Source organism: Ruditapes philippinarum, unplaced genomic scaffold, assembly GCF_026571515.1.
Source record: "Ruditapes philippinarum isolate M1 unplaced genomic scaffold, ASM2657151v2 ctg982_1_1_1_1, whole genome shotgun sequence".
NCBI lineage: Eukaryota > Metazoa > Mollusca > Bivalvia > Venerida > Veneridae > Ruditapes > Ruditapes philippinarum.
Genome location: NW_026855442.1, coordinates 1 through 144179, shown reverse-complemented (window position 1 = coordinate 144179; position 144179 = coordinate 1). Strand labels below are relative to the sequence as shown.

Here is a 144179-nt window from a genome sequence, read left to right as displayed (position 1 = left end):
AAGAATGCAGCACAGTACTAAATCTGAAAAGAATCCAGTACAGTAAAAACATTGGAATCCACTCAGTGGACAGTGCAAAAATCAAGAATACAGTACTTATATCAACAATTTAGTACAGTAATGAGATGATCAGATCAAGAATTCAGCACAGTTCCAAAATCAAGAATCCAGCAAAGTACTTGAAATCAAAATCCATTAGTATAAGCTTTCCAAATACAAGTGTGCTCAGAGGCACCATTATTATATAAGAAAGGGAAACATTTGATCTAGAAGTAGCTTACTTTGACTTAAGGAATGCAGCAAGAACTCAATCATATTCAATATCACTTTTGCACAAAAAAGGCTGATTCCCATGTTAAGGACTTTGTTTAGAAAATAGGTTAAAAGAAAATTCTTTATTTAGCTGTTGCTCTTTGATGAACATTGTTTTCCTTCTTTGTGAATCATTTACTACTTAAGAATCTGTGTATTGACAGATATAAATCTTTAATGAGTTTCTTCTTTGTGTGCCATGTTTAAACATTAAAGCATTGTAAACTGGTTCTTTTTATAAAAAATATTTACTAATTTAACCACTAGCCTGCTTTGGCAACACATTTCTACCCATGTGACCAGTGCAGATTAAGATTAGCCATATATCTGTGCCATCTGATCATGGTCTGCACTTTTGGCTGTTTGGTCAGTAAATATTTTGAATTTTTCCCTTTATGTCCTGATTGATTTAAGATGCTTTAATTGAGTAAGTACATATTTTGAAAAAAAAATCTGAAAAATTGAATGGTTTTTGTCTACAAATTGAAAGGTGGATATTATATAAATATAGCATGTCAAGTGTTTAAATCTTTTGCATACCAAGAATAGGGTTGATTTAAACAGGCATGTGGAAGAGTGTAATGCTTTTGTCATTATCTTCATCATTTCTGTGATTGGGGATATAATGTAGAGACTATATATACACATTTACATACACACTAAATTGCCGTTTTACTGGAATAAGTTAAATGTAATGGTCGTATTATACATATTATATTTACAATGTATATAGGAACTAATGTCACATTATGTGCATGCTGATAATAATTGCCTGGATGAAACTAAGTTTCATTACGAAATTTAAAGTATAAACGGTCATCAAAGTAGTGGCAAAATTAACTAATGCTGTTTGGTTTGAAAGCATTGATCTTTGGGAATTGCTTACAATCCTGGTAGACAGGAGCATGTTACAGAATCAATACCCCTCTATTTCACCTTTCTATATAAGAACTTCACTTTCTATATAGGAACTTTCCCCCGATATATTTTTATGGAAATAGCTGAAAGAATAATAAAAGCTATTCATATTAATCATGTCTATATAGTATAAGAAACAAGAAATTTTGTACACTATAAATAAATGTCCAGTTTTGGTTATAGGTCATTTCTTTCTGGTGTTTCATTTTGTAGATAATTTATTTTTTGCCGAATCTGAGTTGATTTTGTTGTTATTATTACATTATATTCTGAGAAAAACAATATTATCTGGAGTAATAGTAGCCTTTATTATGCTTCTTCAGATATTTTTCCATTAGCAATGAGAAAAAAGTAATGATTTTTACATTGGATTTAATATAGTAAATCTATAATGGTAAGGTGGAAAAGTACATTTTGCAAGTCCAATTTCTTAGACATATTAAATGTACACTACTAGATTGATTATAGATAATATAAAGTAGCACCGTGAAGAAGACCAGCTAGAATGTATTTGACTTTAGGGGGCTGGCATATTCAATTGTCCGTATTGCCCAGGTTGTCCCGAAACCTGTACGGACAAATGAAAATTTTCAAGAATTAACTATGTAAATATCATACGGACAAGTTAAAAAATGCTTCGCATTAAAACAGACAAGTAAGTCAAAATCAGATTTTGCCAGCCCTGCAAGTGAAGTGAGTGAGTGTAGATGTCACTTTTCCATAAGGCAACCACCACTATACTTAGGTTAGGGTCAGAACCACTACATATTTATAATTTTATTTTTTAATTATCAAGAAAAAAAAATGTTTTAATGGATGCAGTATTTAATTTAAATTTTTGAATAGAATAATTTACTTACTGTAGCTTTGATCGTTTTTTAAGCTTTTCCTTATAGGAAGCTTAGCGAGATAACTTCAGTTCATTCATATCAAATCTTGTAATTTATTGTTATATCCTAAGGGGCATTCATCAGAAAACAAGTCTGTTTTATGTAATGCTTGCTTGCAGAAATTGTTTAACTGTTTTTCAGTTGACACAAATTTAAAGAAATATTGACCAAGAATTTTGTTATTCTCTCTCTCTAAACTGCTGACTTCATGAAACTTTATTCTTTTATTCTTTATTCCCACGCAGTATACATTAACCGAGAAAACAAACCTGCAATAACAACTAAAATTACTCAAGCATATGCCTTACTCAGGGCGCCATGCAAAAACAAAGCTTACTCTATTATTATGACTGCCATGATAGAATCACTATCAAAACATAACTCTCAAATGACATCGCACTTACAAGCATGTTAAAAGCATGACAAATCATGTTTCTTAACATTACTGAATCAGTCAAATACTTTTATGCACAAATAGCATGGAATGAAGCATTGCAATTTTGTTTAAGCATAAACATCTGCAGAAGCCCTCATATTTTTTAAATCTAGCCCTGCAGGTTGCTTATTCACGAAAAAAATCCCTTGACATTCAGTTAAAGGAAGCCTTATCTTTGTTCAAATTGTGCACACTCTGTATCAACATGATCAAGCAGTGAAAATTTTTATATTAAGATAGGTGAAGCACTGGTCTATAATAATTGCTGTAGTTATTTTTTTAACAAATACAAAATTCTCATCAATCAAAGCAAGAGAAGGTTGAAAAAGCTGTTTGCCTGTTAACCCGATTGTCAATATGATTTTGTATAAGAGCCACACCCATTGTTAGTACAAGGTTTTTTTTACCTACCTGTCAAGTTTGCATTTTCACTTTGTCTTTTCTGACTACATCATGTTATGAATTTTGTGGTTTTGTCAATACCTATCACTTTATCTTATTCCATTACAATTTAGAAATTAACATAAGCTCTAAAATGTTTTTACCAGAATCTAATAAATTTAATGGACATGATACATTAAATGAAATCACAAAAGACCTTCAGAGCTAAAGTTCATGCTGATAATCATCTCCTCACTGAAACATAGTTTCATTTCAATTTTTTTACCTATCTACGTAATACACATATTGCTTTGAGATATACTGGGGCGTTCAAGGCAAAGTGGGCGTCCATTGGCTTCATAACACTTGCCTCTCAATTATATTTGCTAACTTAGATACAAATCCCACCAGGGAGAGGAAGCTGTCAAGTTAGAATATGGAGCACTTGAGGTCTTCCTCCTTTAGTAAATCTGGAAAGTTACCACATGACCTTTACTGTGTTGGTGCGACATAATACCAAACTAGAAACAAAACAAACTTTGCGTTGTTTACCTTCTTGTCATTTAAATTGTTGCACTTAACTGAATATTTCAATAAATTTATCACAATCAGTGTATTACATATAAACTTCTTACTCTTTTACATGGAAAATATAACACATTATTGAGTCTGGTCAGACTGTAGTAACAGTACAGCTGGCTGGCTTGCTAGTCTATGCTGCTGATATAGGCAAAACATCATATTAATACAAATCAATAGGAAAATGCTGACTTTGCCAAAAAATTGTATCTCAAAACAGTCTTTTATATGAATCTATTCAAAATGAAATACTGTATTGGAGTGAAATAGGGTAGATTTATTTAACTCTGTTTGGATATTTGTTTACAGACATGGGTTACTTCTTTGGAACATATCAGTTATTATAGAACCACATGTTTTCCCATGTTCACTATTGTAGGGGTGTTATTAGAAAAACAAAACTGATGACTTCTTTGCCTGAAGAATTTGCTTCTTGTTGAACTTTTTTTCAAATGATGTAAATTTGAAGAATCATAAATCTAATAAATGTTTTTGTTTCATTTTTTTTTTTTTTTTTGTAATCCCACAAAAAATCCTTTTTGAGATTCTGTGGAAGAAGGAAATACTATCAAGAGTATTTTTGAAGTTCTAACAAATGATAAAAAGCAGGATGAATCCCCTGACATGCAATTAAAGCCTCGTTTGTTCAAATTGTGCATTTTAAGCAGTGATAATTCAGTTTGAAGAAAGTAACGTTAGTGAATCAATGTAATTATTGCTATTGAAAATTCTGACAGTAGAAAATTCTCATTTATCAAAATTAGAGAACGCTGAATTTATTGTTCTTCTGTTAATGAAAGGTAAAGATCATGAAAATTGATGTTTAACAAACTGCGGATTGTGTAAAAAAATTATGTAATTTTTTTTTTTTAAATCATATCGGAGCAAAATATTTGTGATTAATTAAAATTTGATATTCAGAAAGTTATTTCTATAATTAGCATATTTTTTTTGCATTGTGAATATATCATACCATAGGACCTTTGACTCAATTGTGACATGGAGGTTTGACAATCTGTTGTGTCTCATTGGCCAAGGTTGCTATGGATAGATATATAATTATGGTGGTGGCATAGCCGAGTGGTTAACACGTCAGACAAGTAATCTAAGGATTGCTAGCTGAGTAGGTTCAAACCCCGTCAAGGGCAAGTCGTTGTTATCTTGAGTATTAAGGTACTTAACAAATTCATTGCTCAGTACTTGCAATGATTCCAGGAACAGATTCGGAAGTGTGTTAAACCAAATAGATATATGCATAAGTGTAACTTTCTTGAAAACACGACTGTCAATTTCTATAACTGACAAGTTCCTCATTCTGAAGTCAAGGTACTGTATAATTGTATGTTTGAATGTCCTGACTGTAAGTGTACCATAATGACGAATTTAGCACCAGTAAGTCTGTGAATACATTTTGGAGAAAAAGACACCATAAAATATTCATTATCTTCCAACTGCAATACAAAGCTGAAACAGAAAGGTTAAGGGAAGCTGTTCTATAAGTGGTAATAGGTTACTATTATCAAAGATTATGAGTCAGAATAGAAAAGTTTAGAAAAAGCTGCTTTCATAAGTGATGATAGTTATACTAATCGGGCTTCTTTCCACAAAGATTATGAGTCATCGGTTTTACAGTTTCTACATAGGGTCCATCTTGTACCTCGATAATGATTGTAAGGCTTTATGCCTGCTTGCATGTAACAAATAGAAAGTTACAATTAATATCTGACCTTAAATTGCTTGTACTGTTAGAATAATAGTACTTCAAATTTCAAGGTCAAAGTAACACCAGAATATCTGAAACAAGTTAACAACAGGCTCGCAAATTTTTGCCTGACATATATCTCTGAAATTGAATTTGAAAAGAAAAATGCAAAGTTGGATTTATGTCATACAGCCTCCTATAGACAGTGACTAAACCTCCTATGCAGAAATAATTGATGTATTTTATATATTTGTACATAATTGAATGTGTGTTTTTCAGGACACTGCGGGTCAGGAGAGATACAGAACTATAACTACAGCGTATTATAGAGGAGCTATGGGATTTATTCTAATGTATGATGTAACAAACGAGGAATCTTTTAATGCTGTTCAAGATTGGTATGATTTTATGTTATTACCATAAGATGTGATGATAATGTCATTGTACATCTGGAATCAGTAGCCCCTTATATGCTTGTATTTGAATCCCAGAAGGAATTTCATTGGAGAAGGCTCACCAGCTATATAATTATGGAAGGGTTGTAGCTAAATTACTCTGATACATCTATCAGCATGTGCCAAAGAAATACTTTTTTTATCAATAAAACCAGACTATAACAGTGTAAAACCAGCACCATGTGAACCATAATGATGTGACCTTTCTAATGAATATTACGCACACTATGAAAGGTCATTATATATTCACAATTAACACTTGTTTTAATAAGAAGAATTTCACAACAAATACTTATACATATTTCTCTGTATATGCTCATACTAATATTATACATATTCATTGGACATGTATTCCTTGAAGGAATTTGCTTGTAACCTTTAATATAACGGTCTCTTAGGAACAAGCTAAAGTATACAATGAAAAACATAAATGCAATACATGTACAGGGTTTACATGGAATTGTATCATATACATGTAACCACATAAAGGAAAAAAGACATGTCTGGTTAAATCACATTTCAGAGAAGCAAAAACATTTATCATCACATGGTTTGAAAGCAAGTCGGCCAGTTTTAACACTTCCCATGCTCAAATATCTTAAATGGACTTTCAACCTGATCGAAAACATTTGTCATTTCAAGAAAAAAATCATATTGTGCACTGACTGAATAGCAAACAGTGCAGACCATGATCAGTCAGCAATGATGTGCCGGCTGATCATGGTCTGCACTGGTCCCATGCATAAAATATGTTGCCGCCAGCAGGCTGGAGTTCGGCTGGAGTTCAAAGCAAGTCTGTCCGATTTCATTAGCTTTTTATGTACAATTTTCATGTGTGTTAAATAGCAGAGACATTATATATAAATAATGTTCTAGAGAATCGGCCATAAGATGATGAAAACATCATAATTTTACCATGTTAAAGTTTAGAAAAAATAAAATTCTTAGATATAGCTTTATATCCTGTAATGTAAGCTCCTAACCATAACAAGTAATTCGAAATAAGATATAAACGATATCATGATTTTGATGTTGAAATGGAGTATGACTTCAATTGTAATGGCCAGATTAGATTATATTGATCGTGTACTTTACTGCAGGAATGAGAATGCTACGATGGTTAGGCGACTGAAATATTTACGCAGCAAATTAAAAGTAATTTAAGAATATGTTTCATATTTTAGCAATTAAATTTGTATCCGTGAGGAGTAAATTGGATAGTCTGTTTAAGTTTTTTTTCGGGGTCAGCTTACCGTTTTAAGCACAGAAAAACTGAAATGTTAACTTATAAAGCCTTAATGAATAATATGCATTGTAGTATGTTAGGCACGTTATGAGTAATATTATATAGAAAACAGTATAGAGCCTTAGTTTGACAGATTACATGGATGTACAGACTGGTCTGGGTTTCTTACTGTGCTTGCGGCAATGTGATTGGAGTGTGATTGACAATTTTGCATGATTCTGAAACAGTAAATATAGGTTATAGGTATAAGTCTTATTGCCATTATGTATAGGATATCCACCAAGTATGAGGTCTTTCTGTTTAAGAAAGGCTTAGCCATGAATAATAGGTACAGGTCTTATGCCGGCTCGCCACGGCGAGCCGGTATTACGATAGGATTTTACTGAGAAACAACCTAAAACTCCGAATACATCCACAAATTTAATCGAAGCTTGGCTTCCAGCTTTCTATAAAAATTTATCTAACAGGGCTAGGATCCAAAATTATTTAGCCAATCAAATTTAATCTTACATAGCGTCAAAAAACCTTCAATTTTCACGCCATATTTAAAAAGCAGCAGGTATTGTTTTGAGCGCAAAGATATTATGATTATTAAAAATGTTTGTTTTCATGAATTCTTTTCAATAAATCATATTAACACTGACTTTTGATTTAGCGATTTCACCTGTTTCTCTGTAGTAAGTTTTCGTTTGGTTAATTAACATAAGTGTACACCTGGTTCTGTGCATTTTTTCTTTTTCATTTTTTCCGGTCATTTTATCCTTTCCGGTATTTAGTGTATATATTTACTGGCCGGGATCCGGGACGCCCGGACTGGCCGGGATCCGGGATCGTATAAGATATAGAGGAAAAACTTATAAACTATATTTGTGTTGATTATTGTCGTAATGAAAGGCCATTAAACGTTAAGTTTTTTTATTGTATGTAATGAACGTTAAATTAATTAAACTTTGGATATAAATATATTTAGAGCTATTTATCAACAAACTTAAAAATCACAATACTTATAATTATATGCCTAATTAATTGGAAAAATCAACGACTACATTCTTGAATTGGTCAAATCCCGGGATCCCTTTATGTTTTAATGCGATCCCAGCTTTTCTGAAAACTATATTCTTGAACTGGCCAATTCTTTGGATCTCTTTATACTTTAATACGATCCCGGCTTTTCTGAAAACTATATTCTTGAACTGGTCAATTCCCGGGATCCCTATATGTTTAATAGGATCCTGGCTTATCTGAAAAGCATCTAAGACTGGTTAATTCCCGGGATCCCTATATTTTTAATAGGATCCCGGCTTTTCTGGCAGAATTAATTGACAACTTGTGTTTACTTTAGGAATTGTGTCTGTCACTCATTCCAATACTAAATATCATATTACAACTTAACTTCGTATAAAGAGACATCTTTATGAATTCTACCTATCTAACATTTATTTGGTCAAGGTCAAAAGGCCATTGAGTAATTGTGCATAGACATAGGGACTTCATTCTATCTGTTTACATGCATCTTCATATATACTCATATTCCTCTTTGTTAAACTGAGTGAAACTGGCTTCCATAACTTTATGTCACTTTTATTTTGATGTTCGCTGAAGTCTCTTCAGCTAGCAGAACTGTCATTTTTACATTAAAACGCACCCCTGGAAAAAAATTACGAAGCGAGTCGCTACTAGCTTTTTTAAAAGCTAACCTTGTTGTAAATTATGTTAAGATTACTGTCTTAGCTGGAAAATGTGTTACAAATTCCTAAAAGCAAGGAATCTTGTACAACCATTTTGGGAATTTTTACTGCGCACAGAGTATACACTTGGGGAAAATTTATAACTTTTGTCTTTTGGAATGCCCTTTACTTTATTGAGAAAATATCTGACATAGTGCGTTTGCGACCCGCATGGATCCAGACCAGCCTGCGCGTCCATGCAGTCTGATCAGGATCCATGCTGTTTGCTATCAGTTTCTCTACTTGTAATAGTGTTTGTAAGTGAACAGCATGGATCCTGATCAGACTGCGTGGATGCACAGGCTGGTCTGGATCCATGCTGGTCACAAACACATTACGTTGGTTTTGTCGTGACGCGGCTCATTTGATCTTTGCAGACATTAATAGAATGATACATGTTACATAAACCACCATCATGTCTAGGCACTTTCTCTCTGGTATGATAATTATGCTTTGTAAAGTACAGTAAATCTAAAGGGACTCATTATTATCTACATAAATCATGGATTTTCTAATATTCTACTTTTCATATAATGTTTGAGAGGCATTGTCTGAAATTGTATAAATAGTACAAATAAACTTGTTTCATTTTGAAAACTTTTATCTAGATATAGGCTAAAATCACTTTTATTAAGTACCTGTCTTATGACAAGACTCAGGTGTCTGAGAAAATATAGTTTTTTCTACAGTTGGGCTTGAACTCATGATTTCTGAGTAAAGATGTAAATATTAATCATTTAAACAATGCACTATAAAGATCTTTTATAGCTGATTTTATTGATAAAATATAGCTCGTAATATATGAAATACAACTGCAAAATCAAATACAACTGCAAAATCTGATGAAATTCATTGTGAAGAATATTTTTCTTGGCTGACTTAAAATTAGCCAATTTCCTTATTCAGCAAATTTACAGAAAGATTGTTGCAAAGCTTTTTTAATAGCTCAATTTCCTTATACATGTACATTAATTTTGTTATTTGCTAGAGTGCCATAATTTTGTTCACATGTCAAAGCACCCTTTTATTGCTTTAGAACAATTTACTTAATTTCTCGTGTTCAAAGACAATATTTTATCTTATCTTTTACGTCATTAGTTTATTTCATAGAAACTTTTCCTTTAAATCTCTGATGAACTGTTTATAAAGGCATGTTTTATGGCAAATTATCGACACGTTGTCTAACAGTTGATCAGAAAACTCGGTCTTTCAGGATTCTGATTATTTCCTGCCAAACCTTAATAACGCATCAATATTTCTATTATTTCCTGAGGCTGACTAAATTTTTATACGAAATCATGATATTTCAGTGACCACAGCCTAGTTTTCCTTGGAAAATTCTGTAAATGATATTAGCACGGTCTGACGGATGAAATCAATAATATTTTCAGAAAATATTTGGTATTTTTTGTATCAATCTTTATAACAGATTATAGCTGTGTTCGTTTTTGTTTTAATTAATTTTGCAAGAGTTGTGTATCCTATAAATAAGGTTGTAAGATGGGAACTTAATTTGAATTGAGTATTCTGTATACAGAGTCTGAGAAGTAATAAAATGTCAGTTACAGAATAAGGAAGATTTATTTACTGTTAGGGTATAATGTATATGATAGCTCTACATAAGGACCAGTAAGATGTCCAAATTATTTTTTTCTTGCATTCAAAATAATCAAATTTGAAAGCTCGGCCATGCACTAGTAGCTCAGAGTCTCAGACTGCTATAGCCACTTAAGGCATAATACTTTGTTATATCTTACAGAAGGTTGTTGGTTCTACTAATGTGCTCACTCATGACTGAAATCAGGGGTGTAGGCAGCTTTTTTCAAGTTGTAGGCCCATAAGTTGTAGGCCCAGAAGCCAAAAAAAGAGAGCGAAATGCGCCTTCCAAAGACTGTATTTTCATGGAAAATTATCAAACTATGAATTTGATTAAATGCAAACTTTACTGCATGAGGACAGTAAATCATGCTTAAAGACATTTTTGGGAGTTTTCATAGAGACATGTAGGCAAAATTAACAAGAACGGTGACCCAAATTTTTTTTCCGCTTAAAATGTTTCTGTTATCATATTTAACAACATGCCAAGTTTAAAGAAATTCTATTGAACAGTTTTAATTTTGCCTATATGTCTATATGAAAACTCCCGAAAACGTCCTTAAGCCTAAAACACACTTGATTTGACAATACAGCTTGAACCCACTACCAGCCCCACCCCTGCCTGTCTTTTATGTATTTTTGGGACTTTTGAAAATGTCAATTTCTTGACCAACTTGTAGGCTCGGGCCTACATGGCCTAATAGTAGCGACAACACTGGAAATATACAATATATCACAGCAGGGATCATTCTGGTCAGGATTTTTAGTGAGAGATTTTCTCTCATTTGAGAAATTTTAATGAGAGAAATTAGATTTTCTTGAGAGATTTAATTTTCATGATGGGCGTGGTTAAAAATATGGAAATTTCTAACTTTTTAAAATCACTGTACATACAAACATTGTTTATCTAATGAGGATATAGATGTAGCTGTTTATTACAGAGATTTTTGTTTTCACTTTTTTGATTCATCCTGTGACTTTTCTTTTGTGAATTCTTAAACATAATAAAATTCTAATTGTGAAAAATAAATATAACACTTTCATTCTGAAATATAAAAGAATTATACATGGACATCTACTACAACTATTATTTGCAGCCAATGTTCCTAATGGACAACACTGTACTCTACAGAAGTGATTGTTGAGATTTAAAATATTTTTTATAACCTTACATTTTGTTTTCTTTATGATTCTCTTCACACACCTCCCTCCATTAAAAAATATTCATTGAATATGTGACCTGAACACAAAATGACAAATATGTCCATATCCACAAATATAAACAAAACCTAAAGTAATTTTTATAACATCATAAACATCATTTAAGTGTTATAAAACACCTTTAAATAACACTCAGCTTCCTTTTAGTATTTTTTTTAATCACGACATCGCGAAAATATGTGACAAATGAATATTTGTCTGTTTTCCGCTGAAACATTCACAATTCTAGCTGTTGCTGATTGCAATTATATAAAATTAAATATTTTCGTTCAATAAAAGAATATTTATTATCAGCTATTTCATCAGAAATCGTAAAACAAATTTTTTTAATTTGTTCTTTACGGCAAAATTTACCGTGGTTGATGTGACATTTAGAAGATAAATTTTACCAGTATTTGTTTTTTGACATGTCCATTTTTATGTTAGTCTGTGTCTAACAATTTTTATTAATATCAATTAAAAGTGTTTTGTGTAAATTCTCGACTTACAGATAAAGGTTAGCCATCATACCGTATTTCTGTACGGTGAATTTGCGGTTTCCGATCGGCAATTATTTTAGGCTTAATAATTCAAAGAGTTGGACTACTTTTTGGAGTTTTTTTCACACCGATTTCATTAATAAACAATTTGAAATTAAATTCTTGATAGGAATCGTAAATTTTTCATCATATCTTTGTGTGATTTTAGCATTCTTTAGATTGTGATTAGACATTTTCCGGCTCAAATTACCGTGCGAGATTTTCTCTCATTTCACAAATTTCTCTGAGATTTTGGTGATTTTTTTGCGAGAAATCGCGGAAATCGCCCCCTAGAATGATCCCTGATCACACAATGACAGATATGTGAAATATTCCTCCATCTTAATGACCATAATGACCTTTTGCAATAAAACCCAATATATAAATAATTGAACACTGTACATTTTTCAATTTCAGGTGCACACAAATCAAGACATATTCCTGGGACAATGCACAAGTTGTTTTAGTTGGTAACAAATGTGACTTAGAAGATGAGAGGGTCGTTTCAACAGAGAGAGGCAAACAATTGGCTGATCAATTAGGTATGCAAATTTATTTGAGTTATTGCCCCTGAGCATGTAACATTTTATAATTTACCATAATTTATACTGCAATGTTCAATTTAGCTTAAACAAGATACAAGTGTAGATGATGATGATGATGATGATAGGATTGTGATTTATTTTAGTCAAAGGTAGAGAGTTTTGTAATTCCTTTAGTTAAAGTGACATTATGCTCATTTTTTTTTTCATTGTCAAATTGAGCTGAACTGGCTATATATTTAAAAAAAAAAAGATAGGCTATTATAAAGGTCATTTACAAATAATTGATAATGTTAAATGTTTAGGACTGCCTAGATTATAAAAAGGCTGCCCCACTCTTTTTAGCAATTAAACATTTATGATATATTTCAAAGGATATTTACAGAATGTCCTGCAAGTCAATGGGTTAATGATTATACACATGAACTACACACAATTATGGCAAAATCATAAGTTATTTTAACTTTATAACTTCATCACCCACCATTAACACATGGACATCTCATTGAGTTGTCTCTTTCATGTCTGATTTTATTTGTGATACCATTAGGATCATGAATGTTTAATAATTCTAGGACATTTAAAATTAGAATATGGCAAGGTTTTTAGATCTTTTAAAACTTTTTTTTATGGAAACATGTGAGTTACAAATTTTATACCTGATTGTGTCTGATAATAATTCTGTTTTACATTTGTATCTAAAAATAAAAAGCAAAAACAAGCAGACCGCATACCATCTTAAATTAATCCTCAAACTTTTTTGTGATATAATTAAATCCAAATAATTTCTTAAAAATGGCATTAAGAAGCAAAAATGATGACATTTTTTTCTTGTTTTGATATTGTATTTGAAAATGACTAAAAACTAGAAGCAGAAGACATAAAACAAGGGACTGTCTGTAATTGATTATATCATGTTAACTTCCGAGTTAATCTTGTGTGAAAACAAGAACAAAAATAGTATAAACGGAGGGTATCGTCTATAATCTAACATCCTTCAGGCTTATTTTTTTATTCCATTTTTAGTTCAATTAAAGTGTTATATTTCAAGGAATCTAAATATAGGTATCTAAATATAGATTCAGTAATTGAATCTGTTGTAAAGAAGCTGAAAATTGATGTTTAGCTTGTTCTCATTGATTGTGACTGCAGATATTTTTACCAGTGTTTGTAAGGATTTTGAACTTTTAAGGTGTGTTTGTAGAGTTGTGTGTGAAATGTGATTTTTTTTTCCAAGGGCTTGTTGTGCAAAATGCTTGTAACTCATGCAATATAAAGAACCATTTTTAACCATTTGGCACCAAGCATAATGATTTTGAACTTTGACAGTGTGTGTGTACAGGTTTGTCTGTTGATGACATTATAACATTGCATTTGTGCAGTAAACTTTTCATCGCTTGCCCAATTTTCATGACTGAAAGCAGTAGGTTTTTGGCATAATGAAACAGCAACTTTTTGCTTGCAAATAGTATTGCAAAAACTTCTGATTTCTGATTTTACAGTTAATTTAAGATTTTTTTTGTTCCAAAATCGTTATCTGTTCCTTACTGCCATAAGGGATAAAGGTTTCCATTTGGTATTAAAATTAAAGCTTGATATGTGTGGAAGCACTCTTATAAACGTAGGATAAATGTTGTTGGTTTGATTTATTGTCCAAGGTGGTGCTTGATAGAGCATAGATATTCATCATACACTATTTCTACAACTACTGCCCTGGATATTTCAAATGAACTTGTGCATCTTTCAATCTAGATAAAATCTTTCATCATTTTTTGTGAAAATTTCAAAATATGTATTGACTGAATAGTAAACTGTGGAGACCATGATCCACAGATATGCAGGCAGATCTTGGTCTGTACTGGTAGCTTGGCCAACAGCAGGCCAAGGGTTATTTTGAAAAGTTGCCTTATGACCATTATGTGTCAATGTGTTTTAAAACTCAACTGATGAAAACAAAACTGCTATCTAAGCCAACCTAATAAATGTAATTAGATGTTAGTAAACTCTGACTTTTGTGCACTAGTTATAAATGAATCTTTAGGTCTGTTTACTGTGAAATGATGAAATCAGTGAAAAAAGTTATACATTTAGATGAATTCTACAAATGAGACGCAAGCCTTTTTCTGTCTGGCTGTCAGTATCTTGTCAATTATGTAGCTAGAAAAAAATAAAACAGAGTGGACACATTGATCTGAGGTGAATATCCAACAAGAGATAAGGTGTTACCATACTTGGACATTATATACACATTTATTTAATAGCATTCGTTTATAGTATAAAATATAGTGAATGTGAACACATGTGAACAAAATAGGATCATCGCAGATTTCCCCTCCCGGAAGTCAATTCCCTTACATTTATTTTTGACAACCTGGAATAATCCCCTCCCATTATTTAAACAGTGTGGACAGTTCCCCTACCTTTGATTTTTTTACTGCAAACAATTTCATAAATATTTACAGGAGGTCATTGAATGTGATTTGCCCCTCAATGTCCCTCAAGGTCAATGAATGTGACTTGCCTCTGAAGATCATTGAATATGACTTGCCCCTAAAAGTCACTGAATGTGACTTGCCCCTCAAGGTCATTGAATGTGACTTGCCCCTCAAGGTCATTGAATGTGACTAAAAAATGTCCCTCAAGGTCATTGAATGTGATTTGCCTTTTAAGGTCATTGAATGTGACTTGCCTCTCAAGGTCATTGAATGTGACTTGCCCCTAAAAGTCACTGAATGTGACTTGCCCCTAAAGGTCTTTGAATGTGACTTGCCCCTAAAGGTCATTGAAGGTGACATTCTCCTAGATGTCATTGAATGTGACTTGCCCCTAAACGTCATTTAATGTGACTTGCTCCAAAAGGTCATTGAATGTGACTTGCCCTTCAAGGTGATAATCATTGAATGACTTGCCTTTTAAGGTAGTTACATAATAATTGCCAAAACTGTTTGATCCCAGCTCGATATTTTATTTTTTTTATAATGAAGAGAGAAGATAAGTTTGCCAGTGCATAACTGATTCTTGGTTGTTCCCATTGTATGCTATAACTTAAGGAAGTCACTTTACATATCTTGTTCCACCAGTTACTTAAGGAAGTCACTTTGCATATCTTGTTTCACCTATACACGGTAGAAAGTTGCCATGTTATCTGAAGGCCAAATGTGTCAGTGCAAATTAAAGCCAAACGACTGGTATAAAATTAGTTCTATTATAATACCTCTGTGATGTGATAATAATAAAAGTGGTATCTTTGTCTATATTAACACAATCTACTTGGCATTTTTTTTTGGTCCAAAAGAAATGAAATTGTTAGGGATTGGTGGCCTTTGATTTTAAAGACAATATTGGCTCCCACTTAATGATATATCATTGTCATTTTTAGGAGGAAATGAAACTAATGTCAGTCACATCATTTAACAATTTTTATTTAATTTGATGTCATAGAAACCTAATGTAATTTCTTGATACTTCCTGATTTCCTCATACAATTAGCAGCTGTTAATGGCATCATACAAATTTATTCTACATTTTTACTTTGTTCCCAATTCAACTGAATTCACTGTAATAATACAGTCTTTTTAACAATTGAACATCATTAGATTTATTAAATAGGCATTGTCACATGATGTGAAGACACATTTTGTAAAAACAAGGTATGAGTCCATTGTAATAAAAAAATATATAGCAGGTTTTTTTTCCCTCTTATTCCCAGTAGAATTGCTTCTATCGTTATTCTAATCATTGAAGAGAAAAAAATAACGCTGGAAGAAATCAATTGTTGTTTTGCAGCCAAGTTCGCATTCACTTTGAAATCAATCAGAAGCGAGTTTTTTTCTGTCCCCGAGGGCTTTTTCCATGGTCTATATCTGCATTATTAGAGGGTGGGGAATAGCTGTTTGTTGTAAAGACATTCAAGACATTTTAAGGTACGCTCCTGGCAGTAATTACGCTGCAAATAAATGTCATAATTCGCATCCGAGGGGGAAGGAAAAATGTCGGGACATATTTTTCACCCTATGGTTGTCAATTATACCCTGTTTGACAGATAGATAGTGAATGATTAGTACAAAATTGCTGAACATGGAATTTTCTGAATTGTCCGAGGGTAGACTTTTTTACTGGGCATCTGCATCCTTTCTACTAGTTCTTAAGTCTTTAAGTATTATTTTTGTGTCGCCTTGAAAAAGGTGACATATAGGGGTTACTTTTGTCGGCGGCGTCGTTGTCGTTGTCGGTGTCGGTGTCGGCGTCGGCATCCCCTTAAGCTTGTCCGGAGCATAAGTCAGTCATTATAAGTTGGATTGACTTCAAACTTGGTATGCATGCTTCTTATAATGACCCGAAGTGCAGTGCATAAGAACCGGTACTCTGCACTTCCTATTTTTTGAGTTATTGCCCTTTGTTAATTTTCATACTTCATTTTTGTCCGGGCCATTTCTCTTAAAGTATAAAAGCTATGGACTTGAAACTTCATAGGATGATAGATCTCATTAAAAAGAAGTGCAGTGCACAAGAAGTGGTACTCTGCATTTCTTATTTTTTGAGTTATTGCCCTTTGTTAATTTTCATACTTTATTTTTGTTCGGGCCATTTCTCCTAAAGTATAAAAGCTATGGAGATGAAACTTCATAGGATGATAGATCTCATTAAGAAGAAGTGCAGTGCACAAGAACTGGTACTCTGCATTTTTTATTTTTTGAGTTATTGCCCTTTGTTTATTTTCATACTCTATTTTTGTCCAGGCCATTTCTCAATAATTACAAAAGCTTTAGACTTGAAACTTAATAGGATGATAGATCTTATTGAATTGAAGTGCAGTGCACAGAAACTGCTGCTCTGCATTTCTTATTTTTTGAGTTATTGCCCTTTGTTGATTTTCAAATTTCATTTTTGTCCTGGCCATTTCTCCTAAACTACATTGTTCACAAGGCGACACATCCGACTCGCGGAGTTCTAGTTATCTATATATCTCAGTCTTGAAGTTTTAACTAGCTTTTATCTATTAAATTGCAGCTAATATATTTGTTTTAACAGTTTTTCCCAGACAATGCGCCTGCTAAGTGTGATCGTTTAATGATTTTGAAGCCGTAAAATGTAGATGTGTTTTCAAGGTTTGCAATAGTTTAACCCTCCTTTGTTAGATTTATATAATGAACTTGTCACACTTTGAATTTCAGAACTGTCTGTCTTAAGTTAATGGAATTTCATTATGAAAAAAACATTTCCGTATTCCGTAATGCATCTATAGGGAATGACTGAATTACTTTTTTTCTAATTCATCTTAGTGTTTATAATATATAGAATGTATTCTTGTCTATATGAATGGAAAAAGAAAGATCATTTATTTATATCAAATAACAGTCTTTTTTCAGTGGGTGGGTGGAGGTGGGGGTAGGGTGTTATGATATGAAAGCTGTGACATTTTCTTCAAAAATAGCTCTTACTCAACTGTTAATCTTGAAATGCTGTATAAAAAGTTTAGACTGTTAAAGGCACATGATGCCTTAGAAATGAATCAAGTTTTCCTTCTCCAGACTTAGAGCAAACATGAATTTTATTATCATATCTTTGGAAGGGGCGGACATTTGCCTTCCTAAAATTTTTGAAAGGTGGACATTTGCCCCCCTGTTTTTAGAGCGTGTTAGATGTTTAGTAAGATGTTTATTACCTGAAGAAAATAGCGCTAAACGTGAAATTATTTGTCAATTAAATACCAAAATGCTATTGTAAATAAATTAGTATTTTGACTTCCATTCAGAATACTTAATCACTATTTGTGTATTTATGTACTCATTGCTTAAAAGCGACAGAGCCAGGCAAAAGATGGTGCACATAATTTGTGGATTTTTTTTTGTTTTTGTTTTTGCTTTTGTTTGAGACTTATAACTGAACACCAGAAAGAAAAAAAGGTTTTGAGAAATAAAAATGAATTTAAAGCTTTTTTGGGACATAATGGGACTTTAAAATGGATTACTACTGTTCCTCTATGGGAGAAAGACGCTAAGGTTTGGCATAGACTAGTTAATCTGCTTGTTTGTAGTTGTATTCTTACAGGCTGTTGCTTCTCTTTTAAGGAAAGATATATAAATATGGAAGAAAATTGATTAAGTTACTGCTCTAAAAGAAAAATTGGAAATATTGCTGATAATGTGCAAACTTTTCTCCAGAACAAACACACTCAATGCCTGGGAAAATGCTGTTGAATAGGATGTAACTGTTATCAATTTCATTTAGAAAGGAAATCAATAGCTCTTCATTTAGAAGGGAAGAAAGGTGCCAGTTAGACAGATGTTTACACGCAATTTATTCGTACAAAGAAAAACAATATTAGTGCAAATCAATAGTAACTGTTTTATTGGATTCCAGAAATAACCATCAAAACTGTGAACCAATCTAAATAATTGTCAAAACTTGTAAACCAGTCCAATAATTTTGTCCATGATCAACAGTGTTTGTACTGTTGGCATTGATCAGAGCTATTTTGGTATATTGACTGATGACTTACCAAATATTAATCATTATTGGTGAATAAGAAGGGTCTTTATGGTGGATTTAGTCATTTGTCTTCTTGAATATTTTCACACTATTGTACTAAGTTAAGTGTTTTGGGTATTGGCATTCTGTCATTGGAACAGATAATGATTGTAATAATGTATGATACATGGCCTTTTGTTTGATAGGTAAATACAATGACTATTGTGTCATTAATGAGCAATGGCATTATTAGTGTAGTCTTGATGGGGACATAGCATTAGCAATAGAGTCTTGGTAATACTGTGGTGCCCAGACCCCTGCTTAGTGTTTCCAGGGCAGTCTGCAGCCTCACATTAACTCAGGGTTCGTTTTACACGGCCCAAGTACCAAATTATAAATGAACACAGAAGACATTTTGTAACTTAAAACTCTTTTAATTAAGATATTATATAGATCAATTTATTTAAATATACATAGTCATGGATGCCTACAGTCTCTTATTATTATTCCTATGGATGACCAGATTTAGTAAACAAATACCAGGTTTGGTACAATATAATGAGATACCAGATCTGGTAGTTACCAGATTGGGTACTATACCGGATTGGGTATTATACCAGATTTGGTATGAACCATTTCTGGAACAACCGTTCTCTACACTGGCAAAGTAATTATAACTGTTTAACAATAACAACAAGTGAATTTCACCTGTATCCGATCCATTTTCGGTTATTTATTCGTCTACAATTATCTACTCAATAGAGTACTTTTCTACCAGACGACCTGATATGAGATGACAACGATATGCTAACGCGCAGTATTTATAGTACCCTGTGACGTCATCACATTAATATTCAAAATGGCCGACCAGTGGCAAATTCAGAAATGTGACCAAATATTAAGCAAGATTACATGAAAATAAACGTATGTCAGCATTTAAGAATAGATAATAAACATTTATATATACAAATGGCATCTGAAAATCATAATAATGTGAGATAAAAGCAGTTACATAGAAAGTAATCATCAAAACAATGCGATGGTTCGTACTCAGAAATATTCGTACTCAAAGTCGGAAAATGAATAAATATTAAAGAACATTGATAAAATAGCCTGAGCATCACAATACTATTGTTCATTGCTTTAGCAATATGGTCTTGGCATTAGCAATGGAGTCTTGATATGGTCATGGCATTAACAATGAAGTCTTGATATTGACATGGCATTAACAATGGAGTTTTGATATGGTCTTGGCATTAACAATGGAGTCTTGATATGGTCTTGGCATTAACAATGGAGTCTTGAGATGGTCTTGGCATTAAAATGGAGTCTTGATATGGTCTTGGCATTAACAATGGAGTCTTGATATGGTCTTGGCATTAGCAATGGAGTCTTGATATGGTCTTGGCATTAACAATGGAGTCTTGATATGGTCTTGGCATTAACAATGGAGTCTTGGATATGGTCTTGGCATTAACAATGGAGTCTTGATATGGTCTTGGCATTAGCAATGGAGTCTTGATATGGTCTTGACATTAGCAATGGAGTCTTGATATGGTCTTGGCATTAACAATGGAATCCTAATATGGTCTTGGCATGAGCAATGGAGTCTTGATATGGTCTTGGCATGAGCAATGGAGTCTTTATATGGTCTTGGCATTAGCATCGAAGTCTTGATATGGTCTTGGCATTAGCAATGGAATCTTGATATGGTCTTGGCATGAGCAATGGAGTCTTGATATGGTCTTGGCATTAGCAATGGAGTCATGATATGGTATTGGCATTAACAATGGAGTCTTGATATAGTCTTGGCATTAACAATGGAGTCTTGATATGGTCTTGGCATTAACAATGGAGTCTTGATATGGTCTTGGCATTAACAATGGAGTCTTGATATGGTCTTTGCATTAGCAATGCGGTCTCGATATGGTCTTGGCATTTACAATGGAGTCTTGATATGGTCTTGGCATTAACAATGCAGTCTTGATATGGTCTTCGCATTAACAATGGAGTGTTGAGATGGTCTTGGCATTAAAATGGAGTCTTGATATGGTCTTGGCATTAACAATGGAATCTTGATATGGTCTTGGCATTAGCAATGGAGTCTTGATATGGTCTTGACATTAGCAAGGAAGTCTTGATATGGACTTTGCATTAGCAATGGAGTCTTGATATGGTCTTAGCATTAGCAAGGAAGTCTTGATATGGACTTTGCATTAGCAATGGAGTCTTGATATGGACTTTGCATTAGCAATGGAGTCTTGATATGGTCTTTGCATTAACAATGGAGTCTTGATATGGTCTTGACATTAGCAACGAAGTCTTGATATGGACTTTGCATTAGCAATGGAGTCTTGATATGGTCTTAGCATTAGCAAGGAAGTCTTGATATGGACTTTGCATTAGCAAATCATGGAGTCTTGATATGGTCTTGGCATTAACAATGGAATCTTGATATGGTCTTGGCATTAGCAACAAAGTCTTGATAAGGATTTGGCATTAGCAATGGAGTCTTGATATGGTCATGGCATTAGCAATGGAGTCTTGATAGAGAGAGACATTAAGTTAACGATTAAAATCAATTTATTAATTAAAGACTTCTAGATACCATTATTGGAAAATCTGTTTTGCACATGATTTTCTATGACCTATATCTGTTAAAGCATTATTACAGAGAAAATTAATAGCAGTTTATAATGAAAACCTTTTCAAACTTTTAATTATTTATTCATGAAAATTAATAAAACATATTGATTGTAAACCCATATTCTTTTTTCAGGTGCACTAGTCTCGTAGGCTTATCCGGTTTGTACAAAATGTGAATTTAACGCCATTTCAGCAGTTTTCACTAAAAATTTGCCACATTTTTTTTCGTCTTTCTGTGACAAGTTTTGATTAAATCTCTGTTTGTTTAGTTGAAGTTACATATCAGGCTTTATCTGTAAAATCACAGACAGTTTTCAGGAAAGGCTGTAATTGGAATTATGATATTTTCTCATACATCAGCATTAGTAAACAACAATGGTTTGAAATAAAAAATTTCTGTTTAATAATAAAATGTCTGGGACTGGACAGAAAAAAGGCATAAAATAGTAGAATTATTGTCCTTGATGTTATTGTTTGAGGAAAGTCAATGATTTTTCTGTCTGATGTATCCATGGGTGGCCTTGATTCGTTTCCCTAAACATTTTACAGTGCTAGGTTGATACACTTTAATTTATAATTTGATCCGAACGTTTACCTTTTGCAGATGCATTAAATTGACTTTGCTGTTTAGAAAAAAATCCAACTTAGTAAGTTTCTTTCTTAACAAACATTTGTTGAGACTTTCTAACATACACAGTAAGGGTGTTGACTCTAGGACAGGAATGAATTTAGGGTACGAGATGATATATATTTTTTTTATGCATTTTGTAAAATACAGATGTCATGGAAACATATTTCAGAAATTCATAATGTCTCTTATATTGGCTAGTTAGATTAAGCATGTAACTGTGTAGCTATATAATGATATATTTTTATTTGATTTTCATTAATTTATATTTTCTAAACATACAAAGTTGGTACACACTCTTATTTATATATATGGTCATAGAAATCTTATAAGTGGTCATAGAAATATTACTGATCTTAGAAAATCAATATGACTGGTCTTAGTAATCTTATAATTGGTGTAAGAAATCTTATAACTGGTCATAGAAATCAGTATGACTGGTCTTAGAAATCTTATTACTGGCCATAGAAACCAGTATGACTGGTCTTAGAAATCTTATTACTGGTCTTAGAAATCTTATTACTGGCCATAAAAACCAGTATGACTGGTCTTAGAAATCTTATTACTGGTCTTAGAAATCTTATTACTGGCCATAGAAACCAGTATGACTGGTCTTAGAAATCTTATTACTGGTCTTAGAAATCTTATTACTGGCCATAAAAACCAGTATGACTGGTCTTTGAAATCTTATTACTGGTCTTGGATATCTTATTACTGGTCATAGAAATCTTATTACTGATCGTACAAAATCTTATTACTGGTCTTAGAAACTACTATGACTGGTCTTAGAAATTTTAGTACTGGATTTAGAAATCTTATAACTGGTCTTAAAAACCAGTATGACAGGGATTAGAAATTTATTACTGGTCATAGAAACCTTATTACTGGTCTTAGAAATATTGTTACTGCATGGTCTTAGAAACCACTATGACTGGTCTTATAGAAATCTTATTGAATTCTCTGAATGCTAGTTATGTTAAAACTTATGGTCAGTGTCCTTTTCAAATCTCCAGACTCACTGCTGAATTTTTAATTCTAGCTTTTTGTTTGTGGAATACTCTGCAAATGATATTGAACAGATTCAAATTCAAAGCAAGTCCATTAAGGTGTCTGGGGTTAATCATCGTTTGACCATTAGTAATTTCTTAATATTCATCATTCCATTAAGCTCTTAGACTGTTTCTTATTCAGTTTTGTTTGTCTTCAACTTCAGACAAAGATATTTTTAAAATTCTCCTCAGAAATTTGATGAAACTTTAGATATTTTATAATACAGTCTGCCTAAAGCTATTACCTATTGGCTTCACATAAATGTCATTGAACTTATTACCATACGTTAAACAAGAGAGGATGGTGTTGTTATTTGAATTAAACAGCTAAAGAGTTTATGCTGTTGGTTGAAGAAATGGTATATATATATGACTGCAAGCTTTTGTAATAAATGTGGGAGTTTTACAGTTACAACAGTGTAAACATTTTTCGTCATTATATTTTCAGGTCTGGAATTTTTTGAAACATCAGCAAAAGAAAACATCAACGTAAAAGCTGTGTTCGAACGATTGGTGGATATAATATGCGACAAGATGTCGGAAAGTCTCGACTCGGACCCCACCCTCGTGAGCAGCCAGGCAAAGGGTACCAGGCTCACGGAGAATCCAAACCCGCAGGCGTCGGGCTGTCAATGTTAACACATCCACACACTTGTCAAAACTCATGTGTAGAAGGGAAAGACGTAGATAACGCGTGTTGAATATGCATACTGACTGGTGTTTTTATTTTATGTATATGCCAATAGGAAAATCATGCATACGAAAATTTATCATTGGTCATTTTTTTATCATTTTTATCACCATAAGAGTATAATGAACAAGGTCTCGTTATTGACTGCTGTCCAAACTGGGGTAGTTAACATTAAATCATTAGAGGCTGTAGTCTACAGGAATTCTGTAGCATTTTGCCAGTTTGATTTTAAAAACAAGTTAAAGCCATTTACCTGATTTTGTTACAGGAAATTAACAGATTTAGAGATATTTTTTCTTTAAAATAGAACGAGATTAGAGGTGTTTTGTTTTTTTACAAAACTAAATTTAAAAAATGTTAGAAAAAAAAAGGACAGTTAATGTGCATGGTAGAATAAAGATGTACTTTTAAAGTGAAACATACAAATGCTCTGAATATTTTTACAGATTGATGAAAATGAGTTTAGTTTTGTATGTTTTTGAAGAAAAATTCTGTCTACAAAAACAAAGTCATATATAGTACTCACCCCATGCTTAACAGAAAATATAGGCTTTTATACTAATACATTCATGAAGTCTGGGTTCTAGAATAATTAATATATATATAGGTTGTTTTTTTTCCGTAGAACTCTTTTATGTTCTTTGGTTGAATGCGTATTACATTATTGAACTTGTATTACGAAGGTTTCTTGATAGTAAAATATAACATTTTACAATATAGCCCATGTTTATGATGTAATAATCTTTTGCCGATATTCGCTATTTATGTCCGGTTTAATTGAGAACATAGTACATGTAATTAGCACGGAGTGTATATGTCATAGACTGAGAAAAAATTTGACTCCAAGAATGTATGTTTATACAGTTGTGTTTAACGACACATACATATTAAATATTTGTGTAGTGTATATGCACTATGTAATGTGTTGTTACAAACTAGTGCATATGAGAATATGTAAAATGTTTTTCCCATATAATGTCTCCTTTTTTTGAATACATTGTACGATGTTATTTACGTAAATGTATATTTATGTGTACATTTTCTTTTTCATTGTCTCAGAGCCAAACTAGTGTAGCAGTTAACGAAAGAAAAAAAGCAGATAGACTGGTTTGGCACTCAGACTGCATTTTATTGATTTACGCAGTTATTTCCGAGTATCGATGTGCGAATAAAGTTTTCAAGACTCATCAAAGTACAATAAAATGTCTGCCATTTGGGCTCCGGACATACATTTTATGCCATTATTTGGCCATTTCCACTTAAGGTAATGCAAATTACTGATTAAAGGAGAAATCCTGGTAAGATTATCTTTGAAGAAATCCATTTTACGGCAGGCTTTATACAAATGTATAACAACGTCGTCGCTTTCATGATGAGATCGTGAAACTTCTTTCTCTCGCTGTCAGAAATCTTGCGAGGCACAAAGCATGATTTACTGATAATCTTGAATTACGGTTTAACATAAGAATAGCAACAAGTCTAATAATGCCGCCTTCCATTGGCGATGTTTAATTTGAATATGAAGTTCATTTGTGTAATTTGTAGATTTCTCACTATTGAAATTTAAATTGATCTTATACTTCAGTATATTGTTTTCATCTCTGAAACTAGACGTATTTTGTTTTTTTATTTACAGTTATACAAACGTTGAAAATGAGCATTTTGTTACAAAACTTTGTGCAATAATGATTGATATTGAATTTATGTTATGCTCACTAACAAAAGAGTTTTTTTCCTCTTTCAAAAATCTTAGAAATAGGTAATGTGGTTATTACAGTTTTTTGCATTTTTGAGGGGTTTTCATAATATTGACTTTTCATAATTAATTGTAATATACATAAGGTTTCTTGTATGCTTTGTTTAGAATTACCAGCATGTATATATGGAGAGTATTTTGGCATGGCCTACATTTAATTCCAAGTTTCATTAAACATTCCATTTTATATTTTTCTCAAATTTTAAAATTACAATTGCCAGATTCTCTTTCAAAACATTTTTTTTTTTCAGTGAAAATTTTGTATCTGGTAAGAACAAAATATTTACTACCTCTAAGTGTATAAGATTGTTCTTTATGGAAACAAAAAAACGTGCACTCAATTTTTTTGTTCAAAGAAGAGCACTTGGCATTTTTGCGATTATTATAATTTGTTACTTTTGCCTATATATCATGTGGAATATTTTACTAAAACATAACCTCCATTGTATGTACATTATATAATAAGCATGACCGATTCAATGGTCAGATAATTCTCTCTTATCTTTTATTTTTTGACGAGTATCTACCATCGGAATAAATTTGTCTCACCCCCGTAATTAATTCTAATTATGGTTCTATACCGCATCAGACAGAATTCTTCTACAGATCATGCCAAAAAAAAAAATGATGGGAGATATATTATCAAGTATCTTAATTAAAATGTATCACTAGAGAGACATTAACAGTGAATATTCTTATTTCCAGACGAATTTTTGATTCTTTTATATGACTAAAAAATATCCCTAGACTGTACTGCTGAAAGGAGAAAAAGAGATAGAAAAAAAGTGCAATAATTAAAATAAAAAAAGATAAACATTTTAACTGGTTAGGAAAAAACATATGATTTTTAAGAATTGTGTGGAATAAAAACCCATAATCTGCTGGAATTGAAAGTTACCTTTGCTACCCATATTGAGGCAGACAAGTTTGCACTTCCGTGCCATCTAACCTGGCTCTTTACTGCAGGTAGCTCAATTTTTAAATTTTTTTTTTTTTTGTATTTTGATATTAAAATCCCTTAAACTTTAAATGGACTGTGTCAAATTCAAAGCAGTGCAAATCTTTAGGTTAAGGGTTAAAATAAGATTTTTAAACCATAAGATCATAGGGAATTATTGAATTGTATGAAAGGGGGTGATTTATTTGATATGTTACAAAAAAAGGCATTTATTTGAAATAATTGTTAGTGCAATATACTGGTTGTTCAAGATTTACAGTTTACGAAATTTTATCTTATTTACTGAATTAGATCTGAAAATATTGGCATATGTTATGAATATAGATACAAAATTTCATCATATTAAAGCTATAGATCTGAAACTGTTGACATATGTTTTTTGATCATAAATATGAAATTTTTATCATAATTATAGTCTCTTGATCATTCGTAATCATACTAATGTACATGTATATTGTAAGTGTTCTAATTTAAAGCAGTTTGTTTTTCTCTATCAGTTGTAAAATCATATACTTTCAGATGCCATGAATTTGCTTAACAATGTATCAGTGTACATAAAAGTTAAGAATTGATGAATTATTTTAAGATAATCATTTGTATGACAGTCCTTTTATTAGTATTTCATGAAAATAGACACTTTCTGTGAACTGTATGGTCACTTAGATTACAGTAAATGTGTTGTCATATTTTTTACAGTCTTGGCCAAATTATCTTATTTGATCGGATACATATATTTGAATATTTGACTTTGATTGAATTGACCAAAACATGTTTGGTCAGTTTGTCCAGTAGAAAAAGATTTTTGTAAAATTTGTGGCAAAATATAAACTGAAAGTACATGATTTTACAGTGAATGTATTATAATTGAGCCGGGTCACGACAAAACCAACATAATGGGTTTGCGACCTGCATGGTTCCAGACCAGCCTGCGCTTCCGCGCAGTCTGATCAGGATCCATACTGTTTGCTATCAGTTTCTCTACTTGTAATAGAGTTGGTAAGCGAACAGCATGGATCCTGATCCTGGATCCATGCTGGTCGCAAACCCATTATGTTGGTTTTGTCGTGACGCGGCTCATATAGTGACAAGACATTTTGTTATATGATTATAATTGTATGTGTTTTAAACACCATTCCATCTAGCTGGTGTGGGACCAATATTAGAAATTCCTATATTACATTGATAAATTTATTGTTTTTCTCTTTTAATATATATATATATTTATTATATATATAGACTTTTTTGTCTAAGTAAGACATTCCATGACTGTACATTCAATATTTATACATACATATATATATACATACATATATTTCTTGTTTGTTTATTTGCTTGTCATTATTGTTTGTTTGTTTCTGTGCTAAGATTTTGAATGAAATTGACCTTTTTTTTTTACAGTAAATTAACTTTTTACAATAAATCAACTTTTAATGGAATTGAGAAAAAACAACAACATCAATAACAGTAACTTGAAGCACCATGCTTGTGCACAATTTCAGTGTCTTAGAAATTCAATCAGAAAAGCTCATTTGATAGAGAACGAGAATTGCATGTTACGAGTTTTTCTCACTTAATTTTCAGATTAAATATGAAAAAAAATCTTTTTTTTTTTAAGGGAATTGAGTTTTCTTTATATTTTTATCGTGCCATTATACCCAACTACGCAAATTACAAGTGTTTTTCTAAGCTACATTTCTAGGAATAAGAAAATTATTTCCATTAAAAGTAAATCATTTTCTGTCAGCATTTGAGCTGATATTTTCTGATTAAGTCATGAAATGCAAATGCTATATATTTTCTTGCAAGCAGGAATGTATAATAACAATTTCTTCCCATGGATATGTTAAGGTAGTTCATTTCATGAAAAAGTGGCATCGATTAAGACATGTAAGGTACATACCGGTAGGTATAACAGGCAATTTTATTTTTGGTCTCTTAAACTTTTTAGATATTTGATAAGAAGAGATTTTTTTCTAGGTAATATGATTTTAATATAATTATGATAGTTATATTGATTAAATTTTGTCTGTAAATGAACCTATAGTTTTTCTATGAGAAACCTTTTGAAATCCATTTTAAAGGGCGTTATTTAAAAAAAGAGTGTTATTTACAACATATATGGTAGTTAAATTGTTTTATGTGTAACAGACCAGGTGTTTTTCAATGTAAAAACGTTTTAAAATCCATTCTGAAAGACGTTATTTAAAGCAAAAGGGTGTTATTTTTAGCTCGACTATTCGAAGAATATGAGAGCTATTGTAGTCGCCCCGGCGTCGGCGTCCGCGTCCGCGTCCGCGTCTGCGTTGGTTAAAGTTTTTTGTAAAGTCAAATATCTCAATTATTACTTGAGATATTCAATTGAAACTTACAATACTTATTTATAGTAACAAGGTACATCAGATTGACAAGTTTGATAACTCTGCCTACAATATTGACAGAATTATGCCCCTTTTTAACTTAGAAATTTTGGTTAAACTTTTTTGTAAAGTCAAATATCTCAATTATTGCTTGAGATATTCAATTTAAACTTACAATACTTATTTAAAGTAACAAGGTACATCAGATTGACAAGTGGGATAACTCTGCCTACAATATTGACAGAATTATGCTCCTTTGGAACTTAGAAATTTTTGTTAAAGTTTTTTTGTAAAGTCAAATATCTCAATTATTGCTTGAGATATTCAATTGAAATTTAAAATACTTTTTTGTTGTAACAATGTACATCAGTGTGCAAAATTGCATAACTCTGCCTGCAATATTTGCAGAATTGTTTGCCCCTTTGAAACTTAGTAATTTTGGTTAAAGGTTAAAGGTATTCAAAGATATTTACTTGAAACTTTACACATGCACTTAGGGTCATAATTGGTGGGTCATAATTGTATGTCACTGACCAAGTTCCATAACTCTATCTTGCATTAAGGCTGATTCATATCCCCTTTTCTACTTAGTCTCATGGTTAATGTTTACATGCAAGTTTTACATATCTCAATAACTATTAAAGATATTTATTTAAAACTTCACATATGCATTTAGGGTCATAATTGTAGGTCACTGACAAAGATCCATAATTCTATCTTGCATTTAGGCTGATTTTTCTCCCCTTTTTCAACTTAGAAATTCATGGTAAAGTTTTGTTTGTAAGCTGTTATCTCAATAACTACTGAAGGGTTTGTCACTTTGTGCCTTTTTTGGGACAATTTTATGCATTCATAATAATAAAGCAGTGATTTCTTGATAAAACATCTTAATAACAAGCCTTTGTACCTTGTCTGTCAAATTTATGTATTCATAGGTAATTAGTATTATTATATTCAATAAAACACCCTTGTGACATTACCTTCCGAATAGTCAAGCCAATACTGTATAATTAGACTCTCTCTAAGGCCTATAACATGAATTTATAAAAAAAAATTAGCACTTTTGTGAACTTAAAAAATTTAACATTATCAAGGCTCTTTTACTATCAAGCACTTAGAATAGTCGAGCGTGCTGTCCTTCCGACAGCTCTTGTTTAAAAAGGCCGTTATTTAAAGCATATACGGTATTTAAATTGTTTACATTGAAGCTAGTATTGATGTCCTGTCTGCATATGATGAAGTCATATATCTCATACTATAACCAAAATGCCAAAGGAAAACATTTAATATTTCTACGAAGCTTTAATGGCTCTTCTTTATTGATTTCACTACATTATTGGTCGCTGTTGCAATTGCTAGTTTTACATTATGTCTCCCTTCAGACCCATAGAGCAATAAAGTATTGTCAAAAATCAGCTAAACTAAACAGTGCATCCATTTATAAAAGACATACACACAAATTATCATGCATACTTCAAAAATATTATCAGAATAATATTTTAGTATTTTACGGTAATGGAAAATAGTTGTAAAATAAATTGAATTTGTAATTGAATTGTATATGAGTGTTTATTGAATCAGATGATTAATGTAATAGATAAGGAATGGAATATGTAATTGAATAACTAAATAGGTAATTGAAAATGTAATGTAATAGAATGATAAGTGAGAAGATTTTCAAATGAGTCATGTAATATGTAATTGAATATGAAATAGGTAATTGAAAATGTAATGTAATAGATAAGTGAGACGATTTTCAAATGAGTAATGTAGTAAGTAATTAAATATGTAATATAAATTGCTGAATTTTAATTAACGTTAATGACCTATACTCTGTCGGTGTGATGTAAAACCCAATCAAGCATTAACGTTAATGACTAACACATGGAAAGGACATCTATTAATATTGACAAATTGAATGATATTAAAAATTAAGTTTTGTTATTTAATACCCATTACTATTATATTTATCCTTGTTATGAGAGAGAGCATCTTTTTGGTAATTTGTTATCTTTATTGTGTTTATTTTTCTTTTCTTTAGTTTATAAATAGAAATCCATGTTGTTATTATTTTTTCTGTTTGAAATTTTATCCATATTTCAAAGTTTATTTGGTTGTGTTGTTTTTTGATTTTAGATTTTTTTTGTTTTTTATTTTCTCATACATGCATCTTTAAATGCAGGTTCTTGTTTTTGTCAGCAATTTACTAATATACAAAAATGCATTTACTTACATTTATTTACAGTTATATTATGGGTTGTGTTTGTTTTCTTCTTTTTTCCAATCTTATTTATGTTTATCCTTGCAGCAATTTTGCATTGTTACGCTGAATTACAGTTGCAGCAATTTTTCTATTCTAGTCTAAAAGATCTATTTACAAGTCTGAAAGCTCAATTTATTTCACATAATTAAAAAAGTCAAACATGATACTTCACAAAACTGTGCATTGACAATGTTATTTTTCTTCAACTTTATCATCGGAGAAAAAAATTGAAATCTTTTTGTATATGTTACAGAAATATAGTTTCTAATAATGCTAATAATCACTAAAATGTGGCAATAGAGTATTTGAAAAAAAATCTAATATTTAAATGAGAATTATTGTATTAAAGAATATTAAAGATAAGGCAAAATTATAAAGAATATTGTTTTTTACGCCTTAAGGTTCCCTTTTCTTAAGGTAAAAGGTAAATGTTTTTTATTTAGAATCTTAGTACTAAACCCTTGTCCTGCTGTACCCCAAAGTGATTTAGTATTTGCCACCAGTATAGAGCCAGGCCAGGGTACTCATCCATGCAGTCTGATCAGGCAGGCATATACTGTTGATAAATCAATTTTTGGTTTTGGTGTTATAATTTGGAAATCCCTTTGAATGGACTGTTCTAAATTCTAGGCTTGGCAAGTCCATTTAAAGAAATTCAGGGGGTTAATGGTTAGAGAATATTGGGTAAATTGAATCTCAGACTTGTTATATTATGTTGAGAGTTTAATATTGATTAATTTATTTATGAATCTTATTATTTATATATATTTACAACCACTGATATTTAAAAAGAACAAATTATTTAGAAGACATAAGATATTTACTCCCAAGTTATTTCACTAATTTAATACTGTAATAACTTTAACCTTTCATAACTTCAAATAGTTGCAATATTTATTTATATATTCTAAGATATGTGTTCATTTGAAAACTTGAGCATTTTATTTCTATTCGAATTTCCAATCTTATTCAATTTCAAAGTTTAATTCTAAATAACATTCTGTTTGTTATGTATCTAAAATTATCCTTGTGGCTCCTGTCTGAAATAATTTTCTTTGAGCTAAAATTTCCATGAGGCTTCTATATCTTGTATCAGTATTGTTATACAATAATTTTCTGGAAAACCTCTCCAGATTTTGTTCCCAACTTTAGAGCTCCACTGTTAGTTTCCATCTAACATAATTGATTACCAATGTGTTCCTTAGAAAGAAGTTTCACTTTTGGTTCCTTCCATGAAATCCCCAAAGTGTTCTCTACATGAAATCCCAACTATAAATATATCTTTACATGAAATTCCCCATTTTCTCCATGGTATGAAATCCTTCATTTGCAATCTTTACATGAATTTTCTTTCTGTTTTCTTTACATGAAACATCTCATTTACCTATGTTCTTTACATGGAATCTCTTGTTTGTGGTCTTTACATGAAATCTTTTATTTCTGTACTTTACATGAAATATTTTATTTCTGTACTTTACATGAAATCTTAAAAGGTTCATTTACATTCATTTACATGAAATTCAGAAATGTCTACCTATAGACTGACTGACTGTTTTCCCCTACATGAAATCCTTGAAGCGTAGTATACCCTGTGTTAAAGTATACCCTGTGTTAACCATAGAGTAATAGCTCATCACAAGTTGTGATACAGGGTGTGGTATATGTTTTCTTGTTGTACAGTGTGTGTCCGAAAGAGTACATGTACCCTCATAAACTATTGTTTAAACCCCTCTTCAGGTGTTAGAATTCACTGCCATAGTATTTTGTTTGATGAAGCTCCTAAATCACAGCTTGGAGTTTGTCTTTTTCCCCCCAGAAATTATGCTTTATGGAATAGAGCTGTGATTTTTGTTGGGACTTTATTTTGAGATATTTTGGTACAGAATGTAATTGGCTGTTTTTGTTTTTTTTAATCTTTACTGATTTCCTCTCAGAAATTAAGCAGAATATTAATGTTTGTTGATAAGTTGTATATATTCTGTAATATTTACCTACAACTTCCCCCACTTTTCCCACTCTGTTGTACTTCAGTGCAAAGAGTGGGGTCCTCCCCTCACCATTTCTTTAGTTGAATACAACTTGTAAATAATGAATTTAACAGTGAAGATTGTGGTGTGAATGTCAACATTGTAACCTAGAATATTTAAATTTAATGACTAATTTTAAGTGAAATAAACAACAACAAAAAGACTTGCATAGTAAAAATATGGTGATATTTTATGCCAAGTTCATAAAATATTAAAATTGTCAGAGCTTAGAGTTAGTGTATGTCATTAAGAGATACTTGATATGCAAAGTTTGGTTTGACATATTTTAAAATGTTTTGTGCTGAACTGTTGTTATTTTGTTTCATTTGAGAATAAGATATGATAGTTCTGCATTAAAATTATGCATATCTTCTGTTATAACTTATATTGTCTAGAAATCAGACCTATGTTGTACGTATTGCTGTAGTTCTCACAGAAAATAATATTGTTGTTTTAAAAGTAGGTCAATAGGTTCGCTTCGCTAAGGAGACCTTGGAAATTGTAGATATTTCTCTGATTGCTCTTTTCTGTTCACATGGAAAATCTTTGTATCAATTAACAATAATTATGATCAACAATCTAGTACTATGTAGATTCTATTATTCAATTTTAACAAGTTGGTAATGATTAACAACATAAACATTCTGTTAAAACTTTAGGAATTGATTAACAACTTGTTAAACATTAACAATAGGGTTAGGGTATAAACAATTAGGCAAAATAATGTTTAGTTAGACCATCTCTGTGGAAAGACAAAAAATTGAAAATGTAGAGAATCAATTATTTGTAATGTATCTTTTTTGCATTGGGGCGACCAATTTAATTTTGTAAATAAGTACTAATAAATTATAACCAGCTTAGTGTTTTAAATTATTTTTACAAACAGTTAATTTACTACACTGATTAAAAGTTTGCAGATTTACCAAAGTAAATGTGTTACGATTCATTTGAAATACTGCAATCCTATTGTACAAAAAATAATTTCAAACATTAACAGGGCTTTGACAATGTTTCTTGGAATATTTGATATGTCAAATACAAAATAACTGTAACTGCAGAAGCTTTTAGAACTTTAATGATATTGTAATGAATTCATTTATATATACATATATAACCTTGTAGTATAAACTCACATTATTTTCTTGGTTATTATTAATATATTAATTAACCGACAAACATTTTTTGGTTAAATGCACTGTATGCATGTCTTATTGTATTTCATTATGTAGATTTTTTCATGACTGTACATGTACATTGTTCTGTTTTACATATATTAGATATACTAGTGAGAGTGATATCATAAATAAAAGTTGATGGTTAGCACTTTATATGACTTGTTGTGTTGATTTTGTACTCTTTGCCTTTACTGTCCTGAAGAAAAGAAAGGATATAGAAAGGGGCTGTGTGTGTTTGTCTGTCTCACTGTCCATCTGTCCGTCTGGACGAACATTCAATAGTTTCATCATGTCCATAATTTACGTTGACAAGAGAAGGAAACCATATAAACCAGTTGGTTAATGTTGTGATATTACTGGTTTGTAGAAAAAGCACATAAGCCTCAATGTTGGCATGTCCATCCATTACAAATTCATCAAGGGATTTTGATGTAACTTGGTACATATGTTCCCCATAGCAGGAAAGTGTTTCCTGTACAACACCCAGACTCCTACCTCTAAGGTGAAAGACACACTTGGAGATCAAAGGTGAAAATTGCCTGATGGAGAGTACCTGTATATTTCATGTCTGGTTGATAACTTTTTCATCAATCAAGGGATCGTGGCACAAATGTTCACCATAATAAGATGTCATGCACAAAGAATAGATCCCATCTCCAAGGTCAAGGTCAAAGCTTAACATAATCTGTTAAAGGGCCTGTTTTGTGTCTGGTCCACAACTTTTCCATTCATTGAAAGATTTTGAAATAAGTTTGCACAAATATTCACAACATTATATAAGACAATGTGCCATATGCAACAACCAGACTTCGCCCACCAAGGTGAAGGTCATACAGGTCAAAGCTTAACATGGTCTGTATTTTCCTTGTCCAGAGAATAACTCATAAAGTATCAGACATTTTCCAGTGAAATTTGTAAATAGATAGCAGTCGGAGGGAGAACATTAACTCCATCTTGGAGAAACTCAGATAATTTTTAAATTATCTCCCTGTTTTAATTATTTCAGTGATAAAAACCGCTCATTGACAAATGCATTTCTTTTAACACAGAGTGACATTATATTTCTTGAATTTATTGTTGCATGTGCAGGTTTTGCACTGACAGTCCAGATCCATACCTCAAACTTTTGAAACAATACTATTGTGTGTTTCTTGTATAACTTCCTTAAGGAGGAGGGTAGGCAAGTCTGTTAAAAATTCTTGTTAAAATAGGCATGATGCTCATTATTTACTCTTTTGGTTTCTTAAAATTATGTCTATATATAGTGAATATTGGAGGTCTGTCATAAACACTCCCCACTTATCATCCATGGATTAATAATTTTTGGTTTATCCTTGGTAAATTATGCTGAATGAGATTCCAAGTTTTATAGCACTTGATTTAGAGAGTTTGTTGTTCTGCGAAAGTTCTCACTTGTGCTCATGTTTATAACCAATCAATTATCTTAAATCAATCAACCCATCTTTCAATCTGGACAATCCTGACAAAACCTGACATCATTTTTAGGGAATATTTTAAATAAGAATATCGAACAATGCAAACCTTGATCGGACAGCACGGATTTGTAAGCGGGTCTAGGTTTACTGTAGTCGCTTGGGTAGATTCATCTGCTCCCGTTTGGCTTAACAGGTATGATAAATGCATTTTCATGAACAAATTAAGTCATCTTTGTCCAGAACTCCGAATTGTTATCCTTTAAAATCATGTCACATAAATGGTCAGTTTTATTCTCCTTTGATAATTACAATAAGTATGTAATGTACTCTCAATATTACATAAAACGTGACAAAAAGTAATGAAAATCTACAATGTTATGTCTCTGTTAGAAATTTCATGTAGTGGAGATGACAGTCGCTGGATTTACTGGCATGTTGTCAACACCACTTCCTACAAAAATCCATCTGGAAATGTGTGTATCAACCCAATAGAAAACTGTTGTTATTATGCAATATATTATGAATGTATTGAAAACTATTTCTTATATAAACCAGAAAACTAATAATATGTCTTCCACTTGTAATTCCCCACCAGAGAGCATTATCTGAAATTATGTTTGGCAACTTGGATGATTTATATTGTAAAAGTTATTGTACATACATCAAAAGATATATTGACTGCCTTCAGTTATTAGGAAAATAAAGCATGAAAAAATCGTATATTAATGCAATAAAACTAAAAAATTATGAATGATGTTCTTATAACAACCAACAATAGCCTGTTCAAACTCAGGTCTTAGCTTTCACAAATTGTGCTGAACAGAGATATTGTTCTGTGAAAATTGATAGTTGAAAAATGTAAAAATGGTTTGCATGTTCAATTATTATCACGAATTTATAGCCTAGTCTTGTTCCATGCCTACTATATTTTCTGTGATTTGATGCAAAAACATAGTATTATAGTAATCCAGACTAGAGAAAGCCCTGACCAAATAGCAGTGTACAAGTATATAGTAATATAAGAGCTTAAAAATTGAACCTTTTCCCTCTCACTGCTGTGGGTTTGAATCAAGCCAGGGGGTAGATTTAATTAGATTAAGAAAGGTATGTGGTTTCTTCTTTGTCTGTGCTTAAGAATATACACTGAGGAGTAATTGATGTAAAACTGAAGGGCCACAGTATGACCTTAAAAACATTCAACAAAATATGAAAAAAACTTAACCCTTAACCTGTTGGTGACAACAGATTATGCCTGTGAGTCTGTGCTGTCTAATCATGGTCTGCACTGTTTGATTTTCATTCAGTACTTACATGTATTATGAAATTTACCCTAAACTGGTCTTATCCATAATAAAAGATGACAAGTCCATTTAAGATGCTTATCATAGTAAATGGTTAAAGTTGTACAAATTACAGAATTTGGGCAGTTCATCATATTTTTTGTAAAAATATAATTTTTTGCTTGACTTTTTCAAAAGAAAAAAATCAAAGCTTGTCATCATACTAGGATACAACAACTATTTGGGTAGAGCAGACTGATGTTGACCTTTATTCATAAATGACCTTGACCTTGAAGGTAAAATATTTGAATTTTGCATGATTTTTTTATACAAATGGCTAGTCTTCAACTTTGTTATTTATGAATAGATTGTCTTCATACTTGTACATAACAACCTTTCAGATAAGACCTTCAAGTTGACTTTATTGATCATGACCTTTACTCATCAATGATGTTGACCTTAAAGTTCAAATTATTAAATTTTGTTTGCCTTTTACCTATAATTGGCTATGACATTGTTATTTATGAAATGATTGTTTTAATATTTGAGCACATTACTACATGTACCTTAAGAACAATGTCTTAAAGAAGATCAAACTCAATTTGACCTTGACTCAAAAATGACCTTGACCTAGAAGGTCAAACTATTGTAATATCACAGTCTTTTGCTATAATTGGCTATACGAAATGAATGTAATGTCTTAATTATACTTTGGCACAACATTGCCTCATTCCATTTGTAAGAAAAAATCTTTTTTAAATTATTTGGACATCTTACTTCTTTAACAGTTTGTTTACAACTCCAGTTATACTTCCCCAATACTAAACACTTACTAGAAACCAAATTCTGAGAGAGAAATACTCCCATCTCTTTTAAGACACAATGAATGTATTATTGAAGAGAAATGATGTGATTATTTATAAACTGGTATTCTTCCTAAAAGGTTAATCATGGGCCAAGGCTTTTAGGAATAATTGTGATACCAGCTTGACTCCACTAATCTAAGTCTTATGGCCAATGACGAAGTTTCTTTCATTTACATGTAACTGCTATTATATCTTTTGTCCTCAGTTTGATGCATTCAATAAAACACTTTTAAAATAGGATTTGTAAAAGATCTTGAATATATCAAGGCAATACTCATTTCAGAATGAATCTTAAAGAACAATATTTAGGAGGAAGTACCTGAAAGGGCTGTAAGAAAAAGACATCAAGGTAATGCCATCATAACTGGATAAAATAAAAGATCAATGCAGTTATGAATAAAAATTAGCGAGCTCGAGCTCCTTAAAACAAAAAAATAACTAACCTCTTCTCATGCTTTGAACAATGAGAAAGGTATGGGCTTAAATTTTTTTGAAGCTATGCAGTACTTGCAAGTTGTTCTTCACAGGTACAGATCTATGTTTGCCACCAAAGAAGCTACTAAATGATTTACAGTTAGATCAATGGTAGTTTAAGATGTCTGCATCTATATATGTTTCTTTCTCAAGGCTATAATAAATCAATTGCCAGATTATCATCTAAAGTTTATATCTATAGGGAGGAGGGGGGAGAGAATTCTATTTATTTTTTCTTTAAAACATTGCATTATTTATTGTTAAATAAAAATACCAGACTGATATTTCTTCATAAAATATTCTTCTCCTCACAAAAATATGTGTCTTTAAAGGCTACCATAATGTTTCATTATTATAACAAACAAGCACTTTTTAAATACCAGAATTTAAATTGATTTCTTTTTTTGGTGTGTGTGTGTGAAATATTTAAAGATGTTGAGACATAAAACAAGAGCTGTTATTACTGGCCAGTGCCCCTAACTATTCTGTGTGCTTGAGAGCCTGGATAATGTAGGAGGAATCTATGTGTGAAGTTTTAATTGTTTACTCAGGTTAAAGAGATATACAGGATTGGTGTACAGAAGTTGAACATAACAATGGCCAAGTGGTTAAGGTTCTCGACTTCAAACCACTTGCCTCTCACCACTTTGGGTTCAAGTTGCCTGTTTGTGCCTGAAATAAGGCATGGAGGACCATAATGACCTTTACAGTGTTGTGCGAACCACCGCCATCTCATTCCCCCCCATCCCCCCCCCAAAAAAAAAAAAACCAAAAAAAAAACCTCACAAAAAACAGAAAACCTTTAAACAGTGTTACAACACGTAAAGTATGATAGCCCTACAACTCTCTGCTAAAGATTAGGGATGTAAAAAGGTTAATCTAGCAATTAATTTAAGCTTGCCTAAGATATTTAAGTATTGGTTAGCCCAGAAAATGGACTGAAGATCAAATGATAGTTGCACAATCAAGCATATAAACGTTTCAACTTGATTAAATCTACAGTAATTTAGAGAAAATTAGTGGCTTTAATGATGATTATATTTTTCTTATAATGTCAATGTGACATTTATAATACCGTACATGTTTATTCCAATTCAAGGATGCAAATTATTTCAAATTATAACATTTTGTGACAAGTTAGACAAAAGAACTCTGCTTAAATTGAAACAGCAGTAACTGTTCATCTGACAGTAACGTTGGCCTTTGATCTGGTGATCTCAAACACATAACAAATTTGAGGTCATTTATCTCATACAGGCATCAAGCTATTTTTGAATTTGTATAGTGACATTTGTCTTAGTAACCCCTAAACCAATTATCAACTAATATAGTGAAATATTATATGAGTTTAAATATAATGGGTAAAAAATACTCAAGTTATTGAATGGTCAGTTTTCAACATTTATGGTACAATGTTATTGACCTTTAACTAACTGACCTCATCCTCTGAAATTTTAAAATTTATTCTAAAATACATGTAAACATAAAGATATAAAGTGAGCAAAAGATTTAAGTTGAAGCTTGCTGTGACCTTGACCTTTGACTTACTACTTAAACAATTGCAGTTCTTTATCCGAATAAAGAAAATCAGTTTGATGGTTGAAGGTCAAACAGTGCAAAGAAGCTAAGGGATGGACTGGTGTGAAAACAAGGGGTTTGTAAAGACTGAAACACACAAAGAAAATCTAAAACACTGAATTCTTTTAAAGATTTTTATTGGAAAGACAGACATTACAATAACATTAGTAAATGATAAAATCCAGCATGGACCTGCCATGACATTGTCAAAATATTCTCAAAATTTAATTCTACTAAATTAATATAGTTCAAAATAAAAGGAAATAAAATAAGAAAAAAACATCTATTAGAAAAAGAGGAATATATTCTATTCTTTTGTTTTTGATTTTACATAAAACATAAATGCTGCAATGGTTTAAAATTATTCTGTTTTCTTTTGAAGTCACAATTTTGATTATTTTCATTGATTAAATCTTTAATTTAAAAAAATCTTTCATGTGTTCTATAAAAAATTCAAATGTAAATTCTTTATTTATATATTGTACATAACAAATGAAAAAAAATAAAGCCAACTACATTGTTATTTCTATATCAAATAATCATTAAACTTTGTTGGACATTACGTCCTAGTGACACATGAAAATATCATGTGGTGACCTTCCAGCTAAACATGTGAAGGAAGATCTCACGAGCCCCACTATGAACTATTTCAACAGCATGCCTACATATAAGTGGAACCAACAACCTTTCTTAATCTAGATGGATATCTCTCTCAAATAACACAAGTCATAGCCCATATTCCATCCAATCAACATCAGAGAGGATTAAAGTGATCTTAGGCCAGCAATCATGACTTCACCAAATAAGGCAGGAAAAATAACATGAATATCAAATAAAGCAGTTAAACTAAATTAAATTGCAGGTGAATTATTTCATATTTATAAAAAATATACATAAAAGATAAATTACAATAACAATTGATAAATATAAAGTCTGTAACATTTCCAGCATGTAATTATATCAATAAATGGATTGAAATTTAAATAAATAAAAATAATAGCTTTTTTCCTTTAGCTTATTAATGGCTTATAACAAAAAAAATAATCTTTTATTAAAAGAATATAAAATTGATGGCAAGAAACTATAACAATTGGATTTTTTGTAGGGACATCAAATTTAAAAAAAAAATGAATTTACCTAGCTAACCATAATTTAGAATGATTAACATGATGTAAAGTTATAATCTGTTTGAAATAAGTCATAATTTTCATATCTGTTAAGCTATTGTTACAATTTTCTGTAAATAATTTGCTGTTTGTTTTTTTCAAATTGTGTTTTCTATAAAAATTTTAAGTAAAGTCTACATATCATTTAAAATTCATCAGGGGTGGTAGTTTTGAAACTTTAAAAAAATGTTTATGTTGGTTTTTAAATAAACTTTGGCCTTTTTCTCAATATGCCTTTCAGCAAAATTCAAAATGTAGAAAAAAATGATTTTAAATTTTTATCCAACTTATGTACAGTTGTTGCTTTTTTATGTAAACTAAGCCATCCTTCAACATGAAAAGAATCAAAACAAATCAACACATTATCATACCCAATGGCAAAGACCAAAGATGCCCCTTTTAATTGGTTTAAATGCCTATAAATATCGTTCCAAGCAAACTTACTGTAAAATCTTAAGTTTTATATGGACGGAATTGAAAAAAAAAATCACATTTTACATTAACATTTGTACAAAACATTGCATAGTTATATATTGCAAAATATTACAAAAATAAATGCATAATCTGGTAATCACATACAAACTGAATTAGTCTTCAATGCAAATCAACAGTTTTTGATATGGAAAAAGTACATGTACTACTAGAAATTCCATAACTATGGCAGAAAAAAGCATACTTTATTCATAGGTCTAGGTTCAGCAACAGTTTATATCTAAGTTAAGTCATGTGTTGTGTGTGTCTGGTTTATTTACATTTGCCACCAGAAATGTAACCCTTTACCTCCTGAATGTGTGTAATGAATTTGCCCTACTTTGAACTTGGAACAGTCCATATGAAGTTTCAGGGATTTCAATATCAAAACTAAATAACCAACAGTAAAGAGCCTGGTCAAACTGCACTGAAGTACATGCTGACTTGGCTTTCTTCTGGTGGGAAAGGCTAATTTCTATTCCAGAAAGATAGGGGTTAACTTAATTAGAGAGTGGTACATTATTATAGATTTTTGAGATTTGTGAACCATTTGATTTATATATTGACCAAAAACTTTAGTACAAAATATCAAAGGAGTTCCTTAAATGACACTTATCAGAATTTCTAGCTCTGTACAGCTAACCAAGCTTTCACATGCATTATTAAATTATACTAAATTTGATTGTCAGTATATTGAGAAAATTACAGAAAGATACTACATTATACATCTTTTAACAACATTCAGAAAAATAAAAAGTCAATGAATATTAGTCATTTAATGAAAAACCTTTAGGAAAAAATAAAACTTAACAATATTTAAAAAATTACTTTAATGATTTTTTTTTCTTTTTATAAAGTTCAAGGTGAAATTATTTTTTAGACCTGATAGAAAAATGAAGATAAAAAATATTCCTATACTTGGACAAAATTTTTGTGTTACATTATTTTCCAGTTTAGAGATTTTACTTTGAACATTATTATTTCTTAATATCATTTATAGCTTAAAGATAGTCTCAAAACCAATCTTAATTACTGTTTTCAACTCTATTGAATTGTTTAAATTCTTCATAAAACAATCCTTAAAAATAGTTTAATTCATCAGAGTTACCTAAAGCATCAAATTAAAAAAAACAACAAAAAAACTTTAGACAAAAAAAATCTAAAATTAAATCACATATTTGAAGTATTATCACAGTTTGTAGAGTTCATGATCCTTTTCTGTCTTTATTTCTTGTTTGGTTTCTTCTTTGCTACCTTTGGACCACTTTTATTATCTTTGCCACTCTTTTTACTCTGGGCACTTTTAGGACCCTTGCTGCTGTCAGTGGTTGCTGTTACGACACTCATTGACTCTGGAATCATATAAACATATACAACGTTACAATGCTGACTTGACTTAAAATCTAACGAGCTGTCAGTAGGACAGAGAGCCTAGATAATGCAGAAATTTCTAAAAGAAAAAAGGGCCATAATTAAAATTTGAGAAGTTAAATAATATATTAGGTAGAAAAATTGGTCTTGAAAAAAAAGATAAAAGCCTCCAATTCAAGTTAAAGCAGAATAAAACAAATAAGGTTTGTTGTTCTAAAGTGGAAATCGGCATTTACAAATAGATCACCGCTTGATCATCGTATCTTAAAAGCCTACCACACCCCAAGTACTGGAGGTTGGCACCGCATATAAGCATAGTACGTCAAAACACGCCTATTCTTGTAAACAATAAACATGGTTGACTTGATTACTTATCACATGAGGATCGGATGCTTCTGTACGAAGGCTGGATATGAGAATTTAGATCTTCACACAATTTTTCAGTTAATACTAAGTTTACTCATTGGGTCATGTTCTCATGAAAGAAACTTTAGTGCACTCCATCTATGCAGGATGCTAGATTAAATGGTCTAGCTTGGATACATGTATACATGTATTCATATTAAACAAACGTCACTGGACTATGATAAGATTTTAAAGTTATGGGATTCTCCTGAAAACAAAAGAATTGCCTTGGCCTTTTCATGAAACTGTGAACCTGAACTAGTAGATAAATAAATGAAATAAAATGTATTTCAGATCTTGTAAAGAACATTAAAATTTTTTGTTTGTTTTCTGAAATATGAATGTAAAAGTTACCAAAATGGTATAAAGATGATTAAATTCAGAATGACCAAAAGCTTGTCCAAGAATGCTCCAAAACACAGCAGAGACGTTCTTGGTTAAAAAAAAAATTCCCCGAATTTGCCTACGTCAAAAATCAGTTCTTGTTACGCCATTGTATTGTTACAGATAAGGTGGTAACCTAATAACATTTCAATACTGACCATCATCTGCTATAAACCCGCTATTGTCTCCTCCTTCCTCAGGTTTAAACTCCGCCTTCTTTCTCTCATTTTCCTCCTCTGGATCCGGTACATAACCTGGGTTGATGTTTGCCATATCATTATCACCAAGTTCCTGGGAATCACGAAGACTTGGCTGACTGCCAACTACAGAAGTGCCTGATGTTAGAAACAATAACATTTATGATTTAGACTTATGACATATTTCTTATGCTTGACAACATGAAATTTATATTAATATCATTCTAAAATCTCAAAATTATTCTTATATGCTAGAAGCTACAATTACCTTTTTATAATGCTAAGATTAACCATTCTCATGTACTTTCTTGTACTTACTGTGAGTAATGGTCATATCTAGAAACAATTACTTTCAGTACTGATAGATAGAGAGAACCATGGTAAAATGTTAATGATGTTCATAAAAAATACTTCATGTCAGAATATCATTTTACACTCATATTTTATGGATTTGAAATCTCACAAAAAAGTGACACTTCATTGTTATAGCAGACTTAATCCAAGTTGTCACTCTGGAGCATTGTACTGCATTGGCTAGATTTCTCATAAAGCTTTCAAACCCTTTTCAGACACCATGCAGTATCTTTTCTATTGTAATATATTCAATTCAGTCTGGATTAAGAATGTAAATATTAAGACCAATAAAGAGACATGATATTAATCCTAAACCTCAAACATGAATATCATTTTAAAGCACTAATAAACCATACCTGTAGGAGACCTATCTCTACCACTGCGATTAGATCCTGCAGAGGCTGGCCTTAAGGCGGAGCTTGTAGGTGAAAGGCTCCTCCCACTTTGTCCAGAAGCTGGTCTACCTTGTGGTGAGAGAGCACGACTTGGGGACACAAACCCTGTATGGTCTCTTCTAAGGGAGGCAACTGAGCCAAACAAGCTGGAGCCAGCAGAGCTAGGGCGCTTAGATCCCGATTTGCTGCTGTTGCTACTGCTGCTACTGCTGCTACTTGACTTACTGGACTGATAATAAAAGAAATTAAAAATCACACATTATCACTGGAGTGCTTTTTATAATTTGCATGTTTATTTCCCTTTAAGGAATATCATATCTATTTTCCTTTTTTTTAATGAATGATTATGAAATGGCTATTTCCCCTAAAGACAGCATAGTTATTATGATAATACATCTCCCCTACAATGCTACTTCCTGAATGTGGCTACCTTAGCTTTACAGACAAAATATCTATTCAATTCTACACAAAGTACAAAATAAGACTTTTTCAGTATTACTTTTGAAAAATTATGTCTCTGAATTAAATTCTATTGATCCTAATGTAAAAGATTCCATTTTACTATTTCATTAAATTCAAAGTGACACTTCAAGCCCCAGTGTTTCTTGTTCTTCATTAGTGGGTATAAAACCATTTAATAATTGCAAATTTGCATGAATTTGATAAATCATGTGTGCAAGTTTGCAAATTTTATAATGAACTCACGCATCTATTATCATTAAGGAGCATAAATGACTGTTTTGAAGAAAAAACAATTTAAAACCTTAAATTTTAAGGCAATTCTTAAAGAAGGGGATTTCAGGTAGTTTTTTAAATGAATATGACTTAAATATAATCTGATTAAAGTATATAATAAATAAAAGTACATGTATTTTCTTTTTTATTTAAAATATATTGGTACGTAACATCTGGAAATGAAAGCATTCAAATTAGTATATTGAATACAGCATTCAAGATGACATTGAAGAGCATTTTTATATTCAAAGAAAAATCTTCAGTTTTTACATCTAAAAATCTTAAATTTAGCTTTATTGTTGTTTTATATTAAAAGGATATCCTTTTGTACAATGACAATCCTGAATTTATCATTTTCTATTGTTTATAAAGAAAATAAAGGCTTTCAGATTTACAACAGTCTTGACCTTGACATTCCTTTTAAGTTTAATACAAAATAAGAGAACTTTTAGAATAATGAAAATCCACAGAATTCAGACATTTAAACATTTCACCCATACGTGATAAAATCACAAATGAGCCACGTCACGACAAAACCAACATAATGGGTTTGCGACCAGCATGGATCCAGACCAGCCTGCGCAGTCTGATCAGGATCCATGCTGTTCGCTATTAGTTTTTCTACTTGTAATAGGGTTGGTAAACTAACAGCATGGATCCTGATCAGACTGCGCAGATGTGCAGGCTGGTCTGGATCCATGCTGGTCGCAAACCCATTATGTTGGTTTTGTCGACGCGGCTCAAATCTTGCTTTGTATATAAATACTGAATCCCAATACATGATAAGATCATGTACAGTAAATGCACATTTTGCATGTTGCAACACATCATTTTGTATTATTTATTTAAATTTGATTCTCATAAAACTATTTTCGTTATTCCATTATGTTGTAATAAAGTCCAAAAAAGAAGATGTAAAATGATTAATTTGTTTTAAAAGCAAAGTATCATGAACATTTATTTCAAATGCTTTTTGATATGAAAAGCAGTATTCATAACTTCAAAGTTAAGGAATCTATATTTATTTGTCAATTTTATAAACAGTTGATATGATATACAAGGAAATAAGTGAAGGAACATTTTGCAACATGTTATGTTCAAATGTTCAGCTAATCAGCAAAGTAGAATTTTGTTTTATTTACAAGAAAACAAAATACATTCTTTATAATATTATGTCAATTTTTACCCTCATCATACAGCTTTGTTTCATGCTGATACCATCATATTGACATTAAATTGTTACAATTACAAAGGGCATTAACTCTGAACAGATGCTCAAGTCTGAAATGATGCATAAGAGTTATGAATCTTTGACAATGCACTTTTTTTAAACAAATCTACCTGGGAAATTTCATGCTGATTCCATCAATTCTGAACAAAATTCTCACAGGCAATTCCACACAAAATTCTCACAAACAATTCTATACAAAATGCTCATAAATAATCCCACACAATATATTCTCATGAGCAATCCCACACAATATTCTCACAAACAATTCCACACAAATTCTCATGAGCAATCCCACACAATATTCTCACAAACAATTCCACACAAATTCTCACAAACAATTCTATACAAAATGCTTATAAATAATCCCACACAATATATTCTCATGAGCAATCCCACACAATATTCTCACAAACAATTCCACACAATATATTCTCATGAGCAATCCCACACAATATTCTCACAAACAATTCCACACAAATTCTCATGAGCAATCCCACACAATATTCTCACAAACAATTCCACACAAATTCTCATGAGCAATCCCACACAATATTCTCACAAACAATTCCACACAAATTCTCATGAGCAATCCCACACAATATTCTCACAAACAATTCCACACAAATTCTCATGAGCAATCCCACACAATATTCTCACAAACAATTCCACACAAATTCTCATGAACAATTCCACACAATATTCTCACAAACAATTCCACACAAATTCTCATGAGCAATCCCACACAATATTCTCACAAACAATTCCACACAAATTCTCATGAACAATTCCACACAATATTCTCACAAACAATTCCACACAAATTCTCATGAACAATTCCACACAATATTCTCACAAACAATTCCACACAATATATTCTCATGAGCAATCCCACACAATATTCTCACAGATAATTCCACACAAATTCTCATGAGCAATCCCACACAATATTCTCACAAACAATTCCACACAAATTCTCATGAACAATTCCACACAATATTCTCACAAACAATTCCACACAAATTCTCATGAACAATTCCACACAATATTCTCACAAGCAATTCCACACAAATTCTCATGAACAATTCCACACAAAATTCTCATGAATAATCCCACACAATATTTTCATGAACAATCCCCCCACAAAATTTTCATGAACAACCCCCCACCCCACACAAAATTCTCACAGAAAATCCCACACGAAATTCTCACAGACATTATCATGAACAATCCCAGACAATATTTACAAATACAACATGTAATTATCACAAACAACATCAATCTACTTTACCTTAGCCTTCATGCGTTTCTATAAGAAATCCAATACAAATTAATGTATTAAAATTTACACTTTTAGTATGATAGACTTGTCCGGTTTCAAATTTTGTTCAGTTTATCGGCTGTTTTAATATAAGGAATGTTTGTATCAAAGTACTTAAATTGAGAAGCAAAAGGCATACAGCAAGATAACACTGGTGTGTAGTACGCAATAGCTATGTTAGGCTACTTATAAGGTCAATATGTTTGTTTGTTTGTTTGATCGAGTTCTACATCACACCGACTTATTAAAAGGTCAATTTGTAAATAGTGGCAGTATTCATTTATCTATATTCAATATTTTTTTCTTTTAATCTCATACTTTTCTTTGCCGATTTTATATGAACAGTTTCCAGCTTTACTGACGAAAGAAAATTTCATGTCCATTTCCTAAACATCATAATATTATAGGGATAAAACTAACAATATGCTAGTAATATTATATTCTAGATAAAGCTAACAATATTTCAACTGAAGGATTCAATGCACAGTATTAGTAGCTTTATTTCATAATCATTGAAAACCACTTGACAGAGAACTTCTTACTAATATGTATAATAAATTTTATGAGATCACACGTAAACAAATATCAATTTCAGCACTTACTTTAGAAGATGCAGATACTGGTCTTGGAGTCTGTCTATCTGAGGAAGTCACCAGCCCAAACTTTACTTTAGGTAACGACTGATCAAAATTTTCCTCTTCACTGTCAGTATCGTCAGGCACTTCAACAGTAGGTCTGTAATTATTGCAAAATGATTTCATCATATTAATAAATACATGTAAAGGGGATTTCTTAAACCCCTTTCCACACAGATTATTTCTGATGGAATATAGACCTTTTCGGATTTTCAGTCAAATCAAAATTGTTAAGGTCATATGACGACATTCCAGCTGTGTTGGTAAAAGAAGACTTCAGGTGTCTTTGATTGCATAATTTCACGCACAAGCGGGCACCTGCACAGAACCACCGATCTTCCATAAACTAGCTAGATAGCTCCAGCTTTACTTGCATGACAGATTCTAAACTCTTCTCATTTCAGTTTATAAAATATCACACAATGATATAAACTATCAAATGTGACATATAACTTTGTAAGAGTATTCTCATCTTAAATTTGCCATAGGAAATACTGTATATAACTTTGTTAGAATACTAATAGAAGGTTTATCAACCAAAATAGACAAAGGGAGGTAATTATCATTGAAAACTAGTTTTGAAATGTTAAGCTGTAAGGATATCAGATTTTTGTCTAATGGAATATACACTTTTTGGTTTTTCAGTCACATCAAAACTGTTAAAGTCATATATGACAATACAGCTGTATTGGTATAAGAAGACTTCAGACGCCTCTGAAGCGCCTTATTACAGGCACAAGTGGGCAACTGTACAGAATAATCCATCTTCCATAAGCTAGCTAGATAGCTCTAGCCTACTCACAAGACAGAATGTGGAAAATATCAAACAATGATATAAACTTTATAACTTTGTTACAATACACTTAAATTTGCCCTAGGTTTACCAACTAAAATAGACAAAGGGAGGTAATTGACATTGAAAACCAGTTTTAAAGGTGTAGCTGTGACAATAAGGATAGCCAAATACATAAATGGTAAAAAAATACCCCCAAAGAATGCAGTCTTTAGCTTTACCTCTTTGGAAGCTGCACTATCAAGTGATAGGTACATATAAGCCGCGTTAAGGTAAGGTGATTGAAGTATGAGGGAATATATATAATTTTGATACTTACACTTCTAGATCAATCAAGCCTACATCTGGAAGGTTTCTTAGCATGCCCTGGACATTATCTTCTTCCTAACAAAAAAAATTGCAATAATGAAAGTAAATTAAATATTCCGTTTTATTGTGCAGCTGTATAGCAATACAGAATTATTTTTATCATTTGGTTTCAAGCTATACAGATCCAATTGTTTATTCTGTATTGCTAAACAAATCCAAATGAAATATAGTGCTACACAAATCCAGTTGGTAATTCTGTATTGCTATACATATTGGTTGTAATTTCAGCATCACTTAACAAATCTGACTGTAAATCGTACAATTAGGGCAATAATAAATAAGCCATACCTCTGTGGATTCAGCATCTGTTGAGTCCTCATTAATCACATCAAGGAGGTCATCTGAGTAGTTGCCACCAATTGCTTGTGGGTACAAATCTTCATAATAGCCATCCTCTTCTGTACACATATAAAAATATTTACAATTTTATCTTATAGGATATACAAACAAAACAAAAATGTCAAAATTTATATTTCACTGGGCTGAATGTCTCATCAATACATCTAAAGTCAATAATAACAAAATTTAAATATAAAAATAAATAAATGTTGAAGAAATAAACTTGATCAAATCACAGTTATTTCAATCTAAGCCGGTATTTTCCACACAATTTGAAGCCTTCACTTCAGGATAATATCTGTGTAAAAACATTTGTGGAAGAATTTTTGAATAATTACAGAATAATTAAGAAGAAATTTTTACAATGACAAATCTATTAAAGAGAAGTAAATGGCATGTACCAGTCTTCTATGATGAAAATCTATTAATAATAGCTATTCTCTGCTACATAAATATATAATCAGACATGTCTGTGGACAGCATGCTCCATATTTGCAAGCATTGGATAGTAAAATAAAAGCAACATAGAAAAAAGGGCATTAATTTGCAAAATAATTTTAGGATTATCTGCCTTTATGACAATAAACATGCATAACTAGAACTATCGGTTCATATGCGATTCATACCCCCACCACTGTCCTTGACAGAAGATGACTTGGAAATGTGTTTAAGGGAATAACTTAAGTGGCACAAATACATAAAAAGAAATTATCTCTGGTGAAAAAAAGACTAATTGTACAGGTAATAGTATAAATATATATTATCAAATCATGTTCGAAACAGTTACAAATAACCTTTCATTTTCCCAATGTACTAAACATTTGATAAGTCAATTTTTGGCCTTCAATTGTGGCCTTGACCTTAAGCTGGCACAAGGGTAAGATGGGTTTTGCACATCGCCCAGTTGGGGTGACCATTTGAGTAAAGTTTGAAGAAAATCCTTGCATTAGTATAGAATTTATAGAGCCGACACAACATATTGTCTAGTATCGATTGTATGTAAATTTAAAGGCTTAAAAAGGGGCATAACTTTGTAAAATTCAATACAGAGTTATGAATCTTGACCTGCATATCTTATTTGTGACACCTCATATATCATTTAAATTTCAAGCAAGTACCGGTGCCAGTTTCAGAAATATTCAAGTACATGTTAAAATTTAAGAACATTTGCTAAGTCAATAATTGACCTTCAAGTGTGACCTTGATCTTTAGCCGGCACAAAGGTGATATGGATTCTGCACATAACCTTATTGAGGTGAACATTTGAGTAAAGTTTGAAGAAAATTCTTCAATTAGTATAGGATTTATAGAGCAGACACAACATATTGTCTAATATTTGATTGTATGTAAATTTGAAGACTTAAAAAGGGGCATAACTTTTATAAAATGCAATACAGAGTTATGAAACTTGACCAGCATATCAAAATTGTGACACTTCATATATATTTTAAGTTTCAAGCAAATACCTTTTCTAGATTCAGAAATATTCAAATAAATGGTAAAATTTAAGAATATTTTCTAAGTCAATTTTTGACCTTCAAGTGTGACCTTGACCTTAAGCCGGCAAAAGGGTGACATGGGTTCTGCACATTACCTTGTTCAGGTGAACATTTGAGCCAAGATTGAAGAAAATCTTTCAATTAGTGTAGGACTTACAGAGCGGACACAACATACTGTGTAATATTTGATTGTTTGATATTTGACCTTCAATTGTGACCTTGACCTTGAGCTGACACATGGGCAACATGGGTTCTGCACATCCCCTTGTTCAGGTGAACATTTGAGCCAAGTTTGAAGAAAATCCTTCAATTAGTGTAGGACTTACAGAGCGGACACGACATATTGTGTAATATCTGATTATTTGATATTTGACCTTCAATTATGACCTTGACCTTGAGCTGACACACGGGCAACATGGGTTCTGCACATCCCCTTGTTGAGGTGAACATTTGAGCCAAGTTTGAAGAAAATCCTTCAATATGTGTAGGACTTACAGAGCGGACACGAAAATGGAGACGGACCTATTGACGGACGCGACAAAGCGTATCCATTATACCCCCCCCCCCCCCCCATTTTTTGGTGGGGGTATAATAAATTTGAAGTGAATAGCTTTAACAGTTTTTGGAAAAGACAAAAGCTCTACTTTTTCTCTTCAGAAATAAAGCTACAGATTAAAAGAGATAGATATCATTCAATAAACCTACAGGTACATACAGGTATATATGAATTTCAATCAAGTGTATGTTTTACCAATACATTTCAATGTCATCTCTTTTATCTTCACTCTAACTCAAACATTTTGTATAACATACCCTCAAATTCTTTATCAGCCGGAAGAGATGGCCACATCTTCTCAAGTTCAGGTTCAAGAAGCTTCTTCTTGGCTAATTTCTCAGCACGCCCATTCAGGAACAGCCCTGTAACAACATAATATGAACAGTGTATTAATGTAATAACTGAACGAGGGTCAATTTTTATTTTTTACTATGACAGACAATACTTGTTCCTACTTATTTGGTATTTATTTATTTCAAACACCATAATGTAAGATCTCAATGCAAAACAATACTTACTGAAATGATATAAAGGACAGAGAAAACTCAATTAAGTCCAACATATGATTTTATATTTCTAACTCATCATTAACACAATGCAGGTCAAAGGGCAATCTTTTGGCAAGCTTTTCCAAGCCACAGAGGCCCCTCATAATAATAATACATTGCTTACCCATGATATACATCTTGAGAAGAATTCTTTTCTTGTGTGGTGGTACCAAAATAAAGTCATAGTCACGTTGTGCCAGTCTCTGACTAAACATTGGTACCATAGGCATGAACTCTGCTGCCGTCCTTCGAATTGACTTCTTCACACTCTCTGTGAAACAGAACAGAACAAACAAAATTAACACTTATTTATGCTAGATTTAAGAAGGTAATTTCAACTTCTCAACCTATGAAAAATATTGACATTTCGTTACTATTAAAAAGCATTCCATTATTATAATTCATCAATGAGAGTTATTTCCCTTCGCAAAAGATATGAACAAGTAACATTTGAATAAAAGTGAAACATATGGGGTTGTTTGGGTTTAATTAGAACTTATAACATTGTTTTAAAACATATTGGCTGTATATTAAAGAGTAACCTACATTACTATAATTCTCAAGAAACTACTACAACAAAAGTAAGTTTCCTATAAGAATCATTTGACCTATCATGGGAAAAATGGCATTAAACATCTTATCTCCAAATATGAGTCACAGAAGTTTTACACATCAGCATATCTAACTCTTCATCTTTGTAAATATGAGATTTGGAGACCAGAATATTGTCTGCTTAGGGGGTTTAGGAGAAGAAAAAAAATGTGAACTATGTTTACCTGCAAACAGAGATTTCGGGGATATATTGGCATGTGTCTCTACAAGGTCGTCAAGAACTTCCCATAACACCATGTGTAACGGGTCACCTAGATATTCAGCTTCACGGCAATAGGTGTTCATTATCTGGATATGGCGGGCAAGATCATGTACTGGAGCAAACATAGCGGGTAAACGTTGTATCTTCTCTGAAATAATAAACATCATGATCTGACTGTTTTCTTTCTACCTTATATACTCTTTTAACTTATTTATATTGTGACAGTCTCTGGTCAGTAAAACTTAAAAGCATAATGTAATCTGCCAGTTTACAATATCATTACAAATTTTCAAAGAGTGTTCTGCGTATCACAAATATACATAAAATGTTGTATAATTATGTACTGTAAGATTATCTACACTGTTATTACACATACCAAAAACTTATAAATCTTTTCCATGAACTGATAACCTAAAATATGAATAATTAACAGTGAAAAGGAACTTACCATGTGCAATCTTTGCTTTGATAATTCCAGTCATGAACTTCCTTGTTTCTGGTGTAAGTTGTCCAGCACCTGAGGTGGCTATGTTTGGCCAAACTGATCTCTTGTAACAGCTCTTTGTTGAGTGACAAAAAGTACGAGATATCAAGTACACCAGTAAAGCAAATAGGGACAGCAACCAAAATCCTTGTATCATTACAAGGAAATAAAACACATAGGATGGAGTCAGCCATGCAGAAGGGGTAGTTGCTGGAGTGTAGTTTGTTAAGAGGGCACCAAGAAAGGTGTTTGCAACATTACACAACAGGCTGAATACGAGAAATGCATTTAAACTCGTCAGCCTGAATGGTCTTGTCACAATAGCAGCTACAACAACCAGTAGTAATAAGATACAAGTGAGTAAGGCCTGTAGCTTGATGTAGTTAAAAGCTGCTGCAAATATGATCAGAAGTACAAGTTTCACCAGCTGGAGTGCTGTTCTGTAGTAGCGCCCTCTATGTTTAAACGATGAGAAAATCCACACGGAATCATTCAGCCAAGCTCTATTCAGGTGGATCTTGTATTCTGTTTCTTTAATCAGGATAAAAGACAAGTATCCGTTGTCTGTCCCGGTCATACCTTCTAGACGTGTCTTCCACACCAGAAAACCTGGGTAAATTAGAAATGCAACCAAGATATATATAATCGCTGGTGCGCAATTCTTCCAGTAGTTTGAGGTGAAGCAATCATACTCGTTCATTGTGTACATCTTACTATATTCTCCCTCACAAGTAAATACCCTGAAAAGAGCAATTCCAAGAGGAAGAGACAGAACATGGATGATCACCATACATGCCATCTGCACCCAGGACATTAACCTTCTTGCCCATGACTCTGGATACAAAACAAACTTCATGCTAAAATGTAATGCTGCATACAATAGTGTAAGCCCTGCAGTACCAATAAACCATCCATACATAATATTCTGGTATGATGTACCAATACTACTACTTGGAATGTAATAATCTTGAATGCTGTCATACGTATTTTCGTCAGAAAATTTCAGCATCTCCCATGCATCCAAATTTACAGCAAAAACATAATACGTGTGCCTCAACCATCTCTCTGGAAAAACCCATCTTAGTGACATTGACTGAATAAGGGCGAAAATCTGTAGAAAATCCAGGACAAGCAGAGCAACGTCCATCCAAACCAGGTTTACACTCCGCTTTTTCTTTTGGTCAATGATATCAAAAACTTCATCCTCATCGTCAATGATTGGTACCTCTTCTCCTTCATCTTGTCTTACATGTATAGCTTGTGGTTTCTGTCTATATGTTGGAGTTCCAAGCCAGTCTGTTGTTAGGAGAGGGTAAACCTCACCTTTCTTCTTATACGACATGTTTCTAGTACTGTCCTGTATTGCTCTGTAAGAAAGTTAAATTTGTTTATTAATTATAATACATGGTATGCCCCAATCATTTGAAACTTGCAAAGAAGTTCCAGTCTTACACACACTTTCAATTTGTGTGGGTTTTTAACTATGTTCAAACAATAAGCTCTAGACCATTAAACAAAATAATCTATTCCTACATGAAATTGTCAGTTTGTTTTTTTAATAATCAAGGTATTTGTGCTTCAGAATATGTATAATAATAAATGTAAAACTTTAAAAATCCAAGTTCTTAAAGTACTGATGGGATGAAAATTTCATATTTTGCAAGATTATCTATTAATAACACAGGTTAAAACTTTTCAAGTTTTCTCACTTGAAGAACTATTTCCTTATCTCCAATTGTGAACTGTCCCAAAGCTATGCTAAGTGCTGCATATGTATTTATCAATCAGTGGAATTAAATTATGCAGATAGTGTATGTTCTTGCTTTACAAAGACTTCAAACAATAGAGACTAAGTTACAAAAAATGACATTTAAAGTTTTTTGATGGAATGTAAAAAATGATGACTTTCAAAAAGAAGTTGGCTAGCCATACTGCTGGCCAAAAGTTCAAGCTATTTGTGAGTCAAATACAGCTAGTCTATATACATTGGACAGAAGTTTTCAATTAAAGATTAAAGGCAATAGTGAATTTGTTTACTTACATCTTCAAATTACATTTTTATACATATTTGTTATCTTACTTTTCCTTACTATATATATGTTTTGCTATTTTGTGAGATGTGTCAAATCATGTTCAAATATTTCAGCACATGCACAAATTGTCACCCCAGCAATTTTCCAAAAGTAACGAGATTTAAACTGGTAAATTTGGTGTAAATTTTAAATATTAAAATAAAAGTCAAATACTTTACTAATTTTAAACAAAGACAGATTTTACAGCCCGGATATTTTATCTGTTATTTCAAATATCTTTATTAAGAATTTAATGTAAGAGTCTAAATTGATAATCAGAACTAACAATATAAGTAAGTGAATGATCTTTTGTTTTATAGGAACTTAAACATTATTAGTCAGTGAGTGATTGTCTGTTATAGTTCTAACCATTTTACTATAATCTTCAAAGTTCAAAGGCTTAATTATAAATGGTAATGATTCATCAATCCTCCAGGATACCCGGTACTTTATACATACATGTATATTCTTATTTGTTTTGGTTGTCAATCAAGCAAATGACACCAAACTGTATTGTTGTGCACATGGAATTTATTAAGAAATAGATATATACTTTGAATGTATGGTTGTAGAATTATGTGCAGGAAATTGAGGAATGTTACCTTGAAACACGAAGGCAGATTATGTGATTAATTACAAAGTATATGAATAAAATTACAAGCATTATTATACTATAACAAAAAAATACCTATTTCCATCTTACAGTAACTAAAAAAAAAAAGTGTCAAAAAACATGAAGGAATTATATTTATAAGCAGACTGCATTTTGTTTAATAGAATCTAGTTTATTGATGTCATATATCTGACGTCATTTGACATGTAAATATTCCTTTTTTATGCTGTTATATCGTGTAATTATGCACTTAATTCTCTTAACAGTTTGATAGGGGAATTTTGTGTGATGCCAGTGTTTTTGTGTTATTTGTTTTGCAAGTGGAGAAATGAAGGTGTTATATAAATGGATATTTAAAATGTATATTTTACCTAAACAGATGCACATACGTACAAATTCACATAATAAATAAGAAAAATTAACAGGTAAATTTATTATTGGTTAAAGGCATTTTACAAATTTTTATTGCAAACATTATTATTACATAGTTTCAATGAAAAATTATGTGTAAAGAAAAAAAACAGGTGCGAGCAAGAATGCCACATTTTTTTTTTTTAATTTTAGAAGGCTGTCCCTTAAAAAAATACACAAATTTGCTGTTTTCGATAAATATAGAGATTAAATACAATAATCCGCATCAAATATTACCATTTAAACTGTCGGCATTATGTTATAATTTTAAAAAACCAATAAACTTTTCAACCTTTTCACATATCCGCCATATTGTTTACAAATTTCTCTACGGAGATAATAGACTGAGTTCCGTCTTTTTGCAAAAATAAATTTATCCGCGGATTAAATTTGTGATAACCCGACTAAATATTTAGGCCTTGACATTTATTGTTTCCCTGCTTCTCAAAGGTGCGCGCAATTGAAGCAGAAACCAGTAATTAAACCTGACCTTTCAACTTTACTGATAAAACTTCACACATCACAAGTAGGAGACAGCTCTTTTTCAATAAATTTAGACATTGACAAGTCAGTGACAATGCCGCTCAAGTTTGCAGCCAACATTTCCATGTTGTTCCAGGAAATACCAACTTTGGTAGGTAGATTTAAAGCTGCTAAGGAAGCTGGGTTCAAGTTCACAGAGTGTACATTTCCCTACAATGAAGGATCAGAGGAACTTGGTGAGGCATGCAAGGAAGCTGGGCTACAGCATGTCCTCATTAATAACTGGTCAGGTATGAAACTCATTATATTTTGTTGTTTTATTCGGTTAAAGCTTAATATGTATAGATCCAAAATGAAATGGTGTTATATATAAATGATAAATCTAATATTAAATGAAATTCCTCCTGGTATTTAATTTTGTAATGTGTTTCACTCTGTACCAGGATGTCATAAAATTTCAAAATATGTGCAATATTTTATGAATCATTTTTTAGTGTAGATTCTTGTCAAATACACATCATATATAATGTAGCATTTGATAAAAGGAAGAGGCTAGGTAAAGGAAGTTAAACTATTAAACACAAGTTTAAATTTAGATTAAAAAAAACCTTTTTCATCCATTCAATTCTTAAAAAAAAATATTTCTGTGACTTCACATCCAGCAGCAGGTATTTGATGATATCATTAACTATGACACCTCAAGTATTACACCTTAAGTATTACACCTTATATAAATCCATTCCTCTGTCCTAAGTTCTGTCTGTCCTTTTGACATATTTTTAGTTTTTCTAGAATTTCAACCAAATATACATAGAATTATTTATCAGTTGCCCTTACGCATATTGTCAGGGTTTGGTGGTTCAGTCATCATGGACATAAAACCTGATCTTGTAACAATTTCCTATTTTGTAAAACTCTTGATTGCTCATGTATATTTGAAGCAGGGTTGTGATATGAGTTTTGACTATGTTATTAGGTAAAATGGAAAAAGGTGAGCTTGGCCTAGCAGCATTGCCAGAAAGAGTACAGGACTTTAGAATGCAACTTGAACTTTCCATCGAATATGCAAACTGCCTCAATTGTAAAAGGTATTTCATGATAATAATTATGTTATTTATGCAGAGTCAGTATTTATAACCTAGACTGCAAAGCAACCCTCTGTAAAGCAATAACCTCTCTTCAACAATGGTTTCAATTTTCCTAAATTAAAATTTCCCAACAGATTTAATCTCTCTAGAGCAATAGAGCAACACCTCACAGCAACAACCAACCAAAAAGTTGTCTCCTGGCAAAGGGGTGTTGATCTGCAGAAGTTGCACTGTATAATATTATATATGTTTGGGGTTGTTTTTCATTTTGTACACATATGTCATACTTGATTTCTGTCTTTAATAAATGTGGTGTACGTGATTGCTATTAAAATAATAGAATCCTATATGTATCGATTTTTTTATTTTTTTTATTTTTAAAAACTCCCGTGTTAAAAATCTAGAATTTGTGCATTATTGAACATGGCCTACCTGTATTTAACCGGTTACACGACTTACCGGAATCGGCCAAATTACTGGAATTGACCTGTAACTTTTATATTTAACTCAGAAAGATTGTTTGCATCAGAAAAAGTTTCTTAAAACTGAATAAAATCTCTAGCCATGTAATTGAATTTCAAAAGTTAGCTAAATTGTGTTTCTGAGACAAAGTTGTAGAAATTGCTGATTTCATATTTTCAAACAATGTTAATTATTTCCCTTCTAATATCTTTTTGCATCTCAATTTTGTTTAGGTTTTTTCAAAAAAGTTTTGTTTCAGGTCCCCCTACTTACCCTCTTTTTTAACCAGATTTTCCGAAGGAAAAAACTGGTTATTAGATTGAGGTATGTCGGCGGGCGGGCGGACGGGCGGGCGGGCGGACGGGCGGGCGGGCGTAAACAATTTCTTCTGTGCGCAACTCCTCCTACATTTCTCAACGGATTTTGATCAAACTTTCACAGAAGCTTTGTCATCAAGTGCCCTGGCGCATATTGTCGGGGTTTTGCAATTGGTGTATATTTGACCTAATTATGGCCTTTGTTTTTTTTTCCTTATACAGAATATATAGTGAACAATTTCTTCTGTGCGCAACTCCTCCTACATTTCTCAACGGATTTTGACCAAACTTTCACAGAAGCTTTGTCATCAAGTGCCCTGACACATATCGCCAGGGTTTTGCAATTGGTGTATATTTGACCTAATTATGGCCCTTTGTTTTTTTTCCTTATACAGAATATATAGTGAACAATTTCTTCTGTGCGCAACTCCTCCTACATTTCTCAACGGATTTTGACCAAACTTTCTCAGAAGCTTTGTCATCAAGTGCCCTGACACATATTGCCAGGGTTTTGCAATTGGTATATATTTGACCTAATTATGGCCCTTTGTTTTTTTTTTCCTTATATAGAATATATAGTGAACAATTTCTTCTGTGCGCAACTCCTCCTACATTTCTCAACGGATTTTGACCAAACTTTCTTAGAAGCTTTGTTATCAAGTGCCTGGCACATATTGTCGGGGTTTTGTGATTGGATAATATTTGACCGAATTATGGCCCTTTGTATATTTTTTTCCTTATACAGAATATATAGTGAACAAATTTCTTCTGTGCGCAACTCCTCCTACATTTCTCAACGGATTTTGACCAAACTTTCTTAGAAGCTTTGTTATCAAGTGCCTGGCACATATTGTCGGGGTTTTGTGATTGGATAATATTTGACCGAATTATGGCCTTTTGTATATTTTTTCCTTATACAGAATATATAGTGAACAATTTCTACAGTGCGCAACTTCAAAAATTAAGCAAAAATAAAGTACTGTTTACCTTTCTAAAACATTTGGGGGAAAAAGGCGAATAGACAAAATAAAATTTCTCAATCATTTTTGTTTGAGGAATATTAAAAAAGCCATAATTCCTCCTAAAAATTCAATTAAAAACAAATGCCCCTTCATGACAAAGCTTCTGTGAAATATTTTGCTGAAAACCTGGTTGCATCGCATTGCGATGTTCCTTGTTTTTCTTGACATTAAATCGTTTAAAACTATGAACAATGGCCACCCAAGGGAGAGACAAAACATGGTCTATATATATAATGCTGGTCTTTATTTTGGAAGTTACTTTAAAATATTCCATTTACAAATGAGGGTTTATCAAATGTGGCCTTTATTTACAAAATTAAATTGATTCAGAGGTGGTCTTTAACATAAGTTTGACTGTACACACAAATGCCTACCTTCTAAACCTACCCTCTGTTTTTTTGTTGTTGTTTTTTTTGCCAGAGATCTGAAACAGATCATTTCTTTTGCCTAACGTGGATGTGAATCCTTCTGTCACTTCATAGTACCTACCGTATTGTCTCTATTTAACACCCCAGGGGCTTGAATTTATTCCAAAACGGGGGGTGGGGGGGGGGGGTGGGGGGGGCGCTAATTAAGAACTATAAATTGTGCTTTAAAATATTTCTATCAAAGATATAATTCAGTTATAAAAGTCATTGTATTCATTATTTTGATCTAATATATACTAGTAATACAGGATTATATTTTTTTGATGAATTTACATTACTGGAGTGTCATTAATTGTTCTTTTTTAAATAAAAATATTTAGATCTTTTTTATTGCTCTTTCATTAAGGATTATAGATATATAAAGAAAGAGGTTTTTCCTACATTATGTGGTAAGGGGGCACTAATTAGAAATGGGGCATTAAGTGGAAGTGATATGGTAGCTTGAAATAACTGCTGTCTAATGGGTCTGATGTTATGCATGAAAGGTCACAGGGGACCAGTAGTTTCACATCACCAAGAATGTCATAAGAAGAGTTCAATGCAATTATCTTGTCTGACTTTATAACAGTGATGCCATAAACACCAAAGGTGTATAAATTTTGTGATTCAAGACCCAATAGAGTTAAATTAGTATAAATGTTGCAAGAAATCCTGTATTAACATCTTGTGATTATAAAATTCTTACTATGCCAACAATTTGTTCTGGACCTGCCCTGAATTAAATCAGATATAGATTTTTAGTTTTATTAGAAATTTCAGTACCAGAATACTACAGTTTTGTAGCCTGCATTATAAAGCATGCTCAGACTGTATATATGTTCAGGTTGGCCAGGCTACCAGGCTATATATTGGCAATTGTGTACTTAAAAGGGTTAATTATTTTCAGAATGCATGTTACTGCTGGTAGAACATCGCGTTGTGACAAGAAAGAAATGGAGGAAACTTATCTTGAAAACCTACGATTTGCTGCTGATAGATTACAAAAGGTGAGATTTGATGCAGGGTTGGCAAAATCAATTGTCCTGTAGTGCCCATGTTGTCCCACAGTCTTTATGGATCAATAATATACTATATAAATGTCATAATTATAGAAGAGTTAAAAAAAGCTTCAGATAAAAACAAAAAGTAAGTCAAAATTAGATTTTGCCGGCCCTACAATGTATATGAAAAACATTTGTAGCAACTTATTAGTTTCTTAATTGTAAGCTTATTGTAAGTGAAAAATGTGATTGGTTGAAGTATCATTTAAAATACATATTCAGCAAATTACATAGCCCCGCTACATCAACTGCATTTAACAATGAGAATTTGAGATGACACTTAGAAACTGAAAGATTCATTGTAATAGCAATTTAATCTTTGCTTGTGAAAGAACTTGTTGTTTCTCTTTGAATGAAATTACCGCTATGTAACTATGTCTGTATGTATCTGATACATGATCTTTTATATAAAATAGTAATCACAGTGAGGTGTCCAATATGGTGTCCGATGTGGTCTATAAATAAACTTATATCACACCAACATCATGTCAGTATGTCAGTGGTGTGATTTTTGAAGCTCATCAGTTCTATAATATTTAGTGTAATGCTGACTTAAACAAATAGACATTGTCACCTTTTATAACCAGAGGATTGTCAAGGAAAAAGGTCAAAAAACTAACATTGACATATGTTTATGACAGTATTAAAAAGACAGTATCTTTATGGTAATAATGTTTGTGTCAGCTACAAGTCTCAATGAGTTTTAAATTGACAAGTTGTCCTTAGCAAGTATATCATTACATATATCTTCTCCTAAATGAGTGAAAACTGCATGCTCACTTAATTGAACAGGAAATGTGTGCTTTTTAATTGGGAATTTTTTGCAGTGTTCTGCTTAAAATTGGGAAAATTTAAGATTGGGTCTTGTATTCCAGTCTTTTATTATATAGGAACATCTGGGATCTTCCTCCACCAGAAAATCTGCCTTATGACAACAATTACTGTACCATTTAGAACACCTGCATATCCCCACCCTTTAAAACAATAAAAAAAGGAAATAGAATTTATAACAAATGAATTATTTTGCTTGTTTCTTACTTCAAAGCTGAATTTATTAATCTTTTTCAGGAAGGAATTATGTGCTTGATAGAACCATTAAATTCTAGAATTACTGCACCAAATTATTTCCTTAATAACCTTCAGACTGGTAAGTTTTACAAGGGTTTTATTATTACATGCCTCTATATTCATTTTGTAGTCTGTATGGTTTAATTTTGAAAGTACAATGTATTGATTATTAAGGAATTTAAAAAAAATGAATTTCAAAAGATCCATTCTTGGACTTTGCAAAACCTTTTAACATTATATCATTATAATAGGTAACAAAATGTGCAAATATTTTGAAAAATGATTTACATTTTTTAATTTTTGTGTAAAAATATAATGTGTATGCTATATTTATTCACATAAGATATCAACATAACCATGTTAAATATTTAATCTAAAAGTAACATTTCACTTACATTAGGGTAATTGCATTTTAAAATGTATATATGCCTTGCTATATTTATACATTTATGCGTACATATCAAGTGATAGATCATGTACACGTTGTTTCTGTCCTCTCTGTGTGTATGTTTGTCTCTTTTTGTGGACAGATGTAACCTTGGCTACAACAACTTCCTATTACAAATGGATAAGCTAGAACAAAATACCTTTGGAGGTTAATTTTGACAAATTGAAATATGACCTGGAAAAAATAGAATATGGCATAACTGAAATATTACCTTGAAAATTGGGAATACATGTATCATTATGACATATGATTTTAAAAAATGAAATAAATTGAAATATTACCTTGAAAATGTAAATATGACATACTGAAATGTGACATAGGCTACTGACATAAATATTGGAAATCTGATATAAATTTTAAAATCTTACATATACATGTACATGTATATTGAAAGTCTGACATATATATTGGAAATCCAACATAATATTGAAAATATTACATTATATATTTCAACTCTGACAATCTTAGGCAGATGAACAAAAGTAAATTGTTACATATTAACAGATTAAGATGGAGACATTGTAGTTTTTTTAAACACATTTTACCAAAGTAATTAAATAACAGGCTATTTTACACCACATCATGGTACAGTACAGTGTAACTTCCGAAAACCGAACACCCATGGGACTTGTCAAAAAGTTCGGATTTCAGAGGTTTCCGGAATTCAGAGGTTTATGACAATGTGTACAAGACCAAGCCACTTAATATCACTAAATGTCAAGGAAGATGTGGCCATTACTGTGATATCATATTTAATAGTCTTTTAATCAAGATAAAGATGTGAATGAAAAGAATACATTTTTATCTAACCTGCAAATGCTTTTGAATTTCTATCAGTTTGTAGAAATGTTGTTAATTGCATCACAGGAACTTGAAATTCTATCAAATAACCAATATTAATGATAATATCCAAATATACCCCCTATATACTATAAATAGTATATAGGGGGTATATTTGGATATTATCATTAATATTGACTATTTGATAGAATTTCAAGTTCCTGTGATTGCATAAACTTACATATTGTCCGACGCTAGTTAATTAATTATTACATCAAATGCAATAAAATCCCTAAAGACGTTTGATGCATACATTGTCCAACTAATTGTCATTTGATCCGCTTATAAACACTTCAAATTAACTGACCGCCGTAAATTACTTTAATTAACCGCATCACTTCAAACATACCATTTCACAGTTTGTGATTTTAACGCGTGTCAAATTTTACACTATCACCGCTAATTTGTAAACAATTGATAGGGAGATTAAATCTTCCTGCAGGGTAAACATTCTCGATTTACAATGTATTTCACACCTTTGGATATTTCCGGTTTTTGGAGGTAAAACTGCATTGATTTGACTCTAATTTTACGAAAATATCGTCCGGAATTCAGAATTTAGAATTTAGAAGTTCCGGAATTCAGAAGTATTATATTAATAGAAAATAGAAGGGAAAAAATCGGGACCGAAAAAATTGTTCGGTTTTTAGAAGTTTCCGGATTTCAGAAGTTCCGGAATTCGGAAGTTACACTGTAACTAACATTGTACTAAAATGACAGACTGTGTTTTCTATTTCAGCTGTTGACTATATAAAGAAAGTTGGCCATCCTAACTTGAAGTTGCAGTTTGTAAGTTTACTTTGATGTATATTTTTTGCAAATGTATATTTAAGTTAATATACAATTATTTAAACAACACATTTAAATAGTCATTTGTGATTTTTCTTTCTTCCTCTTTGGGGTTAATATCTAAATATAGTATTTAGAAAAAGAAAACATCTGATAAAGAATGTAATGTTGTTTGTTTTTGTAGGATGTATTTCATGCTCAGATAATATCAGGGGATTTAACTGGGAACCTGAAGAAATTCCTTCCATATATAGGTAAGTATATAATGGTTATTAAGCTATTGCTGTTAATATGAAAACTTAATTTATTAAATTGAAGAGTAACATATTGTCAATCAAAGTTAATGTTGTCTATATAACATAGTGTTTATGGTCACTGACTTTCAGTCATTTGCCACATGCTACTGTGGGTTTGAACCTCACTAAAGACAATTGATTATTTTATGTGAGGAAGATATACAGTTGGCTTGCAGAAGGGCAGTGGTACTACACAGGTACCAGTGCATATCTTGTTTAATGCTCAAATTTAATAAGTACCTTAGCAATAAAGTTTGATTTAAGCTGCCATTTGACTTTGACAGTGCTTATGTGACTTAACTGCTACCTCAAAATTTTACCCCTTCACTCGTGCCCCACTCCCATCCCCCATCATCCAAAAAAGGAAAAAAGCAAAGTTGATTTTGACTAATCAGGATTTTATTTTGTTGCCTTTAATTTAAAGGAACCAAAATTATGCAATGGTTAAAAGCTTAAGATAAAATTTGCTTGTTTTAATTTACTTAGAAGTCAAAGTCAACTTTGTTTGATAACACAGTCAGTGCAAATATTTATTCTGACCATCCTTTTTATCTGTTTTAATTGTCTAGAAATAGATCTGCTGTTTTAGTAATATCACTTTACATCACACTCATATAGTCTGTTCTAGTAATATCACTTTACATCACTCCCATACAGTCTGTTTTAGTAATATCACTTTACATCACACTCATATAGTCTGTTCTAGTATGTGTCTAATTAGCCCTTGAAAATATCAAGTATAAGCCGCATCATGACAAAACTAACATAATGAGTTTGCGACCAGCATGGATCCAGACCAGCCTGAGCATCCGCGCAGTCTGATCAGGATCCATGCTGTTTGCAAACAAACTATTACAAATAAAGAAACTGATAGCGAACAGCATGGATCCTGATCAGACTGCACGGATACGCAGACTGGTCTGGATCCATGCTGGTCGCAAACACATTACGTTGGTTTTGTCATGACGCGGCTCAATTATAAGTATTACATTTCAAACAGTATCATGTTTAAAGTATGAAAGATTCATCTACATATATATGTTAACAAAGATTATTCGTAATCTAAAATCTGTGAAATATGATACTACTTGCTGGGGATCTTTTGAAATAATTAATTGTTAAAATAATGGGTGTGAAATATCAGCTTCAACAGAACATGTGAAATCAATACATGTATTCATATTTTTATTTAAGGAAGATGGTAAAGCAAGGTTTATTTCTATATATTAGACCAATTAACTTATTTTCTGTTTTGCGTTGTTTGGAGGAAAAAGGGGAATTTCATCTGTCAGTAAAATACTCATAATGTTAAGTATTACATGATATTTTATTTTGCAAAAAGCAACTTTCGATTTTTTTTTTCTTTGAGGTGAATTCTTCTTGAAAATGTATAATTAGGGAGGGAAATATGGCTTAAGTTGACCCCCCCCCCCCAAAAAAAAATGTGAAATAAAGGGCCTGACATATAATGTACTTTTGACTATGTATTGTTATAATATTATATATATTTGTGCACTAGGAGCTATGCTCAAGTCTAAAATAAAATAAATGTTCTGTTGATTCTGTCATCTGGGTACATTAATACAAATATTGGCTCATGAATCTTTGAGTTTTGCAAATATTGACTCTTGAGGCATGAAATATCAAATGATATCGACCAGAAGAATATTGACTGCCAGGGTCAATATTGTCAATATTGTCTTTATTTTATAAATACAGTCTCATATGAGGTGTGAGGGGAGTCAACTATTTGTTAATTATATCAATCTTTACCCTGCTGAATTATTTAATGGACTTGCCCTTCTTTGAATTTGAACCAGTCCATTGCTAATTTTAGGGATTTCAGTATAGATTCTGGTCAGAGTACTGCATGTATATAGTGGCATGGGTGTAACATATTGCTATCAGCACTCGAAGAATGGGCATTATGCCATACATTGTGCTAACATATTCTCTCTCCCCTTCCCTTTTAACCGTCAATATTCCAAGCCAAGTCATTGCCTTATACAGGGTTGTCATTAACATTTTTTGCAGAAGGTTTGTTTTGAACTTGAGGCGGTCATTTCTGTCTTTATCATGCATAACAAAGAGTGTTTTCTTAATTTTGAGGCGGCCCATAATGCATTTGAGACAGGCATTTTGGCCTCCTGCCGCCTCTTAATGACAACCCTTTGCCTAGTAATTGTTTTTGCAACAGTTGCCTTAGAAATTCCTGGCTAGGACACTGGCATATAAAAAATATTTAGTTGTATTGAAGGCTTAATTGAAGCATTGCTCAAAGGATTTTGAAATATAGTTACAAAATGTAGTAAATAAGAAATGTAATGAAATATAAGCCCCCCTTTGTAATATTGTATAGGGGTTTTATAGATTATATTTTATGATAAATAAATTCTTATTAGATACTTTAAGGCCTCTTGTAGCTGAGGGATTGCCTATAATTGTTGAGGCATAATAATTGTAGCCACCTTTTATCCCTGCGTGATCATAAGAGGCAATTAAATGGATTTGAATAACTGGAGTCTTATTATAATGTAAGCTCCATTTTGACCCCTGATGTTGCTTTGAAGTTCGTCATACCCGAGGTTAGCCAAAATCATCTGTCCTGTTTCGGCGCCATATGACCTATAATGTATTGGTGCGCTGTAAAACCAAACAAACAAACAAAAGATATGTTAAGAGATACATGTATATTGACTATGTATAATAAAAATGGAGGCTTTTCATAAAAGTGGAGAAAATTAGTATTTTTCTTGATTTTCCAATGTATGCAACATATTTATTAGCTTAATTTATTGTTCTTCGGTACTAATATACATGTATATTCCTTGACTAATATAGTTAATCTGACATTGTTGTTCATTCTAATGTAATAGAATAGCTCATTATAAATAGTTAATCTCAATATTTCTACTGCCAGACAGAACAATTTTACAAACTAATATTACAAAGATGTCTGTCTTTAAGGGTGTCCATCATATATATATATTAATAAAAGCCCTGGTGTTGGGCTATATAAACAGCCTGAAGTCATTTGAAATATACAATGTAAATATTACAACTAACAAAGAAAACAGGGTTAGATATTGAATAATTAAACTTTTTAATGTGTTTCTTCTGTCAGCAGCAGCATACATGTAAACTTTTTTTGATAATCAAGTGGGAGATTTTTCTTCAAAAAGAGGGAGATTTTAGAATTTGCAATAAACAAAGATGGAAGTTATAATATCAAAAAGAGGGAGATTTTGTGAAAATACCCCTTATTTTAAGAAAAATCTTTGAAAACATGACTGCAGAAAGTGGGAGCCTCCCGCTTAAAATGGGAGAGTTCACATGCAGCAGGCTCAACGTTAAGAAGAAAGGTATATTTAAAAAAAGAATAAAACATATGAGGTAACTTATAACTTTATTTTGATAAATGAATTGTTGTTTTATCTAGGTCACATTCAGATTGCCCAAGTGCCGGATCGAGGGGAGCCTGATCTTCAGGGAGAAGTAAACTACAAGTATATATTCCAGCTTTTAGAGGAGATTGGTTACGAGGGTTTTATAGGACTGGAATATAAACCAAGAAGTAAGCCAAATATTGACTAATTAATACACTTGTTACTATATATAGTAACGAAATTGACTATGATTTCAACTGATTATGAGTTTGCCGCCTTGGTGAACACAAGCATTTGCAAAAACTGTAACAACTGCGTAACGTTTTACGTCATCAAAACAGCTAGTTGTAAAGTGAAAGTAGCTTTTTAGCATCGATCGCTTGATTTTATGATTACAACTTAAGTGTTAAAAGTTTTATTAAAATTAAAAACAAAACGCCAATTTTATTTTGAAAAAAAAAAACAACTTGCTTCTTATGCCAGTAGACTTTGTATGCGCATGCTGTACAGTACAGAAGGAATTCCAACAACAGAAATATCAAAGTAATTAAAAAGGTGCTACTATTAGATCTGTAAAATGTATAAAAGACATTTATACATGTCAGTGAAAGGCTCGAATGTGATAATCAAACCTGAAATATATCACTATTTATTTTGATGGCTGATTATCACATTTTGGCCTTACTTAACGATGTATCACTGTCTTATTAACATAGGTCTAAAAACAAAATGTGTCTGCTTTAATTAGTCACCTATAGATTTTTCATTATATGAAAAGTCTTGAGTTAAAAACAGTGTACACACAGTCATTTTACTACATTTTGTATTAATAGTGAAAAAAGGCTCTGAAAGTATATACCAGAAATAATATGTATTGGCCAAGGGAATAGTTGAAATTGTTTTATGTTGTGTTTTAACAATTTTCTTACTACATTTTTTTTATCTGTTGTATAAATTTAGGCCGTAGATGTTAATTCTAAATCAAAAGCAAACTCCCCAGACTAGTTAAATGACTTTCCTTTCTTCTAGTGTAGAATCAAAGTCATGAGCACAAGGGCCCAAATTGTTTGGACTTCAGACACTTCAGAAAAGTCCAGTATACCTTCTCTGTCTAAGTACATGTAATTGGGACCTTAAAATGTTTTTTACGAGCAATTTATTATGTACTTCCCAAGAAATAAAAGGTGTGGAATTTTCTACTTTAGCAAGTTTATATTTTTTCATGGTTTTAGGGCTATAGAAATTTCTATGAAGGCAGTTTTGTAAATTATAAGCCATATATTTGAAGCAAGTGTGTTACAACTAATTCTATATAGTTTATAAATTCACACCTATTACGTGTTTAAAAAATGAAATTTTGATATTTTTTCAGCCACCACCTTGGAAGGGCTCAAGTGGATGCAGGAATTAGGAGTTTCACCATAGAAACCAAAATGATATATAAAAAAACAACAACAAGCAATTATTTATTGTAATTTTATTATAATTAATATTTTATTCAGGAGTAAGTACAAATTGTTTTAAAAAAATCAAAGCATTATACAATGTAAGTTTTATACATATTCATATGCTATTTTATTCAGATTTTTGTATTCTCATTATAGTCATAAATGGTAGATCTATTTTAAATTTTTAGAGGTTGAAGAAAAATGTAGATATTTTTAGGCTGTTTGGAATATAAGCATATGTGATTTGGAAGAATGAAGTAAAATCATTCCATGAATGTATTATTCATGTTATTAACTTAAAAGTTTTTTACTCTTCCTGTGTTGCTCAGTTAAAGGAACTTCACTGAGGTATTACCTTAAAAACATAAATTTTGAAAATCTTAAAAAGAACAAGAGAGGCACTTAAAATGGAAAGACTTGAAAGAGATAATAAAGAAATAGCCTTGAAAATCAATTGAAAATTGTTATTTAGTGTGATTCTTAGCCAGAAATTGAGGTGAAACATTCAAATGCTAATCAATTTTAAGTCAGTTTGTACAATAAAAATTATTATTCTAGAAAAACGGAGTGAGCAAATGGTCTGAAAATTTGCATTGAAGTTATAAGTAAACACCTTCTTCAAATGGTATAAAGATTCACATACTGATTGGTAATAACTAGTAGATGACCCCTGTTGTTTTTGGGGTAACTAGGTCAAAGGTCAAGGTCACAAGGGCCTTAAATGTCAAAATGGTTTCTGCTTTTTTATGCAAAACCACAGTTTAGTCCCTTTAAGATTCTTCATTCCCCTCTTTATGACTGTCTAACAATAATGAAACCTACTTTAATATAAGCAGTAAAATGATAATAAACCTACCATATTTCACCTAAAATTTCCCCAAGTCATAATGGGCAGCTGCTCATGAATTTAAGTATTTTGATATTGAAATCCTAGAAACTACCAGCAGACCATGTACTGGTAAATGCTCAGTTTTACAATTGTGTGCATGACAGGTATAATTGCACAAACTTGGCAATATTCAGGTATATTATGAAAATAATGTCAGACATAGTATTCTTTCAAAGTTGTTTTAAGAATTACACCAGAACACCAGTTTGTTTTCAGTATTACACCAGTTAAGTTGTAACCTTGGGACCAGTATGGTAGCTAAATCAAAATTAAACATTTTTGAATTAGAATATTTTTTATTTCTATTGTTTGAAGAATTGTTTTGTTTATCATAGTTTATTTTCTGTACATTCTCCAATATTTTGCAATTGTACATCTATTTGTTGAAAGGGTATGTACATATATTGTACTTTCACATTAAGTAAAATATTGTATTATTTTTAACAAACTAGGGTAAGATTATTGTTATTGTTATCTTTAATGATATTTAACCATTTTGTTTTTTTTAGTTCTTTGTTTAAGATGTTAAGTGTTCATTGTTTAATTGATATAGCATACCTTACTGGGTATAGCATATCTCAATGAGTATTGCATACCTCAGTGTTATTGCATATGTCATTGGTATACCATTTCTCAATGGTATAATACTATTATTTCACTTGGTATTGCATTCCTCAGTGTGTATTGCATATTTTAGTGGCTATTGTACACCTTATTGTTTACAGCATATTTCAGTGGGAATTGCATACCTCATTGTATATAGCATATATCAGTGGGTATTGCATACCTCATTGTATATAACATATTTCAGTGGGTATTGCATACCTCATTGTATATAGCATATTTCAGTGATATTGCATACCTCATTGCATATAGCATATTTCAGTGAATTGAATACCTCATTGTATATAGCATATTTCAGTGGGTATTGCATATCTGACTGTGTATAGCATATTTCAGTGAATTGCATACCTCATTGGATATGGCATATTTCAGTGGGTATTGCATATTTCAATGGGTATTGCATTCAGCGGGAATTGCATACCTTATTGTTCAAGCATATTTCAGTTGGCATTGCATACCTTATTGCATATAGCATATTTCAGTGGGAATTGCCTACCTTATTGCATGTAGCATATTTCAGTTGGAATTGCATACCTTATTGTGTATAGCATATTTCATTTGGTATTGCAAACCTCACTGGTAAACCATTTCTCAATGGTATAGTATATCTTAGGAGTATTACATACTAGTATCACACTTGGTACTGCATAACTCATTGTGTATAGCAAACCTAAATTGGAATAGCATAGCATATCACAAGGAGTACTGCATAACTCAATGGGTATAGCATATCTCAAGGAGTAAAGCATAACTCAATGGGCATAGCATATCTCAAGGAGTATAGCATAACTCAATGGGTATAGCATATCTCAAGGTGTAAAGCATAACTCAATAGGTATTGCATATCTCAAGTGTAATAGCGTAACTCAATGGGCATAGCATATCTGGAGGAGTATAGCATAACTCAATTGGCATAGCATATCTCAAGGAGTATAGCATAACTCAATGGGTATTGCATAACTCAACGTGTATAGCATAACTCAATGGGCATAGCATATCCCAAGGAGTATACCATAATTCAATGGGTATAGCATATCTCAAGGAGTATAGCGTAACTCAATGGGCATAGCATATCTCAAGGAGTATAGCATAACTCAATGGGCGTAGCATATCTCAAGGAGTAAAGCATAACTCAATGGACATAGCATATCTCAAAGAGTATACCATAATTCAATGGGCATAGCATATCTGGAGGAGTAAAGCATAACTCAATGGGCATAGCATATCTCAAGGAGTATAGCATAACTCAATGGGTATAGCATATCTCAAGGAGTATAGCATAACTCAATGGGTATAGCATATCTCAAGGAGTATAGCATAACTCAATGGCATATCTCAAGGAGTATACGCAACTCAATGGGTATAACAAAGCTAAATGGGTACTAGGGTAACCTCAATGGGTATAGCATACTTCAATGGACACAATGAGTATAGCATATCTCAATGGGCATAGTATTAGATGGTAAAGATATAGCCTACCAGCTAATGGAAATTAGATGGCTTAGCAAGCATATCATTACTTCTTTAATGGCAAATCAAATTCATTATGTTACTCACGTGCTTGCTCACTCATAATATAATCTGGAATATGAACTCCATCTTGATATATCAATATATTAATTTTCACATTTTAAAGATATACTCTTAATTTCAGATTTAAATACTTGTTAAATTTTTCAGATTTTAAAAATGATTTTGATTAAGTATTTCTTACTGCTTTCATTTATGATTTAATTTACAGCGTTAAATGGCATTGTTACTTGATTTATGTTCTCAAAATGCTTTGTTTTAACTTAATCATTTATTTAATTTCAAACTGTAGCTAACTAGTCTTAATTATGATTTAGCTTTAAATTATTATTGAATTTCTTGTTAATGTTTTTAATGTGCACTTTGTATGAAATAAGATATGTATAAAGAAGGTTTAAGAGAGTTGCACTGTGGCCATTTGGTAGACGCTGAAATTTTCAACTTTTTTATAGACAAAACCTTGTTCTATGATATACAAATATTTGAACTTTGTCATCAATTAATACTTTTCTCACAAGTTGTAGAAAACTTTAGAGTTGATAGAAGTTCACCAGAGCACAGTTTTCTCTAATTGTTAAGTAAATTTTAATGTCTTGAGTGCTATAATGGTCTATATTTATGTACTTACATGTTAAGTTTATACCATTAGTTAACTTTCTTTTACTTTGTTTATAATGTATTTCTGTTATTTATTTAGCTTGTTTAAGAACTATGACAGTACAGTTAGGATTGAAATTGGAATGATGGCAGTATCTAATAAGCTAGACTTTGGGCCAACATTGCGTCATAATAATTGCTGCAGTCTGATTAAAATCAGCTGTAAATAACGCTATGTTTTTTGCAAGAAATAAGTAGATTAATATTCAGATTGTTAATTGCTCTAATAATAACTTTGTATGGCTGGCTAAGTACTCGAAACGGTCTAAATTCCAGGTTTTGTTATAGAATAACAGGGTGGTCTGGACTTGATATTGGGGTTGGCGACCATTGAAATAAAAAAGAAAAAAAAACGGGGCTGAGAAAAAAATTCATTCTTATTAGTGGGTTGGTCCTGACATTGGAGTGATGGCAAAGCGAGTTAGCCTATAATTAGGTTAAAGATTTCATAGATAGCTTTGATAACATTTTTAGCTCGACTATTCGAAGAATATGAGAGCTATTGTAGTCGCCCCGGCGTCGGCGTCCGCGTCGGCGTCTGCGTTGGTTAAAGTTTTTTGTAAAGTCAAATATCTCAATTGTAACTTGAGATATTCAATTGAAACTTACAATACTTATTTATAGTAACAAGGTACATCAGATTAACAAGTTGGATAACTCTGCCTACAATATTGACAGAATTATGCCCCTTTTTAACTTAGAAATTGAGGTTAAAGTTTTTTGTAAAGTCAAATATCTCAATTATTGCTTGAGATATTCAATTGAAACTTACAATACATGTTTATAGTAACAAGGTACATCAGATTGACAAGTTGGATAACTCTGCCTACAATATTTACAGAATTATGCCCCTTTTTAACTTAGAACTTTTGGTTAAAGTTTTTGTAAAGTCAAATATCTCAATTATTGCTTGAGATATTCAATTGAAACTTACAATACTTATTTATAGTAACAAGGTACATCAGATTGACAAGTTGGATAACTACGCCTTCAATATTTACAGAATTATGCCCCTTTGGAACTTAAAAATTTTGGTTAAAGTTTTTTTGTAAATTCAAATATCTCAATTATTGCTTGAGATATTCAATTGAAATTTAAAATACTTTTTTATAGTAACAATGTACATCAGTTTGCAAAATTGCACAATCTGCCTGCAATATTTGCAGAATTATTTGCCCCTTTGAAACTTATAAATTTTGGTTAAAGGTTAAAGGTCTTCAAAGATATTTACTTGAAACTTTACACATGCACTTAGGGTCATAATTGGAGGGTCATACTATCAAGCACATAGAATAGTCGAGCGTGCTGTCCTACCGACAGCTCTTGTTGTGAGTACTTGGTTTATGAAAATATCTGCCATTATTAACATAATCATGTCTGCTCAATTGTTATAATTTCCTTGGCATGTAGTAGGAACATTTCTGTAATATTTTTCAGTTATTGTTTCTATATTTCTTATGGTAAACTGTAATATATTGAAAAAATTTGAAGCTTGTGCATTATTATGGTTTGATGCTGCTTTTGACATCTAACCATGGGTCAAAGTCATTGATATTATGTTATTACTATATAAATGTCCTTGTTGCTTAATATTTCTATCATTTTTGTTATGTTTTAAGTAGTTGTAACTTTCACATTCCATGGAAATATGTTTAGAGATAGACTTTTTGGAGAGTTGAAATACAGGTCTTAGCAATTTTGTTGATATTGTTTTGTAGTTTGTGTGATGTTTTCATAGATATTTTTGAGTAGTGTTTTTGCATAAGATGTTAAGACCAAAGTACAGTCAGTCCCGTCTGTAAAGACCACTTTAGGGTAATGGAAAGGTTGCCTATGTCAATTGTACTAAAATTGCTCAAAAGCATTAGACAGACTGGACTATATTGACAGGTGGTAGATAAAAATAAGATTTTGTTTTTGCTTTTTTCATTTTATTTGATGAATAGGAAATATTAAAATGCTGGTTTCCTGAATATGGTCTTCATTCAAAGGTGGTCTTTTTTACAGGTTTGACTATATTTTAATTTATGGGTAGAAAAAATTTAATGTAAAGAAATCTGGATTCTTGCAAAACTTTTGAGACCAATTTTTTTTAAAATTCATAAATTTATTTAAAGGAAAGGTGGCTCAATGGTAAGGATACGTGTCTCTTAATCGAAGTATCATAGTTTAAGCCTGACTGGGCCATGACCATTTTGTCTTACATTACATCAGTTTTGGTAAGACTAGAAAACCAGATGGGTAAATGGTTCAAATATATAATAATAGCTTTGATTAAAGCTAAAATGATTATGTTTTTACCCAAAATATCTTAAATGGACCTGTTCATCTTTAAATCTGGACAGATTCATTTATCATTTCAAGGGTAAATTTCAAATATGTACTAATTGAATAGCAAACAGAGCCGACCATGATTAGATGGCTTGAATGGGTAGAATCTGACTCTGCCAGCAGGCAAAATGTATGAGTGTAATTATCAGGAAAAAAATAAGTATTACTGCCAAAATAAATATAGAATTGAAATTTGTATTTTAGACTATTGAAGAATAAATGAAGAAAGGTAAATTTTTTATGTAAAAAAAAATGCATGTACATATATAGGCACTTGTTTATATCTACAGATGTAAAATTTATTTTTTCTAATATGTCTCTAGAATTTCATAGGTGATCATGATGTGCTTGTCTCAATTATTTAGATAGATGTTGTAAATTTTTATATACATTCTTTAGGGTAATAAACATTGTTTATTTAACTTATGGATGCTAATTTAATCATTTTATGTGTGCCTTTTACAGTTGTTTTAAATTTTAATCAGTATTAAAATATATACATGGCCTGTATTCTGTTAATGTTTTATGTATTTAGCACTGGTTTACAAGGCATCTAGGATTATTTTGGGTCAAATGTCACTGGCGTAAGTTTATTTATGGCAGCCACCAAAAACCCATACTAGTGCTTGTTATTCACTAAAGAATTGTGCAACAGATAAAAATTAACCCGTTCCAGGAAAAACAACATAGTTTCCCTCTCATCAGAATAAAATTAATGCATAAAGAGGCAGTTAAGTGTACTGACTTTAACATCTTTGAAATTGAAAAAAAGTCAAAATTCTTTCAACTCCTGTTAAATTTTTATCACAGTTTAAATTTTCAGACATGAAACAAATATGTTTTATCTTCTGTTGAATTGATGTAATTAATAATTTTAATTTTTATGCTTAAATTTTAAAGAACTGAAAGATCTTGTATTGATATTTTTATTACATAATTGAGCCGCGTCACGACAAAACCAACATAATGGTTTTGACACCAGCATGGATCCAGACCAGCCTGCGCATCCGCGCAGTCTGATCAGGATCCATGCTGGTCGCTATTAGTGTCTCTACTTATAATAGGGTTTGTTAGCGAACAGCATGGATCCTGATCAGACTGCACTGATGCGCAGGCTGGTCTGGATCCATGCTGGTCGCAAACCCATTATGTTGGTTTTGTCGTGACGCGGCTCATGTTGTTTGATGCAAGCGATAATTTTATACCATGGTGACATCAATGCTCTGTAGTTTTAAATCAATTGAATTTTTTCGCCCTTTTTATAATTCTACAAATTGGGCATTTTTTGAATTGATAATGATTGTCAGACATATATTCAATCATAATATTTTTCCTATATAGACTATTTTTCTTTGGATGTCAAATATTTACATCTGTTATACATCATTGAAGATTACACACTCTGTTTTTGTTTACATTTAAAACCCTGTGGTAGAACTACTTTCAATCCATATTAAGTCTGAGGTTATTATGAATAATAGCTGAGATGTTCAGATTGGTTTTAAATGAGAACAGAAATGAATCGGGGTACTAAATCATAATTGCTTATTGATATTTTTAAATATAGTATCTCACTTTGTGCTAAATGCATATTACTTTGTAATGTGTTCTTTCTGTATTGATTAATTAATCAAATCATTAATCAATAATTAACCAATTCATTAATCAATTAATTTTACAATATGATTTATTTAATTAATTTATTTATGTGCCGGGTCTTAGATTGTAGTGCAAACAAAAATATATATGTTTAAATATTGACTGGAATGTAAAATAAACAAAAATTGAATGCCTGAAGAATGCCCAAAAATGCAAAATTGAACATGTTGCACACTTCATTTGATAAAGTTTGTTCATGGACGATTGTGTTAAGCGCAAGCTTTTGTCCACAACCCCTACATGTAACTTAAGCTCATGTTTAAACTGAATAAGAACTTGAATTGAACATCAAAGTGTGGCAATCACAAATTAGAGTTTGTAGATTTTATTAGAATTCATTGGGTGTTTTTTGTCTCGTCTAAGTGCTCAAAACATTTTCAGTGTATATTTAAATTAAAACCCAAATGTTATCAATTAATTGTATTTGATTATTTTGATTCATCATTTGTACATTATGGTCATTTATATTCTGCTTTTGTTGGATTGCTGAAAAAATCATTTCGCGTTTTATTATGTAAATTTATATGAGCCGCATCACAACAAAACCAACTTAGTGCGTTTGCGACCAGCATGGATCCTGACCAGCCTGCGCATCCACGCAGTCTGATCAGGATCCATGCTGTTCGCTATCAGTTTCTCTGCTTGTAATAGAGTTGGTTAGCGAACAGCATGGATCCTGATCAGACTGTGCGGATGCGCAGGCTGGTCTGGATCCATGCTGGTCGCAAACGCACTATGTTGGTTTTGTCGTGACGCGGCTCATATTACACATAGCCAAGAAACATTTCAGGCCTTTGATATCTGGGTATAATATACAGTACTGAATTTATACAGAATTGTAATCAGGTGTTTTGCTAGTTACTGATGTTAATTGAAGGTGAGAGGGCTAATTTTCAAATCCATATATAATAAATATGCAATTCCAACCAAAGGGCCAATGTTGCAATTTTAATGGGCATATTATACATTTGAAACCTTGCCAAAACCTTGGACAATTTGAGAAAGCAAATCTCTGGTAAATTCAACTGAACTGATTTTATGTAAACCACTAGTTAGCATAAATATTTCATGGCTTCATAGCCACCACTTGTTAAGCAACTAGATTTTACAGTTTGATATACACAACTGTCTTTAGTGTTGGTTTCAAAATATTTTATTTTGAGTTTAGTTGTATCTTTTGGTTTCAAATATTACCAGTCTGTTTTCATTATTTTTAAATTCACATTTACCATTTGAAATTGGTCAATTTTAGTATTTGATGTTAAATACACTTTCATTTACAGTTGATGTTAAAATAAAAATACATTAGTCAATATCTATTGGTGTTCAAGTTTATTTATTTTTATCAAATTTATGTTATTGTGGACATCGCAATTGCTTTTAATCATAAACCAAAACTGTGCCAAATATTTGTAAAACAAATATGACAGCTTCTGTGTGGTGGAGCTCTTTGTCAATCAATGGGTGTTACAATGTTTGACTGAATTGCAAAAAGCACTTGCAGTTTGTAAGTTTTTAGCAAATAAAGATAAAATATTTTTGTTAAGTGCATGATTGTAGAAAAAACATATAAATGGAAAACTGAGTTTACATTCTATTATTGGTGTATTTATGTTGTTAAGTTTTTTCTGCAATTTTTGCACATAAGTATTTGGGTATTGTTGTAGTTGTGCACTAGTCTGCTGTAAACTCTGCCTTCCCGTGTGGTAGATCAGCTAAGTTTTGTTCTTTTTACTGTCAGTCCCTGCACTTCTTGTGGGGTTTTTTATGGGACCGTCACATGGTGAGAAAAATGTGCACCCAGTCTTGAACACAGGACTCTTGAAATATGTACCCCAACCTCACTGACTGAGCTATCCAGTCCTTTACACACTCTCCCTTAGTAAGTGAACGGTTCTGTACCATGACAGTACCAAAATAGCAGAGGGAATGTCTTACACGGGGATTTTAGCAGACTATACCACCTGACTGTCCCCTATAAGTCAAATTCCTTACTATTTAATTGGGGAGGTGGAGTTACTGAGACTGGTGTATTTACAAAAATTTTGTTAGTTTAAGTTGACTGTGTTACAATATTTTTATGAGGTTGCTTTGTTAAACAAAATGTTTCACAATTTGTGTTCCAAAAGAGAAAACTTTTCTATCATAATGATGTTGTGTGTTGTATTTTTTCACTTCTTTTTTCTGTAGAATCTTTAAATTAAATTTTAGTCTCCTTAGTGCAGTAACAAGTGAAGTCCTTCAAAATTTAATAGGAGTTAAACAGTTATTGCACTAAGGTGACAAATGTGCATATTTTTTTTATTCTGCTCATACAATATTAGCATTAGTGATTTTTACAATGAAAGTTTTGTTAGTGTCACTATTGTTTGTTTGGATGAATAAATTTTTACTTAGATCCTTTGTTTCCAGTTGTTCCCATCAATAATTCTCTTTATTTTTACATTTTGTAAAGTTTTGGAAGATTTGCCATCCATCAAAGTGGAAGTATTTTAGTTTCGTCATTTTGCTAGTGTACTCCTGCATAATTCAATTAAGAGTACGTAGGATTAGTATTCCAGTGGTGGCTGGTTTGATCCTTAGCCAAAACAAATTTCTCGACGACAATAGTTCTCAGACTTATTCGTCAAATGGTAGTATGTCTTACACCACTGATGTATAGTCCAATGGTCGTATGTCTTACACCACTGATGTAGAAATCTTGCGGGATCAGAAGTCAGTTGCAGAGTAATTGATGATTACCAATTAGTAGTGTTTAAACTTTACAATGACCCCTTGTTGGCATAACAATGTTACTGCCCTTTCAAGGCAACATGTTCGTTGTATGAGGCGTAATTCTCTTTAAAATCTTTTATAGTATTTGGCTGGGGTATTTTGGTTTATACGGGATTTATTTTTGTTCGGTTGTCGGAAGCTTATAAGCTTCATCACACTTTCCTAGAACCAACCAGTACTGAAAGAGTGTCAAGTATCTTGCTCAAGGAAAGAACGACTTGCCAGACTGGGTTTTGAACCCATACAGCTTGTGATCCAACCATTCGGCAATGCTGCCACCATGGGGTATTCTTTTAACAAAATAAACTACATGAAATAAAGTAAAGATACATTTATTCTATAATTTTCGATACAATTTCATTTAATGCATTTTGTTTAAACAACAAATTTGATTATATGAACCATTTTGTACCTTATACACATTGAGGTAAAATATAATTAGCTCTATGATAATATTAGTATAGTAAAAGCCTTTTCTTTCTTAACTGTACCAACAATGATCATGTTAATCAGCACTATATACATTTGAGCTGCGTCACAACAAAACCAACATAGTGCGTTTGCAACCAGCATGGATCCAGATCAGCCTGCGCATCCGCGCAGTCTGATCAGGATCCAAGCTGTTCGCTTACAAACCCTATTACAAGTAGAGTAACTGATAGCATTACGTTGGTTTTGTCGTGACGAGGCTCATTTATTGATTACTCTTTAGCACACTAAATATCCGATATAGATTGGTCAATTTTTCATTCTGGCAAAAAAACATTCATTATTTTCATTATAAATTTCAAATAAAATGCAGACTGGTCTTTGAGTACACTAGAGGCACAGGAAGAATCTGAGCTGCCACCATTGCCTCCTTTTAAACAAGCAGCTTTTACTATAGCAATACATGCCTGTTAGTTACAACATTTTACATTTATCATAATATGCATGTAAAAATTCCTGTATATTTTCTAGATTAATATTTTATGTTGTCATCTGACATTTATACAAGTAGAGCCCTGATTCATTCAATATACAGATTTATTATAGTTTGTGTTGGAAGCTACAAGCTTATTGAAATACTTTTGAATCCATTGACGAGTAAAGTTGAAACTCCATCCAGACTTCACTTCCCTTGCACAAAACAAACATTAATACTAATAGTCTTGCATCAAGATGATACACTTAATGGAATTTTTCAATATAATAAAATGATTGACAGCAAGGTGTTGTTTTTTTTTATATATATCTTAATGTTAAACAAAAATCGTATTACTGTCTTAACCTTGAACAGAAATTTCACATAGACTAAAATTCTACACCTGTAACATTAAATGAAACGTCATGGTGAACTTGCAAATTAAAAATTTGAAATTTTGACAGTTCACCAAAGGTATATTATTAATGTCAAACAATAATAAAATCAAACTATGTTCAAATAACACTATAGCTTCCTATATTAGTAAGAATTTTATTAGAACAATTTAAAAATCTTGGTAATGTAAAAATAATGATTTTAATTATAATATACAGTTACAAATTTGGTTAATTTATCAACATGAAAAAATATTATCGGCATTTATCAATCAAAAATGAGATATACAAACAGCATTAAATAAATTCAAAATTGAAACATGTAAACAAACAATTAAGACAAACAAGTCATGCTAAAGATTTTAAATGTGAAACATATTATACACATTCCAATTCAAGAAAACATTAATAGTTATCCTAACCCCAAGTTCCGAAATTCTTTTATGTTTACGGTTTTGTTGGATGTCTAGTTTTCACATTTGAATTGTCTAAATTAATGCAAAAGGATTTAAAATATCATAATGCTTTATATAATGAGTAACTAGCAGTGAATAGTCTTGTTGAATTGGCCGGGCTCTTTGCAATCCAACTTGTGCGTTAGGTTTTGATTGTGACGAAATAAGTCATTTGTTGAGAAGACAATGTTTGTAAGTGTAAAGGTCAATTGTTGAGAAGACAATGTTTGTAAGTGTAAAGGTCAATGAACAGATAAAAATACAAATAATAATAATTCTTTAAGAGTGGGGCTGGTTTTTTCTTCTATAATTCAAGCAGATTTTACATTTTATCGACATTTTTATATCATCAATTATTCAATTATTGATAAATCACTATTATAACAATCTTTTAAAACATATTACTAATTCAATGCAACATGGCCAAAAGAAATGAGCCTTGTCATTTTAACTATCATAATTTAATTTTTTTTTAAAAATCTGTGTTACACACCTTAAAATTCTTACATGCATCATGCAGAAGACATTTTAAACATAAAAGATATTCTAAATAACTGCATCAAGCTACACAATAATACATATTTCACTTTATAACATGTTCCAATATTCAATCTACAATATTTCAAGTTTACAGTCTAAATTAAATTTAAAGCACCAAGTTTCAACTATATTAAAGGAAATAGCTACCTGTACACATCAATGCTACTTTGAAGTTGACAGGAAATTAAAAAACCTAAAATTCTACTAAATGAGGTCAGGACTTTTCCCCCTTCTATAGCTGGGGCCATTAATACAAAAATTCTTTAAAATCATGCAGTTTTCCCCAAAAATTGAATTGACATCAAGTTTTTTCTTCCCCCTTTTACAATAATGCATATGTTTCCCTAAAATTAGGGGAAGGGCTGCTTCCCCAGACTGCGAAAAAAGCCTAGGAGGTATTAAATCATGTACAAGCCTGAAAAAAGCCCGTGTTGGTAACTGTAAAATATGTTGCAAATCAATCACAAATAGCCCCCCTCCCCTCATATTTTATACAAAACTAATTTCTAAATATTATGACTTAAATTTTTTTCTACATTTCATACACAATTAATACATTCTAAAATATGACTTTCTCTAATGTATTTAAGTGGTTTGAACACATTAAGATTTAATTCACATAAGACAGAAACAATTTGCTAGGAAACAATTATAGCACTATTTGTGGGCACATTATCATCTATCTGCCAGCATCATATCCCGGGAAGAATTTAAGAAGAATATCGGAGAGAACTGTGTTAACGGGCATTTTATAGTCTTTGCCTAACTCTGTTCTACAAGCTGGACAGGTAGTCACGTCTGCTTTAAATGATCGCTGAATACACGTCTATGAAAAATAGAAATCAAAACAATGAATAATATCATAAATGTTTTTACAACAGTGTATGCAACAAAATTGGTCAAATTTCCAACATAAATAATGTTGTAGATGCTCCTGGAGTTTTATTTCAATTGATACCAAAACAGAACTATCAACCTACAAGCTAGCTTGAAAGCTTTTTTTACATGCAAATAAATTCAACAGCTCTGGGATTTAAACCCACAGAGGTGACAGGCAAGTGGTTCATAGTTAGTGACCTTATCAACCTGGCAATGGAGGCCCAAACATCTATGCAAATGTTTTAATACAATTAATATATCAATGTTTTTTTTTTGTGGGGTTGGGTTTTTAGTAACACCAACACTGAAGCTATTATGTGGGAGAAAGATATGCTTCTCCATGCATTATTTGAGCCGCGTCACGACAAAACCAACATAATGCGTTTGCGACCAGCATGGATCCAGACCAGCCTGCGCATCCGCGCAGTCTGATCAGGATCTATGCTGTTTGCTAACAAACCCTATAACAAGTAGTGCAACTGATAGCGAACAGCATGGATCCTGATCAAACTGCGCGGATGCGCAGGCTGGTCTGGATCCATGCTGGTCACAAACGCATTATGTTGGTTTTGTCATGGCGCGGCTCATTTCAGGCTGAGGCACAAACAGGGACCGGAGTAGAACCACTGACATTCTGTAAGCTAACTGGATAACTTTCTAACATGAAATAAATCAGCATCTGAATCATAATTCTAGCTTACACCAGTGATGAGATATCAATATAGCTAATTTCATATCAAAATATAGAGTCTAAGGAAACAATAATAATTGGTCAATACTTTCTGAAGCTCCTTTTTTGAAAAAATGTTACTGTTTTTTTGTCCCTCCCCTTCCATCCCCCATACAATGATTTAGCTCTCACTAATTAGTAACTGTTCATGACAAATCTTTAATAATAACAATTAAAATTAATCAAAACAGTTAATGGAATATCGCACACGTTTAAAAAGAAATACTTTTAGAATGCATTAAACATTGTGCTTACCTTGCACATATTGTGTTGACAAGTTGTTGTAACGGGTTTGAATGTCAAGTCCTGACAACAGATACATGTAAATAACTCTTCAATTTTCTGTAAAAATTTCTGTAAAATAAGGTAGCATAATTATCAAGTCAGTTTATACAGGTTTTTTTTTTCTTTTTCAAATTATGTAAAAAGAGTCCCCAATTTTAAGCTGCATGACTCCAGAAGAGTCAAAATATTTAGAGAAAATTAAGCACTAGGAAAATGTACCAAGATTTAAAGAAAATTAAAAAGATTTAAGACTCAAGTAATTATTCATTAAAATGATGTGTTGAAAATTTTTTTGTTCAAGAAAAAAACTGCTCATACCAATGAGAAAAGTTATTTTAAGAATTATCAAAGTATTTACCATTTACCTTTGTGATATAAATAGGTCTATAAATGGAAGGCAATAAAAACACTCCACAAATGATGTTCTTCAAGAAGTCAATACTTTCTACATATGTTCTGAAGATTTTTGGTTCTGATAAATCCAAATGGCATCAAACTTATTTAAATGCATATGAATATTGGTTATTGTTCGGCATATTCAAGAGGACAAAATAATGACGCAAGATGATTTGCAGCTTTCCAAAAATCAGACACAATTATCACTGCCATGATAAAATTTAAAGAAATTTTCCCATTAGTTAAAACATTTACTTAAGCTCGACTGTGAAGAAAACTTGTAACTTAAATGAACCAATCTTAAATCTGTTTCCTGTAACATGAGGTAACATGGTCATGACCTCAGAAGGGCTCAAACCCATGATTGCCGAGTTTAAGAGGCAGTCACCTTAATATATATCATTGTAAATTGGACACATTAACTCTGCCATAGTAATTTTTTTGTAAACCAAATCTATGCAAATCTTTACCTGTCCACCCTCTTTTGTAAATTCACGAGCTTCATCCCAGAGTTTCTTGTTCTCTTTGTCTTGTTTAATCAGTTTAGATACAGCATCGTCAATCTTGTATGCAGCAACTTTCTTCACCTTCTTGCTTGGACTGTTTTCTATATATAACAAATACAGCTATAAATGAGCCGCATCATGACAAAACCATAGTGCGTTTGCGACCAGCATGGATCCAGACCAGCCTGCGCATCCGTGCAGTCTTATCAGGATCCATGCTGTTCGCTATCAGTTTCTCTACTTGTAATAGGGTTGGTAAGCGAACAGCATGGATCCTGATCAGACTGCGCGGATGCGCAGACTGGTCTGGATCCATGCTGGTCGCAAACCCATTATGTTGGTTTTGTCATGTCGCGGCTCAAATATGTTTCATCATCATGACATTGTGTTTTATTTATAAAGCCATTTGTTGTATCTTTGAATGAAACAAAGAGTGTTGAGATTAAAGCCTTCATTATCTTCAGAAACTGGATACAAAACTTATATGACAAAATGCCTACCTGCAGATAATCCCTTTAATATGCTAACAATCAAAGACTTACACCAGAGATTAAATTGAATTTAAAGGGTTTTTTACCATTTTTTTGTTAACACAAAAACATTCAAAATTTCATTTAATGTCTTAGTAAAACTAAACAACCTATATCATACTTCCATGGACATTCCATCTTATTCTTTACATTTACAAAGTTACAACAGTGCTTTACCTTTTATACATTTACAATTATTTTCATGAATTCAAAGAACAAGAATTTTTACCTTCATTTTCCTCGCTGTTATTACGTTTACGTTTCCCCTTGCCTTTACCTTTAGGAGTATCAGACTCTTCCTTTTCTTTTTCTTTCAGGGCCTGGGCCTCTAGGTAGCCTTCTGGATACTAAAAATAGAACAGCAGCATATTTCCTTCTATAATATTTCCGTTTAAAGGTGTTTATTTTGTTTGTTCGGTTTTATTTGGTTTGTTATTTTTTTACTGCTGATTTTAACACATTATTTTTGGTCATATCTAGGTGGTCAGCATGCCTAACCTATTTTCTAGTTAGGCAACTAACATGTAATTGTCAATTTCCACACAAGCGACCAAGAATTAATCCCATTCGATTTCTGAACCAATAGCTAGAGACAAACAACCATTAGGCCCAATGCTGCAGATCCATTATTTGAGAGTTTAAGTCATATTAACAATGTAAAGGTTATATGACCACTTTCAAACTTTAGTGAAGGAAAACCTCAAGATGCCAATTTATGTATTATGTAAGGCACAAAAGGGTGGAACAATCTTCCATAATCTAACTGCATACATTTCTAAATCAATATGCCATAATTTTTGCAACAGACCTGACATATTTTAGAATTTTACCAAATTTCAATCATTCTATGAAACCAACAAATAAAGACAAACCTAATAAATGCCATAACACCAAAAAGTATGGATACCTGCATAACTAATCCAAGCTGCTTTGTTCTTTTCTTGCCTTCAGCAGTCCATGGAGCCGGGGTTGGATCATCTCTTTGCATTAAATAACGCCAGACTAAGAAACCAGATTGACCCTTTTGTGGCCAGTACTTTACTATCTGTAATGAAAATTAAATACACATTAATACATCTTGATCCTCAAACTACATAACTTTGCTTTTGTTTTAGGCCCATTTCAAAAATACACCAATGAAGTTGTTAGGGGGATTTTAAGTGTAACAGGAGGGTGAAAAATACCTAGTGTATAATTTCTGTCAAGTGTACTGTCAAGTGTTAAACACACTGATTTTCCACAGCTAGCTACTAAGGTACTTTTCCCCAATATCTCCTCCAGAATTAAAAGCAGTTAAAGATCAAATATTAATTTAACTATAACACAAGCTGGTTGACAGTTTTGCAAAAGAGAAAAATATTGGTTATCAGAGTGGTGCTTAACAATAAATCGAACTCTGTACTAGTTAGTGCATTTGCCAAATAAAATGACAAACGCAAAATGCATTTTTTTTAAAAACATTATTCAAACCTTATAAATGCCATCGTATCTGTTTCCCTCTTCAGGAGCATATTCAGAGTGTTTAGCCAGCTTACAGTTTCTCACTACCCTCACAGGTTTGCCTTTCCTCCAATCTTTTGATGTACTTCCATTTTTATTGTCTAAAGGTGCATTGCAATTGATTGCAAGAGCTCTGAGTAGAAAATACAAATCATAAAATTATTTTTAAGCATTAAACAAATCTGGGGATGTTCCAAAATTCAAAATTTTACCAGTTCATGTATAATGTTGAATTTTGCATAAGGTGATTCTAGTTAGCTTGGACGGTAGCTTACCACTACCATTCATGAACAGGCTCAATCAAGCCAGGCTTGCAATATTTTCCGATTTTGTTCTTCCCTATTTTACATTTGACATTTTTTATTCCAAAAATCAAATAGTTTTTTTTTTGAGAAACAAAAACCTTGACATATTTGATACATCAACATAAAAATTTGACAATTGACTAATCAAGTACATCTGTTTTTTCACCTGTTCATTCTAGTAAGGGTTTGGTCGCATGATTGTTCTGCTGTTCGTTTATTTCCTGACAAGTCACGCCCTCCACTACCAGTGTAAAAGAACGACTCACCATTATCCTGCAAAAAAAGGGGTTTTTTTGGGGGTTTTTTAAAGTCAGTTGAACACATTTTTACAAAGCTGCCTAGAATTGTTGTGTTATTGCAGTATTATTATACTATTGCAGATCTGCTTTTTCAAAACAATAAATTACACATAAGGTTAAAGTCAAAAATCAGAATGGAACATGTATGTTAAATTCATATTCTTACAATTCAGATCAATACTAGGTCACACAATACTGTATCTTTAAAAGACTATAATAGAAATAAGCTTGTTATAACTTTTTTGTGTCAACTTCTTGTGTGATCCTTGATAATATATATGTCGTTTTATATAAATATTCTCAGGCTAAAAAACAAAGTACCATAATGTGGCCAAAAATTACTCCCCAAGTCTGGTTGAAATCCCAAAGAAAAGTACAAGTTGCACACACATGACTTTGTTTTACCCTGCCATACTAGTATATCAACATTTGACTAATCTAATAACCAGAATTTTTCACTTGAAAACATGGTTAATATTGTTAATAAAAATACTAAGTTTCTTTACTTGATCCATTTATATGTATATAAACTTACAGTATCATCTTCATATCCACCAGATAACACAATGGAATATGCCCCATCTTTTTCTCTACCAGCAATGCCTGCTACATGAGGTCTGTGTACACCAGCTTCACTCACCTGAAATATCACCCAACATTTCAAATTGAATCAGGGAATTCTGATTTTTACATTGAACATTTTCACAAATAACATTTCTTTTTTCCCCACGCAGCTAAGTAAATTGTTGGCATATAGTTGTCACTTGACCAGATTATCAAACATCTGGCAAATAAGAAGCACTTTTCCTATCATTGTATCATTCAATTCCTGCATTGCATGGTTGTTTTCATGTAAAACATATAATTCACAATATTGAATAACCTACTTTTTCATAGTACTGTTTCATGTACCATTATTAAGACCAAAAATATTCCATCCCGAACACAAAATAAATCTACATGAATAATAGAACAAAATTCTGGTAGTACCTTTTCCTCAAAACACCTGGAAAACAAGTACCCCTTTTCTATTAATTTATATGAAATGTATTGAAAAATAGCCAAAGATACCAACCTGCACCCTGAATTTCCACATTGTTCCCACTTCAACACCTGGTATTGGGCCAAAATGATTCATTGGAACAACTGAACACACTTTCTGCCTTCCTACACAAGCCATACCCTAAAAATATTGCATCAAATGATAAGACTTACAATTCTCTTTTGTTCACTGAAATATGACACCATTTTTTAAATAAACAGTCAAATTTGTGCAATAGCATTTGTGAAAAGGACAAAAACAAAATGGTTATCTTCGGTAAGAGAATCTCTATTACGTTTATTTTTTGGACTTGCTTAAATGTTTCTATGCATTCAAATTTATTGGCAGAATAAAAACTATTTTTTCAAACATGTACAAATATTTAACTTAAAACTGATAATGGGCATCAATAAAACAGCTTTTTCTTTAATAGTGTATAAATTAATTTTTATATTAATGAAAATAAGTTTGAAAATCATGGAAAACTCACCCGACCCCAATCCCTGCTACTGTTTCCCTGTTTAGAAGCCATCTTTGATTTCTTTTTACTTTCTTTCAGTTTTTCTCCTGCTTTTACAATTATTGAATCATCCAGCTTGCACTTTGGACAATACCTAAAATGATAACACATGCATCTTTCATTCTGCCTGTACATAAAACTGTAGCCTATCCCTTCAAGTTCAAGTCAACCATAAAAGAATTATAACTACCTTATTCATGAGAGAGACATCCTAATTAATATTAAAATTTTACTCTGTAGGACAGCGTGCTCCACTACGTGCTTGATAGTAAAAACAAAACCTTAATACTGTAGAATTTTCTTAGTTCAAAAAGGTTCATTATACTGTCAAAAGCCACATTACAGTTATAGGTCTTGGAGAGTGACCAATTATGCTCTCAAATAAATGTGTGAAGTTTCAAACTATTCCTGTAAGTATTTCACTGTTGTTTTGAAGATACCAACTTGCAAGCAAAAACTGCGCGATGTTGAAACATGGGTCAGTACAGCAGCTCTCCCTATTCTTTGAATAGTTAAGCAGATAATAAATATTACACACCATTCATCATCTTCTGGAATTTTGTCTAGAGGTGGGTCCATACACTGTAAATGATATGCACTGTTACACTCATCACATATTATTTGATTCTCTGGCTCGTGTTTCCCTCCGCACACGCAGCAAGCACAATGTTTACATTTCCTCTTAGGGTTGTCCAGACAGTGATCACAGTCGGGCTTGTTTGTTCCTGAAATACCAACAAAATATTGCTCCTTGTTATCACTTTAAATCTTATCCTTCTGGAGCTAAAAAACAATTTGAGTCTGAAGTCAGTATAAAGCCAGGCTAGCCTACACATTTTTGCACTCTGACCAAGCGCTATACTGTTGGCTGAGAAACTTCAAAGTTTCATCTTGATATCCCTAAAACAGATAATGGACAGTTCCGCAAATCGAAGCTTGACCAGTCCATTTAGGAAATTCAGCCGGTTAAGGTTTAACTTGTGACCCTCAAAATACTGTGTAACTGTCTGTATTATATCATTTAGAGTCATTATCTTTGTTTTGGTACTTTATGACAATTGATTCCAATACTTTTGGCTGCTTCAGATATAGCACTTTCCATTATTTTTATAACAGTCTAATTAAACAGTCACAATTTTCAACTGTCAACAACTTTCCAGAATTTTTGTGCACATTTTTTAGCCCTTATTACTAAATCTTAGTTAGAACATCAAAACTTTGTGACAGTAGCCAATCATCATTATTGTTTATAAGGAAAGTAAGGGTAACTCACTTTTTACAGGTGACATGCTTGGGTTGGCAGCTAAGTCTTCAGCAGTTAGCTGGGTACCAGCTACTTCCACAGCAAAAATTTCATCAACAAATAATAGGTTACAATTTTCTAAAGGTGAAAGGTCAGGCCTGTTTAAAATAGAAAACTTACATGTTTAAAAACCAAGTAAAACGCCAAACAAAATTCCTGAATCCTGATTATCAATAAATATAACCAAATATAGCCATAATTTATCAAAGCCTTTAACTGAACAATAATCGCATCTCAATCTTACCCTAGATGCACCCGACCCCCTTTCAAAAGGGTTAATTTTATTTATCTAACAATTCTTTAGATGTTGGCCTTTAAGGAAGTAGGAGGCATTATTGGATCTATCTATTACCTGATTCAAAATATCTCAAAGTAATGGTTACTGTCAACCTGTAGAACAATTTTATATAATATTGGCTCTAAACCATTTCTAAAGTCTCAGAAAATGTTCAAATCTTAAAATTTCTTATTCTGTTATCATTCGTAGTATTCATAGTTTTACAACTATAATGAGTACTAGTCTGTGTTTAAACTGTTCAGATACAAACAATGCCCCAAATCTTGACAACGCCAAAATAAAATTGATGACTTCTGCAGTATTTATTTTCGTAAAGGTCATTAAGCACCAATCTGGCTTTACTTATGGAGGAAAACTTCCCTACATGCATTATTTCAGGCACAAGCAGGCACCTGACTAAAACCACTGGCTTTCCATAAACTAGTTGGATAGCTCCCTCCCATGAAATAATCAAAAATTTCTGGCAGGATCTGCAGAATTTACTATTTTCACCCAGCCACATAAACAGAAATACTTTAAGACACTCAGAAAAGTTTTAACTGCTGACTAGCTACTCGCAAATTCTCAAAAGCTTCTATAAAATTAAGACAGCAATGAACTGAAGTTAATGCAGTAATGATTTGTTCTTACCCAAAATACACAGTAGCTGACAATTTCTTTACTGTCCTTGTGTCAGTTTTGTCTGTTATAACACAGTCATACCAAAACCCTCGTTCATCTGGCTCTTCTATGTTATAATTAGCCATCACTGCACTCCCTACCTTTACGTCTGAAAACTTAATATTAGAACGAGCACGAGGTCTTATGTCTTTACACGTAAGCTGCACATGATCATCTTCATCATAACTGAAACAAAATTTCATTAGAGTAAGTTTTTTCCATTGAACAAAAAATTATCAAAATTTGCCTAACCCATTTGGAAATGATAGAAGTTTATGAAATTGGAATACTTTAGAAAACAATAATTGGAAGATTTTTTTTGGTCATTAAGAATTTCTTTTGGAAATTTTCTCCAAAGTGGACCTGTCTTTTGAGAAGAATCAAACACCATTACCACATCAATTCATTCATGACGACTAGGCATTTTTTAGACTGCCTGGTATCTAAATAATTAGAAAATAAAAGAAATTACAAACCCTTCATATACAATATGGTACACAAAGCCATCATCCTTCAACACATTGTCAAATAGTTTATCATATGTCTTTATTCCTGAGGTTTTACTATCACTAGTAGGCGTGTCATCAGTATCCATTGCTTCGGATTTATCACTTTTCACGTTTTCATTAACATCCTTTGCTTTGGAAGAATTTTCACGCCCCTTTTTGGGTGTATTGTTTTTATTTTCAGCTTTGTTGTCTGCCGTTTTCAAACTGCTTTCTGACAAGACTGGTTTTATACTGTCAACTTGTTTCTCGGACTTATCTGGCTTTGAGGTAGACTTGGTGACCTTCATAATTGTTGATTCGAACCATGCACCCATAGCAATATCACGTGCATCTATCACATCTCCAATCTGAAATATTACATAAAAAAAGAACTTGATGTATAAATCAATAATGTTTCTTTAAATATATTAATATATTTATTCATGTAAGTTGAAGATATAAAGATATAACAATAAAAAACATACAAAACTTCAATGCACAAAGGGGCACATGAGGACTTCTACCAGCATTCTTAGAAAGTCGCCATATGAACTTTACAGTCTTGGTGTGGACTTTAAAGTCCAACAACAAAATCTATTACTGTCTTGGTGATTTTCCATTTGATATAACAGAGGCCTTTAAAAATTGTTATTTAAATCATAAAAGTTTTCCCAAGAATATGACCTTACACCAGCTTTTTCACTTCCCAAATTAGCTATTTAAATGCTTTTTTCCCAAAATCAAGAGGCAAAGCCACTGGCCCCTACTGACTCTTAAAAGCCCTTTAAAAACCGATTCTGACTTGTTTTCAATTAAAGTGATGAGATATTCATTTGTTTTACCTTGTATGTGCTGTCTTGCAGATCTATATCACTTTTCTCTTTTTCTTCCGATTGTTCCGGCTGAAAACAACAACAACAGCATAATTATAGTACATGGAGCTAAGTTATTGAATGTTGAATTGAATTAAAACTGAATCACTTTTCTTGATGAACACTGACACATGACTATTGTTGTGAACCCGGCTCTATGAAGCACTAAGAAAAAATAGAAGGCTATGAACGGAATTTGATATAGTATCAACTTTTGTTCTTCTATGAAAATTACTAAATTACACAAAGAATTTATAAGAAATACAGCGTTTTCATTGGATGACAAATAAAGCTAGACACAAAAGATTCTTTAAGGAAACTTTATTTAAACAATTAATATTGCTAATCTGGAAGAACTCACCTCATTTTCTTTATCTGATCCATTTTCTCTAGTGTCACCATCTTTTTCGGTCTCTTTTGTGTCCTGAGCAGGAGGAGGAGCTTTGATCATCAACTGGATGAGGTCATTGAGTCCAACACTGTAGTCAAATAGTGTGTGCCCATCTACAAGCTTTAATACAAAATGAATCAACATGAGTGCCAAGTTATTTCAAAATACATTGATGCATAAAAAAGTTATGCACTAGGCACAAAGTAAACCCTTCCTTAGACAATACTGAACATATCACCAAATCTAGCCTTCCCTTCGTTCAAATCCCAGTCAGTGCTGGAGGATTTCTCAGGTTTACAATAATGCTATGTGATTGCTGTTTCAGCGACCAACTGGAAAATGTAAATAATTTGCTCTTGACCTAAGAATAGCTTTCAAAAATGCCTTAATAGCGTAACAGAACACTGTGGAACCTCTATAGCAATGCTTTGACTGCGTTACTAAGTATCAATATCAGATTTTTCATGCTATCTCGACACTTGAAAATTTATAGCTTAACCCATTACTTCATATACACGCCTTTTACACACCCCCCCCCCCCCATTTTTTATTGTCTCAAATGATGAAAAAATGCCTTATTTAGGCCCCCAACACTTGTTTTTGTTTGAGAAATGTTGTTAAAAAAAGTGACCTCTTTTTCGGCGCGGCCCCCCAACCAAAAGATACATCAGGGGGTTGCCAGAAGGGGGATGTGCCCCCTTCTATTTGGGGGGTTTGAAGGGGGGCGGAGTCCCCCTCATCGCCAAGAAAATTTTGGACTTGTGAGAGGCTATAAATGACCCCAGATTGATCATAAGGTAACGTGTAACCAACGCTGAAAAGCATTTGACTCTATCTCAATCCATTGAGAAGTTGCAGCACTTTGAAATCAATTATAATGAAAAAAATCAACGCAAAATAGTGATTTTTGGCAATTTTGAGATGTCCCCTCGTTGCCATGGTAACAGAAAATTTAAGCCTGAGCATGTTGTTGCAAGGGCAATGGTCCAGTCAACATTTGTGCCAAGTTTGATTAGTGTTGAAGCAGTTTTTATAGTATTATAGCAATTTGAACTTGTAACGGGAGATGAAAACAGCCATTTTTCACAAAATGCTCATGAAGTAATGGGTTAATGAAAAAAATTTAAAAAATCTACAAAACAACAATTTTTCTTCAAATTTATATGACAGGCCATTATTGTTGTCCCGATTGTCTCTGAGAATCAATAACTAATCGGATCACCCCAAAATCGGCGACAATCGATAGTCCTTTTTAACAATCGATTATTTTAATGTTCTACTACCGCAGAATTGCCTAGGGCATAACTTTTTTACATAAAAGTCAAATAGAAGTTTCCGACCAAATCTCTTTAATTCCAGAGGATCCTGTAGTCTTTTATGTTTGCCTTATCAAAAAAGAAATACAGAAAAAACATGGCTAGTGAATAAGTGGGTGCTTATTTATTCTCAAAATATGGTCACTATTGTATAAAAAAATACATACAAGGATTGGTACCTTAAAAGAAAAAGGGCCATAAAAACTGCAAAACTCGATTATACTATCGGAAGACAATCGATTGTGGTGATCCGATTATCGATAGTGACTTTTGAGTCCGATACCCAACACTACAGGCCATGTTTAAACATGGAAAAACGCGATTTAGAGTAATTTCAAGTATTTTTATCATTTTCTGTTAACCCATTACTTCATATACACGCCTTTTTCACCCCCCCCCCCCCTTTTTGTTGTCTCAAATGGTGAAAAAATGCATTATTTAGGCCCTTAACACTTGTTTTGTTTGAGAAATGTTGTTTAAAAAAAGTGACCACTTTTTCGGCGCGGCCCCCGAACCAAAAGATACATCAGTGAGTTGCCAGAAGGGGGATGTGCCCCCTTCTATTTGGGGGTTTGAAGGGGGGCGGAGTCCCCCTCATCGCCAAGAAAATTTTGGACTTGTGAGAGGCTATAAATGACCCCAGATTGATCATAAGGTAACGTGTAACCAACGCTGAAAAGCATTTGACTCTATCTCAATCCATTGAGAAGTTGCAGCACTTTGAAATCAATTATAATGAAAAAAATCAACGCAAAATAGTGATTTTTGGCAATTTTGAGATGTCCCCTCGTTGCCATGGTAACAGAAAATTTAAGCCTGAGCATGTTGTTGCAAGGGCAATGGTCCAGTCAACATTTGTGCCAAGTTTGATTAGTGTTGAAGCAGTTTTTATAGTATTATAGCAATTTGAACTTGTAACGGGAGATGAAAACAGCCATTTTTCACAAAATGCTCATGAAGTAATGGGTTAATGAAAAAAATTAAAAAAAATCTACAAAACAACAATTTTTCTTCAAATTTATATGACAGGCCATTATTGTTGTCCCGATTGTCTCTGAGAATCAATAACTAATCGGATCACCCCAAAATCGGCGACAATCGATAGTCCTTTTTAACAATCGATTATTTTAATGTTCTACTACCGCAGAATTGCCTAGGGCATAACTTTTTTACATAAAAGTCAAATAGAAGTTTCCGACCAAATCTCTTTAATTCCAGAGGATCCTGTAGTCTTTTATGTTTGCCTTATCAAAAAAGAAATACAGAAAAAACATGGCTAGTGAATAAGTGGGTGCTTATTTATTCTCAAAATATGGTCACTATTGTATAAAAAAATACATACAAGGATTGGTACCTTAAAAGAAAAAGGGCCATAAAAACTGCAAAACTCGATTATACTATCAGAAGACAATCGATTGTGGTGATCCGATTATCGATAGTGACTTTTGAGTCCGATACCCAACACTACAGGCCATGTTTAAACATGGAAAAACGCGATTTAGAGTAATTTCAAGTATTTTTATCATTTTCTGTTAACCCATTACTTCATATACACGCCTTTTTCACCCCCCCCCCCCCTTTTTGTTGTCTCAAATGGTGAAAAAATGCATTATTTAGGCCCTTAACACTTGTTTTTGTTTGAGAAATGTTGTTAAAAAAAGTGACCACTTTTTCGGCGCGGCCCCCGAACCAAAAGATACATCAGTGAGTTGCCAGAAGGGGGATGTGCCCCCTTCTATTTGGGGGGTTTGAAGGGGGGCGGAGTCCCCCTCATCGCCAAGAAAATTTTGGACTTGTGAGAGGCTATAAATGACCCCAGATTGATCATAAGGTAACGTGTAACCAACGCTGAAAAGCATTTGACTCTATCTCAATCCATTGAGAAGTTGCAGCACTTTGAAATCAATTACAGTCAAACGTGTATTAAGCGACCGGGCAAGGGAAACACCAAAAACGGTCGCTTAATGAAACGGTCTCTTAAGACAGTCAGCATGATATAAAAGTCAAAATTTATAAATGACATCTTTTTTATTCGATGGGATTGTTTTTCAACTTCATTTTTATATAAATGTTGAATAATAAGTACGCTCCGATAATCTAAACGGATGCAAATGTAAAAATAACGTTCTGATATTTATTGACAAAATCAGTTTTGATCCATTACGTACATGTTTGACATTTTTTCCAGAATTTTTTAACTTCTCCGTTGTTTTTCCTTGTCTCCAACACGAAAACCCTATTAGTGAAGATGTTTTCTGTTGTGCATTTTTTCATTTGAAATAAACAAACTACATCTATTTGTTACGATTAATTTTATGGCTGATCAAGTTCAAGGTCAATTCAATGCAGTCTAAATGTCAACAAGCGAAGCGTATACACCATCTCAGTATGGGCGGAGCGTTGCATTGTTTATCCGATATTATTGGATAATACACGTCACGCGTATACTTAACTTCATTTGCATACGCTAAAACGGTATGGGAAATAGAGTTTTTCACACGTTTATTGTTGTGTTTTGATTGCTGACACTTGTGACATAACGAGGTGGCGTTCTCTAAAAACACAATTACTTGACAGGTAAAAGTGGTCGTTTAATGAAAAGATTGATGTCAATTAGGTGACTAATTAGCGGTCGCTGGTCGCGTTGAGCAAAAGTCGCTTAATACATTAAAGATATAGAGAGAAAATGATCGGGGGGAATTTAAAGTGGTCGTTTAAGACAAAAGTCGCTTAATACACGTGGTCGCATGGGCAAGTTAGACTGTATAATGAAAAAAATCAACGCAAAATAGTGATTTTTGGCAATTTTGAGATGTCCCCTCGTTGCCATGGTAACAGAAAATTTAAGCCTGAGCATGTTGTTGCAAGGGCAATGGTCCAGTCAACATTTGTGCCAAGTTTGATTAGTGTTGAAGCAGTTTTTATAGTATAATAGCAATTTGAACTTGTAACGGGAGACTTTTCAATGAAAACAGCCATTTTTCACAAAATGCTCATGAAGTAATGGGTTAATGAAAAAAATCAAAAAATCTACAAAACAACAATTTTTCTTCAAATTTATATGACAGGCCATGTTTAAACATGGAAAAACGCGATTTAGAGTAATTTCAAGTATTTTTATCATTTTCTGTTAACCCATTACTTCATATACACGCCTTTTAACGCCTTTTTCACCCCCCCCCCCATTTTTGTTGTCTCAAATGGTGAAAAAATGCATTATTTAGGCCCTTAACACTTGTTTTTGTTTGAGAAATGTTGTTAAAAAAAGTGACCACTTTTTCGGCGCGGCCCTCAAACCAAAAGATACATCAGGGGGTTGCCAGAAGGGGGATGTGCCCCCTTCTATTTGGGGGGTTTGAAGGGGGGCGGAGTCCCCCTCATCGCCAAGAAAATTTTGGACTTGTGAGAGGCTATAAATGACCCCAGATTGATCATAAGGTAACGTGTAACCAACGCTGAAAAGCATTTGACTCTATCTCAATCCATTGAGAAGTTGCAGCACTTTGAAATCAATTATAATGAAAACAAGAGCTGTCGGAAGGACAGCACGCTCGACTATTCTAAGTGCTTGATAGTAAAGAGCGTTGATAATGTTAAATTTTCTAAGTTCACAAAAGGGCTAATTTTATTTTATAAATTCATGTTATAGGCCTTAAAGAGAGTCTAATTATACAGCATCGGCTTGACTATTTGGAAGGTAATGTCACAAGGGTGTTTTATTGAGTATAATAATACTAATTACTAGGGATGGCAACGAATACCAAAATCAATACTCGAGTACTCGGTCATTTTTCCGATCGAGTACTCGGTTACTCGGATGATTTCAAATGATCATCACACAATATCAACACCGTCTGCATGCTACTATCGTTTTCTATTTTAATTCATAGAATTCGTAACTATAGATAGGACTGCAAGAAATACATGTACATATATAAATATAAACATAAGAATACAAATTTTCTTCCTAAAATACAGGTTGAACTTGAAGCGCAAATACGCTTCAACGGATAGAAAATTCCGTATTATGTTAGTGGCAAATACGGTACTATATATGGAAGTGCCGGACTATTTTTGACGTTGGTTCCGATCTTAGCTGAGTATAAACGTAGCATTTGGAAACGGAAACCAAAATTATAAAAGGCGTGGCTGGTTTTGCAAACATAATGTATTCATCCGTCGGTCATTAAAATTATTTCTTGACAGGTACTTTTCATTTTCTGAAATTTCTTATAGAAGTGTAGTATTACGAAAATCATTTATAATTCAAACGAAAAGGTATATAATAAAAGGAAAATTATGTTGTAGTAGCTTTCTGAGCCTATGCATTTATCTACTCGCAATGCTGGAAAATTGATATTCGGTCTCGCGAGATATCGATTTTCCACCGCTGCACGTATCAAACATAATATTCCGTATATATTTACGTTTTTATAATTAACAAGTTTCGGCTACAAACTGTCTAATATTTAAAGGTGATCAAATATCATAAGAGGCGAATGACGTAAAGGACACAGGACTGTGTTCAATTCCATACGCGTGTCAAACTGCTGATCGCCTCGTTAAACTTACGATATTATTTTCACACCTCTGCAAGGATGTTTTGATTGCATTTAACAAGTATTTGTACAGATACGTGTACATTTCCGAATTTCTGAACTAATCTTTCTAAATCGCAAAAAAGTAGAAACTAAATATCTTTTTCCGAGTAATCAACTATCAATTTTGTTAACCGATATTCGGACGTTCGATCGAGTACTCGGTTAACCGGTTACTCGTTGCCATCCCTACTAATTACCTATGAATACATAAAATTGACAGAAAAGGTACCAAGGACGTTATTAAGATGTTTTATCAAGTAAATCACTGTTTATTATTATGAATGCATAAAATTGTCCCAAAAAAGGCACAAACCCTTCAGTAGTTATGGCGATAACAGCTTACAAGCAAAACTTTACCATGAATTTTTTAAGTTGAAAAAGGGAAGAAAAATCAGCCTAAATGCAAGATAAAATTATGGATCTTTGTCAGTGACCTACAATTCTGACCCTAAATGCATATGTGAAGTTTTAAATAAATATCTTTAATAGTTATTGATATATGTAAAACTTGCATGTAAACATTAACCAAGAGACTAAGTAGAAAAGGGGATATGAATCAGCCTTAATGCAAGATAGAGTTATGGAACTTGGTCAGTGACATACAATTATGACCCTCAAATTATGACCCTAAGTACATGTGTAAAGTTTCAAGTAAATATCTCTGAAGACCTTTTTCCTTTCACCAAAATCTCTAGTTACAAAGGGGCAAATAATTCTGCAAATATTGCAGACAGAGTTATGCAATTTTGCAAAATGATGTACATTGTTACTATAAAAACAGTATTGTAAATTTCAATTGAATATCTCAAGCAATATTTGAGATATTTGACTTTACAAAAAAACTTTAACCAAAATTTCTAAGTTTCAAAGGGGCATAATTCTGTCAATATTGTAGGCAGAGTTATCCAACTTGTCAATCTGATGTACCTTATTACTATAAATAAGTATTGTAAGTTTCAATTGAATATCTCAAACAATAATTGAGATATTTGTCTTAACAAAAAACTTTAACCAAAATTTCTATGTTAAAAAGGGGCATAATTCTGTCAATATTGTAGGCAGAGTTATCCAACTTGTCAATCTGATGTACCTTATTACTATAAATAAGTATTGTAAGTTTCAATTGAATATCTCAAACAATAATTGAGATATTTGTCTTAACAAAAAACTTTAACCAAAATTTCTATGTTAAAAAGGGGCATAATTCTGTCAATATTGTAGGTAGAGTTATCCAACTTGTCAATCTGATGTACCTTGTTACTATAAATAAGTATTGTAAGTTTCAATTGAATATCTCAAGCATTAATTGAGATATTTGACTTTACAAAAAACTTTAACCAACGCAGACGCCGACGCGGACGCTGACGCCGACGCCGGGGCGACTACAATAGCTCTCATATTCTTCGAATAGTCGAGATAAAAATCAACGCAAAATAGTGATTTTTGGCAATTTTGAGATGTCCCCTCGTTGCCATGGTAACAGAAAATTTAAGCCTGAGCATGTTGTTGCAAGGGCAATGGTCCAGTCAACATTTGTGCCAAGTTTGATTAGTGTTGAAGCAGTTTTTATAGTATTATAGCAATTTGAACTTGTAACGGGAGACTTTTCAATGAAAACAGCCATTTTTCACAAAATGCTCATGAAGTAATGGGTTAAGGTCTTCAGCGTACCTGTTTATATACTATGACATGAGACAACCCCGTAGGGAAAGTCCACCAATAATCGTGCCAGGAATCTGACACGCTCATATTCATTCATCGAACATGCAATGAAGTAAAGCAGGGGTGCGGAATTACTATGCCCGACTCGGGACTTTTTGCCGGCGGACAAGTAGATTTTCACGTAGCGGTTGTCCGCGGGCAAGTGAATTTCTGAGCAAGAAAATTAAAGCAAAATGCCAAAATTCTTACATAAAATTGATAACGAACGTTAATTTTTATCCCAATAATGTTTAATCAGTATTTAATATGCGTAAAATTAAATTATAAACTACCTCCCGCAGCATGAATAAATCGATGTAAATAAATGCTATTTTCCCCCGTATGAGGCCTCTCGCTATTCTTGGAATAGGTCGTATCGAGGCAACCAACCGGTGCTTTAGTAAATAATGCCCATTGTGAAGGTCGCGTTGTAAAGTTATTTTGGTACGAAATGGACAAATTTGTCGTTCGTTCTGGTGGTGCAAAGCTGCCTGAAACACCCAAAGAACCAGAAAAGCGTAAATCTAAAGCCCAAAGAGACAAGGAATATGACCATAAACGCATGCGTGTGTTTAAAGATAGCTGGTTTAACGATTTTTCTTGGCTAAGAAAGGAAGATCATTCGGACAAACTTTTTTGTCATATTTGTAGAATGTTCCCGCAAACGGCGGATACGACCTCGGCCCTGTACGTAGGGAAGTCTGCCGCCACATTAATAAGAAAGGACACTCTTTCATCTCATCAAATATCATCTAAACATATTTCATGTGTGTCCAAGTCCGAGTTCAAGCAAAAACCAAGTAAACAAGGACCCATACACAGGGTTGTCATTAAGAGGCGGCAGGAGGCCAAAATGCCTGTCTCAAATGCAATATGGGCCGCCTCAAAATTAAGAAAACACTCTGTTTTGCATGATAAAGACAGAAATGACCGCCTCAAGTTCAAAACAAACCTTCTGCAAAAAATGTTAATGACAACCCTGCATACAAAAGTCTATATCTAAAGTTGAAATGCATGAAATAGAGAGATACAAAAAGCTGTTTAATACTGCTTATGCTGTTATAAAGCACAATCGCCCTTACAGTGACTATCCTTTTCTCTGTGAAGTGCAAAAGAAAAATGGGGCTGAATTAGGAAATGACCACTTATCTAGAGATACCTGTGTAGTATTCCAGAATTCCATTTCAAATGTACTATTAAATAGGGATTAAACGATGATCGAGTATAATCGAAAATTGATCGTTTAAAGGACCGATCGGCGATGATCGATTACAAGGTTAAATAATCGATCATCGGTAGTTTATTTTTTTGCTGTAAATTAAGTGACTCACTGTATTATAACAACACTCTAAATTAATTGCAGCTTTTGTTGAAACAATAATTTGCATTCAATTGAATATGAAAGCATACTGGGGACCATGGAGTAAATAGTTGACAGTGAGGGATATACTCTGCTCAAATTTGACATTAGAAAATATTTAGAATTGCTACACAGTCTATTTGTAAATATAAGTTAAACATGTTTTGACTTCACACAGAAGATATGTTATGAATAAAATTATTTTACACACTAAAGGTAGTTACAATATCAATATATAGTGTCATTAAAAAAACCTGACAGTTTTGAACTTGTTCCCATACATAGTTTATTCATTCCTTTATTGAAATTGAGACAGAATAATTTTATAGATTTTAATGAATTTATTTGATTAAAATATTTTACTCAAGGATGAGCATAGTATATCTGTAAGCTAGTTTATTTCAGCTGATAAAGTTGTAATAACACAAAATATAGAATATAAATGGAATTCTAATGAATAGCAAAGCATGATATGTACATTGTACATATTAACTTTGTTATTGTAAATATTTCGATTATATAATCGATGATTGATCGAAAAGGGTTGTTCGATTATTTTCGATGATCGATTATGATTTTTGTCCGATTAAGAAACCCTACTATTAAATGAAACAAAAGCAAACTTAAAAAATGTTAGGTACTTTTCTATCATGAGTGACTCAAGCACTGACTCTTCTGTAATAGATCAGGAAGGCATTTTGTTACGCTATGTACACCCTGAAACATATGAGCCGGTTACATCCATTGCCAGTATTGAGAATCTAGAAAATGCAAGGGCTGACGGTGTTGTTGATGCTATTAAAAGGGGTTTATTGAAGTGCAACATTGATATTGATAATCTGTCTAATGAAAATTCAAAATTGGTGTGTGTAAATCTTGATGGAGCTGCAGTTAATTTAGGTGCAAAGAATGGTGTTGCGAAAAAGCTGAGTGATGCAGTTGATAACAATGTTATTGTTACACACTGTGTGGCACATAAACTTGAACTAGGTGTCTTAGATGCAGTTAAGCAAGTGGGGTATTTGAAAAAATTTGAGGAAACTCTTAAGAGAATCTGTAAATTTTATTCTTTTTCTCCCAAGAGGAGAGAAGAATTGAAAAAGCTTGCTTCTTTTCTTGATGAAAGCTTAAAGATGCACACTGAAATTAAGGCAATTAGGTGGGTTTCTTCCAAGCTGCGTGCATTAGAAGCAGTCTGTCAGGATATTAATGTTACAGTCACACACATGGAGCAAATTCTTGAAACATCTAACAGGGCAGATGAGCTAGGACAAGCTAAAGCAATTTTAACTGATCTTAAAAGTGTAAAATTTGTTAAATACATTTATGTCATGCTAGATGTGCTTACAGCCATAACCAAAACTTCAGTCTTGTTTCAAAATAAAGATTTGTTGATGTTTGAGGTGAAGGAAGCTGTAGATACATTGTACATGTGTTTGCATGCAATGACCAATGAACCAGGTGAACACTTGTCCAAATTCTACAGCTTGTATGATCCTGAAACATCCCTGTTTGATGGTAAATTTAAACTGAATGGGTCTCTTAGTGACTTCAAAGATGACAATGACATTCACTGTTTATTTGATAAAATCAGTCAATATGTTCTAGAAAGATTTAAGGATCTTGACAACCCTCCATTGAGTCTGTACAGGGTATTTGACTTCAGAAACTGGCCAAGTTCACTTACTGAGCTTAGCACATATGGTTGTAAGGAAATTAAACTGCTGTGTGAGCACTGTAATGATTTGTTAACAGAGGAAGAGGTCTCCTCTATTCCAAGTGAATGGCAGACTCTTAAAGTTCAGGTATCCTTGCAAAGAACTTATCACCCCCTTGCAGTATATACATCCATACTGCAAAGAAAGGAAGATTCTGTTAAACACATCAGTGCTTTGCTGCAGATTTTGCTCACAATTTCTCCCTCCACTGCTGCCTGTGAGAGGCTTTTTTCTCAAATGAATCTTATCAAGAGCCCTCTTAGAACTCGCCTTACCCAAGAAAACCTGCAGAGTCAAATGAGAATTGTTGTCTCTGGTCCAGATTTCTCCATGTTTGACCCTTTACCTTCTGTTGAAGAATGGCTTAAGTCTGGTCATAGACACATACGTCATAAGCCACCACAAAAATCAGCCACTTTGACCTCTGAAAGCATAGCCTCCACATCTACCCAGGCAACTATTGAGATGGATAGCATACAGCCCATGTTAAGTGAAATTGTGAAAACCCTAGGTGGGGAAGACATTGCAAGGGAAAAACTGAAAAATTTGACTGATAACCCAACTAACGCCTGTGCCTTAATGTAACCCAGGATGTGTTTAACAGAATGTTCTAGTCTATAGCATGTTTACCATGATTCTATTGACAATATGTTCACATACACAATAAAACAGTTCTGTTTAAATAATGTTTGCTTTCAACTCTTGTATAATTGTTCATTTATAACTGTACAAACATGGTAGTAGTTATGAAAATGTTTAGAAAAAATGTTTGTCTAATAAAGCCATTGAAATAAACCTGTTTTTCACTGTTTATTTGGGCAAGTCAACTTCAGCTGCGGACAAGTAGAAATTTCAGTCCAACTTGTCCGTGGGCAAGTGGAAAAAAATCAAATTTCCACACCCCTGTAAAGTGAAGCATACCTTGATAAAACTATATATAATCTGTTGATAAGCCAAGGATGGACAAATAAAAATCTTATTACGAACATAAACTACCTAATAGTTTCCGACAGGTAAAAATTTCGGCACTTGGCCGCCATATTGCCGAAATGTTTGACCAAGTGATTACGAGATTGACCTTTAGGAACCCATGTGCTTCCAATATTTTTATAAATTACTTTTTTTAAAAATATTGAAAAAGGTGATTTACTGACTTTTGTATTCAATAAAATCATATTTAAGTACTAAAAAATTAATGAAAATAAATAAAAACATTATCTTGAATAAAAATATCGAAATCATGTCAACAAAGATGTTCTAAATATAGTACACGACTCTATTCTAATCGGTTCCCGCGAATGACGTCATACGAGGTCTCGCGTGGCACCTAAATGTCATGGCCGACTGTAGTCGGCGTAATTGATGTTTTACAGTTAAATAGGCAATTTTAATGATGGTATTAATATTTTGATACTTTTTTATTGGTATAGAACGGTATTAAAAATAATTGTTTTATCGTAAAATGCACAAGAATTGATTGGGTCAAGTGTATTTGCAAGTGAAAAATAAGAATAAATCAACTTATGTTATTCTGGTTAGGTTTCGTAACGGGTCTAATCCAAAACTTTAATGCCGCAGCGGCATCAGATGAAAAACAAAAATGTTAAATAGTGGCTTAAAAAGTTTTGGAAGCCAGAACTAGAAAATTTACAGCTGTGTCACACAGTATATGAAAGTGGCAATCTTGTGTATTTTCCCCACGTTACTCAGAATTAAAACTTGTATATAATACAGTACACTAAAGAAAATGGAATGAACCTTTTGTATACCCCAGACCAGGGTCCTTTCCAGGACGTGGCCCATTGATGCATCCCACTAACACAATAAGTTAGCAAGTCGTACCTTTATTTTAAGTAAAGATGTAAAATCACATCTAAATCTATAAAATAACTGAAAGACAAAATCATTGAAAATGGGGCATTGATCTTAATTTGTTCATTTCACCTGTTTTCCCCTATAAAACAGTCGTTGACTGTCAACGGGTGCGTCAAAATGTTCTACTAGACGATCTCGTAAATCTTCGATCTTCGTCAGCTTTGACAAATTGTCAACTTGCAATGATTTTGATCCATCGAAGGTTCTTACTTGGATCCACATTTTTCTCAACAAAAAAATATCTCCCGCGGAAATTAATAATGGCGCGAAAGGACACGAAAATGTACGAATAATGCCGAAGTTTAACAAAAATACGTACCGTACCGTACTGTACTGGTAAAAGGACTCTTCGGACCATAAACATTTCGGACCAGACAATTCGGACCAGATTTTAGGACACTTTGGACCATATTTCAGATCATTTCGGACCAGATTTTTGGACATTTCGGACCATGTGTTGAACATTTCGGACCATGTGTTGGACATTTGGGATCACGTGTTAGACAACTTTGGACCATTGTTTTGGACATTTCGGACCAGATTAAATATTATAATTATTATACTGTACTGTTTATCTTGGAAAGGAAAAAATGTCTTTCTGTTATTGCATATCTGAAGAAAAAATATATTTACGGGTTAAACACACTTATCATTTGTAAATTGTTCAAATGGAAATGTTGCTGAGCCAGTTATAAAATTGGCGCTTTTTATGGAGGGCAATAACTTAATTAAATTCATCCGTTAGACTCTGCACTACTTTTTAATGAGACACACATTACCTCACATTTTACACAAATAATTGGAACCACAGTGAAAATATTAAATGTTATCAATGATGGTTACGTAGACTTATATTTTTTATATAGTCTGATTATATTACCACAGATTTTAATTCAGTTAAACGGTGTGGTTTAATTCATTTTGGTTTAATTCCTTAAAAAGGTTCATATCACAATGTTGTTGTTTTTCTATACTGCCTAAGACCTTCGGAACGTATTAATTATTGAATGGCGTTGTCCGGCTGTCAATCTATCCGTCCGTTCGTAGACAATTGGTTTCCACAGCATAATGTTTGAAGGATTTCAGTGATCGTGTTTATATTGATCAAGTAAGTATATGTTATATCAAAACTTAAGTCAAGTTCAAATTTGGCTGTAATTAACTCATTATAAATAAATACAGTTATTAATTTTAAGTGGATTTATGGGTTTTCCGCATATAATAACTTTGAAGGATTTCAGTGAGTGTGTATATAGTATATACTTGACATATTAAGTATGCTATATCAAAAGCAAATTTAATTTTCCTTGCAATCAACTTATAATTAATAGAGTTATGGCCCCTTTTAAGCAATTTTTAAAGTGTAATATGAAAAAGGCAAATAATTGGTTTCTGCAGAATAACTTTTGAATGGTTTGTTGATTATGTTTATACATGTAGTTGGCACGTAAATATATTATATAAAAACACAGGTCAAGTTTCATATTCGCTGAAATCAACACATTTTTAATACCCTTTATTATGCATTTTAATGTGAGATTATTGGTTTCAGCAGAACTACTTTTGAAGGATTTTAATGACTCTGTTTATATTTGCAAATTTGATATCAATTCACAAGTTACAAACATTATACTTTCAATGCAATAAACTCATTTATTGGTAGAGTTATGCCTTTTTATTTTCAGAAAATTTTCTGTGAAATTATTGGTTTTCACAGAATAATTTTATAAGCATTTCACTGAATATTTGGCACGCAAGTCAAGTTTGATATTGTCTGCAATCAGCTAATTGCAACCTTGATTTAAGTGATTTTTAAATCAAAATGAAATAAAGTTACAAAATCAAATTATCTTCTATTACTATAATGTTAACTTGTACAGTATATAGAAAAACTAGCTGTATATTTCCATTTAATGGTTGATGGGAAAGTCATATCAGAGCCATTTACAACTATAAATTTGCAAAATGTATATCTCTTTTTTATAACATTTTTGTCCATGATATCTGCTTGTATATTTGTCATCGATGTACATATATTGCCTCTACTCAGTGGAGATCTTATATATATAGCAAACAAATAATAATCGTATATCTAATTAAATTGATAAATGAAAGTTTCCTTGAACTTCTTCATAAAATGGGTCATGCAAAATAAAAATAATGATAATTTTGTTATGAAACAGTTGATATGCCATTTTAATTTAAGCTGGTAAAATAATTTAAACATTTTTTAAAGATGTGGAAATATAAGCAAATGGAAAGTCTGCTGTTGAAATAGTTCATATAAAAACAAAAGAAATTTTATAACATGAAATCGAGATTAATTATCATTCTGAAAAAATATCAGAACAGGTGATAATGCATTTTAGTGTTCAATATACCTGATTATATCCTTTATCCGACTTGCTTGTGATGCAAACAGAAAAATTTAAGTCAAATAAATAGATTTTAAATAACTAATTTTTTTTTCAAATGTTATAACACACATTTTATCCGCTTCTTCGTAATACATGTTATTTATAATAATGCATGTCACAATTTTTCTCTTCTCAAAATCCATAAACATTGATCGGTATATTTAAAAGTTACATAAATTACCGTTTTAATAAGCGTAACTGATTAACTACACATGTATATCATGGTATTTAAACGTCCCGGTTGAATGAACAACCGTTCGCGTGCCAATCTGTTTGACACTTGCCGCCTGACCAATCCAGTTATTCAAAGGAAGTGTACAATACAAATTGTGTAATATTATGTAATACAGGGGTAATAAAATTTTATCTTCAACACCCTGCTGTTTCAATTGAAATTACTGATGGAAAAGTCGTCTAATGATACCATAAACAATTAAACGACATGTGTGTGCCTTTTTTGACCATTGAATCATTAATCCCGCACATTTTCGTAGATCTGTTAAAAAATAAATTCACGTTTTCAGTACTTACCGCCTTAAGTCATCCCAAAGTTAATATTTTTTTAGGTGAAATAACATGAAATCGCATCTTTTAAAGCCTTTAAGTATGATAAACTGTAGACATAGTTATTGCGTTTTGCCCTACGCAGAAAGTGCATGCGCGAAATGCAACATTCGTTGCTATGGAAAATCGTATTGTAAAAAGGTCTATTGCCTGGTAAAAGATAAACATTTTGCTTGTGCATTTCAATTGGATCTTCTCATGGGCCTTATGCCAAAATTAAAATCTCTGTACAATTATATATGATAAAAAGGCAATTATCATTCATTCGTTCGTTCGTTCGTTCGTATTATATTGAGCAAATGATTGAAATTTGAAACACAAATCCAATGTCTAATGGTGTACTATCACATTTTATTGCAGTTTATGATATACTAGTAATGCATTTCACAACTCAAAAGGTTCTAGGTTATCTATATTATAATTACATGTATATTGTTCTAAGGACTTTTGTTGAGGCATAGATGTAGATAACATCTATGCCTTATCTTTGTCTCGAGATCTGGTTAAGGTAAGAAAATTGTAAAAAGAAAATTTAAAAAACATTTCTTTGCATTTCAATAATTCCATGAGCAGTCTTAACTTCACTACTGCATGGCCTGCAACCTAATTTGCAATTTTCATGCAGGATATTGTTGCTTTTATTACTTCCGAGGGATCATTACTTCGCCAGAATTTTTACATGTACTGTATAATTATCGAGTATATATGTACGATTTACAGACACTTCACCTCCCAGACACTTCACGCTAGGCCCTTAATTTGCAGACACTTCATCCCTTAGACAGTTCATCCCTCATTTTAAGAAATTTGATTGAAACACTTCACCCATATTTTTTTTATTTTGTGCTAAACAACTATTTATGTAGAAAATTTATGTTAAATGTATTCAATAGTGATTGAGTATGTTTATTGATTTAACAGATCTTATTATTTTTTTATCATGTTATTGACCAAAGACAATGGATATATATTGTTGTTTTTCCCCTAAAAAAGGCTTATATATATTACAAAGTTATTAGTAAGTAATATTTTTACTTTTTATTTTATTTCTGTATATTTTATACTAATTTCAGTTAAAGTGAAAGTGATATAACTAATTTTGTAGAATTATCTTTCTATTGAAGTTTGTGAACCTTTGTGTGAATTATCCTATGATATATATTATGTATATAATCTCTTTCACACTTCCTTTGTGTCTTTAATCGACAGTATAGAAATTATTACATGTGTTATTTGTTGATGAATTATTTACTAAACAAATATTTACTCTTAGAAATGTTTGTTTAATGTCCTTTAATTTAAAAAAAAATATTAATCAAATAATTCAAAAAAATAATTAAAATAAGCATATGAATGATATAAAAGCAAATATGTTGTTAGCTTATTTACTTCATAAAAAGAAATTGGATGAGGGGTGAAATGTCTTACTGATTTTGGGGGGGTTAAGTGTCTTGAGGGGTGAAGTGTCTTCAAAATTTGAGGGGTCAAGTGTCTAGAGTGTGAAGTGTCTGGAGTGTGAAGTGTACGTCTTGCTACCATATTTACATATACTATATACAATTGCAAATTACAAATACAATAAACATATAAAATTTAAGACTTGTAAAATTTAAAGTTTTTTCACACTTTCATGTAAAAGTCGTGACTTATTTAAGTTGAAATGTAGCTTTCCTACTTCAAAAGAGTTGCGAAGATTGGTCTTTAACTTCATTTATCATATGGTATGGTAATGTATTTTATCTATCTCCAGAGGTGGAAAAACCGGAAGTAAAAATAGAAACGGCCTTGACCTTAGGAAGGGTAAAATCTGGGATGTACTATTCTCCGGTCTCCTATCGATAATTCCCGGTCTCTTCCGGTCTATTTTGACCGCAATTTACTAGAGACCGGCGAATAGTATCACACGTTTTAATATTGCCAAGTCTCTCCCGGTTTTGGAGTAGAAATTTTATTCGATATCGTAACAAATGTCTATTTTTTTCAAAATTGAATGGTTGTCACTTAGTTTAGTTAATTAACACAGATCATCTGTCAAATTTATTTATCATTTTTATTATTACTGTACATAACTCCCAATTATTATTACTATCACGGATTTATATTTATTATTATAATTCCGTGTTACTATACATAAACTTTCAATTCTAAAACTTATAGCATTTTTATTTTATTTATGTATGATAAAAACAATAAATAATTACAATAATTTAATAAAAAGGTACATTTTTATGGTATAAATGAAACATTTTATTTAATATGCTATTCGCGTTTAGTGAAGGGATTCTAACTTACAAAGTAGACTTATGAATTACGTAACTGATTGATATATTTATAAAAAAAATAAATAAATGGTTTAAGAATAATGAACATAATATATTGAAAGATTAATCATAATTTACTTGACTTTTAGATAATTTACATAATCGTCGGTCAATCTGACAATTGAATTTTTAATTAAAAAAAATAGTTATAAACACAGTATTAAAATAGCACATTTAACACAAAAAAGAAAACATTTTTCATGAAAGATGAAGAAAAAGACAAATTAAAAGAGATATTACAATTACTGTATAATAAAATAATTATGCTCAACATGATCAACATGGTAACTTAATCAGTGTCATATATTCTTTTCAAGTGTGAACAGATATCTTAAGATATTTAATGATGGGGACTTCACTAATAGCGATTACATAATAAGGGACAATATACAAGTGTGGTGTTGATCATGCGTTACACAAATAGATTATAAATGATTGTATATGTCTGGTGCCATTGATAATCACGATATTACGTTGATGAATATACAAAAAAACCCTAACAATTATAAGTATGAATTAAAAAGTTTTGCTATATAAATAGGGACATTTTATAAGTGACAGATGGTTGAAATAGAATTAGTAAGTAATTGCATTTTATAGTCTAAGTTTCATGCTTACGCACGTTCACCGACTTTACAGCTATTACCCCTGGTCATCGGGCTACTGGTATCTATCTATCAATCTCCCTGGGGAGTCTTTTAACTCCGCTTAGTGCAGCCGACACTTTGGCGCAACGGATTTATACCACCCTCGCAGGTACCCATTTACACCTGGGTGAAGTGAAGCAATCGCAGGTAAATTTCTTGCTCAAGGAAATTAGCAGTGCCCCTAGTGGGGTTCGAACCCGGGACCTCTCGATCCCTAAGCGCGCGTTCTACCACTGGACTACTGCTCCTACAATTAGTGAGACTGATTTGTAAATAAAAGGTTGTTAAGTCAAATAATTGGATTATATTTGTGATTATTAAATGAAATTGTTTAAATCGATTAAAACTTGTTGTGTTAAGTTAAATCACGGATTTATATGTAATATAAATCCGTGGTTAAATTGAATAAAATAAATTGATATTCTAGAAGGAAATGAGTTCTTTCTTCCAATGTCTTGGATTATAAAATAAAATTGAAAGGAAACTCACGACGATTTAATTGTTTAATTCTTTTATTAGAAAACTTTATCTTTGTAGATATTGTCATCATTTGCTATATACTTACGCTATTTATAGGCGGGGTTATTTTTTTTCTTTGATCTATATTAATTGTTATAATATTAATGCTGCACTTATTTATTAAATAATGAAAAATAAAACCGCTATAAAATTAACCAATTAACAGACTCCCCTGTTATTAATATGCTTTTTCATTTATAATATTTTATGCTCAAATAAGATAATTAATGTGATTTCCCCTTTATTAATACGCTTTTACATCTTTATCTTTGACGAAAATATATAATTAAAAACAACAAAAAATACATAATAAAAAAAACAACTAATTTGAAACGAAATACATTATATACGAAAAAAAATCTTATATCAACACATTTTTCATCTAGAAAGATCTAATAATGTTTAGAAGACCTTACTGACCGGGCCAGTAAATATGATACTATTCGCCGGTCTCTCGTAAAATCCGGTCAAAAGAGACCGGGAGAGACCGGAAGCCACCGGACCGGAGAATAGTACATCACAAAATCTGTTACGTAACGGGTTTAGGCTGAAAAGGCTGCAAAGGCTGCGGGGTTTAAGGAAAATGGAGCTGCCAGCGAACTTTGTGTATGTTGCAGCAACAATACTATTGACAGGGTCCGCGTGGTTCAAATACAGGGGTCTGGAGTATGTGATTATGCACTACCGTTGGGTCTTTGTGTGCTTGTTTTTGTTGCCACTATCAGTTGTGTATGATGTGCTAATGTATTTACGGGCTTGGTTGATTTTTAAATTGAATTCAGCACCAAAACAGCACGATAGTAAAGTGAAATACGTCCAGCAGCAGGTAATATAAAATATCATGCATTTCAAATGCATTTAGATTCAGTAGCATATATCTATCTTATTTTAGAATTTTTGACTCAAAAATATGTCCTATTTTGTTATATGGGCCAGAAATATGGGGACTTAGGTTAGGGATTGTATAGAACGTGTTCAAATATATGCATGTAAGAGATTTATGAATATTTCTTTAAAGTCGTGTAATGCAGTTGTAATGGGAGATTGTGGAAGATACCCAATGTTTATATATGCAACAAAAAGATGTATTAAATTTTGGATACGGATTTTATATATGGATGATGAGAGATATATGCAAAATTGGAACAGTGAGTGTTTAGAAAACAGAAAGTTAGTATTTTATAGAAATTTTAAATGTAATATTAATTTTGAAAAATATCTGGACTGTATAGATATATTGAAATTTAGGAGTAGTCTTCCTGCTTTTAGGTCCTCTTCTCATCAATTGATGATAGAGAAAGGAAAACATATTGGTATTCCAAGGGAAATCCGTTTTGTATGTATACATGTGTATGGGCCGGTGGCCTGAATGCAAATTTGAAATAAACTCTAATCATCATCATGTATAAAAGGAACCATGAGAAATTGCAAAACTAATTGACTGATTAGAATTAGATAACACAGTTCTAGCCAGCCTATTATTGCTTGTTGCCCAGTGGCATACATACATGTACATGCGTATATGCCTTCAGTTGCCAAATTGTTAATCATGATTCACCCCAACATGCCATTAATAGTCAAAGAAACACTCAATATTGGCAGAAAATAAACATATATTATGATAATCTGTTAAGGAATGCCATGTGTTTTGCACATTTTGAAAAATTCATCGTCTTTCTTAAAAAAGGTAGGTGAAAGATTTCATCATTACTTATTTGATTGAAATACTTGGTTGTAAGGGTCATAATTATTTAATTGAAATTATATGTACTTGATAATTATGAACCTAAATTTAAGTTGCATTTATTTTCATATTGTTAATTGATTCATTCAGATTAAAGAATGGCGTGCAGAGGGTATGAAAACAAAAATGTGCACAGCAAGGCCTGGTTGGATGAACATAAGTTTCCGTCGTGGCTTGTACAAACAAACAATGAAAAAGATTGAAGTGAACCTCATTGATATTATTGAAGTGGACACTGAAAAGAAAGTAGTGAGAGTTGAACCCCTAGCTACCATGGGTCAGGTGACCGCTATGCTGAACCCCTTAGGCTGGACAATACCAGTGCTTCCAGAACTTGATGACCTTACTGTAGGTAAGTTAGGTGACTTGACGTACTCATTAACATCTCAGTATATGGATGATAACCGTGAACACTTAGTCTACTGCCAGCAATTGATCTTACATCGTTCAACATACTTTTATCAATTCAATGTTTTATAACCATGTTAGAATGGAAATAGGTATTAATATTTCTTGCATTCTAGTATAACAATGCACAGTTTATCCGTGCATTATTCTCCAACAATGCACTCAAAATTGATGTCTGTTTCCTAAACATAAAAGGTGCTTCTCCTGAAAGCATAGTAGATGAGCTTGTTGCAGGAAATCTTCCCATTTATTTAATTTTTAATTTTTTGAAGTTTTAGGAGAAGGTCCTTACTATGAAAAAAAAACCCAAAGAAAAACAAACAAACAAAAACAACAAAAAACCGGAGCAATGTATAATTATATTGATAAATATTTCAGTCCAAAAGAAATTTGTTCAAACGATCTTTTAATATGATGTGAGAAAATTAAAAAATTATAAAAAAAAAGATTTTTTTTTTCAGGTGGACTGATCATGGGTGTTGGCATAGAAACTTCTTCTCATAAAGTTGGGCTCTTTCAGCATTGTTGTGTAGGGTATGAACTAGTTCTGGCCGATGGTAGTGTGGTCAAATGTTCAAAGGTAAATAGCTATATCAGTAAATATTTTTGTTAAATTTAAGGTACATGTAAATCCAATCCCGACTCTTGAAACAGAAGAGAGATTGAATTCTTGAAACTTCCAATAACATGTACATTAGAATTAAGAACTCATATTTTTTGTTCTGAATAGATTAGATTAAGTCTAAAACAGTACTTTAAATCATAGTGTGGAGATGTTTTCAGGTTCTGTAAATTCAAGAAATATTCCTAATTCCATCATGCTTTTCATCATAATGATATGGATTATAAAAGTTATATGTATACATATACATGTAATTATTTTTGTTGTTTACAGAAAATGTTAGAATTTATAATCCTAACATACTGGTATTTACATATATATCAGAGTTATTTGCTGAAAAGAAATGTATGCATGTTTATTCTGTCTACATATATGTAAGAGTAAACCAGTCAGTCATCAATTTTTATAAATAGCCTATGCTAAATACATTGACAAAAGATTGTTTTTTTATTTTACAAGGAAGAAAATCCTGATTTGTTTTACTCTGTGCCTTGGTCTTACGGAACACTCGGATTTCTCGTATCAGCAGAGATACAGATCATTCCAGCTAAGAAGTATGTTCGGATAGAATATTTCCCGGCACTCAGCAGACAACAGATGATAAAACGCTTCGAGCAGGAAACCATGAAAAAATCTGGCAATGATTTTGTTGAGTGTCTAGTATATTCGGAGACGAGTGGTGTTATTATGACAGGAATAATGACTGACGATGCAGAACCTGATAAGGTAAAGGATAAAAGATGATCATACAGTTGGGGTTCACAATTTTAAATTCAGAGGTAGAGAGTTCTATCTGGGCTATTTAATGATTTGTTTCATTACAAATTCAGAGATAGAGAGTTCTATCTGGGCTATTTGATGATTTGTTTCATTACAAATTGAGAGGTAGAGAGTTCTATCTGGGCTATTTCATGATTTGTTTCATTACAAATTCAGAGGTAGAGAGTTCTATCTGGGCTGTTTAATGATTTGTTTCATTACAAATTCAGAGGTAGAGAGTTCTATCTGGGCTATTTGATGATTTGTTTCATTACAAATTGAGAGGTAGCGTGTTCTATCTGGGCTATTTCATGATTTGTTTCATTACAAATTCAGAGGTAGCGTGTTCTATCTGGGCTATTTGATGATTTGTTTCATTACAAATTCAGAGGTAGTGTGTTCTATCTGGGCTATTTCATGATTTGTTTCATTACAAATTCAGAGGTAGCGTGTTCTATCTGGGCTATTTCATGATTTGTTTCATTACAAATTGAGAGGTAGCGTGTTCTATCTGGGCTATTTCATGATTTGTTTCATTACAAATTCAGAGGTAGCGTGTTCTATCTGGGCTATTTTAACTAAAACTTCGAAAAATCCCGTGTATTGGTACTGCTCATCATCCATGTAAAAAAGAACCAGTCTTTCCTCCAGGAAAGGAGTAATTTCCAGAACCATTGTGCTAGAGTCTATAAAACAATATTACATACACCTTCTGAAATGTGCAACCCATTTTGGTTGTTGGTGGCGGCCTAAATGAGCATGTATCACATGCATGGTTCTAAGTTCTAACTTTAAAGGATTTTGCTGTCAGGCTCATTAGTAAAATTAATAAAGAGCTCGAAGAGCTGGCCCAAAGGGCCGTCTCACAAAACCAGCTTTATGTTAACGCAAGTACCTGCTAAATAGTGATGGTTTTGAAAACATTTTGCCGGAAGTACTGCAAAATTATGGGTAATGTTCTATTATAGTCAATCGCAACTTTTCGACTTACAAGATAAGAAAAAAAAAAGCCGAGGAATTCTGATTGAAAATGGACACGCAGACTGGTCTCCTGCACACTTCTATGTTAACCATGATAAGACAGGGAACCAGAATAAACAGAAGAAGTGGACAAAATACCAAATGGCACTTTTAAAACAGAAAATGTAAAATAAAAAATGAATTATTATTTTAACCGACTTTCCCGTTCATAGACTTTGCCTAATTACATACTACAAAGAGCTGGCATTGCCTTATTAGCTCACCTGTCACAAAGTGAGCTTTTGTGATCGCTTGTCCGTCCGTCCGTCCGTAAACTTTTACTTTGAATGACATCTCCTCATAAACCACTAAGCCAATTTCATCCAAACTTCACAGGAATGTTCCTTTGGTGGTCACCTTTAAAAATTGTTCAAAGAATTTAATTCCATGCAGAACTCTGGTTGCCATAGCAACCGAAAGAAAAAACTTAAAATATCTTCTTTTAAAAATCCCAAAGAGCTAGAGCTTAGATATTTGGCATGAAACATCTTCTAGTGAGTGTCTACCAAGTTTGTTCAAATAAAAGCCCTGGGGTCAAAATTGGCCCCGCCCCAGGGGGTCATTGATTTTCCCTATATGCATATAGTAAAAACTTAAAAAATCTTCTTTTAAAGAACTCAAAGAGCTAGAGCTAAGATATTTAGCATGAAACATCTTCTAATGGGTGTCTACCAAGTTTGTTCAAATAAAAGCCCTGGGGTCAAAATTGGCCCCGCCCCGGGGGTCATTGATTTTCCTTATATGTGTATAGCAAAAACTTAAAAATCTTATTTGAAAAAAACCCAAATAGCTAGAATTTAGATATTAAGCATGAAATATCTTCTAGTGAGTGTCTACAAAGTTTGTTCAAATAAAAGCCCTGGGGTCAAAATTAGCCTTGCCCTGCGGGGGTCATTGATTTTCCTTATATGTGTATAGCAAAAACTTAAAAATCTTTGAAAAAACCCAAATAGCTAGAGTTTAGATATTAAGCATGAAACATCTTCTAGTAAGTGTCTACAAAGTTTGTTCAAATAAAAGCCCTGGGGTCAAAACTGGCTCCAGGGGTGTCATTGTTTTTAACTAATTATGTGTATAGTAAAAACTTAAAAATTTTTCATGATTTGTTTCATTACAAATTCAGAGGTAGCGTGTTCTATCTGGGCTATTTCATGATTTGTTTCATTACAAATTGAGAGGTAGCGTGTTCTATCTGGGCTATTTCATGATTTGTTTCATTACAAATTCAGAGGTAGCGTGTTCTATCTGGGCTATTTTAACTAAAACTTCGAAAAATCCCGTGTATTGGTACTGCTCATCATCCATGTAAAAAAGAACCAGTCTTTCCTCCAGGAAAGGAGTAATTTCAGAACCATTGTGCTAGAGTCTATAAAACAATATTACATACACCTTCTGAAATGTGCAACCCATTTTGGTTGTTGGTGGCGGCCTAAATGAGCATGTATCACATGCATGGTTCTAAGTTCTACACTTTAAAGGATTTTGCTGTCAGGCTCATTAGTAAAATTAATAAAGAGCTCGAAGAGCTGGCCCAAAGGGCCGTCTCACAAAACCAGCTTTATGTTAACGCAAGTACCTGCTAAATAGTGATGGTTTTGAAAACATTTTGCCGGAAGTACTGCAAATTATGGGTAATGTTCTATTATAGTCAATCGCAACTTTTCGACTTACAAGATAAGAAAAAAAAAAAGCCGAGGAATTCTGATTGAAAATGGACACGCAGACTGGTCTCCTGCACACTTCTATGTTAACCATGATAAGACAGGGAACCAGAATAAACAGAAGAAGTGGACAAAATACCAAATGGCACTTTTAAAACAGAAAATGTAAAATAAAAAATGAATTATTATTTTAAACCGACTTTCCCGTTCATAGACTTTTGCCTAATTACATACTACAAAGAGCTGGCATTGCCTTATTAGCTCACCTGTCACAAAGTGAGCTTTTGTGATCGCTTGTCCGTCCGTCCGTCCGTAAACTTTTACTTTGAATGACATCTCCTCATAAACCACTAAGCCAATTTCATCCAAACTTCACAGGAATGTTCCTTTGGTGGTCACCTTTAAAAATTGTTCAAAGAATTTAATTCCATGCAGAACTCTGGTTGCCATAGCAACCGAAAGAAAAAAAACTTAAAATATCTTCTTTTAAAAATCCCAAAGAGCTAGAGCTTAGATATTTGGCATGAAACATCTTCTAGTGAGTGTCTACCAAGTTTGTTCAAATAAAAGCCCTGGGGTCAAAATTGGCCCCGCCCAGGGGGTCATTTGATTTTCCCTATATGCATATAGTAAAAACTTAAAAAATCTTCTTTTAAAGAACTCAAAGAGCTAGAGCTAAGATATTTAGCATGAAACATCTTCTAATGGGTGTCTACCAAGTTTGTTCAAATAAAAGCCCTGGGGTCAAATTGGCCCCGCCCCGGGGGTCATTGATTTTCCTTATATGTGTATAGCAAAAACTTAAAAATCTTATTTGAAAAAAACCAAATAGCTAGAAATTTAGATATTAAGCATGAAATATCTTCTAGTGAGTGTCTACAAAGTTTGTTCAAATAAAAGCCCTGGGGTCCAAAATTAGCCTTGCCCTGCGGGGGTCATTGATTTTCCTTATATGTGTATAGCAAAAACTTAAAAATCTTTGAAAAAACCCAAATAGCTAGAGTTTAGATATTAAGCATGAAACATCTTCTAGTAAGTGTCTACAAAGTTTGTTCAAATAAAAGCCCTGGGGTCAAAACTGGCTCCAGGGGTGTCATTGTTTTTAACTAATTATGTGTATAGTAAAAACTTAAAAAATCTTCTTTTAAAAAACCCAATGAGCTAGAGCTTAGGTGTTTAGCATGAAACATCTTCTTATGGGTGTCTACCAAGTGTGTTCAAATAAAAGCCCTTGGGTTAAAATTGGCCCTGCCGGGGGGTGGGAGGAAGGAAGGTCATTGTTTTTCATTATATGTGTGTAGTAAAAACTTAACATCATGAAACATCTTCTAATGGGTGTCTTCCAAGTTTGTTCAAATAAACGCCGTAGTGTTTAAACTGGCCCTGCTCCGGGGGCCTATATACAGGTGAGCGACATCAGGGCCATCATGGCCCTCTTGTTCATATTTACTTGTCAAATATTAACAGCTGTATTAATTTTCCTTGAACTTTTATTTGCAAATGCCAAAAAAAGTAGAATATTTTGAACATAATTATATTCCATATAGAATAGAATTTGAGATGAAGTAATCATGGCAATGCAAATTTCTTATTGACATTAATTAAATGCAAAATGTAAAATTTCTATAACATATATTCCTTAAGCATATCTGTGTTTAGAAAATATGCAAATTTCTATCAAAGAGAATTATGAAGATGATGTGTTTCATTTATTGCATTAAAAAACAACAATAGTCAACCTAGTAGAACCATTCAGAGTAAAGTTGTATGAATGACTTATGAATACATGCATACTTTTGTATGTTTATTTTAAAATTAATCATTTTGTTTTTACAGATAAATGCTTTAGGATGCTTTTGGAAGCCATGGTTTTTCAAACATGTGGAGAAATATTTAAGACGTGGTTCTGCTGTAGAATATATTCCACTTAGGCATTATTATCATAGGCATTCTAGAAGTATATTCTGGGAGTTACAGGTAAATAAGTAAAATTGATAGCTTTTTTCATTGTAAAAAATACTGATTTTGTTACCTCCCTTGATTTTCAGGCACGACTCATGTATGTTGTCATTATCAAACATTCTATTGAAATACTAAACAAAATAATATTTACTAAAAGACTAAAGAATTATTAAATAAAAGATTAGAGATAGAAACATTTATAATTTTTTCATGTTTAGAATGTAGAGCAGTGATGTCAGTCAATGAATTTAAGATTTTGAATTAACTAGCCGGAATTCCAGGTTTGAATTTATTCTACTATATATTTAATTAAAGTTTCTTAAAATTTTCACTGGCCAGAACTTATTTTCACTGGCCTTGGGCCAACAGGCCAGTGCTAAATTTGATGACTGTGATGTAGTCTTTATTAGCTCCACTTTAAAAAACAAGTAAATGTGGAGGTGTTGTGAAGACTCACTCATCAGCATCTGCATTGGTTAACTTTTTTGGTTAAGTTTTTGTTTATGATTATAAACTTCAAAACTAATAAAGCCATAACATTGAAACTTCAAAATGTGGATACGCCTTAATGACCTGTCACACTGATTTTGAGGTCAAAAGGTCAAAGGTCATGCCATCATGGTCACTATAACCTTTAATAGGTACATGTACATTGCAGCCCTGGTATATAAACGCTCTATGTTGAGGTCCAAGGTCTGAACACGCGTTTTAACGAGGTTCTAATAGATAATGCTCATCGCGAAATTACTGCATTACCCCACCCACTGCCAATACATGTAATAGGTTACAGTCAGTTTTCTCAGAAACTACTTATGCTATTCACTTTAAATTTGGTGTACTTCTTCACTATTATCATGTAATGCAATATGAAAAGGCAGATAATAAACATATTTTTGGCAAAGTTATGCATCTGATTTGACTTGGATCTTACGGTTAATTTCTCAAAAACTATCAAAATATTCACTATAAACTTGCAATTTACTAATTCACTATAAAGATTGGAATACATTTCTAAAGGACAGATAACCCTGAAGGGTATTCTTGCTCAGTTATTTTTGAAAATATTTTTTAAAAAATCTTACATTTAAAAAATATTTTCAAAATTTTCTCAAAAACCATCACAAATTTTCAGTTCAAACTTGAAATTCTTCTTGATTTTTTGCTAAATAGTTGAACAGAATTATGTCCCCTTTTCTACTTTCTTTTTATCATACTATTAAGCAGGGCTAGCACTGGCAATTTTTTACTTTGAGCCAATTCTTTGCGGCGAAAAATTGCATGTCTGTATTTTATTTTCAAATCAGGCAATGGTACGGCATGTGATATTTAGAAAAGCATTAACTTAATAACTATATCCAACTTAATTTTGGTAGCTACATTTTTATTACATTAAACAAATTTACAGTCAGTAATCATAATTTTAAGCTTAGAGGTCAGTAACTATAACATTTGCCAAAAGTTACATGTAGGTAGCAAGGTTCCCTTAAAATCTGAGTCTGTGGCATGGTAGTGATATAAGGTCAATCTTTTTTTTCAGGAATACTCTGTATGTCAAATAAATTCCTTCTCAATTTTATATTTTTGGAGCCATAATTAGGTCAGATTTCAGGGCCAAAATACCCTTCTTTGATGTGGCCCAATAAAGGCTGCTTCCCCAACCAAACTAGCCTCTTTTTTTCCCAAGTTTGGTCCTCAAAATCCCCCAGTCTTTTGAAATTTCCCATAGAATTTAGAACAAAATTAAATGATGGTGTTGAATTTAGGTCTTTTACTGCCTTATTAGTATTTCCCACTGCTTTTTGCTTTTCTATTTTAAAGAACTTCTTAAAATTTTGTGTTAAATTTGAGACCCCTTTTCCCAAAGTATGCTAAAATCATGCATATTTTCCCCAAGATAAAGGCTGAGACAAAAATGGTGTTTTGGCCCTGGATTTTATTGGCAATAATACCCCCTCCCATCACCACCAAAAAAAATCAACAACAATAACTCTATCAACTCGTAATTCCTTCGATCTGTTTATCAACAACGATAAAATTTACTGGTCAAGTTACAAACTGCAGAACATAATTTGTCGCCATTTCATATCCAAAATGCTGATTTAATTAGCAATAATCTTGAGATGCGGCTAGTTATTGTTTCATATTGAATATTAAGACCAATTATAAAGTGCATATTCAACAATCTGCCACAGGCATTTTTCACACCAATTAGTGTCGTATTTATCAGCTGATAAACATGTTAACATACCCTGAGGTCAGTGTATTAGACTGTGTTACTGTTCATATCAATATTTCGTTCAAAACGGAAGTTACAAATATAAACCAGTCAATGACCCACAAAAAGAAGACTGTGTCGCTGTGTTTTGAGATAAGAAGTGATAAAACGGAAGTTGTAGATGGAAAGCCAGATGTATACTTTTGCATTCTTAAAATAGAAAATGCTAAATTTAGACTGGAGATTCCAAAAGTCATACTTTTCGTAAGTTTGAGCCAATCGTGATTTTCTTGAGCCAATTTAATTATATTGGAGCCAATTTGCTCATTGGCTCCTGCCAGCGCGAGCCCTGATTAAGCACTGAGAAAAGTTTATACAGTATTTAAATGGTGTTAAAATATGTCGATAATCTTACAAAAATAGCTTGCACACATTCTGTAAACTTTTATTTTGCAGGATATAATTCCATTTGGTAACAATCCAATATTTCGCTTCCTTCTTGGATGGACAGTTCCCCCAAAAGTTTCTCTGCTGAAGTTAACTCAAGGGGAGACAACCAAAAAACTATATGAGGAACATCAAGTGATACAGGACATGCTTATTCCCCTTGGCAAGTTGGATGAGGCTCTTGATGTGTTCCATAAAGAACTACATGTAAGTTTTACAACTTTATATGAGCCGTGTCACGACAAAACTAACATAATGCGTTTGCAACCAGCATGGATCCAGACCAGCCTGCGCATCCGCGCAGTCTGATCAGGATCCATGCTGTTCGCTTACAAACCCTATAACAAGTAGTGAAACTGATAGCGAACAGCATGGATCCTGATCAGACTGCGCGGGTGCGCAGGCTGGTCTGGATCCATGCTGGTCGCAAACGCATCATGTTGGTTTTGTCATGGCGCGGCTCATATTTATGTAACTATTTTCATGAATCATATGATCGGTGGTTCTACTCAGGTGCCCATTTGTGCTTCAAATAATGCATGGAAAGGCACATGAGGTCCTCCGTCAGTACAGCTGGAAAGTCAGCATACAACCTATACTGTGTTGGTACAATGTAAAACCCAACCAAAAAATAAAATAAAAATTTTTTAACTTTGCCAAATAAAAATAATTTTAATGTTTATACTTATTGGGTGCTATTTTATTGGATACCATTTAATGCAAGAGTCAGCCAGGTTTGCTCATAACAAAGTTTATTTTCATTTTTCAGCTTTACCCATTGTGGTTATGTCCCTTTATGTTATACAATAACCCAGGATTTATCCACCCAGAGGGCAGTGCTGATGAGATGTATGTTGATATAGGAGCATATGGAGCGCCAACGGCTCCTGGCTTCCAGGCCGTTCAAGCTACCAAAAATCTAGAGGCATATGTGAAAAAAGTGAAAGGGTTAGTATGTCTTTATGTTTGCTTATCCTATATGTTCAGCCAGTTTTTAATAGTGATTCTTTGGCATAATTTTGTTCAATTTTTGAAACCAGTATTGTCACAAGGGAGTATACTGCTGCCTCATATTTCCATGGTACTTAAATGTTTAACAAACAACAAAAGTTAAAAGAATAAAGTTCTGGAAAATATCATGAATATTGTAGATATTGTCAATTATGTCCTAGTTTGTTCCATTTGATGTTTACATTTTGCATTTATGTACACAACATGGTGGCAAACACCTATCTGTAGCCTACAGAGTAAAAGTTGTTAACCGATATTTCCTTGGTTATTAACTTTAAACAGTTTCAAAAGCAAAAACAATAGTTACCTTTATTTTATTTTTTAAAATGTCTATAGCTAGCCTCATCTCAGGCTGGGGAGGCACCGGTATATATTAGATAACATTTTTATCACTAAAGGACTCTATGTGTATTAAGTTTGGATTACTAATAGTCAAACGTTATTACAATATATTAAAAACAACATATTAAGTTATCTAAATCAATTCATCATCTCTTGCTGTTACCTAATAGCATTTTGTTTTTATTATTAATTTATCTTTTCCCATCTCTTTGCTAGTAAATATGAAAACATCAAATGTATTTATACAGATTTCAGATGTTGTATGCTGATACGTACCTATCAGAGGCGGATTTCCGTGAAATGTTTGACCACACCCTCTATGATAAAATGAGGAAACAACTTGACTGTGAAAATGCATTCCCTGAAGTGTATGGGAAGGTGAACAGGAAAGTTAGAGATTAAAAGTAACATCATACCATAGTTCATACAATATTTCGTAGAAAAACAATAAATACTAAAATGAGCTATTGTAAGAAATATGTAGGATATATTTAAGTTTTTTCTATAAATACAGGATATGTTTTCTTCAAGTGGTATGAAAATAAATATTTCATGAGTGGTGGTAGCCTTAAGTGAAATATGATATATTTTCGTACCACAAGATGATAATAAATCCTGTATGTACAGAAAAAAACTTGAATTATCTGTTTATTATATACATTTTTTCGCTTTTTTGATATTTAAATTTGAAAGACTTCCCCTAAAATTTTGTGTATTGGCTGAATTTAGAAAAAAAAAGTCTGGCAAGGTACATATTAAGATATGAAAAATATGTTTCACTGCAGTGCAAAAAGATCTTTACAGTGAAAATATGGAAAATGAAATCAATATTAAGAGGATATTTTTTCATTTGAGTGAAATATGGAATATATTTTCACGAAACATGATAAAATGCCACATATTTTCATGTTGAGTGAAAATATATACCATATTTCACGAAAAACGAAAAAATAACCTTTTTATTTAATTTCATTATCAAAGAAAAATGGTTATGAACCCCCTTGCCTGCTACGCAACTGCAATTATACAGCGCGCAGTAATATAAGTATCGTCTTGTTTTGCACGCGATATTTAGCGCTAGATTGTGACGTCACGTAAACAACTTTTTAAACGTCTATACAGCGTTAATGATTGGTGTTCGGATTTATTTTCTTAGTTAGACCATTTTCTATCATTCTAGATAGTTTTCAAAACAAAATTCAACAAAAAAGTTGTTTGTGTTTATCAGATTTTTCAAACAAAATGGCGAAAGAAGTCCCTTAAAATAAATACGAGTTTTGACTCCGCCCACTTTCATATTTATATTTCATATTTATTTTTAAAAAATATGAAATATATTTGACTGATATAGCACCATATTTCATATGTAAAATTAAATAATTCTCAATATTTCATTTATTAGTATATAATAAATTAGAAACAGTTGTGAGTAATGAATAATATACATGTAGTGATCAGAATCAATTATGATATTTCTAACCATTGTAAAAACATCCTTTTTTTCTCATAGTTGCATAATTTTTGGGTAAAAAATTTCAAAATAAAACATGAGATGAAATAATACAGTAATATCTTAGATCAGTTTATGAGAAATTTTTTTGTATTAGTCATATTCTGCATTATGGGTATTAGTTATGCTTTTAATATTAAGGTGTTGCTGTAGTGTATAGAGAAGTAAAATTTATTGCGAATTGAAACTTTGGGAAGAATCAAAGATTCTTGCTGTTTTGTGGTAATTGCTCTTGCTTGTTGCTAAGAGGTAAATTGTTACTTTGAGAAGAATCAAAACTTATGTTGTTTTAACCTATAGATAATAGCTCTTGCTTGTTGCGGAGAGGTGTTGCTATAGTGAAGTGACATTTGTTGTGAATTGTTAACTTGTGAAGAATCAAAACTTATGTTGTTAATAGTTAATAGGTCTGTCAAGTTTTCACTGTATTTATTTCTTCTTAAGCTGATATATAGTGATGATACTATCGTTAGACCAGCCTACAAATAGGTGCAGTCTGACCAGACTCTATACTGCTGGCTGTTCCATTTTTGTATTGCGATATTGAAATCCCTAAAAATATCAAATGGACACTTCCAAATCTTTGAAACATGACAAGTCCAGCATACATATTTAGTGGTGTAAAACGTTAAACTACCAATGCTCACTGCATCAGTATTGATATAGACATAATTTCAGCCATCACTGCTTACTCCCCCTCCCCCCATACCCTGTCCCCCAATACAGAATCCCTCCCCCATATGTTGTTGTTATTGTAGTGTTATTATGTTATCTCTCAGAATTGTGATTCATTATCAGCATAATGTGGATAAATATCTCATTCAAATTTATTTTTTTCTCTGAAACTTGTTTCTGGTTAGACTTTGAATTATCTATTCATTACTATGGTTCGTAAAGATGTTTAGTAAAGATAAGCACCCATGAATAGATTTGAAACATAGATATTTAAAGATATAGTTATAAAATTAATGGAGATACTTTTACAAAATGAAAGGTATAAGAACTTTTTACAGGGCAAAAATCTTTGTTATTCATAACAATATGAAATATTGTTTTGTCAGAGAAGGGTATAAGAACTTTTTACAGGGTAAAAATCTTTGTAATTCATAACAATATGAAATATTGTTTTGTCAGAGAAGGGTATAAGAACTTTTTACAGGGCAAAAATCTTTTTATTCATAACAATATGAAATATTGTTTTGTCAGAGAAGGGTACAAGAACTTTTTACAGGGCAAAAATCTTTTTATTCATAACAATATGAAATATTGTTTTGTCAGAGAAGGGTATAAGAACTTTTTACAGGGCAAAAATCTTTTTATTCATAACAATATGAAATATTGTTTTGTCAGAGAAGGGTATAAGAACTTTTTACAGGGCAAAAATCTTTTTATTCATAACAATATGAAATGTTGTTTTGTCAGAGAAGGGTATAAGAACTTTTTACAGGACAAAAATTTTGTAATTCATAACAGTATGAAATATTGTTTTGTCATTACTCAGTATTTATTATTGTGTTATTTCAGTATTGTGCCAACTTGTTTGTTTATTTTGTTAAGATATATAAATTGGTCAGTGTTTGATATTTTACATATTGTAATATGCTTCCAGTGTTGATATCAAAATATAAGCTAAGTATTGCCACGGTTTTGCTCAAAGTAAATGTTATCTGCTTTTATAAATAAATGTTGTGCTTTCTCTATTTTTCAAACTTACCATACCTGTAGCACTATTTTCAAAAAATATTTTCTTTCTTAAATTCAACCTACATACCCATACAAATTGTAAAGAGGAAAATAAAATCTGTAAAGTCCAATATTTGTAGATATTGTTAAGTATATAAGATTATATTTAAGGTTATTTTTACACAAAATGGAATAGATGAATTTGAATGAAATTCCAAAATTTTGTATGTATTATAGGATTATAATATTTTTGTTTAGTCAGCATTTCCTAAGTAAATGGACACTTGGATATGAATCATTTAAATTCTGTAGCATGACTACTAAAGAGAAAAGCAGATGAAAGTATTGTGGTGAAATGAGTGGGCCATGACTTTCTTTAGTTGACCAAGAATAAGTAGTTCATGAAAATAACTTTATATTAAATATCTAGTAAATCATTTAAAGGAGTAATGAAACTGCAAAACAAATGATAATTTAGTGAATGTTATATGCCCCTACCTAACACTCCACTCCAGTCACTTATTTGTAACCTGCCTATATGGAAAGAATGATCATTTGTGGAGAGCAACTACTGTTACTGAATCCTTCACTTCAGTCCCTTATTTATAACATGCCAATATGTTAAATGTGATCAATTGTGCAACTGAATCCTCCACTCCAGTCCCTTATTTATAACATGCCTATATGGAAAGTGTGGTCATTGGTGAAGAGAAGTTACTGCAACCTAATTCTCCGCTCCAGTCCCTTATTTATAACATGCGTATATGGAAAGTGTGGTCATTTGTGTAGAGCAACTACTGCAACCTAATGCTCTGCTCCAGTCCCTTATTTACAACATGCCAATATGGTAAATGTGATCATTTGTGTAGAGCCACTACTGTTACCAAATCCTCCACACCAGTCCCTAATTTATGACATGCAAATGGGGGAAGTGCGATAATTTATTTAATTTTTCCAAACTTTACTATAGGTGTACATTTTTTCATACATCTTGGCTTCTTTAGTTACCAGTGGTAGCAGTTATTTTGATACTACTCTTGTTGGATATATTTCTCAGTTTCACCTGTGTTTACCTCTATTTCTGTATGTAAATTTTTATTGTTTAGTATTTTGCAAAATATTTTCTTGAAAGAATTCAACCTTTTATTTTGTAACTTTTCAGGAAATGTACTTTTACTTAGTATAAAAAAATTATATATAAATGCCGCTATGATATTACAGTCGTGATTTTATACAAAAACAGTTCAGATTATCTCAATGTCTGCAAATGTTTACATATCAAAGGTTGTCAAGAAGTAAAGATCTCTAACAAAGTGTTGAGTACACGACCACATTAAATTGTTTTTTGAATTTAATAAACACGTATGTGATAAGATATTATTTACACTTATTAGCATGGAACATGTTGACTTTTATTTTTGAAATATTTAATTGGACTGATATATAGAATCGGAATGCATTATTAGTTATATTTTTGTTATGTTAATTGTTAAATGATGTAATAAGGTTGTTGACCTCAAACCACTTGCCCCTCACTGCTATGATTTCGAATCCCAACTCTTTCATGTGAAGAAGCTATCCAGCTAGCTTACCGAAGTTGGTGGTTCTACTCAGGTGCCCACTTGTGCCTGAAATAATGCACGAAAGGGCACATGAGATTTTCCTCCACCAGTAAAGCTAGAAAGTGGCCATGCCACCTATACTGTGTTGGTGTGATTTAAAACCCAATCAGTCAAACAAACAAACAATTTGTGATTTTTTTTGTTCATGGCAAATCAAAGTAATTGATGTAAAATCTGAAATATTTGAAGGAATGACAGTCTTTTAACTTGTTATCTAAAGCAAGAAGATTTGAATATTCAATTATTGATAGTTTTACATACATTTGTTATAAGGTATGCTAAGTGAATATTTAAGATTTTTGCATAGAAATCATGTCATGTGGTAATTCAATTATACATGCATGTTATAATATATAGATATGATTGTTAAATCACATTATCTGATTCTTTTATTTCAAATTATAATTATTATTTGTGATTTTTTTTGTTCATGGCAAATCGAAGTAATTGATGTAAAATCTGAAATATTTGAAGGAATGACAGTCTTTTAACTTGTTTTTTAAAGCAAGAAGATTTGAAAATTCAATTATTGATAGTTTTACATACATTTGTTATAAGGTTTGCTCAGTGAATATTTAAAATTTTTGCATAGAAATCATGTCATGTGGTAATTCAATTATACATGCATGTTATAATATATAGATATGATTGTAAAAACACATTATCTGATTCTTTTATTTCAAATTATAATTATTGTGAAATTGTGCAAATAAAACTAAACACGTAATTTAAGTCTTGCCAGGTAGAATTTTGAAAAGAAGTTAAGAGTTGAAACTTTATTTTTCTACGCATGATATGTTTACATAATGCTCCTTGTTTATTTATTGATTTATTGCCAAAAAGATCATTATATTTTAAAATTATTACCGGTATTTATATTTTGCATTATCTGCTTTGAATGTTAGTGTATACATGTTGGGAACAAATTTTATAACGCAGATTTACTATGTTCTTACCATTTTGTTATGAAGTTTTTGAAAGGTATACGGTTCTTTAAATTTTTACTTTTAAAACAATTTAACGCATTTCTCATGTAGAATATATATTTATGCTTTCTACAGAAGGTGCATTTGATACACTGATTTAGTAGAATATATTTTCGTTTTACCATTTCTTGACTTATATTTTCTGCAGGTTAAGATTTTAAAACACAGAACTAAGACCAGACTGTAAATGTGACCAGTTTATTGGTCCAATTTAAATATATGGCAACCAATCAGATGTGAGAGTTTAAGACTGGTCTGCAATTACATATTTTCATTGTAAAAGTTATTGATTAACATTGTATGTGTCTCACAATGAAATTTTTTATAGATGTTATATTAGTAGCTTATATTTTTTATACCGAGATATCTGCAATTAGATATATAGTTTAGAATAGAAAATTATCTCACAAGCTTGATGCTTATATATAAAATATTAATAATTTAATACACTTCGTTGAGACATGATTTATACTTTTATTTACATGAAAATCAAGCAGATTTTTTTTAGTCCCCTACCAGTTTACCGGAGGGGACTTAAGGTTTACCCTCCGTCCATCGGTCTGTCTGTCTGTCTGTCTGTCCGTCTGTCTGTCAGTCCACAAAACTGGATCCCCGATAACTTGAAAAGTACTGAAAATAATTTTATGAAACTTGATATATGGATAGATGGCAGTATGGAGATTATGCACGTCCTTTTCTTCCTATGTTGAAAATTCTGGTTGCTATGGCATTAAATAGGCTGAAAATATGGCAAATTTTACACATAAACTGGATCCAGTGATAACGCAAAAAGTACTGGAAATATTTTTATGAAACTTGTAAAATGGGTAGATGGCAGTCTGGAGATTATGCACGTCTTTTTCTTTTCTTCCTATGTTGAAAATTTTGGTTGCTATGGCAACACATAGACTGAAAATATGGCAAATTTTACACATAAACTGAATCCAGTGATAACTCAAAAAGTACTGGAAATATTTTTATGAAACTTGACATAAGGGTAGATGGCAGTCTTGAGATTATGCATGTCTTATCTGTTCTTCCTATTTTGAAAAAATATTGGTTGCCTTGGCAACAAATAGGCTTAAAACATGGCAAATATAACAATATTTGTGATTATTCAAAAAGAGCTGAAAATTTTTATGGAATTGCATCTTTAATTTAAGAGTTATCTCCTCTTTAAGAATTTGCTTTTAAAAATGTTATATTTTGGTTACAGGGATGTTTCAAATATTAACTTTAGAGTGTCCTTCAGTCCGTCTGTCTGTCTGTTCATAAAAACTGTTTCCTGTGATCACTTTTAAAGAACTTTTCCAACAAATTTACTTAATATAGAGAAAAATTGAAACATTAGTGAATGGCCAATGGCCCTTCAGAATGTTGATGGGGTTCTAACCGGTAGGGGACTTATGGATTGCTTGCAATACTATGATAATTGCTTGTTTTATCTGACACTTATTTGATTAGAATAAAAAAATTCCACACCGATTAAGAAACACTTATTAATTATAAACAGCGAGTTATTTAAAGTGAGAGATATCCTGTGAATGATATGAATTATATCTCACTGATGGAAATTTATTATCTCATTTGCTGCCATTAACTAAATCAATTTTTTTTTATTTATAGAAATATTACAGGCTATATACCATTTTATATTTTGCTAGACAACGACTTTAGACAGAGACATTCTTGTTGTTAAAATGTCAAAACTTGCTATTGTTACATTTGTATTTATTTATTGTTAATTATTGTAGTCACTGTAGTAATTAAAGTGATACTTCAATATTATGTCAGCTTTGTTATATTTTGAAGGAAAAAAAACATGACATTGTTGTTTTGTGTATGGACAGTGTCAATTCGATTGAATCTGACCCAGTTTCACAAAGTGTTAAGTTATGAAAGTAAACAAATCTTGAGAATCATTTTGTGTCAGGCAACCCTTTACTTTTCAATGCAGGAAAATTGATAGCATACCGATGAACACTTTGTTTGCTTGAGCTTTAAATAAAGATATATGCTGTTTGTTGCAGTTCATCCACAATTCCAAATTGAATATTGTTGATTTGTACTCTTACAGTTTCATTTTTATTTACCTGTTGAAAAGGACATGTATAATGTGATTGCCCCTGATGGACTTGTAGCATTCAGAAGTTTCTAGTTTTTCTAGAGTATATCTTCTAAATACATGTGTACATGGAAGGATTTAAGTATTGCTTGACATAAATGTTCACCATTTTGAAATTTAGTGGCAGGGACATGGGTCAAGGTCACACTTGGAGGTCAAAAGCAAATGATAGTCCTGAGCAACACTACATGTATTAACGGATTTTAATATTTATTTACACCACACAAATTTTCACCACTGTGAGAGTAAAAAATCAGGTAATTGTGGCTAAGATAAAGGTCACGCTTGAAGGTCAAAGGTCAAATTTAAATATGAACTTGTGCCTGGACTACTGTGTTATACATGAGAAGCATGAAGAAGGTCAATATATGAAGTCAAAGTTCCAAGCGATGATAAAATGTTGAGATCTTGTTATATCTGTTTTAAATATCATATCATGGTTTAGTACTTAACCACTTTCAGTCATGCCAAACATTACTCTTTTCCGGGTGACATAACTTAAAATCATTAAAGTCTTTTAGCATGAAATTAAAGAGAGAATAGTGCACACATATATATGTACATGGAGTTCGCGTTCACGACATCAAATTGAGGAGTTTCATGTTTCATTATTAATAATTACACTAGCAAATACCATGTATTTTTTTAAAGGGAAACATATCCGAGTGACGCATTTCAACACACTTAATTGCAAGAGATGTTTATACGTTCTTATGCTTGTATAAGAAGGTCGAATGCATCATTCTGCGTCTTTCAAAAATGCGTGAATACAGAAATGTTCATGTTTATTAGTTAAATTCATCATTGCATCGGTCAATTCTAAACTATTTATAACAAATTGTTAATCTTTTAGATGACATTTATATTTGCTTAATTAGATAACTGCACAATTGTATCACGAATTTAAAAACAAATTAATTATAACCTAAGATATTATATTTCTAAAGTGACCTCATTCAATTTTTATACCTAAGTTTATCTTAATCAACTGATCAGAATGTTATGCTTGTGGCATTGTACATTAAAACTACAGGCACTAGTGTATTTGTGTCAACAAGACCTAAATGTGTCCTTAAATAAGGTCATGTCACAAAGATAAGGACTAATTTAGTACCATTACTAGCAGATATGGATATCTTACTATTCCTTACAGGTAAATATGTTCATACAATTATTAAATATTATTCGGCAACTATTTCAAAACGTACCTTTACGCAACAAAAATATTATTTCTAATGTTTTATTTTCCAATTACATCAATAATTTAATTGAGTCTGGTATCAAAACAAACCAGTTAAAATAATGATTTTGACCAAGTTCGAAGGCATATGACTCGGAGTTGGAAGGCAAACACCGTAGCCCCAAGCCTTCGTCTTCCTTGGCAATGGAACTTCATCTGAAATGATAGGCCTATTTTTAACATAGAATGTTGATCCACCGTTTAACACGAGTTGATACAGGGACAACGTTCAATGAGAGGCCGTGCTAAAGCTACCGTCTGTTATGGGCCATTGGGGACCGTTCAGTTAGATTTCAGGCCATGACTTGCAATAATGTTCTCGCAGACATATACTTCAATAGATCTCAAGATTTTGTGAATACAATAAACCTTAACCAGGTTTTCTTAAGTTCACAATTTAATTCTGAAAAAAAATCATTTAGGGACGCATGTGTGTCTTTGTAAGTGACCTATGAAAATGACTAAAACTAAACTAAATGACTAAAACATGCGTAAAGTTCCAAATGAACACCTTTAAGGGTTTATAAAGACAAATATAAAGGAGGAATACCTAGAAAATATCCATGCCAGAGTTATTGGTCCTATGAAACGGACAAACGAAGTTACAAACAAACGCTTTTCAAACTAAAACCATGCATTCATTGATTTGTTTATAGTAAATTAAATATTTTGTAAGGTAAAAAGTTGATGCGTATTTATTCTTTTCAGTCTCCGGTCTTTTTACGTCAGTGTTATGTGAAGTAAATAAAACAAAACAGGTCTGCTACGAACATGTAGGTTGTTTCAGCAATGCTCCACCTTTTGATAACGCAGATTTGGTTCTTCCAAAGTCTCCTAGCGATGTAGGTAAGGTCATTTAAATATGCAGTGCATTAACACCTTCGTTTTTTGACAGATTTAGTAGGTCCCAATATTTATGAATAGTATTTCCAATATTAGGTAAGGACGGATTATATGTCACAATAAATGGAAGAACGTTTTTCTTTTCTTTATCTTGTGGCCGTAAGGCATCCTCTTGTGACATCTGTGACACGTGAAGAAACGCTGAATCTATAACCGTCTCAGGGAAATTTCTACTTATGAAGAATTCTCGTAGTTTGCTCAGTGAAGTAGAGAACACGTCGTCGTCGGATATAATTCTCCTGTAACGCTTAGCCTGACTGTGGGGTATTCCGTCTTTACACCGTTTTGGATGACAGGATGTATAATCAAGATATTGGTGGTTGTTAGTTTCCTTTACATAAACATTAGTTTGAAGTTCGTACGATTTTCCTTTTGATACTTGAACATCAAGAAACGAAACAGATTGTTGAGATATGGTGTGGGTGAATTTAATGCTTGGGTGAACATTGTTGATTTTGTCAATAAATGTGTTAAGTTCTTCAAGAGAATGATCCCAAAGCATAAAAATATCGTCTAGAAAACGAAGCCACAATGACGGTTTAAGCTGACTATCTTTCAAAAACTCCTCTTCGAATTTCCCCATAAAAAGTGCTGCGTACGCGGGGGCGACTGGGCTTCCCATAGCGGTACCCATTTTCTGAAGAAAATAGTCATCCCCGAACTTGAAGTAGTTATTTTCAAGAATAAGTTTCAAAAGTTTAACAATTTCATCTGACGAAAGTCTGCTGTTATTATTTCCTTGTCTTAAATAATACAAACACGCATCAGTTCCATCCGTATGTGGTATATTAGTATAAAGTGAAGAGACATCTAGTGTTACCAAATATGTGTTTTTGCTTTGTAGTTTAATATTACGTAATTTGTTGATGAAATCTGTGGTGTCTTTTACATATGATGGCAATCTAAGCATATGTGGTTTAAGTATAAAGTCGAGATACTTTGAAATATTTTCTGTCGGTGAGTTACATCCTGACACAATAGGTCTACCCGGATACTTTAATGGCAGTGTGAAGTCTGGAGATTTGTGTGTTTTAGGTAAGATATAAAAACACGGTGTACGTATGTTCGTTGGAAATACATCAAATTCATCTGAAATACAGTCGTTTGTTTCTTTAATCTTATCAATGCATTCCGATATGTTACATTTAATAATTTCTGTAGGATCTTCCGTACATTTTTCATAGTAGCTGTTGTTTTCGAGTTGACGTAAAACTTCCCGTCGGTAATCGTCAGTATTCATAATAACGATAGTGTTCGATTTGTCCGCTTTCTTTATAATTATACTTTTATCTTGTGACAGTTTACGTAGCGACTCCATTTCAGACTTGGTTATATTACTATAACGTTTGTGTTTATTAATGATACTGGATTGCAATATTTCTTCCGTAATAGCATTAATGTAAAAGTCCAAGTAAACATCTCTTCCAGCGGTGGGGGTGAATGACGATTCTTTTTTATTGAAAAATGGGTGTTGGGAATATTCGTCTTTTTCACTATCACTTTGAGAATTAGTTTCACAAGGTTCATTTAAATTGTTAAAAAATTCTTTGAGTCTTAATCTTCTTTGAAACATGAAAGTATCTTCAGCAAGTTTAATTTTATCATGAGACTTAATTTTAGGGCAGAACTTTAAACCCTTTCCTAAAAGAATAAAATCATCGTCACTTAGCTTTTTTGAAGATAAATTCATGACTGTCTGCTTCCCTTTCTGTATCTTTTGAAGCCTCCTTTTGAGTGTCCGCCATGTCTTCTTGTCTGCCACTCTGATAAATCGTCTGTATTTTATTTTTTTAATTATTATTAGTAGAACCTGTCACAGAACTTTTCAAAAGTGTGCTGTAAATTGGTAAATTGATATTCAAGTTTGTAAAAATATATTTAATCTGGATTTAATCGGGTTTAAATAATAGAACATTATCGTGGCACCTCCATCTTTATTCGTGATCGGTATCTTTTAAGGGCAGTTATATATTATTTTCAAGTCTTAGACATCAAATTTGAAAAAGGTATTATTAAAATCATTTTTTTAGCCTTTTACTTAAAGGGGCTCCACTGAGGGGTTTTTTACATGACGGAATTGAATATAATTTTTTCAAGATTAATGTTTCATTTGTTGTAGGTAAAGATCTAGACCACTAACTTCTGTGAAATATTTCAGATCATTCACTCACTCCGTTTTTCCAGAAAAACTTTTCTAAAGTGAAAAAATGACCAAAAACTCAAAAGCGTTGCAACGCTTTTCCCTCAAATCGTACTGTGAAAGGCATAAAATACGATTTTCAGGTTTTATTAATTATCTTTTGCATATTTTTCCGTTTTAAGTGACCCAGCTGATCTAATGTAAGAAATTCAAATTTCATAATTTTAGACTTTTGGACTTATTTCATCACATGCTTTGTTTAATTAATTATTTTTAGGCACCCAGTTCCTGTTGTTTACCCGTGAAGGACCATCAGGAAATGTCACAAACAATATCACTTACACCAACACAACTGATTTAGAAAATTCCTACTTCTCCACAAGTAGACCAACGAAGTTTATAATTCATGGATTTTCAAACAATATTAAAACTGAATGGATATACGTAATGAAAGATGAACTTTTGAAAAAGGTTATATGTTAGCATGAAAACCATTTGAGCCGCGTCACGACAAAACCAACATAGTGCGTTTGCTACCAGCATGGATCCAGACCAGCCTGCGCATCTGCGCAGTCTGATCAGGATCCATGCTGTTCGCTATCAGTTTCCCTACTTGTAATAGAGTTGGTAAGCTAACAGCATGAATTCTGATCAGACTGCGCGGATGCGCAGGCTGGTCTGGATCTATGCTGGTCGCAAACCCACTATGTTGGTTTTGTCGTGACGCAGCTCATTTCTTATTTAATATCGTAATGAAAAGAATTTCCATTCAAATTTTTCTTAAGATCACCTTTGAATAAAATCCGAAATCAGAACTTTATTCTCTATACATATGTATATTCCGACAATGACGTTTGTATTGGAGTAAATATTATCACCAATGTGGTTGCTACAGAGACCACTAGGCTGGAGAAAAATGTATGTCAATATTTCATAAATGGATAGATTTGACTGTAATGCTCACACGTTCTGCATTAGATAAGATATTTTACAAAAAAATGTATTATCATAGAAGAGAAGTAGCTTTGAAAATTAAACACTTTAGTATGACACAATAAACAGGGCAACTAACAGGGAGATATATATTATATATGGACTACATGTACATGACACATGTATAACTCCATAACAATAACTCTCTCATCATCTTTACAAGTCGTTTTATTCATTTTCGCAATATGCGAAATGTTACCCCCTGAAAAGCATTTAGACGGTTATTTTTTTTTTGCTCTATTTTACTTTGAAACGCAGTTATGATATTTCACAACAACTTTGATATCAATGAACACGTAAGGGTTGTGGAATTTTCGTGTAATACATGTTGTTTTTGTAATGATCAAGCACTCTGCTATAGGTTTGTTAGTCAATCTAGCTCGTATTGTCGTATCTTTATTATACTTTATCATGCAGGAAGACTGTAATGTAATGATTGTGGTATGGGGACCAGGGGCTAAATTTCCAGACTATCTCGCTGCTGTAGCTAATACCAGAGTTGTGGCAGAGCAAGTGAAACAAATGATCATGAATATGGTTTCCATGGGAATAACTTATCAAAGCTTACATCTGATTGGTCACAGCCTGGGAGCACACACATCCGGTCACGTTGGACAGCTGCTGAGAAAAGAAAACCTTCATTTAGGACGAATTACTGGTACATGCGTAATGTTTTGATCAATCTTTATGTATTTGACTTCGCACAATCGTAATGTTCGGCCCTTTCCGTTAATCTTCGGATAAAAATATATAAATCATGAACAATTGTCGAGATGCTCCGATTTTTCTTTCGCTCTGACTGACGGTAGTATCTTAAGAACAGGGTTATAGTAGACTGTATTGTCTCGATTTATCTGACAATGTTTCCTCTTAAAAAGTAACCTTTTAGAAAATGTAAATACTGTAATAAGTAAAGGTTACCTCTTCTTACTTGTCCGATGAAACGAGGCGAGAACATCCGTTGCCAATGCTGATGATTTTGATTGTATTTTCTTTACATCCATGAGTTTAAATTCCATCTTTGGTGTAGTGATGAAGATCCCGAGTATCAGGCAATGGTAATGCCATGGGAATAGGTGCATTATGTTGATTTGATATCAGTGTTTAAAGATATATTATGCTCAAATTTGATAATACTTATAATTGCTTAACAGCCTATTTTCAAATGTTAAATAAATATCTTTTGAGTACACTAAGAGAACGAAGATATTTTACCTTTTAAACTAAACACAATATACATATACTGCAAAATCATTATTATTCGTGGGGCACTAATTTTCGCGTCTTTCGTGGATAGGTAAATCCACGAATTTAAGATCCAACGAAATTTCATTTCGTCTGCTGTAATTTTTTTACACCGCATAATTTACATTTTACCTTTTGAAAAAATAAACAGTTCATAAATTTAAGAACCCACTAAATGTTCTTTTGACAAAACCAACAAATTTCATGCCCACGAAATTAAGTAAATTTACAGTGAAGGTTAACATAGTATGAATACATACTGTCATTAAAAAACTGGCAGTTTTTGTAAGAAATGACCAAATTAGCTTGACCAGTAAAAAGGAATGAAGCATCCCAAACAAAGCTTACCATTTTCTTATCTAAATTTGGCATACTCACCTTTCAATCAATCTGCCATTAGAGTTTATAAACAAATGAGCTTAGTACATAGGCGCTAGTCACATAATCAAAATTTTTACATAACCGGTCTATATATGTATATTAAGATATATCTTATTATAGTATATAGCCCATATAAAACTTTAAAAAGTTTGTTTGCTTGGTATATCTTTAAAAAAATATTTCGCCTTTTTTGTAAAAAAACTGACTTGCAGATGAAGCAAGAGATAATTGTTCATTTATCGAAATTTTGATAACAAACAAAGAACAGCAACAACTTGCAGAAATTAAACATATTTATATGGTCACTACAACAATACAGTCTTTTCAGACTTTTAAAATTAATCTATTTCTTAGATTGTTTTAATAGCATATCATAAAACATATGAGCCGCGTCATGACAAAACCAACATAATGGGTTTGCGACCAGCATGGATCAGACCAGCCTGCGCATCCGCGCAGTCTGATCAGGATCCATGCTGCTCGCTATCAGTTTCTTGTCTTGTTATATGGTTCGTAAGCGAACAGCATGAATCCTGATCGGACTGTGCCTATGCGCAGGCTGGTCTGGATCCATGCTGGTCGCAAACCCATTATGTTGGTTTTGTCATGACGCGGCTCATATATAAAACATATTGATAGGATTGGACCCAGCCGAACCGGACTATAAGGATCATCCTAAAGTTGTGAGACTGGACAAGCTGGACGCAATCTACGTGGACGTTATACATACAAATGGAGCTCCCTTCTCAAAAGGTTAATATGAACCTGTCTATTGTGTATTGACACTGAATATTCATTCTCAATCTTAGTGTTTTTTTACTCTGAAACGATGTAATCTGTATTTTTATAAGCGAGAATATTTTGTTATTAAAGTATATAAGACTATTTTTTTTTTGTAATTTTGGTTGCAAAATTCAACATACGTTGTTAGATTGGCGAGGTTCATACACCATCACTAGTATATTTCATAAATTTCGATTTTTTTAAATCATATTTGTATCAAGTTATAAAGTTTGGCCATTTCCAGTGAAGCATTTTCGATGAGAGCGTTGATTTGACAATGACGTATTTTCATAAATTCAAAAAAATCCCCCCCCCCCCCAAAAAAAAAAATATAAAAAAAAATGTATGGATCTTAAAGACTATGAAAGTCTTTTACATGTATATAAATTATGGGGGTGATTGTTTTACATACATACATCCACATTTAAAAAGATTTAAGGAAAAAAATGGCTTAAATAAAAACAATGCAGCGCAGTTAGTGCTTTAAATGTTTATAAAAAGAATATAATTATGTATAAATAGGAGGTGCAGGAATGTTTGAGCCGTGTGGAGACGTGGATTTCTACGTCAATGGAGGAGAAAATCAACCAGATTGTCCGGACCAAATCTCTGGAGCTCTCAGTCATCTTGGAGATCTTCTTTCAGGAAAAGTGGACGGTATGAACACCAACCATATCTTGAAAACCTAAAAGTCAGTTTAATTGTTGTAAAGTGTATTATCTGTAATATGAAAAAAAAAGAAACAGAAACTAGATGTCTTTTTGTTTCCAAAGATTTGTTTAAGGTGCTATTATCTTTGATTAAATATTTTATTTGAATGAACTCCTCACTACTTTTTCCTATACATTTGTTCTTATCAAATGTGGTTTGTAAATTCATGATATATTGTTGACAGAGTTATATGGCTGGGTATGAATGGTTGTTTGCTATTTATATCTGTTATATAAGTAAAAAAAAATTATACTTGACCATATAACAAATCCAAAGTCTTTATAACCAGTGACATCACAAGTTGAAATTACAAAAAAATATCAAATATTTGTTTCGCATATTATACTATCTAAAAATTAAAAAAAAAGTACATTTGAGCCGCGCCATGACAAAACCAACATAATGTGTTTTCGACAAGCATGGATCCAGACCAGCCTGTGCATCCGTGCAGTCTGATCAGGATCCATGCTGTTCGCTATCAGTTTCTTTACTTGTTATAGGGTCTGTAAGCGAACAGCATGGATCCTGATCAGACTGCGCGGATGCGCAGGCTGGTCTGGATCCATGCTGGTCGCAAAGGCATTATGTTGGTTTTGTCATGGCGCGGCTCATTTGTATTACTAGTATTACTTATTGACCACAAAGGACGTTACAGTCACAATAAACTTCTTGTCCAGCATAAGGATACTGCTATGAATAAGTCTGTTTGTTTTATTAATCCAGTATTTAGAAAGTTAACATGAAAAAATTAGTAACATAGTGTTAAATATTTATTTTAAACCTTCTTATCTTTCTAGTACATTTTCTTTTGTTAAATTTCAACGATAACGATTTTTTTGTAAATAATCGTTAAATTTATATCTTACGAAAGTACCTTTTAAGGAGCTATAAAAGTTGACAAGGTTGGTTTATTAAATTCAGATTTTGCCTGTATTGTTTACTTTAATCATTGAAAGTTTCTAAAATTTAATTTGGTAATGATTTATTTGAAGGAAAGGTTGATAATAAGTTCATATGAGCCGCGTCACGACAAAACCAACATAATGGGTTTGCGACCAGCATGGATCCAGACCAGCCTGCGCATCCGCGCAGTCTGATCAGGATCCATGCTGTTCGCTTACAAACCCTATAGCAAGTTGTGAAACTGATAGCGAACAGCATGGATCCTGATCAGACTGCGCGGACGTGCAGGCTGGTCTGGATCCATGCTGGTCGCAAACGCACTTGTTGGTTTTGTCGTGACGCGGCTCATATACTTCTTCATAACGCAAAAGAAGCCCTGAAATGCAATAAGATTATAACATTTACCTTTTAGACTGGTCAAACATGTATTTTCTTTGACCTTATATTCTTTTATCATTCTTCTATTATCTGAAATACCATATATCAGCTTTTATTCGTAAGTATCTAATTTTCGCTATATAAATTCGTGCAGTAAATACCGCGAAAAATTAATCCGCTTAAATTAAGTTCAGTTTTATACAAGAAAATCGCAAGTTTTATAGTTCACTTTGTATTTTAAAAGTTGTTGCACGTTTCCTGGCTTATTAATTTACTCTTTTCACTTTTTAGCTTTGGCCACTGTGGTATCATGTAGTCACAGTCGAGCACATGAAGTTTTTACAGAGTCTATCAACTCTAACAACTGTCAGTTCACTTCATACCCGTGCGATGGTTATGTAAGTTGTATACTAGTGTATGATATGCATCTAGGTGTTCACTTCTCTTTACAATGTAGATATAATGTTATGTTTATGCGTTATCTTAATCTGGCATCGGTTACCAAACAATGTCAAATAAATTGCTGGATAATTCGCAAAGTTGTTCATATAATAATGATATGTTCATTTTTTTGTTTGGTTGTTTTATTGGGTTTTACGTCACACCGACACAGTATAGGTCATATGGCGACGTTCTAGCTTAAATGGTGGAGGAAGACTTCAGATGCCCTTCCGTGCATTATTTCAGGCACCTGAGTAGAACCATCGACGTTGGATAGCCTCCTCACATGACAGAATTCAAAGTCCCTGTCGGGATTCGAACCCACAGAGGTGAGGGCAAGTGGTTTAAAGACCTTAACCTCTCGGCAACGGACGCCCCTGATATGTTAAAAAATGATACAACTGTACCACTGGTCAAGAGGGTTGACGAGCCGCGACTTTCTTTATATTTTTGTGAAAATGACCAACTGAAGTCTGTTCAGTATGGTAAAATATAAATACCGATTTAGTGCTGCAAAATCTAAAAGTTAGCTATGTGCATGCCATGTCAAAATTAAAAGATAGTTCAGTGTTGTCAAATTAAAAATGGTTTTTATATTAGTTGACTCAAAAATATCAGGGAAAATATTGTTACAGAACTTTTCTACATTTTTAAGATATAATAATTAACTAAAAAAAAAGATTTTGTAT

General features: G+C 32.3%; 6 protein-coding genes across 7 annotated transcripts; 4 read left to right on the top strand and 2 right to left on the bottom strand.

Moving 5' to 3' along the window:
• Positions 1 to 5497: 5497 nt before the first annotated feature.
• On the top strand, positions 5498 to 28948 carry LOC132743357 (ras-related protein Rab-3; the record flags this gene model as incomplete). The annotated part of the gene is given in 3 exon segments (XM_060731877.1): positions 5498 to 5616; positions 12399 to 12523; positions 23766 to 28948. Coding segments are annotated over 3 exon segments (435 nt in total), but the record flags the coding sequence as incomplete, so codon positions are not given.
• A 12403-nt stretch (positions 28949 to 41351) lies between these two features.
• Positions 41352 to 57722, bottom strand: LOC132743356 (uncharacterized). 2 transcript variants are annotated; one of them, XM_060731874.1, is made up of 11 exons: positions 57631 to 57722; positions 54207 to 55609; positions 53721 to 53906; positions 53069 to 53215; positions 52654 to 52758; positions 50291 to 50400; positions 49953 to 50017; positions 48808 to 48940; positions 44883 to 45150; positions 44134 to 44310; positions 41352 to 43167 (listed from the first exon to the last, which is right to left on the bottom strand). In XM_060731874.1, exons 2-11 carry the CDS (start codon positions 55582 to 55584, stop codon positions 43040 to 43042), a joined length of 2697 nt encoding a protein of 898 aa, XP_060587857.1. In that variant the 5' UTR covers positions 55585 to 55609; positions 57631 to 57722; the 3' UTR covers positions 41352 to 43039. The 2 variants fall into 2 exon arrangements, with proteins under 2 accessions (XP_060587857.1, XP_060587859.1); XM_060731876.1 differs by having other exon boundaries at positions 41353 to 43167; positions 57576 to 57669.
• A 7-nt stretch (positions 57723 to 57729) lies between these two features.
• LOC132743351 (putative hydroxypyruvate isomerase) lies at positions 57730 to 70463 on the top strand (the record flags this gene model as incomplete). Its single annotated transcript, XM_060731870.1, has 8 exons — positions 57730 to 58111; positions 58798 to 58909; positions 62025 to 62124; positions 63247 to 63325; positions 65274 to 65323; positions 65508 to 65577; positions 69059 to 69193; positions 70378 to 70463. Coding segments are annotated over 8 exons (981 nt in total), but the record flags the coding sequence as incomplete, so codon positions are not given.
• A 12594-nt stretch (positions 70464 to 83057) lies between these two features.
• LOC132743355 (E3 ubiquitin-protein ligase UHRF1-like) lies at positions 83058 to 107072 on the bottom strand. Its single transcript, XM_060731873.1, has 17 exons — positions 106857 to 107072; positions 94187 to 94336; positions 93796 to 93855; positions 92942 to 93321; positions 92436 to 92651; positions 91478 to 91605; positions 90743 to 90929; positions 90175 to 90298; positions 89718 to 89825; positions 89178 to 89282; positions 88510 to 88616; positions 88009 to 88171; positions 87446 to 87583; positions 86768 to 86885; positions 85973 to 86109; positions 85077 to 85175; positions 83058 to 84038 (listed from the first exon to the last, which is right to left on the bottom strand). The coding sequence occupies exons 1-17, from the start codon at positions 107007 to 107009 to the stop codon at positions 83892 to 83894; spliced, it is 2520 nt and encodes an 839-aa protein (XP_060587856.1). The 5' UTR covers positions 107010 to 107072; the 3' UTR covers positions 83058 to 83891.
• Positions 107073 to 113782: 6710 nt separating this feature from the next.
• Positions 113783 to 133035, top strand: LOC132743352 (delta(24)-sterol reductase-like). Its single transcript, XM_060731871.1, has 8 exons — positions 113783 to 114081; positions 115090 to 115351; positions 115869 to 115987; positions 116489 to 116755; positions 121306 to 121446; positions 124103 to 124300; positions 124863 to 125041; positions 125695 to 133035. The coding sequence occupies exons 1-8, from the start codon at positions 113839 to 113841 to the stop codon at positions 125846 to 125848; spliced, it is 1563 nt and encodes a 520-aa protein (XP_060587854.1). The 5' UTR covers positions 113783 to 113838; the 3' UTR covers positions 125849 to 133035.
• A 1352-nt stretch (positions 133036 to 134387) lies between these two features.
• LOC132743354 (inactive pancreatic lipase-related protein 1-like) lies at positions 134388 to 143434 on the top strand (the record flags this gene model as incomplete). Its single annotated transcript, XM_060731872.1, is given in 7 exon segments — positions 134388 to 134525; positions 135321 to 135458; positions 137933 to 138126; positions 139066 to 139306; positions 140914 to 141027; positions 141580 to 141714; positions 143341 to 143434. Coding segments are annotated over 7 exon segments (941 nt in total), but the record flags the coding sequence as incomplete, so codon positions are not given.
• Between the last annotated feature and the right edge of the window lie 745 nt (positions 143435 to 144179).

Excerpts from the sequence above, each read along its gene's own strand:
- LOC132743356 (XM_060731874.1), bottom strand. The coding sequence starts at position 55,584 with ATGTCGTATAAGAAGAAAGGTGAGGTTTACCCTCTCCTAACAACAGAC. Across the intron at positions 53,216-53,720 it reads CCCGAAATCTCTGTTTGCAG|AGAGTGTGAAGAAGTCAATT; the intron begins GTAAACATAGTT and ends TCTGTTTCACAG. Across the intron at positions 44,311-44,882 it reads TAGAGATAGGTCTCCTACAG|GCACTTCTGTAGTTGGCAGT; the intron begins GTATGGTTTATT and ends TTCTAACATCAG.
- LOC132743352 (XM_060731871.1), top strand. The coding sequence starts at position 113,839 with ATGGAGCTGCCAGCGAACTTTGTGTATGTTGCAGCAACAATACTATTG. Across the intron at positions 116,756-121,305 it reads ACGATGCAGAACCTGATAAG|ATAAATGCTTTAGGATGCTT; the intron begins GTAAAGGATAAA and ends TTGTTTTTACAG. Across the intron at positions 124,301-124,862 it reads TGTTCCATAAAGAACTACAT|CTTTACCCATTGTGGTTATG; the intron begins GTAAGTTTTACA and ends TTCATTTTTCAG.
- LOC132743355 (XM_060731873.1), bottom strand. The coding sequence starts at position 107,009 with ATGTGGATCCAAGTAAGAACCTTCGATGGATCAAAATCATTGCAAGTT. Across the intron at positions 91,606-92,435 it reads TCAGCTACTGTGTATTTTGG|GCCTGACCTTTCACCTTTAG; the intron begins GTAAGAACAAAT and ends TATTTTAAACAG. Across the intron at positions 88,617-89,177 it reads GTGGATATGAAGATGATACT|GATAATGGTGAGTCGTTCTT; the intron begins GTAAGTTTATAT and ends CTTTTTTTGCAG.